We start from the raw sequence: 144,179 nt of genomic DNA, 5'->3' as shown, positions 1-144,179 counted from the left end.
CTTGCTTGCTTCATAGTGCTTAGTGATATGCTCCAAAACCCTCAACTACGTTCCCACATCCACATATGACCTAAACTAAAAGTCAAACTCGGCCCCACCGATTCTTTCTATCCGGCGCCACCGAGTTTCAGATGTCATAGCCACCGCCACAAACCCTAGGGAAATCGGTCTCACCGATAGGGATTTCGGTCACACCGAGATGGGGTTGTAATCTCTCTGTTTCCCTTCGTAACGTTTCGGTCCTACTGAGATGAGCGATCGGTCCCACCGAGATTGCAATGTAAACTCTCTGTTTTCCTTTTGTAACATTTCGGTCCCACCGAAATGAGCGATCGGTCCCACTGAGTTTACCTGACCAACTCTCAGGTTAGCTTATTTCCAAAATCGGTCCCACCAAGTTTGTGTAATCGGTCACACCGAGATTACGTTATGCCCTAACCCTAACCATATCGGTCCTACCGAGTTGCATCTCAGTCCCACCGAAAATCCTAATGGTCACTAGGTTTGCTAAATCGGTCCGACCGAGTCTCTCACTTTGGTCTCACCGAGATTTGTAAATTGTGTGTAACGGTTAGTTTTTGTGTGGAGGCTATATATACCCCTCCACCCACTCTTCATTCGTGCAGAGAGCCATCAGAACATACCTACACTTCCAATACATATTTTCTGAGAGAGAACCACCTACTCATGTGTTGAGGCCAAGATATTCCATTCCCACCATATGAATCTTGATCTCTAGCATTCCCCAAGTTGCTTTCCACTCAAATCTTCTTTCCACCAAATTCATATCCTGTGAGAGAGAGTTGAATGTTGGGGAGACTATCATTTGAAGCACAAGAGCAAGGAGTTCATCATCAACACACCATTTGTTACTTCTTGGAGAGTGGTGTCTCCTAGATTGGCTAGGTGTCACTTGGGAGCCTCCGACAAAGATTGTGGAGTTTAACCAAGGAGTTTGTAAGGGCAAGGAGATCGCCTACTTCGTGAAGATCTACCGCTAGTGAGGCAAGTCCTTCGTGGGTGATGGCCATGATGGGATAGACAAGGTTGCTTCTTCGTGGACCCTTCGTGGGTGGAGCCCTCCGTGGACTCGCGCAACCGTTACCCTCCATGGGTTGAAGTCTCCATCAATGTGGATGTACGATAGCACCACCTATCGGAACCACGACAAAAACATCCGTGTCTCCAATTGCGTTTGAATTCTCCAAACCCTTCCCTTTACATTCTTGCAAGTTGCATGCTTTACTTTCTGCTGCTCATAGGCTCTTTGCATGTTTGCTTGAATTGTGTTAAGATTGATTGACTTGTGCTAAGATAGCTAAAATCTGCCAAACACTAAAATTGGGAAAAGGCTAGATTTTTATTTGGTCAAGTAGTCTAATCACCCCCCTCTAGACATACTTTCGATCCTACAAGTTGACATCATATTTGTGGCAAAGCCACCGTTCATAATTCTTTCATACATGTCACTCTTGATTCATTGCATATCCCGGTACACTGTCGGAGGCATTCACATAGAGTCTGTCGGTGTTCTGGGAATGGGGGTCCCCAGACTTGCCTGCCTGCGGCCTGCGACGTGGCTCAAGTGGGGGCCCAGCACGGCCCATCTTCATCAGCTCAAGCTCAAGACCCTCGCGAGGGGCCAAGCCTCGCGGGGCGGACGACAGAAAGCTTCCTCAGAGGCAGCCTCATCAGGCAGGCTCGCGAGGAGGCGGAGAAATCAAGGCAGGGGTACCTTGCGAGGAACCCGTGACAGAAGCCATGACGATCGAGACCAGGTGGGCGCCGGCCTGCGCAGTGTCCTTGTTTCCCCTTTGGTGTAAAGGGGGCAAGCGCAGGCCAAGGCATCGGGCAAAGGTTGCCATTTCGGTGCAACAAGACCAAGACCAGCAGAGCGGCAGGACGGAAGTCACCGTGGAGCCCAAGACGGCGTCATACCAGTACTTTGGGCAGCCGAAGACCACCTTTGGTCAGGATAACTCGTACTATATGTTCCCCTTCGAAATGGCCAAGTGTTGGCGCCCTTCCCGCTCATTTTTTGGGGAGAGTCCCAGGGCCTCTATAAGTAGAACTAGCCACACAGAGTAGAGGGACAGCTAGAAATCTGGTAGAGCCCTAGCAGAGAGAGAGAGAGAGAGGCAACAGAACTCACCCCAGCAGTTCATCACACCAGCTCAAGAACACCTCTCGCGAGGCTGTTCTTTGCTTGTACTGTTCATCATCAGCCCCTGAGGCAATCCACCACACCACACACTGGAGTAGGGTATTACACCACAACGGTGGCTCGAACCTGTATAAACCTCGTGTCCCTTGCGTTGTTCGTTGTTTCCAGCTTAGATCACACGAGGAGATTGGACGTAGATCGGTAGGGGAGAGATCTCTGCGCGCACCCCAGTGTTCGAACCTCAAGGGTCTGCCGGAACCCGAAATCCGACATTTGGTGCGCCAGGTAGGGGTGCGCCAGAGTCCTCCCTCCTGACGACCCACTCTCCCCCGACATCGCATCCCTCCCTCATGGCGGACAACGTGCCGCCCGCTCCAGCAACGGATGCCGACACTAGGGCCAGGGGGCTCCGGGCCTTGGCCCCCACCTTGCGACAGGTGCAGTGGCCGCGCAAGTCCAAGCCCGAGACGCCGTCGCGCTACAATGGCGCGACGGACCCGATGATTTTCCTGCTGGCGTACGAGGAGGCCGTCCTCAGAGCCGGGGGCGACGACCAGGTGATGGCCAACTAGTTACCCATTGCCCTCACTGGCGTCCCGCGCATGTGGCTCCTCCACCTGCCGACGGCCTCTGTCACCTCCTGGGAGGAGCTGCGCGACCTCTTCCTCGCCCGTTTCGCCGCACCAGCGGCGGCCATCATCGCAGCTCTCCTGGGTGGCTCCCAGGCACCACCCTCGAGCCATCCCGTCAAGCCGTTCACCCGCCGGATCAGCCCTGCCTCCAAGCGCCGAGAAGCCCCCCCCCCCCGGGCTGGGTGGCGCCCGGGGCCGATCTAACCTTTGACTCGGAGGACCACCCCTTCAACCCCATTGGTTCGGGCGCACTCCCGATGCTGTGACAACCCACCATCTGCAAAGTGGCCGTCACCAGGACCCTCATCGACGGTGGTGCCGGCCTCAACATGCTCTCGGTGGAGGCCTTCAGCCTCCTCCACGTGTCGCTGGAGCGGCACCAACCCAGCAGGCCTTTCTCGGGCGTCGGAGCTGGTTCCACCGCCTCCTTGGGACAGATCTGCCTCCCAGTGACCTTCGGCACCTATGGCAACTTCCACACGGAGCTGACCGACTTCGACATCGCCCCCATTGGCCTCCCCTACAACGCCATCCTCGGCTATCCGGCCTTGGCTCGGTTCATGGCAGCAACTCACCCGGCGTACAACCTCATGAAGATGCCTGGGAGCAGTGGCGTCCTCATCGTGTCAGGAGACACAAGGGATGCGCTGCAGGTGCTCCAACTTGTTTTCAGGGCGGCTGCGGTGGCGCAGCCCACTAGCACCGACACCCTTGAGCCCAAGGGGGCTGCGCCAGCTAAAAAGAAACAGATGTTCACCCAAGACAAGGCGGAAACCAAGCAGGTACTAGTCGACGATGACGGGTCCACTATCGCCACCTTCACCATAGGGGCCAACCTCGAGCCCGAGCAGGAGAAGGCCCTGATTAGGTTCCTGCGTGCGAACAAGAAGGTGTTCGCGTGGGAACCTGATCAGTTAGCAGGGGTCCCAAGGGAAGTGATTGAGCATCACCTCAACGTGTGCCCCAATGTGCGCCCCGTGAAGAAGAAGGCGAGGCGGCAGTCTACTGAGAAACAAGCTTTCATCATTCAAGAGACCCGGAAGCTAGAGGCGGCAGGACTTATCCGCAAGGTCCGCTACCCTGATTGGCTGGCTAATCCGATCGTTGTGCCAAAAAAGGGAGGAAAGGAGCGCATGTGCGTCGACTTCACCAACCTCAACAAGGCCTGCCCGCAGGATCCATTTTCGCTCCCCCGCGTTGACCAGATAGTCGAATCCATCGTAGAGTGTGACCTATTGTGCTTCCTAGATGCCTTCTCGGGCTATCACCAGATCAAGATGGCGGTAGAAGACGTGGAGAAGATGGCTTTCCTAACCCCATGTGGAGTGTACTGCTATACGTGCATGCCGTTTGGGTTGCGCAACGCAGGCGCGACCTTTCAGCGGCTGATGCACATCGCCTTAGGCTGGCAGCTCGGGAGGAACACTAAAGCTTACGTCGATGTCATTGTGGTGAAGTCTCGTGAGGCAAGAACCCTGATACAGGACCTGGAAGAAACTTTGCAAGCCTCAACGAAGTGGACCTACGACTCAACCCGGAGAAGTGCGTGTTTGGAGTCCCCTCGGGCAAGCTCCTGGGTTTCCTCGTATCCCACAAGGGCATTGAGGCCAACCCGGAGAAGGTCAAGGCAATCGAAGACATGAGCCCGCTGAGGACCCTCAGAGAAATGCAGAAGCTCACCGGGCGTGTGACTGCACTAGGGCGCTTCATCTCCAAGCTGGGGGAACGAGCACTGCCCTTCTTCAAGCTGATGAAGAAAAAGGGTGACTTCAAATGGACTGAAGAGGCTGACAAGGCATTCCAAGACCTCAAGAGGTACCTTACAAGTCCACCAGTGATGGTAGCTCCACGTCCTCGGGAGGCCCTGGTGCTCTACCTTGCGGCCACCCCCTACTCCGCTAGCGCAGCCCTGGTGGCGGTCAGGGAGGAGCGTTGTGCCAAGGCCGCATCGACCGTCTGAACTGAAGCAAAGCAAAGCCAGGAGGGCCTCGCGAAGGCTGCAACCGCAGCCGGAAAGGAACAGCCACAGCAGGAGAACGCACCCGGAGCAGGAGGGGCCTCTTCAGGCGACCAAGCACTGGGAGCTCCGTCGTCTCAAGAGACGCCTCGACCTCTGGAGGATGCAAGCTGCGCCAGCACTCTCAACCTCGTTGAGCATCCCGTGTACTTCGTCAGCATGGTGCTACGGGATGCAAGGGCACGGTATCCCATGCCTCAAAAACTCCTCCTCGCGCTACTAGTGGCCTCACGCAAGCTGTGCCACTACTTCCAAGGACATCCCATCAAAGTCGTCTCAGCATACCCCTTGGAAAGAGTGCTCAGGAGCCCCAACTCAGCTGGAAGGGTTGCTGAATGGAACATTGAGCTACAGGCATTTCAGCTAGAATTCAGTACGACCAGAGTCATCAAGGGAGCCACACTTGCGGATTTCGTGGCAGAATGGGTGGAAGCGCCGGGTCTCGAGGCAGGCGAAGACCGATCACTTTCCCCGGGAAGTGAAGCACCGGATGGCTGGGTCATGTACTTTGATGGGGCATTCTCCCGACACGGTGCGGGAGCTGGCGCAGTGCTTGTATCCCCTACCCAGGATAAACTCTACTACGTCGTACAACTTTGCTTCCAGCAGGGAGAAAAGGTCTCCAACAACATAGCGGAGTACGAAGGCCTAATAGCAGGCTTGAAGGCTGCAATCGCCTTAGGGGTGAAGTGCCTCATCATCAAGGGCGATTCGCAGCTCCTCGTCAACTTCTCCAACAAGATATACAAGCCAAAGGACGAGCACATGGAAGCCTACCTCGCTGAGGTTTGCAAGATGGAGAAACAGTTCTGGGGGCTGGAGTTGCAGCATGTGCCTCGCGGCACCAATCAGGAGGCTGATGACATTGCCAAGAGGGCATCTAGGCGGCTGCCTCAGGAGCATGGCGTCTTCGAGGAGCGGCTCTTCAAACCCTCGGCGGTGCCGTCACTGTCGAGCACGGCGCAACCAAGGGAGGAGCTCCCTCAGCCGCCTGCCTCAGGAGCCCCGGTCTGTGGCCTAGCCTCAGGGGAATGCCTGCTCCTAGCGTTAGAGCCTCAGGAAGGGTGTTGGATCCCGGAGCTGAAGAACTACCTGATGCAAGGGACTCTGCCGGAGAATGAGGAGGAAGCGGAGCGTGTGGCGCGGCAGGCCACAGCTTATTGCATCAGGGATGGAGAGCTCTACAGGAAGCAACCAAATGACGTGTCCCTATGTTGCATCTCCCGAGAGCAAGGGAAGGAGCTACTGGCGGACATACACGGCGGAGACTGCGGGCACCACTCGTCGTCACAGACCCTTGTCGACAAGGCATTCCGTAGTGGATTCTATTGGCCCACAGCGCTCAACGACGCCGTTGAGTTTGTGAAGGCTTGCGAGCCCTGCCAGTTTCACGCTAAGCAGATCCATCAGCCTGCGGGGGGTCTACAGACTATACCCCTCACATGGTCGTTCGCAGTTTGGGGGCTGGACATTCTGGGCCCGTTTCCTCGGGCGCCAGGGGGCTATCGCTACATCTACATCACCGTGGACAAATTCACCAAGTGGGCTGAGGTGTAAGCCGTCCACACAATCCCGGCAGGCTCAGCGGTCAAATTCATCAAGGGCCTCGTGAGCCGATTTGGGGTGCCCAACCACATCATCACCGACAATGGTTCGCAATTCACCAGTAATCTCTTCAAAACGTACTGTGCTAACCTTGGAACACAGATATGCTACGCCTCGGTAACACACCCCCGGAGCAATGGCCAGGTCGAGTGGGCCAACGCGGAGGTCTTGAGGGGCCTCCAAGCCAGGACCTTCAAGAAGAAGCTGGAAGTCTGCGGCAGGGGCTGGTACGACGAGCTCCGGTCCATACTGTGGTCAATCCACACAACTGCAACCAAGCCAACTGGTGAGACCCCGTTCTTCCTCGTCTACGGAGCAGAGGTTGTTCTCCCTCACGAGATCAGGCATCGCTCTGCACGGGTCCTGGCGTTCGACGAGACGCAGCAGGATGCCATGCGGGGGACGAATCTTGTGCTGGGGGAGGAACGCCGTCGAGAAGCCGCGCTGCAAGCGGCAAGGTATGAACAGGCACTGCGACGATACCACTGCCGCAACATCCGCCCCAGAACTCTTGAGGTATGGGATCTCGTGCTCAGACGGGTTCTCTCCAGGGAGGGGCTGCACAAGCTCTCTCCCATGTGGGAGGGCCCATTCAAGGTTGTTCATGTTTCCAGGCCTGGCTCCGCGCGCTTGGAGACCCCAGAGGGGGTACCCGTCCAGAATGCGTGGAACATTCAACATCTCCGGAGGTTCTATCCCTGAGCGAGGCCTAGCGCCTAGGAAAGGCCCGGTGCCTGTGAAGAAGGCGAATGCCTGTGAAGCTGCTGCGTTTTAGGAAAGGCCTGGTCCCTGTGAAGAAGGCGAATGCCTGTGAAGCTGTTGCGTTTTGGGAAAGGCCCGGTGCCTGTGAAGAAGGCGAATGCTTGTGAAGCTGTTGTGTTTTGGGAAAGGCCAGGTGCCTGTGAAGAAGGTGAATGCCTGTGAAGCTGCTGCTATTTGGGAAAGGCCCGGTGCCTGTGAAGAAGGCGAATGCCTGTGAAGCTGCTGCGTTTTGGGAAAGGCCCGGTGCCTGTGAAGAAGGAAAATGCCTGTGAAGCTCGCCGCCCATGACACTCTCACGTAATAATGAGTGGGGCTGTACACGCCCCGGAGTCTCCGGAGTGCCGCCCTCGGGCCTCGGGGACTCCCGCCCACGCCCAGTGGCAGCACTTAGCTCCGCGCTGGTGAGAAGACGTCGAAGACTAGAATAGGTGCCGGATGCGGCTTTCCCATTTGCTTTCTGCAGTTGGCTTGTTTATTCCTGTTTGAAGTTTTATTGGAGTTGCTGACGTTCCTGGCTTGTGACTCTTTGTCTTTCTCGCTCGCTTGCCTCATTTTCTCCCGCACAAGTCTCGCGAGGGAGGTTTGCGGGCGCCCTCGCGAGTGTTTTCTGCCCTGATCGTTTGGAGCATTCCTATCCAAGTACTCTGCGGGAGAACCCCTCCCAGTCCATGCCCCATGGGCATCGCGACACGAGCGCAGGACCTGGGCCGATCGCCCCCACAACCAAGACCATAAGTTACCCCTCCTACTGATCCTTGCAGGGCACGAAGCGCACGACGAGGCCACGGCCTCGGGAGGCGAGGACCGCGCCAAGCCCCACTGAGCTAAAATAGATCCCGCACATGGGTGCGCGGCGCGGAAACACAACGCAGAAATAGTGGAAATAGCGAGATGGTTAAACAGCAGCAGTTCTAACACGCCCCTGCGGGGCCCTACATTACTTTCTATTTCTACGCAGGATAAGAAAGAAAACAAAACGGGCGCGATTCGTCCTGCACCAACCCATAGCGAAGGCTCAAGCTGCTCCTGGGGCTCAGGCGGATCCCTCCTCTTGCTTCATCGGGGCACGACGGCGGGCTGACCCGCTACCTTCACCCAGGCGGGCGCGACGGCGCGGGGGCTGGTCACGACCACCGCTGGAGGAGCTGCTGCCTGAGAGGGGGTCGCCGAAGCTCAGCGAACCCTGACCACCGCCGCCTGTACGCCAGTCGCCATCTTCATCCTGGTCAGTGCCGGGGTTGGGCAGGCGGCCGCGGTCGTCGTCTTCAGGGAAGCAGCCGGCACGACGACCATCTTCCCCGAACACCCTCACATAGAGGGTGGCGTCGCCATCAAACTTGAAGTACAGGGTGCACCACCGACCAAGGCCGCGCGCGCGGGCAAACGTTTGCTAGCCGCGTGTCAGAGCCCCATTCCCAGAAACGGAGACCTCCAGCGAAGCCCAGGAGGCCCTGCTGTAGCAGCCGTCTGCCTGGAGCCAAAAGCCGCACCGAGTGCTGGCCGGCAGTTCGTCTACGAAGAAACGGGGGAGCTGGAGCCGGGTGCTGGATGGGTCCGCCGACCACACGACGAACTCCAGCAGCACCTCCGTAGAGCGAAAGCGTGGCCTAGGGGGGCGCACACCAACGGCGTGCCCCCCGTCGGCAATCGGGCGCTCACCACCGCGCAGGGAACCACCTCCATGGCCGTGGGAGGCCACCACGGTGACCGTGGTATACTTGTGAGGGCGGCCTCGGCCGCGCTTGGTCGGGGGGGAGTCAGGCCCTGCGTGGGGGGGCCTTTCCTTTCTCCGTGGCCGAGAATCTCTTTGGGGCCATGGGGACGGCGAGTAGCCAAGAAGAAGTAAAGGAGCAGCAAGAAGGGACGGGCTGAAGGGGCTCACGCAGCCCCGTACTTGTAGCCTGAGGAGACCAACCACCGAGCACCACGATCGCAGGTAATCATGACCGGTCTCTCTGCATGCAGGGACTTCTCAAGTCGTGTGGCCGCCGAGGCGTTGTGGGGAAGCGCAGACGCCCACGTCTAGTCAACCGCCACGTGGCGCCCAAGGCCGCAGGCTGTTGGGGCCCGCGGCGCTTCGCGCTTACCCCTTTGCTTCCCCACCAGGCCAAGCCTGGGCGCGCCTTGGGCCCGGGGGCTACTGTCGGCGTTCTAGGAATGGGGGTCTCCAGACTTGCCTGCCTGCGGCCTGCGACGTGGCTCAAGTGGGGGCCCAGTGCGTCCCATCTTCATCAGCTCAAGCTCAAGACACTCGCGAGGGGCCAAGCCTCGCGGGGCGGACGACAGAAAGCTTCCTCAGAGGCAGCCTCATCAGGCAGGCTCGCGAGGAGGCGGAGAAATCAAGGCAGGGGTACCTCGCGAGGAACCCGTGACGCAAGCCATGACAATCGAGACCAGGCGGGCGCCGGCCTGCGCAGTGTCCTTGTTTCACCTTTGGTGCAAAGGGGGCAAGCGCATGCCAAGGCATCGGGCAAAGGTTGTCATTCCGGTGCAACGAGACCAAGACCAGCAGAGCGGCAGGACGGAAGTCACCGTGGAGCCCAAGACGGCGTCATCACCAGTACTTTGGGCAGCCGAAGACCACCTTTGGTCAGGATAACTCGTACTATATGTTCCCCTTCAAAATGGCCAAGTGTTGGTGCCCTTCCCGCTCATTTTTTGGGGAGAGGCCCAGGGCCTATATAAGTAGAACTAGCCACACAGAGTAGAGGGACAGCTAGAAATCTGGTAGAGCCCAAGCAAAGAGAGAGAGAGAGAGAGAGAGAGAGGTGACGGAACTCACCCCTTCAGTTCATCGCACCAGCTCAAGAACACCTCTTGCGAGGTTGTTCTTCCCTTGTACTGTTCATCATCATCCCCTGAGGCAATCCACCACACCACACACTGGAGTAGGTATTACACCACAACGGTGGCCCGAACCAGTATAAACCTCGTGTCCCTTGTGTTGTTCGTTGTTTCTAGCTTAGATCACGCGAGGAGATTGGACGTAGATCGGTAGGGGAGAGATCTCCACGCGCACCCCAGTGTTCGAACCTCAAGGGTCTGCCAGAACCCGAAATCCGACAGAGTCATATTTTGTTCTAAGTATTGAGTTGTAATTCTTGAGTTGTAAGTAAAAAAGAAGTGTGATGATCTTCATTATTAGAACATTGTCCTAGTGAGGAAAGGATGATGGAGACTATGATTCCCCCACAAGTCGAGATGAGACTCTGGACGAAAATAAAAGAAAAGAGGTCAAAAAGAAAAAAAGAAAGAAGGCCCAAATAATAAAAAAATGTGAGAGAAAAAGAGAGAACGGACAATGTTACTATCCTTTTTCCACACTTGTGCTTCAAAGTAGCACCATGATCTTCATGATGGAGAGTCTCCTATGTTGTCACTTTCATAAACTAGTGGGAATATTACATTATAGAACTTGGCTTGTATATTCCAATGATGGGCTTCCTCAAATTGCCCTAGGTCTTCATGAGCAAGCAAGTTGGATGCACACCCACTTAGTTTCTTTTGTTGAGCTTTCATACACTTATAGCTCTAGTGCATCTGTTGCATGGCAATCCCTACTCACTCACATTGATATCTATTAATGGGCATCTCCATAGCCCGTTGATACGCCTAGTTGATCTGCGACTATCTTCTCCTTTTTTGTCTTCTCCACAACCACCATTCTATTCCACCATAGTGCTATATCCATGGCTCATGCTCATATATTGCGTGAAGATTGAAAAAGTTTGAGAACATAAAAAATATGAAACAATTGCTTGGCTTGTCATCAGGGTTGTGCATGATTTAATATTTTGTGTGATGAAGATAGAGCATAGCCAGACTATATAATTTTGTAGGGATAACTTTCTGTGGCCATGTTATTTTGAGAAGACATGATTGCTTAGTTAGTATCCTTGAAGTATTATTATTTCTATGTCAATATTAAACTTTTATCTTGAATCTTTCAGATCTGAACATTCATGCCACAATAAAGAAAAATTACATTGACAAATATGTTAGGAAGCATTCCACGTCAAAAATTCTGTTTTTATCATTTACCTACTCGAGGACGAGCAGGAATTAAGCTTGGGGATGCTTGATACGTCTCCAACGTATCTATAATTTTTTATTGATCCATGATATTATATTATCTATTTTGGATGTTAATGAGCTTATTTTTACACTTTTATATTATTTTTGGGACTAACCTATTAACCGGAGACCCGGCCCAAATTGTTGTTTTTTGCCTATTTTAGCATTTCGCCGAAAAGGAATATCAAATGGAGTCCAAACGGAATGAAACCTTCGGGAGCGTTATTTTTGGAACAAACGTGATCCAGGAGACTTGGAGTGGACGTCAAGAAACAATCGAGGAGGCCACGAGGCAGGGGGCGCCCCCCCCCCTTAGCACGCCCTCCACCCTCGTGGGCCCCTCGTTGCTCTACCGACCTACTTCTTCCTCCTATATATATCCATATACCCCGTAAACATCCAGGAGCACCACGGAACCCTATTTCCACTGCCGCAACCTTCTGTACCTAAGAGATCCCATCTTGGGGCCTTTTTCGGAGCTCCGTCGGAGGGGGCATTGATCAAGGAGGGCCTCTATATCAACTCCATGGCCCCTCTGATGATGTGTGAGTAGTTTAGTTCAGACCTTCGGGTCCATAGCTAGTAGCTAGATGGCTTCTTCTCTCTCTTTGGATCTCAATACAAAGTTCTCCTCGATTCCCTTGGAGATCTATTCGATGTAATCTTCTTTTGCGGTGTGTTTGTCGAGATCCGATGAATTGTGGGTTTATGATCAAGTCTATCTATGAACAATGTTTGAATCTTCTCTGAATTCTTTTATGTATGATTGGTTTAACTTTGCAAGTCTCTTCGAATTATCAGTTTGGTTTGGCCTACTAGATTGATCTTTCTTGCAATGGGAGAAGTGCTTAGCTTTGGGTTCAATCTTGCGGTGCTCGATCTCGTGTCAGAAAGGGAAACGACACGTATTGTATTGTTGACATAGAGGATAAAAAGATGGGGTTTACATCATATTGCATGAGTTTATCCCTCTACATCATGTCATCTTGCTTAAGGTGTTACTCTGTTCTTATGAACTTAATACTCTAGATGCATGCTGGATAGCGGACGATGTGTGGAGTAATAGTATTAGATGAAGAATCGTTTCAGTCTACTTGTCATGGACGTGATGCCTATATACATGATCATGCCTAGATATTCTCATAATTATTCGCTTTTCTATCAATTGCTCGACAGTAATTTGTTCACCCATCGTAATACTTATGCTATCTTGAGAGAAGCCACTAGTGAAACCTATGGCCCCCGGGTCTATTCTCCATCATATAAGTTTCCCATCTACTTTATTTTGCAACCTTTACTTTCAATCTATATCATAAAAATACCAAAAATATTTATCTTATTATTATTATCTCTATCAGATCTCACTCTTGCAAGTGGCCGTGAAGGGATTGACAACCCCTTTATCGCGTTGGTTACGAGGTTCTTATTTGTGTGTGTAGGTACGAGGTGACTCGCGCGTGGTCTCCTACTGGATTGATACCTTGGTTCTCAAAAACTAAGGAAATACTTACGCTGCTTTACTGCATCACCCTTTCCTCTTCAAGGGAAAACCAACGCAGTGCTCAAGAGGTAGCAGGCCACGAGGTGGCGCACGCCTCTCCCCCTACCCAAACCGAATTGGACAAGGGGTGAGGGCGCCCCCCTTTCCTTCTCCCTCTCCATCCTTTCCTTCTTTCCTACTCTGAAAAGGAAAGGGAATCCTACTAGGACTTGGGAGTCCTAGTAGGATTCCCTACACTTGGTGCCCTGCTAGGAGGGTCGGCCTCTCTCCCTCCCTCCTTTATATACGTGGGCAGGGGGCACCCCAAAGGCACTCCAAGATTTGTCTTAGCCGTGTGCGGTGCCCCCTCCATAGTTACACACCTCAGTCATATCGTCGTAGTGCTTAGGCGAAGCCCTGCGCCTGTAACTTCATCATCACCGTCACCAAGCCGTCGTGCTGACGGAACTCTCCCTCGTCCTCAACTGGATCAAGAGCTCGAGGGACGTCATCGAGTTGAATGTGTGCTGAACATGGAGGTGTCGTATGTTCGGTACTTGGATCGGTTGGATCGTGAAGACGTTCGACTAAATCAACCGCATTACTAAACGCTTCCGCTTTCGGTCTACGAGGGTACATGGACACACTCTCCTGTCTCATTGCTATGCATCTCCTAGATAGATCTTGCGTGATCGTAGGTCATTTTTTTGAAATACTGCATTCCCCAACAGTGGCATCCGAGCCAGGTCTATGTGTAGATGTTATATGCACGAGTAGAACACAAAGAGTTGTGGGCAATAATAGTCATACTGCTTACCACCAATGTCTTACTTTGATTCAACGGTATTGTTGGATGAAGCGGCCCGGACCGACATTACATGACCATGTTCATGAGACTGATTCTACCGGCATGCTTCACACACAGGTGGCTGGCGGGTGTCTGTTTCTCCAACTTTAGTTGAATAAAGTTTGACTATGGCCGGTCCTTGTTGAAGGTTAAAACAACACACTTGACGAAATATCATTGTGATTTTGATGCGTAGGTAAGAACGGTTCTTGCTAGAAGCCCGTAGCAGCCACGTAAAACTTGCAACAACAAAGTAGAGGACATCTAACTTGTTTTTGCTGGGCATGTTGTGATGTGATATGGTCAAGACATGATGATCGGGTGTGATAAGATCTACGTTCACATATAATGGGTGCAAGCCAGTTTTGCACATGCAGAATACTCGAGTTAAACTTAACGAGCCTAGCATATGCAGATATGGCCTCGGAATACTGAGTCTGAAAGGTCGAGCGTGAATCATATAGTAGATATGATCAACATAGTGATGTTCACCATTGAAAACTACTCCATCTCACGTGATGATCGGACATGGTTTAGTTGATATGGATCACGTGATCACTTAGATGATTAGAGAGATAACTATCTAAGTGGGTGTTCTTAAGTAATTTGATTAATTGAACTTTAATTTATCATGAACTTAGTACCTAATAGTATTTTGCATGTCTATGTTGTTGTAGATAGATGGCCCGTGTCGTTGTTCCGTTGAATTTTAATGCGTTCCTAGAGAAAGCTAAGTTGAAAGATGATGGTAGCAACTACACAGACTGGGTCCGTAACTTGAGGATTATCCTCATTGCTGCACACAATAATTACATCCTAGAAGCACCGCTAGGTGATAAACCCAATGCACGAGCAACGCCAAATGTTGTGAACACGTGGCAGAGCAAAGCTGATGACAACCGATAGTTCAGTGTGCCATGCTTTACGACTTAGAACCGGGACTTGAACGACGTTTTGAACATCATGGAGCATATGAGATGTTCCAGGAGTTGAAGTTAATATTTCAAGCAAATTCCCGGATTGAGAGATATGAAGTCTCCAATAAGTTCTACAGCTGCAAAATGGAGGAGAATAGTTCTATCAGTGAACATATACTCAGAATGTCTGGGTACCTGAGGGAGTCCTGGATTAGGGGGTCTCCGAACAGCCGGACTATATCCTTTGGTCGGACTGTTGGACTTTGAAGATACAAGATTGAAGACTTCGTCTTGTGTCCGGATGGGACTCTACTTGGCGTGGAAGGCAAGCTAGGCAATACGGATATGGATATCTCCTCCTTTGTAACCGACCTTGTGTAACCCTAGCCCCCTCCGGTGTCTATATAAACCGGAGGGTTTTAGTCCGTAGGACAACAGACAATCATACCATAGGCTAGCTTCTAGGGTTTAGCCTCTCTGATCTCGTGGTAGATCTACTCTTGTAATACTCATATCATCAAGAATAATCAAGCAGGACATAGGGTTTTACCTGTATCAAGAGGGCCCGAACCTAGGTAAAACATCGTGTCTCCTGCCTCCTATTACCATCCGCCTTAGACGCATAGTTCGGGACCCCCTACCCGAGATCCGCCGGTTTTGACATCGACATTGGTGCTTTCATTGAGAGTTCCTCTATGACGTCACCATAAGGCTCGATGGTCCTTCAATCATTGCTAGCAATGCGGTCCAGGGTGAGGCTTTCCTCCCTGGACAGATCTTCATATTCGGCGGCTTTGCACTCTGGGCCAATTCGCTTGGCCATCTGGAGCAGATTGAGAGCTACGTCCCTAGCCATCAGGTCAGATTTGGAAACTTGAACTACACGACCGATGTCCGCGAAGACTTGATCTTCGACGGATTCGAGCCCATGCCGGACGTGCCGCGCAGTCACGACGAGCAAGACGTAACTCTACCATCGGATAGTGTTCGGGAGATCACATCCGCAGCTACTCCAGTTTTTAACCTGGAACAAGTCGCGCAATCCGAGAGCGGAGGGATGGACCCCGCCATGGAGGCCGCACTCTCAGCGGCGATAGAGCCGGATACTGACTTCACCCCTTACGAGAGCTGTGTTGCCGAAACACTGGATTCATCTTCGGTCACGGACTCCGAGCCGCTCGTATCCGTGCCCGTCGAGTCCGACTGGGCGCCGATCATGGAGTTCACCTCCGCGGATATCTTTCAACACTCACCTTTTGGAGATGTGCTAAATTCATTAAGGTCTCTCTCCCTGTCAGGATAACCTTGGTCAAACTATGTCCGGCTAGAATGGGATGCGGACGACAAAGAAATTCACTGCCCACCCACCACCCACTTAGTAGCCACTGTCGACGACTTAACCGACATGCTCGACTTCGGCTCCGAGGACTTTGACGGTATGGACGACGAAGCCGGAGACGAACCGGAACCACCGCCCACAGGATGTTGGACCACTACTTCATCACATGACGTATACATGGTGGACACCCCCAACAAAGTGAATGGCGACGCGAAAGCGAAGGATGACCCCTCCAAGAAGCAACCCAAGCGCCGACGTCAGCGGCGCCGCCCTAAGTCCCGCCATAGCAAAAATAGCGATAACAATAGTCCACGCGACTCCGGAAAAGACGACAACTGCACCACCCCAGTGGCAGAAAACGATCAAGATGCAAACAACAAACATAGTAAGGATCCGACGTCTGAACACGATGACGCCAAAGATAAGCATCATCAATCCCCGTCTAGGGAAGAAAACAGTCCGGACGATGATGCACCCATCATCCCAGAAACACACTTGGAGCAAGAGAACCTCCGCAGAAGGCTTACTGCCACAGCGAGAAGCCTGAAGAAACAGAAGCAAAGGCTCAAGGTCGCACAAGATATGCTCAACAGCAAGTGGAACAAAGTAACAAAGTATGGTAGAAGCTACCACCCAAATAGCTATCCAAAGCGCAAGCTATTACCGGAATTCGACGACGAGGCCTTAGAGCCCATAAAGATGATAAGTGATACGGCCAACCGGCCAAATCCACCACCCTGTGAACGCGATAGAGCGGCTAACAAAGTCACGCATAAGTCAACACACGTTCTACGTGAGAACTTGCGTCAAAAATCCGGCGCAACTAGATCTATCTATGGATCTAGGAAGCGCGCTACAGTATACAACCAGCACCGAATACTACAACCGTCCGAACACTATGGCGCATCCCAATACAGGGGTGACGCACACCCACTAGGTTTCACTGATGAGGTGCTAGATCACAAATTCCCAGAAGGATTCAAACCAGTGAACATAGAGGCGTACGATGGAACCACTGGCCCTGGAGTCTGGATAGAGGACTTTATCCTCCACATTCATATGGCTCGCGGAGATGATCTCCACGCCATTAAATACTTGCCCCTCAAGCTTAAAGGGGCATCTAGGCACTGTCTGAAAAAGCCTCCCCGAAACCTCAATTGGAAGTTGGGAGGAGCTCGAGGACGCTTTCCGGGCCAATTTTCAAGGGACTTATGTCCGACCTCCGGATGCTGATGCTTTAAGTCACATAATCCAACAATCCGGAGAGTCCGCCCGAAAGCTTTGGAACAGGTTCCTCACCAACAAGAACCAAATAGTCGACTGTCTGGACGCCGAAGCCTTGGCAGCTTTTAAACACAGCGTCAGAGACGAATGGCTCGCCAGACACCTCGGTCAACAAAAATCGAGAACAATGGCAGCCCTAACAAGCCTCATGACCCGCTTTTGTGCGGGCGAGGACAGCTGGTTGGCCCGTAGCAGCACCAGCGACCCAAGCACATCCGAAGTAAGGGATAGCAATGGTAAACCACGACGCAACAAAAACAAGCGTCGAAATAAAGAAGGTAGCCCAGATAATACGGCGGTAAATGCCGGATTCAGGGGCTCCCGACCAAGTCAGCGTAAAAAGCCTTTCAAAGGCAGCAGAGAAGCACAATGTGGCCTAAACAAAATTCTTGACAAGCTATATCAGATTCACGGCACCCCAGACAAACCTGCAAATCATACCCACAGAGAATGTTGGGTCTTCAAGCAAGCCGGTAAGCTAAACGCCGAACACAAAGGGGAGGAGACACCAAGCGACGACGAGGATGAACCTCGCCAGCAAAGCGCCAGAGGACAGAAAAAATTCCCACAGGAGGTTAAAACAGTAAACGTGATCAATGTGACAAGGAGGAGAAGCAATCACGCATTCCGATGCACATGCGCCATCGAGCCCGTCACCCCTAGGTCCAACCCCTGGTTGTCTTGCCCGATCACTTTTGATCGTAGGGATCACAATACACATATCCGGCGCGAAGGACTGACGGCCTTGGTGTTAGACCCAATAATAAATGGGTACCATTTCACAAGGATCCTCATGGACGACGGCAGTGATCTCAATCTGATATATCAAGACACAGTCCGCAAAATGGGGATAGACCCGACACAAATAAGCCACAGTAATACTACCTTCAAGGGAGTAATACCAGGCCAAGAGGCCCACTGTACAAGCTCTCTACTACTAGAGGTGGTATTCGGTTCTCCCAATAACTTCCGAAGTGAAACGTTAACTTTTCACATCGCTCCATTCCGAAGTAATCTTCAAGCACTACTCGGAAGGGCGGCTTTCGCTCGTTTCAACGCAATACCGCATTATGCTTTTCTCAAGCTCAAGATTCCCGGTCCACAAGGCGTCATTACAGTTAGCGGAAATACCAACCGTTCTTCATGTACGAAAGAGGACACGGCGGCTCTAACATCCGCACACTAGACGGCCTCACCAACCAGAAAAATGGCAGGTCGTCAAGACCACGGACACGGTTAGACGAGTCTGGCGTTCCATCATACATGTATAAGATTGGTTTTCAAACCCTCATAAAGCGATACCAGGGGCTTCCCGCGTGTAATCAGGGCCAGCCCGGCTCAACTAGGCTTCTCTGGAATTCTGATAACTCATTCTTATTTTCGGCACGACAACTTTCATCTAAGTTCTTTCCTTTTTGCAGGTTACAATCGTGCTACACCCGTCCAGGACACGGCACAACGGAGACACGGGCGCAGAAGTGCAGCAGGGACCCGCCAAAAGGTTTCTTTTTAGATCAAGGCCCTGCGTAAACCTTTTGTACTATCTCTTGTTGCTCACATCCTCCGGATACTCCACACAACCGAGAAGGATGCCGGCGTTATTGGCATGTGGCCACGCCAGGATTTTGCATGTACCTGGACACACGGGGTTTCTTATAAAGGGCATTGTTTAGCCCGGTATATGTTATAAAGACCAAACACCTTAGGGTGTGTTTGGCATCGCGAGTTTGGCCCTATATGCATCAGCTCCGAATCATGTCTTTGGTCAAATGTTGTGTTTTCCCGACTCCCATGTTTTGGTACCTTACGTTCCGTTATATCGGCTAAGGTAGCACTGGGAGAACTACTGCGATTGTGCCCAGGTTCATCCGGATGAGCACCTCAGTAGAGAAAGACGAAAACTGGCTGTCATGATATAGCGAGAGACTGGTCAACCACTTGATGACTAATCGGAATCTTCGGGATTCCTCCGCATTAACGAAGGGCCGTTTCCCGGTCATGTACGTACGCGCATCATATTTGGACGAGCGCAGAAGTACCAGGGGCTCTATAGAAGCCCCACTATCAAACTCCTATGGCTAAGTGAAAGTGTTAAAGCAATATAGTCCAATTGCCTTGTTTGCTACGCTATCACCTCCTTAACAGACCAAGACGTTGGATCAAGTGTGGATATGCATCTTTTGCAAACACCCCCGCATTATATGCGTGGGGGTGGAAGCCAACGACTGCAAACTTTCAGGTTATATACATATATACATAAACGGCTGCACAGGAGGCATCATAGTACTTTCGGGCAAAATTATAAATACAGCCTTGATTAATTCAGAAAAACATTGTTTGTACAATGGGACTACATGTCACTAGAAAATAATATTCTTCGAGCACTGAGCCTCTATCGAATGAGCGCCTTCAAGGACTTCTTCAAAGTAGTGCTCGGCAGCCACTCGGCCTCTGGCCGAACCCTGTGCCGCAACAGTGGTGGCCTCCATCTCCGCCCAGTATGTTTTGACACGGGCAAGGGCCATCCACACACCTTCTATGCACGCTTATCTCTTTACAGCAACGATGCATGGCCGAAGTGAGGGGTAATGCGGAGGAAGGCCTCACACACGACAATAAAGGACGAGATGTGAAGAAGGGAATTCGGGGCCAAATCATGAAAATCCAGCCCGTAATAGAACATAAGACCCCTAACAAAGGGATCCAGAGCGAGGCCTAGTACTCGGAGGAAGTGGGAGACGAACACAATGCTCTTGTTGGGTTCGGGAGTAGGGATGACCTGCCCTCGGGCGGGCAGCCTATGCGAAATTTCGGCGGTCAGATATCTGGCCTCCCTCAACTTCTTAATGTCCTCCTCCGTGACGGAGGAAGGCACCCACCGGCCTTGAAGGCTGGATTCGGACATGATTGAAGGTCCGAAGCACCTGACCTGAGCTTTGGGTGTTAGAACTCGAGGCGGGGGGAGGATTCGATTGAGCACGGGAGGGAAAAAGAAAAAGCCTTGTCCCTTTATAAAGGGGATGAATGTCAGGCGTCCTCCTCGTGGCCGTTCGAGACTTACCTAAGATCTAGGAGTCATACCAACAGGCACGGTTGGGTTACCCATGTTTGTATTGACGAGAATCCCGTGATAAGGGGTACACGATCTCTGCTTTGACAAGACGTGTCAAGAAACCGCCTCGCGTTATGTGCGGGGCTGGTTAAAGAAAACGGTTCAAATATTGACCGGGCCGTGGCGTGATGTCATGCTATCAAAACGCGTCAGCAGATTAGATTTGTGGAAATATTATTCTTTCTATGGTAGTATGTGGAACTTATTTTACAGGGTCGGACACTACCCTTGCATTCAAACTCTTCCATGGTGTATTCGGAGGAGGAACCCGCCTTGCAATGCCGAAGACAACACTGTGCGCCGGACTCATCGTCATTGAAGCCTGGTTCAGGGGCTACTGAGGGAGTCCTGGATTAGGGGGTCTTCGGACAGCCGGACTATATCCTTTGGCCGGACTGTTGGACTTTGAAGATACAAGATTGAAGACTTCGTCTCATGTCCGGATGGGACTCTACTTGGCGGGGAAGGCAAGCTGGGCAATGTGGATATGGATATCTCCTCCTTTGTAACCGACCTTGTGTAACCCTAGCCCCCTCCGGTGTCTATATAAACCGAAGGGTTTTAGTCCGTAGGACAACAGACAATCATACCATAGGCTAGCTTCTAGGGTTTAGAGTATCTGATCTCATGGTAGATCTACTCTTGTAATACTCATATCATCAAGAACAATCAAGCAGGACATAGGGTTTTACCTCTATCAAGAGGGCCCGAACCTGGGTAAAACATCATGTCCCCTGCCTCCTGTTACCATCCGCCTTAGACGCACAGTTCGGGACCCCCTACCCAAGATTCGTCGGTTTTGACACCGACAGTACCACAACCACTTGACTCAGCTGGGAGTTAATCTCCTTGATGATAGTGTCATTGACAGTTCTTCAATCACTGTCACCAAGCTACAAGAGCTTCGTGATGAACTATAATATCCAAGGGATGGATAAGACGATTCCTGAGCTCTTCGCAATGCTAAAGGCTGCGGAGGTAGAAATCAAGAAGGAGCATCAAGTGTTGATGGTCAACAAGACCACCAGTTTCAAGAAAAAGGGTAAAGGGAAGAAAGGGAACTTCAAGAAGAACAGCAAGTCAATTGCTGCTCAAGTGAAGAAACCCAAGTCTGGACCTAAGCCTCAGACTGATTGCTTCTACTGCAAAGGGACTGGTCACTGGAAGCAGAACTGCCCCAAGTATTTGGCGAAGAAGAAGGATGGAAAAGTGAAAGGTATATTTGATATAAATGTTATTGATGTGTACCTTACTAATGCTTGCAGTAGTGCGTGGGTATTTGATACTGGTTCAGTTGCTAACATTTTCAACTCGAAATAGGGGCTATGGGTTAAGCGAATATTGGCTAAGGACGAGGTGAAGATGCGCGTGGGAAATGGTTCCAAAGTCGATGTGATCGCCGTCGGCACGCTACCTCTAGCTCTACCTTCGGGAATAGTTTTAGACCTAAATAATTGTTATTTGGTGCCAGCGTTGAGCATGAACATTATATCTGGATCTTGTTTGATGCGAGATAGTTATTCATTTAAATTAGAGAATAATGGTTCTTCTATTTATATGAGTAATATCTTTTATGGTCATGCACCCTTGATGAGTGGTCTATTTTTACTAAATCTTGATAGTAGTGATACACATGTTCATAGTATTGAAGCCAAAAGATGCAGAGTTGATAATGATAGTGCAACTTATTTGTGGCACTGCCATTTAGGTCATATTGGTGTAAAGCGCATGAAGAAACTCCATTCTGATGGACTTCTGGAATCACTTGATTATGAATCACTTAGTACTTGTGAACCATGCCTCATGGGCAAGATGACTAAAACTCCGTTCTCCGGAACAATGGAGCGAGCAACAGAGTTATTGGAAATCATACATACTGATGTATGTGGTCCAATGAACATTGAGGCTCACGGCGGATATCATTATTTTCTCACCTTCACAGATGATTTGAGTAGATATGGGTATATCTACTTAATGAAACATAAGTCTGAAACATTTGAAAAGTTCAAAGAATTTTAGAGTGAAGTGGAAAATCATCGTAACAAGAAAATAAAGTTTCTACGATCTGATCGTGGAGGAGAATATTTGAGTTGCGAGTTTGGTCTTCATTTGAAACAATGCGGAATAGTTTTGCAACTCACGCCACCCAGAACACAACAGCGTAATGGTGTGTCTGAACATCGTAATCGTACTTTACTAGATATGGTGTGATCTATGATGTCTCTTACTGATTTACCGCTATCGTTTTGGGGTTATGCTTTAGAGACGGTTGCATTCACATTAAATAGGGCACCATCTAAATCCGTTGAGATGACACCTTACGAACTGTGGTTTGGCAAGAAACCCAAGTTGTTGTTTCTTAAAGTTTGGGGCTATGATGCTTATGTGAAGAAGCTTCAACCTGATAAGCTCAAACCCAAATCGGAGAAATGTGTCGTCATAGGATACCCAAAGGAGATTGTTGGGTACACCTTCTATCACAGATCCGAAGGCAAGATATTCATTGCTAAGATTGGATCCTTTCTAGAGAAGGAGTTTCTCTTGAAAGAAGTGAGTGGGAGGATGTAATTGTACCTTCTCCCTTATTGGAAAGTAGTTCATCACTAAAATCAGTTTCAGTGATTCCTACACCAGTAAGTGAGGAAGCTAATGATGATGATCATGAAACTTCTGATCAAGTTACTACCGAACCTCGTAGGTCAACCAGAGTAAGATCCGCACCAGAGTGGTACCGTAATCTTGTTCTGGAAGTCATGTTACTTGACCATGACGAACCTACGAACTATGAGGAAGCGATGATGAGCCCAGATTCCGCAAAATGGCTTGAGGCCATGAAATCTGAGATGGGATCCATGTATGAGAACAAAGTATGGACTTTGGTTGACTTTCCCGATGATCGGTAGGCCATAGAGAATAAATGGATCTTCAAGAAGAAGACTGACGCTGACAGTAATGTTACTGTCTACAAAGCTCGACTTGTTGCAAAAGGTTTTCGACAAGTTCAAGGAGTTGACTACGATGAGACCTTCTCACCCGTAGCGATGCTTAAGTCTGTCCGAATCATGTTAGCAGTTGCTGCATTTTATGATTATGAAATTTGGCAAATGGATGTAAAAACTGCATTCCTTAATGGATATCTTAAAGAAGAGTTGTATATGATGCAACCATAAGGTTTTGTCGATCCAAAAGGTGCTAACAAAGTGTGCAAGCTCTAGTGATCCATTTATGAACTGGTGCAAGCCTCTCAGAGTTGGAATATACGCTTTGATAGTGTGATCAAAGCATATGGTTTTATATAGACTTTCAAAGAAGCCTGTATTTACAAGAAAGTGAGTGGGAGCTCTGTAGCATTTCTGATATTATATGTAGATGACATATTGTTGATCGGAAATGATAGTGAATTTCTGAATAGCATAAAATGATACTTGAATAAGAGTTTTTCAATGAAACACCTCAGTGAAGCTGCTTATATATTAGGCATCAAGATCTATAGAGATAGATCAAGACGCTTAATTGTACTTTCACAAAGCACATACCTTGATAAAGTTTTGAAGAAGTTCAAAATGGATCAAGCAAAGAAAGGGTTCTTGCCTATGTTACAAGGTGTGAAGTTGAGTCAGACTTAGTGCCAGACCACTTCAGAAGATAGAGAGAAAATGAAAGGTGTTCCCTGTGCTTCAGCCATAGGATCTATCATGTATGCAATGCCGTGTACCAGACCTGATTTATGCATTGCTATCAGTCTAGCAGGGAGGTACCAAAGTAATCCAGGAGTGGATCACTGGACAGCGGTCAAGAACATCCTGAAATACCTGAAAAGGACTAAGGATATGTTTTTCATATATGGAGGTGACGAAGAGCTCGTCGTAAATGGTTACATCGATGCAAGCTTTGACACTGATCCGGATGACTCTAAGTCACAAACTGGATACGTGTTTTTATTAAATGGTGGAGCTGTCAGTTGGTGCAGTTCCAAGCAGAGCGTCATGGCGGGATCTACATGTGAAGCGGAGTACATAGCTGCTTCGGAAGCAGCGAATGAAGGAGTCTGGATGAAGGAGTTCATATCCAATCTAGGTGTCATACCTAGTGCATCGGGTCCAATGAAAATCTTTTGTGACAATACTGGTGCAATTGCCTTGGCAAAGGAATCCAGATTTCACAAGAGAACCAAGCACATCAAGAGACGCTTCAATTCCATCCATGATCAAGTCAAGGAGGGAGACATAGAGATTTGCAAGATACATACGAATCTGAATGTTGTAGACCCATTGACTAAGCCTCTCTCACGAGCAAAACATGATCAACACCAAGACTCCATGGGTGTTAGAATCATTACAATGTAATCTAGATTATTGACTCTAGTGCAAGTGGGAGACTGAAGGAAATATGCCCTAGAGGCAATAATAAAGTTGTTATTTATATTTCCTTATATCATGATAAATGTTTATTATTCATGTTAGAATTGTATTAACCAGAAACTTAGTACATGTGTGAATACATAGACAAACAGACTGCCACTAGTATGCCTCTACTTAACTAGCTCGTTGAATCAATGATGGTTATGTTTCCTAACCATAGACATGAGTTGTCATTTGATTAATGGGATCACATCATTAAAGAATGATGTGATTGACTTGACCCGTCCGTTAGCTTAGCACGATGATCGTTTAGTTTGTCACTATTGCTTTCTCCATAACTTATACATGTTCCTACGACTATGAGATCATGTGACTCCCGAATACCGGAGGAACACTTTGTGTGCTACCAAACGTCACAACGTAACTAGGTGATTATAAAGGTGCTCTACAGGTGTCTCCGATGGTGCTTGTTGAGTTGGCATAGATCAAGATTAGGATTTGTCACTCCGATTGTCGGAGAGGTATCTCTGGGCCCTCTTGGTAATATACATCACTATAAGCCTTGCAAGCAATGTAGCTAATGAGTTAGTTATGGGATGTAGCATTACGGAACGAGTAAAGAGACTTGCGGGTAACGAGATTGAACTAGGTATTGAGATACCGACGATCGAATCTCGGGCAAGTAACATACCCATGACAAAGGGAACAACGTATATCGTTATGCAGTTTGACCGATAAAGATCTTCGTAGAATATGTGGGAGCCAATATGAATATCCAGGTTCCGCTATTGGTTATTGACCATAGACGTGTCTCGATATGTCTACATAGTTCTCGAACCCGTAGGGTCCGCATGCTTAACGTTCGGTGACGATCGGTATTATGAGTTTATATGTTTTGATGTACCGAAGGTTGTTTAGAGTCCCGGATATGATCACGGACATGACGAGGAGTCTCGAAATGGTCTAGACATAAAGATTGATATATTGGATGACTATATTTGGACATCAGAATGGTTCCGGGTAAGTTCGGGCATTAACCAGAGTACCGGGGGTTACCGGACCCCCCCCCCCCCCCGCAGGGGGAGTATATGGGCCCTAATGGGCTTTAGGGGAGAGAGGGAGGGGCTGCCTAGGGCAGGCCGCATGCCCCCCAAGGCCTAGTCCGAATTGGACTAGTGGGAGGGGCGGTGCCCCCTCCTTCCTTCTCTTCTCTCTTCCTTTCCCTTCTCTCCTACTCCTACTACATGGAAGGGGGGAATCCTACTCCCGGTGGGAGTAGGACTCCCTAGGGCGTGCCATAGTAGAGGGCCGGCCCTCCCCCTCCTCCACTCCTTTATATACGGGGGAGGGGGCACCCCATAGATACACAAGTTGATCATTGATCTCTTAGCCGTGTGCGGTGCCCCCCTCCACCATAATCCACCTCGGTCATATCGTAGTGGTGCTTAGGCAAAGCCCTATTCCAGTAGCATCATCATCACCATCATCACGCTGTCGTGCTGACGAAGCTCTCCCTCGACACTCTACTGGATCGTGAGTTCGTGGGACGTCACCGAGCCGAACGTGTGCAGATCGCGGAGGTGCCGTACTTTCGGTACTAGGATCGGTCGATCGTGAAGACGTACGACTACATCAACCGCGTTGTCATAACGCTTCCGCTTATGGTCTACGAGGGTACGTGGACAACACTCTTCCCTCTCGTTGCTATGCATCACCATGATCTTGCGTGTGCGTAGGAATTTTTTTGAAATTACTGCGTTCCCCAACAACTACCGAACCTCATAGGTCAACCAGAGTACGATCCACACCAGAGTGGTACGGTAATCCTGTTCTGGAATTCATGTTACTAGACCATAACAAACCTACAAACTATGAGGAAGTGATGATGAGCCCAGATTCTGCGAAATGGCTTGTGGCCATGAAATCTGAGATAGAATCCATGTACGAGAACAAAGTGTGGACTTTGGTGGACTTGCTCGATGATCGGCAAGCCATTGAGAATAAATGGATCTTCAAGAGGAAGACGGACGCTGATAGTAGTGTTACTATCTACAAAGCTCGACTTGTCGAAAAGGGTTTTTGACAAGTTCAAGGTGTTGACTATGATGAGATTTTCTCACTCGTATCGATGCTTAAAGTCTGTCGGAATCATGTTAGCAATTGCCACATTTTATGAAATCTAACAAATGGATGTCAAAACTGCATTCCTTAATGGATTTATTTAAGAAGAGTTGTATATGATACAACCAGAAGGTTTTGTCAATCCTAAAGGTGCTAACAAAATGTGTAAGCTCCAGCGATCCATCTATGGACTGGTGCAAGCATCTCGGAGTTGGAATATACGCTTTGATGAGTTGATCAAAGCATGTAGTTTTATACAGACTTGCGGTGAAGCCTGTATTTACAAGAAAGGGAGTGGGAGCACTACAGCCTTCCTGATAAGTGTATGTGAATGACATATTGTTGATCGGAAATGATGTAGAATTTTCTGGAAAGCATAAAGGAGTGTTTGAAAGGAGTTTTTCAAAGAAATACCTCGGTGAAGCTGCTTACATATTGGGCATCAAGATCTATAGAGATAGATCAAGACACTTGATAAGATTTTTCAATGGGTACATACCTTGACAAGATTTTGAAGTAGTTCAAAATGGAACAGTAAAAGAAGGAGTTCTTGCCTGTATTGCAAGGTGTAATGTTGAGTAAGACTCAAAACACGACCACGACAGAAAATATAAAGAGAATGAAAGTCATTCCCTATGCCTCAGCCATAGGTTCTATAAAGTATGCTATGTTGTGTACCAAACCTATTGTGTACCTTGCCATGAGTATGGCAAGGGGGTACGATATTGATCCGCGAGTGGATCACTGGACAGCGGTCAAAATTATCCTTAGAATACCAAGGAGATATTTCTCGGTTATGGAGGTGATAAAGAGTTCATCGTAAAGAGTTACGTCGATTCAAGCTTTTACACCGATCCGGATGAATCCGAGTCTCAATCTGGATATATATTGAAAGTGGGAGCAATTAGCTAGAGTAGCTCCATGCAGAGCATTGTAGACATAGAAAATTTGCAAAATACATACGGCTCTGAATGTGATAGACCCATTGACTAAGCTTCTCTCACAAGCAAAACATGATCACACCTTAGTACTCTTTGGGTGTTAATCACATAGCGATGTGAACTAGATTATTGACTCTAGTAAAACCCTTTGGGTATTAGTCACATGGCGATGTGAACTAATCACATAAAGATGTGAACTATTGGTGTTAAATCACATGACGATGTGAACTAGATTATTGACTCTAGTGCAAGTGGGAGACTGAAGGAAATATGCCCTAGAGGCAATAATAAAGTTGTTATTTATATTTCCTTATATCATGATAAATGTTTATTATTCATGATAGAATTGTATTAACCGAAAACTTAGTACATGTGTGAATATATAGACAAACAGAGTGTCACTAGTATGCCTCTACTTGACTAGCTCATTAATCAATGATGGTTATGTTTCCTAGCCATAGACATGAGTTGTCATTTGATTAACGAGATCACATCATTAGGAGAATGATGTGATGGACAAGACCCATCTGTTAACTTAGCATAATGATCGTTTAGTTTTATTGCTATTGCTTTCTTCATGACTTATACATGTTCCTCTGACTATGAGATTATGCAACTCCCGAATACCAGAGGAACACCTTGTGTGCTATCAAACGTCACAACGTAACTGGGTGATTATAAAGATGCTCTACAGGTGTCTCTGATGGTGTTTGTTGAGTTTGCATAGATCAAGATTAGGATTTGTCACTCCGTGTATCGGAGAGGTATCTCTGGGCCCTCTCGATAATGCACATCATTATAAGCCTTGCAAGCAATGTGACTAATGAGTTAGTTACGGGATGATGCATTATGAAACGAGTAAAGAGACTTGCCGGTAACAAGATTGAACTAGGTATGATGATACCGATGATCGAATCTCGGGCAAGTAACATACCGATGACAAAGGAAATGACGTATGTCGTTATGCGGTTTAACCGATAAAGATCTTCGTAGAATATGTAGGAGCCAATATGAGCATCCAGGTTCCGCTAGTGGTTATTGACTGGAGATGTGTCTCGGTCATGGATCTTGATAAAAGAATGAACCGTCAGAAAATTAGCTTACCCATATAGCCAAAGTGTAGATATAATTTCAAAGTGCTAGTTATCGACTAGAGGGGGGTGAATAGGTGATTTTTATGAAAGTCTTCAAAACATGAGGCCTTTGAAGACAGACAATTGAAATGAACCTATATGATATGCAGCGGAAGATGAACTACACTAGACAAGCCATAGTCAAGTAAGCAGTATGATGAAAGTACAAAGACTAACATCAGCTAGGTAGTATGGATCGGAATGGAAGACAGTATGAAGCCAAACATATAATAGTCTTCACACAGTGAAGTCAAACAGACCAGGGAGACAAGCAACGACTTCACGAAGACAAACTGAAATGTAAATGAAGTAGGGGATAAAACCAGTTGCTTGGTGGATACAGAGATTTGGTAGACCAGTTCCAGTTGCTGTGACAACTGTATGTCTGGTTAGGGAGGCTGAGATTGAACTCAGAAGACTGTGTCTTCACCTTATTCCCCTTGAGCTAAGGACACCCAGTCCTCACCCAATCACTCTGGTAAATCTTCAAGGTAGACTTACAAACCTTCATAGACTCCGTTCACAGGCGATCCACAATGACTCTTGGATGCTCAGAACGTGACGCCTAACCGGCTGGAGGATGCACAGTCCTCAAGTGTAATAAGTCTTCAGGTCACGCGGACAGAAAGACTTCAGTGATGCCTAACACTCTTTGGCTCTGGGTGTTTTGGGCTTTGTCCTCGCAAGGATCTCTCTCTCAAAGGCTTCAGAAGTGGGTTGATCTCAAACGACAAAAGTCATGCACTAACTCTAAGCAGCCACCAATTTATGGTGTAGGGGGTGGGCTATTTATAGCTTGGAGGCAACCCGACATGATATGTCTGAAATGACCCTGGGTCACTAAGGAACTGACACGTGTCCAACGATCGGATTTAAAACACACGCGGCAGCTTGGCTTGGGCTACAAGCAAAGCTGACTCATCCAACTCTGGATAAGATTTGCTCTCATTGTCTTCGCTCGAAGACATATGATTTTGGTTGAGCATCACATCAGTCATCTGACTTTGTTCACTTGGACCCCATTTAACAGTACGGTGGTTCCTATGACTCAAGAAAGAAGAAAAGGAAACTACGAAAGAAACTATGTCTTCGCACTCCATAGTCTTCAAGTGAATGTCTTCACAAGTCATTATCTTCATCATGAATGTCTTCACGAATCACCATTGTCTTCAATGTCTTCATACATTTTTAGGGGTCATCTCTGGCAGGTAAACCGAATCAATGAGGGACTACAACCTGTGTGATCCTGTAATTCTCACAAACACATTAGTCCCTCAACCACGTTTGTCGTCAATACTTCAAAACCAACTAGGGGTGGCATTAGATGCACTTACATAATCCCCTTTAAGATTGTCTCGCGGGCTTTGCCACAAAAGCCATATTAACAATGCATAAATAGACGCTTGAAAACAACTAAAACTAATGAAACAACAAATGTATGAGTGTTCCCGGTTTATATTTGAAAACACTAAAATCTAGAAAGCTCGCGAAATTTTTATTATAAAAAGAGAATATTTTTCAATTAAACTTTACGTGATGCCATCTATCAACAAAAATGTGAAGCATGACCGATATTTTCTCTCTCTAAGCGACCGACACATATACCACCGTGACCCCACAAAAAGGGCAAAAAATATTTAACTTGGGACTCACATGCATGAGTTGAGTCTTCGGGGAGAAAAAGATATACATGACTTGATGAATTGGCATGGTTTGCATGGATAAGCTAATCCAAAATAGTAAATTATGAGTGTATGCATGACTTAAAAAATGCATGACTTGATGGATGACATGGTTTGCATGGATGAGTTGTTTTTTTCGGGAAACTGTCGATCTATTCATCTTTAATTATGGTAGTACAACGAACACCAGAAATAATAAAAATTACACCCAGATTCATAGCGCACCTAGCGACGACTACAAGCACTGAAGCGAGCCGAAGGCGCGCCGTCGTCATCGCCCCTCCCTCGTCAGAGCCAGGCAGAACTTGTAGTAGACAGTCGGGAAGTCGTCGTGCTAAGGCCCTATAGGACCATCGCACCAGGACAACAACCGCCAATAAAGAGAAGCTTAGATTGAAAGGACCCAACCTGAGGACACATGAACAAAGAAGAACAAAGACTCGATCCACCAAAGACAATCACCGACTGAATCTTGTGAGATCCGCCGGAGGAGAAACACCTCCACACGCCCTCTGACGATACTAGACACCATCGGGACAGGGGTTATGCGAGGAGAACCTTATTCCATCTTCAAGAAGCCGACGTCATCTCGTCTTCTTGAGCAGGAAGCAACCCCTAGCAAAACTTGAAGAAGCACCTGAAAACGAAGCCCTCCTGCCGGCAAGGGCCGAGATCCACCACGTACGCATGCCCTAAGACCACAGAAGATGTGGGAGATCGGCGGCGCCGTCGACGGAAGGCAGAAACCCTAACCGCGGTTCGCATGGATGAGTTAATGCAAAAGAGTGGCATGCACGACTTTTTGATGTCACACAATTTCGTTCGAATCATTTTTAATAATTGAGGTGATGTTCGAAGCACGCATGTGCAAAGAAATCCAGTACTGGGGTCCAACTATTTAGAAATACTCACTTTGTATCAAAATATAAAACCTTTTTTAGGCTCAGTCTAAGCTAAAAAAGTGGGAAATACACTTTGATTTCTGATTGTATCTACGCCCTATATGGAAAAAAAATACAAAAAAGTCAGAATAGTTCAGAACTTTGTTTAGAATAAACTTGACTTTCTTTTGACTACTATATAAATTTTCATGAATAAACAATCAGCATGCACTTTAGGGCAAAAAGAACAACATTTATTTGCTATTTTAGGTCACTATTCACATTATTTTGGCCGAAAAATTGTTTTTTAAAGAAGTCAAAGGTTTTGGAATGTTTTTCACAAGCACAATGGATGGTCAAGTTTATTTCACAAATATTTTCAGAATTTATTGACTCTTTATTTAATTACTATCTTTTTCATATAGATATAGTTTGTAGATACATCTAGTAACCAAACGCCCGTGTCCTTGAAAACATCGTATATTTTGATACAGATTGATATAGTAGAAGATAACTGGGCTACATGGTTCCAACTTCAATTGCTTAACTCTTGACATATTCAAAGTCCGCCTATAGCTATATGCACACTTTTTTTGCGAGAAGCTATATGCACACTTTAAACACGAATTCCAATAAGTCATAATAAGTTAAAATCCGGCACATGGAAAGTTCTGGTCGAATACATTTTAATCAAAATATAACTGAATGAAGCAAACAGGAAGTTCGGCCGGTGTTCAAGTCGCCACCTAACATTGTTGCGGAGTGGTGAACGAAACTGAACAAAAACACCGTACCACCTTCCCTCATGTTTTGTTTTCTTCATGCCTTTGCTAACATATGGCCAAATGTGCCACTTTATACTTTCCATATCCTTTGCCTAGTAGTGCGTACACTACATCCTATTACGCACGTGCCGCGCCCAGCTATCTCAAAACCAATAGGCACTAGTAGTATGACATACTGACATTGACTTGCGTGCCTCCAAAAACGTGCCATTAGAGCATCTACAGTCGGATTTGACAAATTCGGTCCCTTAAACGTCCGCAAATCCGCGGGCACTGATCGATATGCATCCAAATACATTATATTTCATTCCCTAGATTCATATAAATTATGTATAAGTTTTCTTGTGTAGTACGCACACCACACTATTTTAAACTAAGTTCCATCGTCGTGCGTCGGGTAGATGGGCACGTAGGAGGGCTCCGGCTCCTCCGCCGCCTCCTGCAGACCATTCATGGCGTGCTTCGTCTCCGCCAAATGCAGATCATCTGCGGCGTGCTCCGCCTCCGCCTCCTGCACACGTCGCCGCTTGGCCTCCACCGCCTATTCTGATGGGAGGGAATCGAGGATAGCCTGCTGCTCCACCTATGCAGATCCGCGGCCCCAACGCCCCTCATGTCCTCCTCCTCCTGCTGCTCCACCTCCCAGTCCCCCTCATCCTCCTCCTCCTGCTCCGGATCTATCACATCCGGAGGTAGCCCAGTGGCTATCCGGGCTTCGCGCCTTGTCAGTACTTGCTTAAGGAGATGTAGCCCGTGTTCCGATGTTAGATAAGTAGCCCGACAGCGTGGGGGCATAGCAACTAGCTTTAAGTGGTGGACGGCGAGCGGAAAGTGGCGGTGGTGGCGGATAGGAACGGAGGAATGTGGATGGGTAGGGTTTAGGTGTCGGCAGTCGGCTTAAATAGCCGGGCTAGGGCACTACGCGGCCCACCGGAGTGGCGTCACGCGGCGACGGAGGAGACGCCCGTCGAACCGCCAGGTTTCCGGATGATTCCGTATGAGACCCCATTATCACTCCGACATGGCGGACACGTCCGGACGCCCCCTATATCCGCCCCATATTTGGGCTGAATATGAGGGGTGTCGGTTAGCCCGGACATTTGAGGAGCCGTCTGGGTCGCAGTTTCATGACCTGGCCATCCGGCCGGGCGTTTGAGGCGTGTTTGGGGCGCTCGGCTGTAGATGCTTTTACATTAGAAGATATTTGGCCATCTTTGGCACACCGCAATGAAAAAAATGTTGTGAATGTGAATGCAAAATAGTTTGAGTTAGAGGTTATCACAAACTTGTATTCAAGAAACAAGCTATAAAATCAAAATATCATTAAAAAATTATTCCTTTTGTGGAACAATGAGTACAATTATACATGTGTGGGCGTGCGCGCACACACACGAAGTCACCACAAATGTATGGATGAGGTAACAAAACGTCAAATGTGAAGTTTGATCCCTAGTGTGCTAATGATACAACCACTCTTCTGATCATTGAATTAATGGTGGCTCTTTATATACAGTAGATTTTGGTGGGAGAAGTCACAGATAGATAAAAAAAAGATACAAATGCTAGAAATTATTTATTAAGTTTTATTTTTGTAGGGGTGGGGTTATACATTTTCTTGTATGGAATTTTGCCATGGCCATTTAGATAGTTTATGCATTACAGTCTTGTTGCATCGCAAGAAATGCATTTCAAACCCTGTTTACATGTAACCAAGTGAAAAACTTTCAAGAGTGCACACGACCATAATCTTTTTATTGATTCTTAGTTGTCTACTTTTTCATAAATCTAACTACGCAAAACATGTTGTAAATGTTATAGTTCTTATTTATGGATTTGTTTTTGTATGGGGATGGTATTTTTTTTATTAACTAGGATACAATGCACATTCTTGCATGAATCGGTTGATGAAAAATCTGAGTTCATAACATGAAAACCAAAATTAAACACACATATAACTTACTATATTTGATTATGTATAATTGTAAATATTTATTGAACATGACTAGAATAATTAAATGGAAACATCTTCCCATGCACGGTTGAATCTTGTGGTGGGTTTTTTTATGCATGATTGCATGTTGAGTTGGGCCTTGTCCCATTCATAATTGTATGGTGAGATGGCATGCTTGCATGTTTAGATAAGTAAGTTAGTGGGAATAACTCTTAGGTATACATAGGATTAATGAGTTTCTTACGGGTCGGTAAAATGACTACAAGAGGAAAACAAAACCTAATAACACGAAAGAATGACACCAAAATGCTTATCTCTCACTTGAAACCATGAAGTAAACCGGGATGAAGACTGGGAAAACATCTCATGTTTCTTTCCAAGTTCTCCAAATAGCAAGCATGACGATATATTTGAGTGCCTTTATTTGCAACCTTGTATCTTGAGCTATGAGAGTCCATCAGTTGACAATCAATTATAAGATATAAGCCAGCCAAACCATGATGTTGGTCCAAAGCTTGATTGTGAAGTGACATCATAAAAGAAGTGGTACTTCGGTTCTGTCTTGAAAAAGGGGTAGAGACCATACTTTATCCAATCCTCATGGGAAAGATGGTGGGCAGTCGGTTATCTATTTGAAGGTAGGAGGCACAAATAATTTTCATGTATGAAGGGCCCAAGCTTCTAAAAAGGAGGTGTGGCCATGTGGATGTATGTCGCAGTGGAACCCTTGAATTGTGCTTTTTATACTCAAAAGATAATGTACATATATGGGGCATGTCCAAACTCCAATGTACCTTCTCTAGAACATAAAGATTCTCCAGACTAACACAAACACAACCTAATTCTAGGGCATGCTCCCTCCTACTCCCCTCTCGACGCTAGTGGCAGTGATCTTCCATTTTTATGTCGGTTGTCTCATGTGCATGTTCTTCCTAGTAAATATGGCATGTCACACACACCATATAGGTCTAGCGGAGGTTGAACAAGCCATCCGTTTGGTGGTTTGGTTCATCTTTGGCAAGATTTCACTAATAAGAGACATGGGATGTCGATACGGAATAGTGCAGAAGTACCCCCCCCCCTCCCATCATCGTGTCATCTCCGTGGTTCTTGCATCAGTGGGAAACATATTTGAATTTGATCATCTATCACATACGCACTTTGAGAAACTCTAACCTTGCCACCCTGAGGAGCTGGTGGGAATATACGCCGGAGTTCCGTCTAATCTATATCGATCGATGAACATGAGGAGGATAGGATCCTGGAAGAATGACAGAAATGAAGCTCCGCTATCCGTCCGAGCGTTGTCCCTATGAGGACTAAAATCATAAATATCTACTTGCAGGAGTCGAGGCAGCATGATTCTCCTACCCGCCATCGGTTGCCGAAGTGGCGAGCATAGGGGAGATGAATTTACAAGCTTGCAGCGAAGATCAAGGGGAGGAAGGCTTTTCTAGTCATGTTGCGAGTGGGGAAAGAAAATCACTTATAAGAGCATCTCCAACAGTAGACCAGAAAACACAGTTGGTTGGTAAAAACTAAAATTATGGGGTTTTATGGCCAAAAAAGGCTCCAACAGTAGAATCAAACCTACATGGTGACCAAAGTTTTTGTAGGTTGTAGCCTAAGTTTTGCTATAGGATTGAGCAATATGGGTCTCCACCAGTTGGAGACCAAAACCTCCAAAAAATTGCACCAGGGCCAACCGCTGTTTGGTGAAATTTCATCAACACTTCACCCGCCTCCACACCGACCAATTATGATCGCCGCTGCCGGTCGTACGGCCACCCGAGTCCGCTGCTACCCCGCCTCTTAATTCCACCATCCAAGGGCCGCAGTTGCGACCCTCATGACCGCCGCTGCCTGGACCCACCAAATTTGATTGCCCCACACCGTCCACCCAAAACTCCACATCGTTTTCCAGAGCTCCCCGCATCATCCCCGAGCACCGCACCGCCGCACCTGAACTCCCTTGCCGCTAGATACCCCCATTATGGTCTCCATCCATGCCAGGCGGATCGTCATGTTTCATGTGGTTATGAAAATATGGGTATCCAGTTTTGGGCCTGTATTAAAAGGAGACAATTTTTTGGCTACCTAAAACCTTGTGTCTCCAGAACAAAAACTAAATTTAGGTATCCAACTATTGGTCTATTGTAGAAGATGCTCTAAGTCTAAAAGTATATCTAGCCGATTCCTCAAAATTTTGTCACTCAAAATCCCATTATACCTTGACTTCGTTTTATCCGAGGAGTTAAGAAAACGCCGTTTCTAGTCAAACCCTTAAAACCTAAATCCTCAAAAAGAATTAACACACATTCATTTATTTTTAGGCCATCAAGTTAAGCTTACTACTCAGTTACTTCATTAAACGACATCTTGGGCATATACTTCACCAGTTCCTCATTAGGAGAACTCGTCCAAAGAAAATGACAAGAAAAATTACACACTTTAATAGAAACACAAGTTCCTTGACTGTTCCTACTAACCAAATCAATACTTTCTCCATCTCCATGTGCTCATTGCCAATACTTTTGCTCTTCTCTGATAACTTCTCTAGCTTGTACACTTATTTGTTCTTTGCCTCCTCAAACTTGGACACGGTGTCTTCTCTAATCTCACCTTTAGCAATTAGTGCACTAACATTCAGTAGACCTCTCTTGATCAATAGATTAATGTATCCTTCCTCCCGAAACCAAATGATGCAACCTTTATACAAAAAATAAGCAAACAATGAACACAAATTGCTTTAAACCGAAGAACAACGTCACAAAATTTCACTTAGTTTGCTCATTTCATACTTGTATAAAAGCCATCATGTACTACAATTTTTTAGACACGACGCAGCACCAGCCGCCAGCAGTAATCAATCTTGATGATTGATATTAGGCTCCCCGTCAATTTGTTGGGCGAGGGCTGAGCCCGGCCGACCAGTGGACGGACAATGAGTGATATGTGGGCTTCAAGAAGAGGAAGACATACCACGAGGTCGCGCAGAGCGCGGTGACTGCATGGTTCGGTTTCTGATAAATCTTGGTGATACACGATAGTGTCGGGGCCTAGGTGTGTCGAATCCTGCGATAGCGCTGAGCGGCGACCGAATTGAAGTGGGACGAAGGAGCAGGAGGCGCTACGAGGTGTCTGCAGTGGTGGATGGTGGCCGGTGGAGGTAAGGATGGCCGCTCCAGAGTGGATGCGATCGAGCCGGGGAAGGCGGCGACCACGAGGAAGAGGGGAAATTATCCTGAGAAGTGGCTCGAAGACTTCCCGGCTGTCATCGACAAGGTTAGGCTGGCTCCAGTATGGGAGCGGCGAAAGCGGCACGTTCTGGCGAAGGAAATGATCGTTAGGTGGTCCATGGACCTCGATATAATTTTTATTATGTTTGAGATGTTTTGTACTTCCCTTGAATCTTTATAATAGATTTAATAATTTTACTATGTTTGAGGTGTTTTGTACTTCTCGCGAATCTTTATATTAGATCGGGTAATTTTCACAAAAAAGTGATGCCGGTTGAGTAAATGTAAGCGGCAGCCAACGCGATGAGTAAAATTTGAGGAGTTAAAGAGGATACGCGATCTCCAGATCCGGTGTAACTCCTCGAAACGAAAATTTTAGGGAGTTAATCGATTTTGAGCGATCTGCTAGAGATGCTCTAAGTCTTCCATCATCATCTCTTATTTGTACTGTTGACTGTTTAGGGATTTTTTTTGAATACGCACGAGTGTGTGTACTATATATTAACGGAGAAGAGCCAAGACGGCTGATACAATGCCTTTCGGCAACGTGCTACCCTTAGAGGTTAGCACCCACATCCACCATGACAACACCGACAACTAACTCGCCTTGCCCAAACTCAAGCCAAACAATGGCGAAGAGGGTGGACACAGAGCACACAGGCCACACCACCCCCCTGTACCAAACTCCTCAAAACACGACAAAAACACCTAATCAAACTAGATCAACGCACTCTCCACCCTTGGTGCCTAGAGGATCGACAAGGGAGACAGCGGGAGCTAAGCCTAACTCGAAGAAGACACCGTCGAAGATGTGTCGATGATGGAGTACATAGCGCCCCGGATGCTCATGCCCACAGCAACAACCTACACATGACAACTTGGCACCCCAAGGCTCATCGCCTAAGCAAGCGAGGCAACCCACCAGCTGCTTCTCCAGACGGACCCCGAGGACCTAGGCAGCGCCTCCAAGAAGGGAACGGCACCGAGACGCCGTTGTTGCCTGGGCCGGAGAACCGAGCCTGGGGTTTTCCCCAGTGACAGAACAGGACATGGACACGGCCATGACAACGCCCCAAGGAGGAGACGACGGCCACAAGCGTCGCCATTGCCCGCAGCCGCAGTCGCGCCAGATTTATCCTCGGCCTTGTGCATCAAATTCCGGAGTGCAGCAAACAGGAAGGGAGGGAAAAGATGTCACCTTGGGCCATCACCATGGAGAGGGGGGAGCCAGATGCCGCCACACCACCAACCGGCGAGTCCACCACAGCCCTAGGTTGAGGAAAACCAGGGCCTTCATCCACCTGCTACAGCCCCATCGCCCTCATAGCCAAAGCATGCAGCGCTGCCGCCAGGACACCGCATGTTGAGCGTACATTGTACACTGCATATGTATAGGACTAGGGTCTGTATTTATACCATTGTATCTCTCTTCCCCCGTATATTTTGGGAGACAAGTAGAGGCCGGTCCACCCTGTACCTATATATGTGCACCATGCACACGATCAATGATTATCGATTCGTGCAATCTCATTCTTCCTAACAAACATGGTATCAGTTTAGCACGCCGATCCTCTTCCCACATTCCTCACCCGCCGCCGCCGCCGCCCTCTTTGCGTTGCCGTCGCCGCTGTACACCGTCGCCGCCGCGCCCCTTCTTCTCCTCGCAGCCGCCCCCCTCTCCCTGCCGCCGCTGCCTCCTTCCCTACTAGCCGTCGCGCCTTCAAACCCTAACCCTACCCCGCGCCGCCGCCACCAATCCCCACCCAACCAAGCCGCCGCACCCCTCTCCTACCGCTGCTCCCATGGCGTCCCCCCACTCCAGCAACTCCAACCCGTTCGCTGGACTCGTGCCCGACGACACCACCGTCCGTGATCTCAACATCCACATCCGCGTTCCCATCAAGCTTGACCAATCCACCTCCTCGTACTACGTGTGGAATACCTACTTCAACCTCGTCTTCCGCGAGTACCACCTTCTCGAGCATGTCGACGGGACCATCGATGGCGACCTCATGGTGGATGATCTGGACTGGGCGATCATCGAGGCCTCCCACATCCGGTGATTCTGCCTCACCGTCTCTCCGGACATCTTCCACACGGTCGTCGCGGATGACGATGACACGTGTGTCGTGTGGACCAAGATCAACAACCTCTTCACCGACAATAAGCTTCAACGTCTTGTGTTTTTGCAGCAGGAATTTTTCGGGTGCCACCAAGATGATTCCTCCATCGACGACTACTGCATGCGCCTCAAGCGCCTCGTCGACAAGCTTCGTGACATCGGCGCCAAGGTGTCGGACGAGCTCATGCTTAGCACCCTCACCGCCGGCCTCAACGAGGACTTCGACAACGTGGCCTCGAATCTCTCCCTGCTGCCGAACCCGACCTTCCAGTCCGTCGCCGCGTATTTACGCTTGGAGGAACACCGGATGAAGAAGGTCAAGGCCCGTGTCCATCACACCGCCCTCGCCGCCGGGACCTCTCGTGGGCAGCTGCAGCCCGCTCTGCCCCAACCACATCCGCCGGCGCCACCGGGGTACTTCCCCCTCCCGCCCGCACCTCCCGCTCCTCAGCAACAGCAGCAGGGCGGGGGCGGCGGTCGCCGTAACCGTCATCGTGGGGGCGGGGGCGGCGGTCGCCCCCAACAGAAGCAGCATCAGCAACCGGGGTACGCGGGGGCCCAAGGCCACCATCTGCCCTCCCCGCCCTGGGCCGTCGGCCCTAACCCGTGGACCGGAGTGGTCCACGCTTACCACATTCCAGTCCCACGGGCCCCGGGCATTCTCGGGCCACACCTGGCTGGCCCTCAAGCGCACCTCGCCGCCACCCTTACCAGGCGGGTGGGGGTGGCCATGCACCGGGCGGCTACACGCCCCCGCAGGTGCCCGCATCCTTCGGCTACACGCCACCGCCCGCGCCGGCTCCGCTCCCTCCGGCTCCATGGGATCCAGCTTTGCTCGCTGCACTACACTCGGCACCATCTCCCTCCAATTACAGAGGTGGAAGTGATTGGTACATGGACACGAGGGCTACCGCCCACATGACGTCGCACCCCGGTAACCTTGCCTCTTCCTTCCCGATCACCACTTCGAACTACATCACCTTCGGTGATGGTTCCTCCGTACCCATTACTCATGTCGGTCATAGTTTCTTTCCGTCTAATTATATGCCTATTAACATGACTAATGTTCTTGTCTCACCTAACCTAGTTAAAAATCTTGTCTCCGTTCGTCGTCTTGCACGTGACAATCCTCTTACCGTTGAATTTGATGGCCTTGGTTTCTCTGTGAAGGATGCCCGTACACGGATGGTGCTCCATCGATGTGATAGCCCCGACGACTTGTACCCGGTGCACTCCGCCTCCACTGCCACCGCCATCACCTCTCCAGTCGCCCTCGCCGCCGGTGCCGACCTCTGGCACGCACGCTTGGGTCACCCCAACTCCACCGTCCTTCGCCAGATTCTCAAGAGTTTTTATTTTTCATGTAATAAATTCAACGAGCACACTTGTCATGCTTGCCATCTCGGCAAACATGTTCGTCGACCGCTTAGCGAGTCAAACACTATTTCTTCTTTTCTGTTTCAGTTAATCCATAGTGATGTTTGGACATCTCCCGTTGCGAGTAACACCGGTTTCTTATATTATCTTGTTTTACTTGATGATTTCTCTCATTTTGTGTGGACGTTTCCGCTCCGTCGCAAATCCGATGTCCTTGCTACTCTCACGGCCTTTTACTCCTACATCACTACCCAGTTCGGGCGCCCTATCCTCACCCTCCATACTGACAACGGCAAAGAGTTTGAAATGCTGCCACTCACCATCTTCTCACATCTCATGGCACCACCTTTCGTCTCACGTGCCCCTACACATCTCAGCAGAACGGCCGCGCCGAGCGAATCCTTCGCACTCTTAATGACTGCGTCCGCACGTTGTTGTTCCACTCCAACGTGCCCCCTCGGTTCTGGCCCGATGCTCTCGCCACTGACACTCTCCTAGTTAACATTAGGCCTTGTCGTCCCCGCTGGAACTACACTCCACACCAACCTCTCTTTGGTTCCCCTCCTTCCTACGATGGTCTTCGCATCTTCGGATGTTTGTGTTATCCCAGCACCGCCTCCACTACACCACACAAACTCGCTCCTCGCTCCGTAGCATGTATCTTCCTAGGCTACCCCCCCTAACACCAAAGGTTACCGGTGCTACGACCCCGTCTCCCACCGCGTGTACACCTCCCGACACGTGTACTTTGATGAGTGCTATCTCTTGAGCTTGCGTTGGATTTCCCCGAAGAGGAAGGGATGATGTAGCAGAGTAGCATAAGTATTTCCCTCAGTTTTTGAGAACCAAGGTATCAATCTAGTAGGAGGCCACGCTCGAGTCCCTCGTACCTGCACAAAACGATAGCTACTCGCAACCAACGCCGATAAGGGGTTGTCAAGCCCTTCACGGTCACTTGCGAGAGTGAGATCTGATAGATAAAGTATTTTTGGTATTTTTGATATAAAGATGCAAAGTAAAAGTAAAAGGCAAAGTAAAAGCAAAGCAAGATTAAAGTGATGGAGATTGATATGATGAGAATAGACCCGGAGGCCATAGGTTTCACTGGTGGCTTCTCTCAAGAGCATAAGTATTCCACGGTGGGTGAAGAAATTAAAGTTGAGCAATTGACAGAATTGAGCATAGTTATGAGAATATCTAGGCATGATCATGTATATAGGCATCACGTTCGTGACAAGTAGACCGAAACGATTCTGCATCTACTACTATTAATCCACTCATCGACCGCTATCCAGCATGCATCTAGAGTATTAAGTTAAAAACAGAGTAACGCCTTAAGCAAGATGACATGATGTAGAGAGATAAATTCATGCAATATGAAATAAACCCCATCTTGTTATCCTCGATGGCAACGATACAATATGTACCTTGCTGCCCCTTCTGTCACTGGGAAAGGACACCGCAAGATCGAACCCAAAGCTAAGCACTTCTCCCATGGCAAGAACTACCAATCTAGTTGGCCAAACCAAACGGATAATTCGAAGAGACTTGCAAAGATAACCAATCATGCATAAAAGAATTCAGAGAAGATTCAAATATTGTTCATAGATAGACTTGATCATAAACCCACAATTCATCGGTCTCAACAAACACACCACAAAAAGAAAATTACATCGAATAGATCTCCACAAGAGAGGGGGAGAACTTTGTATTGAGATCCAAAAAGAGAGAAGAAGCCATCCAGCTACTAACTATGGACCCGAAGGTCTGAGGTAAACTACTCACACTTCATCGGAGAGGCTATGATGATGTAGAAGCCCTCCGTGATGACGGCCCTCTTTCGGCGGAGCTCCAGAACAGGCCCCAAGATGGGATCTCGTGGATACAGAAAGTTGCGGTAGTGGAATTAGGTTTTTGGCTCCTGTTCTGGTCGTTTGGGGGTACGTAGGTATATATAGGAGGAAGAAGTACGTCGGTGGAGCATCGAGGGGCCCACGAGGTAGGGGGCGCACCCTAGGGGGGGCGCCCCCCCACCCTCGTGACTGCCTCCCTGATGCCTTGGCGTAGGGTCCAAGTCCCCTGGATCACGTTCGGTGAGAAAATCACGTTCCCGAAAGTTTTATTCCGTTTGGACTCCGTTTGATATTCCGTTTCTTCGAAACACTGAAATAGGCAAAAAAACAGCAATTCTGGGCTGGGCCTCCGGTTAATAGGTTAGTCCCAAAAATAATATAAAAGTGGAAAATAAAGCCCAATATAGTCCAAAACAGTAGATAATATAGCATGGAGCACTCAAAAATTATAGATACGTTGGAGACGGTATCAGGCATCCCCAAGTTTAATTCCTGCTCATCCTCGAGTAGGTAAATGATAAAAAGAGAATTTTTGATGCGGAGTGCTACTTGGCATAATTTCAATGAAAATCTTCTTAATTGTGATATGAATATTCAGATTCGAAAGATTCAAGACAACAGTTTATATTGACATAAAAATAATAATACTTCAAGCATACTAACAAAGCAATTATGTCTTCTCAAAATAACATGGCCAAAGAAAGTTATCCCTACAAAATCATATAGTCTTGCTATGCTCTAGCTTCACCACACAAAGTATTTAAATCATGCACAACCCCGATGACAAGCCAAGCAATTGTTTCATACTCTAACTTTTTTAATCTTCACGCAATACATGAGCGTGAGCCATGGATATAGCACTATACGTGGAATAGAATGGTGGTTGTGGAGAAGACAAAAATAGGAGAAGATAGTCTCACATCAACTAGGCGTATCAACGAGCTATGGAGATGCCCATCAATAGATATCAATGTGAGTGAGTAGGGATTGCCATGCAACGGATGCACTAGAGCTATAAGTATATGAAAGCTCAAAAAGAAACTAAGTGGGTGTGCATCCAACTTGCTTGCTCATGAAGACCTAGGGCAATTTGAGGAAGCCCATCATTGGAATATACAAGCCAAGTTCTATAATGTAAAATTCCCACTAGTATATGAAAGTGACAATATGAGAGACTCTCTACTATGAAGATCATGGTGCTACTTTGAAGCACAAGTGTGGTAAAAGGATAGTAACATTGTCCCTTCTCTCTTTTTCTCTCATTTTTTTATTTGGGCCTTCTCTTTTTTCTTTTTTTATGGCCTCTTTTTTTTATTTGGGCTTCTTTGGCCTCTTTTTTTTCGTCCAGAGTCTCATCCCGACTTGTGGGGGAATCATAGTCTCCATCATCCTTTCCTCACTGGGACAATGCTCTAATAATGATGATCATCACACTTTTATTTACTTACAGCTCGATACTTAGAACAAAATATGACTCTATATGAATGCCTCCGGCGGTGTACCGGGATATGCAATGAATCAAGAGTGACATGTATGAAAGAATTATGAACAGTGGATTTGCCACGAATACGATGTCAACTACATGATCATGCTAGCAATATGACAATGATGGAGCGTGTCATAATAACGGAATGGTGGAAAGTTGCATGGCAATATATCTCGGAATGGCTATGGAAATGCCATGATAGGTAGGTATGGTGACTGTTTTGAGGAAGGTGTATGGTAGGTGTATGATACCGGCGAAAAGTGCGCGGTATTAGAGAGGCTAGCAATGGTGGAAGGATGGGAAAAAGTGCGTATAATCCATGGACTCAACATTAGTCATAAAGAACTCATATACTTATTGCAAAAATCTAGACGTTATCAAAGCAAAGTACTACGCGCATGCTCCTAGGGGGATAGATTGGTAGGAAAAGACCATCGCTCGTCCCCAACCGCCACTCATAAGGAAGACAATCAATAAATAAATCATGCTCCGACTTCATCACATAATGGTTCACCATACGTGCATGCTACGGGAATCACAAACTTCAACACAAGTATTTCTCAAATTCACAACTACTCAACTAGCATGACTTTAATATTATCATCTCCATATCTCAAAACAATTATCATGCTTCAATCTTATCTTAGTATTCAACACACTCAAAAGAAAGTTTCACAAATCTTGAATACCAAGCATATTATTATTAAGCAAATTACCATGCTATTAAGAGACTCTCAAAATAATTTAAGTGAAGCATGAGAGATCAATAGTTTCTTTAAAACGAATCCACCATCGTGCTCTAAAAGATCTACGTGAAGCACATAGAGCAAAATTATAACGCTCAAAAGATATAAGTGAAGCACATAAAGCAAAACTACTTAGCTCAAAAGATATAAGTGAAGCACATAGAGTATTCTATCAAATTTCAATTCATGTATGGATCTCTCAAAAGGTGTGTACAGCAAGGATGATTGTGGCACACTAACAAACAAAGACACAAATAATATAAGACGCTCCAAGCAAAACACATATCATGTGGTGAATAAAAATATAGCTCCAAGTAAAGTTACCGATAGAAGTAGACGAAAGAGGGGATGCCTTCCGGGGCATCCCCAAGCTTTGGCTTTAGGTGTCCTTAGATTATCTTGGGGGTGCCATGGTCATCCCCAATCTTAGGCTCTTGCTACTCCTTGTTCCATAATCCATCAAATCCTTACCCAAAACTTGAAAACTTCACAACACAAAACTTAAGGTAGAAAACTCGTGAGCTCCGTTAGCGAAAGAAAACAAAAGACCACTTCAAGGTACTGTAATGAACTCATTCTTTATTTATATTGGTGTTAAACCTACTGTATTCCAACTTCTATATGGATTATAAACTATTTTACTAGCCATAGATTCATCAAAATAAGCAAACAACACATGAAAAACAGAATCTGTCAAAAACAGAACAGTCTGTAGTAATCTGTAACTAACGCAAGATCTGGAACCCCAAAAATTCTAAAATAAATTGCTGGACGTGAGAAATTTATCTATTAATCGTCTTAAAAAATAATTAACTAAATATCACTCTCCAAATAAAAATGGCAGCAGTTCTCGTGAGCGCTAAAGTTTCTGTTTTTTACAGCAAGTTCAACAAGACTTTCCCCAAGTCTTCCCAACGGTTCTACTCGGCACAAACACTAATTAAACACAAAAAACACAACCAAAACAGAGGATAGATAATTTATTTATTACTAAACAGGATAAAAAGCAAGGAATAAAAATAAAATTGGGTTGCCTCCCAACAAGCACTATCGTTTAACGCCCCTAGCTAGGCATAAAAGCGAGGATAGATCTAGGTATTGCCATCTTTGGTAGGCAATCCATAAGTGGCTCTCATGATAGTTTCATATGGCAATTTTATTTTCTTTCTTGGAAATGTTTCATGCCATTTTTTAATGGAAATTGAAATTTAATATTCCCTTCCTTCATATCAATAATCGCACCAACCATTCTAAGAAAAGGTCTACCAAGAATAATAGGGCAAGAAGGATTGCAATCTATATCAAGAACAATGAAATCGACGGGCACATAATTCCTATTTGCAACAATAAGAACATCATTAATTCTTCTCATAGGTTTCCTAATAGTAGAATCCGCAAGATGCAAGTTTAGAGAGCAATCATCAAAATTACGGAAATCTAGCAAATGACACAAAATTTTGGAAATAGTGGAGACACTAGCACCCAAATCACACAAAGCATAAAACTCATTATCTTTAATTTTAATTTTAATAGTTGGTTCCCACTCATCATAGAGTTTTCTAGGGATAGAAACTTTCAACTCAAGTTTTTCTTCATAAGATTGCATCAAGGCATCGACAATATGTTGGGTGAAGGCTTTCTTTTGACTATAAGCATGTGGAGAATTTAGCACGGATTGCAACAAGGAAATACAATCAATCAAAGAGCAATTTTCATAATTAAATTCCTTGAAATCCAATATGGTGGGTTTAGCAACATCTAGATTTTTATTTCTTTCAATCCCACTTTCATCAATTTCATTATTAAGATCTAAATACTCCGTATTTTTAGAATGCCTTCTAGGTAAAGGAAGATCATATTCAGTTTCATCAAGATTCATATTGCAAAACAAAGATTTAATAGGGGACACATCAATAACTTTTAGATCTTCATCTTGATTTTCATAGGAATTCGGTTTAGCGGCCATCTTATTGACTAAGGTGGCTTGCATATCCGAAATTTCAGCAGTCATCTTTTCTAGACGAGCCATTTGGGATCTTATACCATTAATTTCTTTAGACATATTATCAAGCTCTTTATTCATATAACTCATAAAACTTTTTTGTTCCTTAAGCTCATTTCTAAAGAAATTATTATGATCAAATTGAAAACCATAAACTTTCTAACGTTGTTTTCGATCTCCTCTAACCTTTTAAGGTGAAAATCACCAAATCTCGGTTGAGTCATCGCGACAAACAAGAAAACTAGCACACGAGCAAATAAGAGCAAACGGGCAAAAGAGGCAAATAGAGAGGGAGGATAGGGAGAGAGAGGGCGAATAAAATGGCAAGGGTGAATTGGGGGAGAGGAAAACGAGAGGCAAATGGCAAATAATGTAATGCAAGAGATAGAGATTGTGATGGGTACTTAGTATGTTGACTTTTTGCGTAGACTCCCTGGCAACGGTGCCAGAAATCCTTCTTGCTATCTCTTGAGCTTGCGTTGTATTTCCCCGAAGAGGAAGGGATGATGCAGCAGAGTAGCATAAGTATTTTCCTCAGTTTTTGAGAACCAAGGTATCAATCCAGTAGGAGGCCACGCTCAAGTCCCTCGTACCTGCACAAAACGATAGCTACTCGCAACCAACGCGATAAGGGGTTGTCAAGCCCTTCACGGTCACTTACGAGAGTGAGATCTGATAGATAAAGTATTTTTGGTATTTTTGATATAAAGATGCAAAGTAAAAGTAAAAGGCAAAGTAAAAGCAAAGCAATATTAAAGTGATGGAGATTGATATGATGAGAATAGACCCGGGGGCCATAGGTTTCACTAGTGGCTTCTCTCAAGAGCATAAGTATTCTACGATGGGAGAATAAATTACTATTGAGCAATTGACAGAATTGAGCATAGTTATGAGAATATCTAGGCATGATCATGTATATAGGCATCACGTCCGTGACAAGTAGACCGAAACGATTCTGCATCTACTACTATTACTCCACTCATCGACCGCTATCCAGCATGCATCTAGAGTATTAAGTTAAAAACAGAGTAACACCTTAAGCAAGATGACATGATGTAGAGAGATAAATTCATGCAATATGAAATAAACCCCATCTTGTTGTCCTTGATGGCAACGATACAATACGTGCCTTGCTGCCCCTTCTGTCACTGGGAAAGGACACCGCAAGATCGAACCCAAAGCTAAGCACTTCTCCCATGGCAAGAACTACCAATCTAGTTGGCCAAACCAAACGGATAATTCGAAGAGACTTGTAAAGATAACCAATCATACATAAAAGAATTCAGAGAAGATTCAAATATTATTCATAGATAGACTTGATCATAAACCCACAATTCATCGGTCTCAACAAACACACCGCAAAAAGAAAATTACATCGAATAGATCTCCACAAGAGAGGGGAAGAACTTTGTATTGAGATCCAAAAAGAGAGAAAAAGCCATCCAGCTTCTAACTATGGACCCAAAGGTCTGAGGTAAACTACTCACACTTCATCGGAGAGGCTATGATGATATAGAAGCCCTCCGTGATGACGGTCCTCTTCCGGCGGAGCTCCGGAACAGGCCCCAAGATGGGATCTCGTGGATACAGAAAGTTGCGGCGGTGGAATTAGGTTTTTGGCTCCTGTTCTGATCGCTTGGGGGTACGTAGGTATATATAGGAGGAAGAAGTACGTCGGTGGAGCATCGAGGGGCCCATGAGGTAGGGGGGGCACCCCCCACCCTCATGACCGCCTCTCTGATGCCTTGGCGTAGGGTCCAAGTCTCCTGGATCACGTTCGGTGAGAAAATCACGTTCCCGAAGTTTTTATTCCGTTTGGACTCCGTTTGATATTCCGTTTCTTTGAAACATTGAAATAGGCAAAAAAAACAGCAATTCTGGGCTGGGCCTCCGGTTAATAGGTTAGTCCCAAAAATAATATAAAAGTGAAAAATAAAGCTCAATATAGTCCAAAGCAGTAGATAATATAGCATGGAGCAATCAAAAATTATAGATACGTTGGAGACGTATCAATGAGCTGGTTTTTCCTTTTTATCAGGTACTGTCTTCTACAGCGGACTCGATGCTCCATGATGGTGTCTCGGATGCAGACCCGGTGCATCCCCCGGCGCGGACCCTCCTCGCCCCGGCGCGGCTCCCGCTGGCTCCTCCCAGTGCGGCCTCGGCGCGCCTCCCCACAGAGGGCCCCTCTGCTGCGGCCCCCGCCGTGGCCCCGGCTGCACGCCCCCTGGCGCGGCCCTGCATGGCCCCGGGTGGCCCTTCGGATACCACCACGTTGGTGGCGCGGCTGGGTTTGTTTCGGCCAGTGCTATCTCCCCGGCTGGCCCCGCCGCTTCGGCTGGTTCCGGTCCCGCTGTGACGCCGGGCGCGACAGACTCTTCACCACCCCCGTCCGTTACTCTTGCCGCAGCCGACCCGCCTTCCGCCGGCATGATGACACGGTCTCGCGTCGGTATCCACCGCCCCAACCTGCGCTACGCTGCTGATGAGTACGCGTGCACGGTGTTGACATCATACTCTCCATCGTCGCCCATTCCCTCGTCCGCACGCGCCGCTCTCCGTGATCCACATTGGGTCGCTGTGATGTGTGAGGAGTTTGATGCGTTGCAGCGCAACCGCACATGGCATCTTGTGCCGCGACCCCCTCACGACAACGTCATCAGTGGCAAATGGGTGTTTCGTCACAAGACCAACCCCGACGGTTCTCTCGAGCGCTACAAGGCTCGTTGGGTGGTGTGCGGCTTCCACTAGCGCGCAAGCGTGGACTTCACCGACACCTTCGCCCCGGTCGTTAAACCGGGCATGATTCGTACGGTGCTTCAGCTGGCGGTCTCCCGTGCCTAGCCGGTGCATCAGTTGGATGTCTCCAACGCTTTTCTGCACGGCCATCTCACGAAATGGGTCTTCTGTGAGCAGCCGACTGGCTTCGTCGACGCCGAGCATCCCGACCATGTCTGCCTGCTCTCTCGGTCCCTCTATGGACTGAAGCAGGCCCCCAGGGTGTGGTACCAGCATATGGCCGGGTTCCTATAGCAGCTTGGGTTTCACACAACCCGCTCCGACGCGTCTCTGTTTGTCTATCATCAGGGCACTGCCACTGCGTACCTGCTGCTCTATGTGGACGACATTATCCCGACGGCATCCTCGCCTGGGCTTCTTCAGCAGCTCACGACTCGTCTTCGCGATGAGTTTGCCCTCAAGGATCTTAGAGCGTTGCACTACTTCCTGTTGGAAATATGCCCTAGAGGCAATAATAAAAGTATTATTATTATATTTCCTTGTTTATGATATTTGTCTTTTATTCATGCTATAACTGTATTATCCGGAAATCGTAATACACGTGTGAATACATAGACCACAATATGTCCCTAGTGAGCCTCTAGTTGACTAGCTCGTTGTGATCAACAGATAGTCATGGTTTCCTGGCTATGGACATTGGATGTCGTTGATAACGGGATCACATCATTAGGAGAATGATGTGATGGACAAGACCCAATCCTAAGCATAGCACAAAGATCGTGTAGTTCGTTTGCTAGAGCTTTGCCAATGTCAAGTATCTCTTCCTTTGACCATGAGATCGTGTAACTCCTGGATACCGTAGGAGTGCCTTGGGTGTATCAAACGTCACAACGTAACTGGGTGACTATAAAGGTACACTACAGGTATCTCCAAAAGTATCTATTGTTTTATGCGGATCGAGACTGGGATTTGTCACTCCGTGTAAACGGAGAGGTATCTCTGGGCCCACTCGGTAGGACATCATCATATGCGCAATGTGACCAAGGAGTTGATCACGGGATGATGTGTTACGGAACGAGTAAAGTGACTTGCCGGTAACGAGATTGAACAAGGTATCGGTATACCGACGATCGAATCTCGGGCAAGTAAAATACCGCTAGACAAAGGGAATTGTATACGGGATTGATTAAGTCCTTGACATCGTGGTTCATCCGATGAGATCATCGTGGAACATGTGGGAGCCAACATGGGTATCCAGATCCCGCTGTTGGTTATTGACTGGAGAACGTCTCGGTCATGTCTGCATGTCTCCCGAACCCGTAGGGTCTACACACTTAAGGTTCGATGACGCTAGGGTTATAAAGGAAGCTTGTATGTGGTTACCGAATGTTGTTCGGAGTCCCGGATGAGATCCCGGACGTCACGAGGAGTTCCGGAATGGTCCGGAGGTAAAGATTTATATATAGGAAGTCCTGTTTCGGAAATCGGGACAAGTTTCGGGGTCATCGGTATTGTACCGGGACCACCGGAAGGGTCCCGGGGGCCCACCGGGTGGGGCCACCTGCCCCGGGGGGCCACATGGGCTGTAGGGGGTGCGCCTTGGCCTACATGGGCCAAGGGCACCAGCCCCAAGAGGCCCATGCGCAAGGAAACTTGGAGAGGGAAGAGTCCTAAAGGGGGAAGGCACCTCCGAGGTGCCTTGGGGAGGATGGACTCCTCCCCATCCTTAGCCGCACCCCTTCCTTGGAGGAGGGGGCAAGGCTGCGCCCTCCCCCTCTCCCTTGGCCCTATATATAGTGGGGAAAAGGAGGAGCAATCAGACCTAAGGCCTTTGGTTGCCTCCCTCTCCCTCCCGTGACACATCTCCTCTCCCGTAGGTGCTCGGTGAAGCCCTGCAGGATTGCCACGCTCCTCCACCACCACCACGCCGTTGTGCTGCTGTTGGATGGAGTCTTCCTCAACCTCTCCCTCTCTCCTTGCTGGATCAAGGCGTGGGAGACGTCACCGGGCTGTACGTGTGTTGAACGCGGAGGTGCCGTCCGTTCGGCACTTGATCATCGGTGATCTGAATCACGACGAGTACGACTCCATCAACCCCGTTCACTTGAACGCTTCCGCTTAGCGATCTACAAGGGTATGTAGATGCACTCCCCTTTCTACTCGTTGCTGGTCTCTCCATAGATAGATCTTGGTGATTCGTAGGAAAATTTTTGAATTTCTGCTACGTTCCCCAACAGTGGCATCATGAGCTAGGTCTATTGCGTAGATTCTTTGCACGAGTAGAACACAAAGTAGTTGTGGGCGTTGATGTTGTTCAATATGCTTACCGTTACTAGTCCAATCTTGTTTCGACGGTATTGTGGGATGAAGCGGCCCGGACCGACCTTACACGTACTCTTACGTGAGACAGGTTCCACCGATTGACATGCACTTGGTGCATAAGGTGGCTAGCGGGTGCCAGTCTCTCCCACTTTAGTCGAAACGGATTCGATGAAAAGGGTCCTTATGAAGGGTAAATAGCAATTGGCATATCACGTTGTGGTCTTGCGTAGGTAAGAAACGTTCTTGCTAGAAACCCATAGCAGCCACGTAAAACATGCAAACAACAATTAGAGGACGTCTAACTTGTTTTTGCAGGGTATGCCATGTGATGTGATATGGCCAAAAGGATGTGATGAATGATATATGTGATGTATGAGATTGATCATGTTCTTGTAATAGGATGCACGACTTGCATGTCGATGAGTATGACAACCGGCAGGAGCCATAGGAGTTGTCTTTATTTTTTGTATGACCTGCGTGTCATTGAAGAACGCCATGTAAACTACTTTACTTTTTTGCTAAACACGTTAGTCATAGAAGTAGAAGTAGTCGTTGGCGTGACAACTTCATGAAGACACGATGATGGAGATCATGATGATGGAGATCATGGTGTCATGCCGGTGACGATGATGATCATGGAGCCCCAAAGATGAAGATCAAAAGGAGCAAAATGATATTGGCCATATCATGTCACTATTTGATTGCATGTGATGTTTATCATGTTTATGCATCTTGTTTGCTTAGAACGATGGTAGTAAATAAGATGATCCCTTACAAAATTTCAAGAAGTGTTCTCCCCTAACTGTGCACCGTTGCTACAGTTCGTCGCTTCTAAGCACCATGTGATGATCGGGTGTGATGGATTCTTACGTTCACATACAACGGGTGTAAGACAGTTTTACACAGCGAAAACACTTAGGGTTAACTTGACGAGCCTATCATGTACAGACATGGCCTCGGAACACGGAGACCGAAAGGTCGAGCATGAGTCGTATAGTAGATACGATCAACATGAAGATGTTCACCGACGTTAACTAGTCCGTCTCACGTGATGATCGGACACGGCCTAGTTGACTCGGATCATGTGATCACTTAGATGACTAGAGGGATGTCTATCTGAGTGGGAGTTCATAAGATGAACTTAATTATCCTGAACATAGTCAAAAGACCTTTTGCAAATTATGTCGTAGCTCACGCTATAGTTCTACTGTTTAGATATGTTCCTAGAGAAAATTATAGTTGAAAGTTGATAGTAGCGATTATGCGATCAGTAGAAAGCTTATGTCCTTAATGCACCGCTCAGTGTGCTGAACCCCAACGTCGTTTGTCGATGTTGCGAACATCGGACATACACGTTTTGATAACTACGTGATAGTTCAGTTAAATGGTTTAAGTAGAGGCACCAAAGACGTTTTCGAAACGTCGCGAAACATATGAGATGTTTCGAGGGCTGAAATTAGGATTTCAGGATCGTGCCCACGTCAAGAGGTTTGAGACCTCCGACGATTTTCTTAGCCTGTAAACTAAGGAGATAAGCTCAATTGTTGAGCTTGTGCCCAGATTGTCTGAGTACAACAATCACTTGAATCAAGTGGGAGTTGATCTTCCAGATGAAATAGTGATAGTTTCTCCGAAGTCATTACCACCAAGCTGCTAGAGCTTCGTGATGAACTATAACATATCAGGGATAGATATGATGATCCTTGAAATATTCGCGTTGTTTGACACCGCGAAAGTAGAAATCAAGAAGGAGCATCAATTGTTGATGGTTGGTGAAACCACTAGTTTCAAGAAGGGCAAGGGAACAAAGGGATACTTCATGAAACGGCAAATCAGCTGCTGCACCAATGAAGAAACCCGAGGTTGAACCCAAACCCGAGACTAAGTGCTTCTGTAATAAGGGGAACAACCACTAGAGCAAGATTACCCTAGATACTTGGTAGATGAGAAGGCTGGCAAGGTCGATAGAAGTATATTGGATATACATTATGTTAATGTGTACTTTACTAGTACTCCTAGTAGCACCAGGGTATTAGATACCGGTTCGGTTGCTAAGTGTTAGTAACTCGAAATAAAAGCTACGGAATAAACGGAGACTAGCTAAAAGTGAGCTGACGATATATGTTGGAAGTGTTTCCAAGTTTGATGTGATCAAACATCGCACGCTCCCTCTACCATCAAGATTAGTATTAAACCTGAATGGTTTATTGAATCTCGATCGTAATGATACACATTTTCATGCCAAAAGATATAAGATAGTAATGATAGTACCACTTACTTGTGGCACTGCTGTGTAAGTCATATTGGTATAAAACGCATGAAGAAGCTCCATGTTGATGGATCTTTGGACTCACTCGTTTTGAAAAGTTTGAGACATGCGAACCATGTCTATTGGTGTATATGCATGAAGAAACTCCATGCAAATGGACCGTTATGACTCACTTGATTTTGAATCACTTGAGATATGCAAATCATACCACATGGGCAAGATGACTGAAAAGCCTCGTTTTCAGTAAGATGGAACAAGATAGCAACTCGTTGGAAGTAACACATTTTGATGTGTACAGTCCAATGAGTGCTGAGGCATGCAGTGAATATCGTTATGTTCTTACTTCACAGATGATTCGAGTAGATGTTGAGAATATTTTCTTGATGAAACACAAGTCTGAATTATTGAATGGTTCAAGTAATTTCAGAGTGAAGTAGAAGATCATTGTGACAAGAGGATAAAATGTCTATGATATGATCATAGAGATGAATATCTGAGTTACGAGTTTTTGCACACAATTAAGACATTGTGGAAATTGTTTCGCAATTAATACCGCCTGGAACACCATAGTGTGATGGTGTGTCTGAACATCATAGTTGCACCCTATTGGATATGGTGCGTACCATGATGTCTCTTATCGAATTACCACTATCGTTCATGGGTTAGGCATTAGAGACAACCACATTCACTTTAAATAGGGCACCACGTAATTCCGTTGAGATGACACCGTATGAATTATGGTTTAAAAAAAACCTAAGTTGTCGTTTCTTAAAAGTTTGGGGCTGCGACGCTTATATGGAAAAGTTTCAGGTTGATAAGCTCGAACCCAAAGCGGATAAAATGCATCTTCATAGGAAACCCAAAACAGTTGGGTATACCTCCTAATTCAGATCCGAAAGCAATATGGATTGTTTCTTGAATCGGGTCCTTTCTCGAGGAAAGGTTTCTCTTGAAAGAGTTGAGTAGGAGGATGGTGGAGACTTGATGAGGTTATTGAACCGTCTCTTCAACTAGTGTGTGGCAGGGCACAGGAAGTTGTTCCTGTGGCACCTACACCAATTGAAGTGGAAGCTTATGATATTGATCATGAAACTTCGGATCAAGTCACTCCCAAACCTCGTAGGATGACAAGGATGCGTACTACTTCAGAGTGATACGTAATCCTGTCTTGAAGGTCATGTTGCTAGACAACAATGAACCTACGAGCTATGGAGAAGCGATGGTGGGCCCGGATTCCGATAAATGGCTCGAGGCCATAAAATCCGAGAACGGATCCATGGACTTTGGTGGACTTGCCCAATGATCGGCAAGCCATTAAGATAAATGGATCTTTAAGAAGAAGACGGACGTGGATGGTAATGTCACCGTCCATGAAGCTCGACTTGTGGCGAAAAGTTTTTCACAAGTTCAAGGAGTTGACTACAATGAGATTTTCTCATCCGTAGCGATGCTTAAAGTCCGTCGGAATCATGTTAGCATTAGCTGCATTTATGAAATCTGGCAGATGGATGTCAAAACGAGTTTCCTTACCAGTTTTCGTGAGGAAAGGTTGTATATAATACAATCAGAAAGTTTTTGTCGATCCTAAGGATGCTAAAAGGTATGCTAGCTCCAGCGATCCTTCTAAGGACTGGAGTGAGCATCTCGGAGTTGGAATGTATGCTTTGATGATGATCAAAGATTTTGGGTTTGTACAAAGTTTATGAGAAACTTGTATTTCCAAAGAAGTGAGTGGGAGCACTATAGAATTTCTGATGAGTATATGTTGTTGATCAGAGATGATGTAGAATTTCTAGAAAGCATATAGGGTTATTTGAAAGGTGTTTTTCAATAGAAAACCTGGATTAAGCTACTTGAACATTGAGCATCAAGATCTATAAGGATAGATCAAAATGCTTAATAATACTTTCAAAATGAGCACATACCTTGACATGATCTTGAAGGTGTTCAAGATGGACCAGTCAAAGAAGGAGTTCTTGCCTGAGTTGTAAGGTACGAAGTTAAGACTTAAAGCTCGACCATGGCAGAATAGAGAGAAAGGACGAAGGTCGTCCCCTATGCTTAAAACGTAGGCTCTTCAGTATGCTATGCTGTGTACCACACCTGAAGTGTGCCTTGCCATGAGTCAGTCAAGGGGTACAAGAGTGATCCAAGAATGGCTCACAGACAGCGGTCAAAGTTATCCTTAGTAACTAGTGGACTAAGGAATTTTCTCGATTATGGAGGTGGTAAAAGAGTTCGTCGTAAAGGTTACGACGATGCAAGCTTGACACCTATCCGGATAGCTCTGAGTAGAGAGACCGGATACGTATTATGGGGCAACAATTTAGAATAGCTCCAAGTGGAACAGTTGTTTGGAATAGCTCCAAATAGAGCGTGGTAGCTGCATCTAGGAGATGACATAAAGATTTGTAAAGCACACACAGATCTGAAAGGTTCAGACCCGTTGACTAAAACCTCTCTCACAAGCAACATGATCAAACTTAAAACTCATTGAGTATTAATCACATAGTGATGTGAACTAGACTACTGATTCTAGTAAACTCTTGGGTGTTAGTCACATGGCGATGTGACCTGTGAGTGTTAATCACATGGCGATGTGAACTAGATTATTGACTCTAGTGCAAGTGGGAGACTGTTGGAAATATGCCCTAGAGGCAATAATAAAAGTATTATTATTATATTTCCTTGTTTATGATATTTGTCTTTTATTCATGCTATAACTGTATTATCCGGAAATCGTAACACACGTGTGAATACATAGACCACAATATGTCCCTAGTGAGCCTCTAGTTGACTAGCTCGTTGTGATCAACAGATAGTCATGGTTTCCTGGCTATGGACATTGGATGTCGTTGATAACGGGATCACATCATTAGGAGAATGATGTGATGGACAAGACCCAATCCTAAGCATAGCACAAAGATCGTGTAGTTCGTTTGCTAGAGCTTTGCCAATGTCAAGTATCTCTTCCTTTGACCATGAGATCGTGTAACTCCTGGATACCGTAGGAGTGCCTTGGGTGTATCAAACGTCACAACGTAACTGGGTGACTATAAAGGTACACTACAGGTATCTCCGAAAGTATCTATTGTTTTATGCGGATCGAGACTGGGATTTGTCACTCCGTGTAAACGGAGAGGTATCTCTGGGCCCACTCGGTAGGACATCATCATATGCGCAATGTGACCAAGGAGTTGATCACGGGATGATGTGTTACGGAACGAGTAAAGTGACTTGCCGGTAACGAGATTGAACAAGGTATCGGTATACCGACGATCGAATCTCGGGCAAGTAAAATACCGCTAGACAAAGGGAATTGTATACGGGATTGATTAAGTCCTTGACATCGTGGTTCATCCGATGAGATCATCGTGGAACATGTGGGAGCCAACATGGGTATCCAGATCCCGCTGTTGGTTATTGACTGGAGAACGTCTCGGTCATGTCTGCATGTCTCCCGAACCCGTAGGGTCTACACACTTAAGGTTCGATGACGCTAGGGTTATAAAGGAAGCTTGTATGTGGTTACCGAATGTTGTTCGGAGTCCCGGATGAGATCCCGGACGTCACGAGGAGTTCCGGAATGGTCCGGAGGTAAAGATTTATATATAGGAAGTCCTGTTTCGGAAATCGGGACAAGTTTCGGGGTCATCGGTATTGTACCGGGACCACCGGAAGGGTCCCGGGGGCCCACCGGGTGGGGCCACCTGCCCCGGGGGGCCACATGGGCTGTAGGGGGTGCGCCTTGGCCTACATGGGCCAAGGGCACCAGCCCCAAGAGGCCCATGCGCAAGGAAACTTGGAGAGGGAAGAGTCCTAAAGGGGGAAGGCACCTCCGAGGTGCCTTGGGGAGGATGGACTCCTCCCCATCCTTAGCCGCACCCCTTCCTTGGAGGAGGGGGCAAGGCTGCGCCCTCCCCCTCTCCCTTGGCCCTATATATAGTGGGGAAAAGGAGGAGCAATCAGACCTAAGGCCTTTGGTTGCCTCCCTCTCCCTCCCGTGACACATCTCCTCTCCCGTAGGTGCTCGGTGAAGCCCTGCAGGATTGCCACGCTCCTCCACCACCACCACGCCGTTGTGCTGCTGTTGGATGGAGTCTTCCTCAACCTCTCCCTCTCTCCTTGCTGGATCAAGGCATGGGAGACGTCACCGGGCTGTACGTGTGTTGAACGCGGAGGTGCCGTCCGTTCGGCACTTGATCATCGGTGATCTGAATCACGACGAGTACGACTCCATCAACCCCGTTCACTTGAACGCTTCCGCTTAGCGATCTACAAGGGTATGTAGATGCACTCCCCTTTCTACTCGTTGCTGGTCTCTCCATAGATAGATCTTGGTGATTCGTAGGAAAATTTTTGAATTTCTGCTACGTTCCCCAACACTTCCTTGGCATAGTGGTCGTTCGTCGTGCTGACGGGTTCTTTCTGCATCAGCAGAAGTACGCCCATGAGCTTCTCGAGCGCGTGGGTATGCTTAACTGCAAAACCGCACCCACGCCTGTTGACACCAAGGTGATGGTGTCTGCTTTGGAGGGTTCCCCTGCGCCAGATGCGACGTTCTATCGCTCCATCATCGGCGCCCTGCAGTATCTCACCCTCACTCGGCCCGACTTGCAGTATGCAGTTCAGCAGGTGTGCCTCCACATGCACTCCCCGCGTGATTCTCATTGGACTCTGGTGAAGCGTATTCTTCGGTATATATGAGGCACTATGACCATGGGACTCACCCTGATGGCTTCCTCCTTCATCGACATGGTCGCCTACTCCGACGCTGATTGGGCTGGCTGCCCGGACGTGTCGCTCTACGTCAGGCTATTGTGTCTACCTCAGGCCCTCGCTGATATCGTGGTCGTCCAAGCGGCAGCCCGCGGTCTCTTGCTCGAGTGCCGAGGCGGAGTATCGGGCAGTGGCTAACGCCATTGCTGAGTGCTCTTGGCTCCGTCAGCTTCTCCAGGAGTTGCTTTGTGTGGTCCCCAAGGCCAGGATCGTCTACTGTGACAACGTCTCCGCCGTCTACCTCTCTGCCAACCCCGTCCACCATCGTCGTACGAAGCATATTGAGCTCGACATTCACTTCATTCGCGAGCAGGTGGCTCTCGGGAAGGTTCGTGTTTTGCACGTTCCTACCACTCGGCAGTTTGCCGATGTAATGACTAAGGGACTACCGACCCCAGTCTTCGAGGAGTTTCGGTCCAGTCTTTATGTCTCCGGCGACGCTTCGACTGCGGGGGGGGGGGGGGTGTGTGTTGAGCGTACGTTGTACACTGCATATGTATAGGACTAGGGTCTGTATTTATACTGTTGTATCTCTCTCTCTCCCCCCGTATATTTGTACATCTTGGGAGACAAGTAGAGACCGGTCCACCCTGTACCTATATATGTGCACCATGCACACGATCAATGATTATCGATTCGTGCAATCTCATTCTTCCTAACTAACACCGCGGCCCAAAAGTCGTGATGCCTGGCCAGCCACCTCGTCGCTGTTCCGCCCCGGGAAGAGGAGGGCGAGTCCACCGCAGCCAGGGGCCACTGCCCCAACGTACCAACACCGGAGCAACGACGGGAGCCTCGACGCCACCAGCAGCCAAGGCGGCGAGATCCGGCCGAGCCAGAGCAGGCCGACCGCACAGCCCTCCGTGCCAGCAGCGCACTGCCAGCCCCCACGTCGCTCCCGCACCACTCCCACTCCACCCGACCATCACCGAGCCGCCTAGCCATGGCCACCACGCCAGATCAGATCCATAGTGCCGCCATAGCCAATCCACCACTGGTCCCTGCCAGAATCGGCCGCCGTGCTGCCCCAATAGCCACAGAAGCCAGCACGCCACCCCCAGGTCCCAGGGCCGCTGCCCCGGTGTCCACTTGCCGCCGGCTGGACGCCTCGTCCAGGGCCGAGCGCCGCGCCAATGAGGTATCTCCCAGTGCAAGAGGAGAGGGCCCGCCGCCGTCGACCGCCGTGTGGGCTTTACCCGCCGACGTTGCACAACAGCAGCGAGGGGAGGGGCTGGAGTAGGGGGGAGGGGGGTGGCGGCGGCGCCGCCGCTAGGGTTCGCCCGAGCCGGCCCATGGGAGCGACGCCGGCGCGGTTCACGGTTGCGGACCGTTTAGGGCTTTTATGAAGTCATATTAAGCAGGGCTCATCTAAGCATTATGTCTAAAAGATAAGGAAAAAGTCTAAAATAAACCTTGAACTCATAGACAAAAGCTAAATGGAACCTCAAACTTTGAATCCCGAAAATCAGCACACCGAACTCTCTGATCCCGGTCTATTTTTAACCTTGAGTGAGCTCCCAAACAGGGATTGTTGACGTGGCATGTTAAATCCCGGGATTGTTAGCTCTGGACTTGACTGGGCCGGCCCATCAGGCACGCAGCAAGTTTTTTTTTCCTTTTCTTAAGGCGTGACGTAAAAAGTCTCTCTATTCCTCAAAGCGCGAAGTAACAAAAAGACTCTGGCAGAGTCAAACTAGGGACCAGGCTGAGTTGAGCTCATCCCGCTAGCCACTAGAGCAGACAACTATGAGCGATGTAGTAAAAGGCATGTTGTATTTAAGCGGCGGCCGAAGCGTTAGAACTTTTAAAACATTTTTAGGACAATATTAAAAACATAAACAAATTTGGAAATGTCCGAACATTTTATAAAGTGTGAGCACTTTTTGAAATTCTGAATAGTTTAAGAAAGAACTATTTTTTGAAAAAGCGAACACTTTCTGAAACATAAACATTTAGAAACATGAAGAAAATTTGAAAGTGCAAACACTATTTGCGAATTGTAAAACTGGGAACAAATTTTGAAACCTGAACAAATGTGCAAAGAAAATGTTTATGACATCTATAAAATATCGCGAGTTTAGATAAATGTATGTGGCATTTCAAAAATAATTGTGCAATGTAAAATAATATTCGTGCGATTCAAAAAATGTGCTTGTGGAATTTAAAAAAGTGTACACAATGTAAAAAAGATTTTGCGTGATGTAGAAAAATGTGTCAGACCCTTAAAAGACTATATGTGACATGTGTTTGAAAGAAGTGTATACAATTTGAAAAATGTGTAACAGAGTAAAAAATGTTCATGTAGTTTATAAAATGTTTATTGTCGTTAAGAAAATGTAAAACGTGTATTTGGAAAAATATTACCGTGTATTCAAAAAAGAATTGAAAACATGTATATTAAAAAATATACGTAATGTATTTGAAAAATGTCAAAAGTGTATAAAAAATATTCCATGTCTGTGCTAAAAACGTACGTTGGCTACCGAGAATAATTAGACTTGTGTAAAAAAAACCAGTTACCGGTAAAGAAACAAAATAAAAGCGAAAAACTAGAGCAGCACGAGCAACTCACCTAGTGGGCCGGCCCAATTCAGCGAATCCCAGCTAAATCCTTTCAAGGTTCAAAATAGACCGGGATCCGAGAGTTTGGTGTGCTGATTTCAGGGATTTAGAGTTCAGGGTTTCATTTAGCTTTCGCCTACAAATTTAAGGTTTAATTTGGACTTTTTCCAAATGATAATGTACAAGATAGGCACAAAAGTGTTCGACCTCTACAATATGCTGTGCATCTGCATCGACAAAGGAGGATGGTCCCTCCTAATTTCGTTTACGAAGGACTTGACGTTCCGTTGCGCCAAGCTCGTCGCCTCGGCCGTCACGACTCTCTCCCTCAGCCCGTCCATCTTCTCCTGCAGACGCCTCCCTTCCTTGCCCTCCATGACCCTCTCGATGCAGTCCTTCACCTCGTCCCTGCTCATGCCGCCGCCGAGCCTGATCCCGATCCCCCACACCCGGGTGATGTAGGCGCAGTTGATGAACTGGTCGCCGGAGACGGGGCAGCACAGCAGCCGCACCCCGTGCCGTATGGCCTCGACGGTGGAGTTCCAGCCGCAGTGCGTGAGGTAGCAGCCGACGGCGCCGTGGGTGAGCACCTCCTCCTGCGGCGCCCAGCCTACCACCTTGCCGCGGCCGGCGGCGGCCACCCTGTCGGCGTAGCCGTCGGGGAGCCCCGCGCGCCACGACGGGTCCTTCCTGAGCGCCCACAGGAAGGGCCGGCCGGTGGCCTCCAGCCCCAGCGCGAGCTCGCTGACCTTCTCGGGCCCGATCGGCCCCACCCAGCTGCCGAACGAGACGTACACCACTGACGCCGCACGTTGCCTGTCCAGCCAGCCCATGCACGTCGAGTCTGCCTGCCACATGCTGCTGGGCTGCTGCTGCTTGCACGGTGCCACCGGGGGCCCGTCGCCTTTCGCTCGCTGCTCCGTGCTGGTGTCGCCCCCGCCGGCCGCCAGCAGCGGCCCCACCGGGAGGACCCGCGGGCCCTGCCGCGCCGGGTGGCCGTCGTCTGCGGCGGCGACACCGCCGGCCTCGCCGGGAAAGGAGTTGACGAGGACGGATCGGAAGCTCCGCGCGCGGTGCAGAGCCCTCAGCCAGAACGCGAACCTCGATTTCTGGGTGGCCGAGTCGCCCACGAGCCATGGCAGCTCACCGTTGTTGAGCTCTACCTCTGCCGGCAAGATGTTGAGGGCTCGAAGCATCTTGCCCTGCCTGAGCCCGTCGTCGTCGGACTGATTCGGCGATGACTGAGGGGCACCTGCACGTTGGTAAAAATCGACGGGTGAATTAGTGAGATGCAAAACTCATCGATTCTACTGCATGCAGTGCACTCGTGCCGACATATGCTGTGCGCTAGCTAGATCGAACTAACACGGACGCACGCATAGTGTAGAAACTCAGGCCGCCCACAAGTTGTGAGTTCCATCCCACGTGGGCTTTTTTTTTAGGGAAAATCATGCCGCTTTATTTAACCGTAGCTAGGAATCTCGTCTGAAATTACATCTAAAATAAAGTCTGGTGGCGAGCCCACCCAAATCTCCGAACGGTTCTTCCCTATCCCTACTTTTGCTAGTTTATGAGCGGCTACATTCCCAGACCGACGAATCCATGTCACCTTGGACTCCTCCATAGACCGAAGCATCGCTTTAATCTCCTCCACCCATGGGCCTGCAGCAGACAAATCCTTCTGCGAGTCGTTAAGCTTCTTGACCAAAGACAAGCAATCAAGCTCCACATGCACCCGTGTGAAGTTTAGATCGATTGCCATTCGAACGCCTTGTCTGCACGCTAACACCTCGACCATCTCAGGACCAACTGTATTTGGGAAGAAGTGGCACAATTCAGCGCGAAACGCCGCTTGGTGATCGCGAAGAACCGCTCCACCTCCTCCTTTCTCCCCGTGCCTGGAGACCGCGCCGTCGGAGTTGATCTTTACCCATCCAGCTTCGGGAGGTACCCATCGCTGAATAGTCTTTGGCTCCGATTGTGACGCCCTCGTCTCGTGAGATGCTCTCCATTCTGCAACATGCATCTGCACTATAGCTGTTATTTCATGTGCTAATACAATATTCCGCCCGTCCCTTGCCTCATTCCGTGCCAGCCAGAAGCTATAGGCCGCCTGAAGCATAACCTCCTTCTCGTCGTCCTCCGCCCGGGCAAACCAGTCAAGGAGCCAGGATGCTAGAGCTCGCTGAGTCTGAATGTGTCTCGGTGGTTCTTCCAACACCAAGCCGACCTGTTCCCTTAGCAACTCCCAGAACATGACTGAATGCTGGCAGCCCCAAAATCTATGCATTATAGTTTCTTCACGGGCACACACAACACAAAAAAACGCCCGGCTTGATCCGACGTCGGTGGAGTTCTGCCCCTACAGCAAGCCCGTTGCGGATCATGCGCCACATATGAATTTTGACCTTGCCTGGCGCACTTGTATCCCACAGCTCCAAATATCCTTTGTGCATAGCTACCGAACTCGAGGACTCCGGCTGTCCGGACCTCGTTCTGTTCAAGGCCATTCGTAGGTGGTATGCTGATCTAACGGTAAATACACCATTACGCGTAAAATTCCATGCAAGATAATCATCAGCCCCCGGGCCGCCAATCGCAATTTGCTTCACGTCCGTAGCATCTGCCACTGTAAACATCTGATCCACCAACTCCTCATTCCACGACACACCATCAGGGTTGATTAAGTGAGCCACCTTGGTCACACCCTGTATGTATACTTGGCCTAGGGGTTTGGTGCTCCCATTCCGAGGTATCCACGAGTCGTGGTGAATGTTAATGTTGAGCCCCGCCCCAACTCTCCATATGAGGCCCTCCCTTAGCAAATCCCGGCCGTGCAAGATACTCCTGAAAGTGAACGAGCCCGAGGCTGGGCAGGAAGCAGACAAAATTGAATTATCTTGAAAATACCTTGCTTTGAGCACTCTAGCACATAGAGAAGTTGGAACTTGAAGAATACGCCATGCTTGTTTCGCCAACAAAGCTTGGTTGAATGCCTCGGGGTCACGAAACCCCATACCCCCATCCCTCTTGCTCGCACACATCTTCTCCCAAGCGATCCAATGGACCTTTCTCTCACCATTCATTGCACCCCACCAGAATTTGGATGAGATTGAAGTCAGGTTCCGGCACATCTTCTTCGAGAGGTGAAACCAACTCATGGTATAGGTCGGTGTCGCTTGCAGGACAAATTTGACGAGAGCTTCTCTAGCTGCTTTGGGCAATCCTTGCCCCTTCCAACCACACACTTTACCCTTAGCACACTCCGTAACATATTTAAAAGTGCCATCCTTGGACCTACCAACCAGTGTTGGGAGGCCCAAGTATCGTTCACTAAGAGCCTCAGATTGAATCCCCACAATCTGCTTAATCTGATCCTTCATCACATCATGGCTTCCTTTTCCAAAAAAGATGGAGGATTTCTGCAAATTTACCTTCTGTCCGGATGCTTTTTCATACTTTTCAAGGATCTGTTTTAGTGTTTCCATATTCTCCTTGGTTCCCTCAAGGAAAACTATACTATCATATGCAAACAACAAGTGAGTTATATGGGGGCCAGTGCTCCCAAACTTCACCCCGGAAAGCTGTTTGTCAGTTTGAGCCTTCTTGAGTAGCGCTGAAAAACCCTCCACACAGAAGAGGAACAAATATGGTGACAACAGATCCCCCTGTCTTAAACCCCGAGAAGGTGTAAAGCTCCTGGATAGCCCACCATTTAACTTTACAGAAAAATGCGCCGAGGTGACGCATCTCATTATCATTGCGACCCACATCGGATCAAAACCAAAACGTGTCATAACCCTCTCCAGGAATATCCACTCCACTCAGTCATACGCTTTCATTATATCCAACTTAATCGCACACAAACTCTTCTTTCTTTTCCTTTTGCGAATAGCGTGTACACACTCATATGCCACCAACACATTATCAGTGATCAGACGCCCGGGCACAAAAGCGTTTTGTTCTTCAGAGATTAAAAGTGGAAGAATACCCTTCAACCTATTCGCCAACACCTTGGTGGCAATCTTGTACAAGACGTTGCATAAACTGATGGGGCGGAACTGTGAAAGCAGCTCCGGTGAGTTAACTTCCGGAATCATGACAATGATTGTATCATTAAAATCAGCCCGGGTCAAAGCCCCACTCAAAAAACCCCGAACGGCCGTGCATACATCACTCTTCACCAACGACCAGTGTCTTTGGTAAAAGAGAGCAGGTAACCCATCTGGCCCCGGCGCTTTCGTCGGCCACATTTGAAACAACGCAGCTTCAATTTCCACATCGGAGATAGCAGATGTTAGCTTGGCGTTCATATCGTCCGAGACCAGCTGATTAATATTTTCTAGTATCTCCTGTGCATCCACTGATCCTTCTGATGTAAACAAAGATTCATAAAAACTGGTTGCCAACTCACGCATCTCCTCGTCTACCATACATCTCGTACCATCCTCCCTGCGCAAAACACGAATGGTGTTTTTCCTCTTGCGATGCGACGCCCGATTCTGAAAATATTTTGTGTTTTGGTCACCCGCCCGCAACCAGTCCACACGCGATCGCTGCCGGTACAACATCTCCTCCCTAGCATAGATTTCGCGCAGCTGTTTTTCAATCTCTCGGACCTCCAGTGAGGTACCAGAGATGTCAGCCCTGCTTCGTGCATCTGCGAGCTGCGTCTTCAACTTTGTTATCTGCCTCCGGATGGATCCGAACACCTCCCGTGCCCAGCGCTGCATACTCCCAGTCATCTTGCTCGGTTTTGCCCACACTCCTGCCACCGTGTTTTCATCTGTACTCGCGTCTGACCAGGCCTGGGCGATCATGGTGTCATGTTGCTCGTGCCTCGTCCAAGCCTCTTCAAACTGAAACGGCCTCGGCCCTCTATCTCTTGCGCGCGGAGCCGTCTCCAGCGCTCTAACCAGGATAGCTTGGTGATCTGACTCCTCTGTCACTAGGTGTTCCACATATGTTTCAGGGAATAGCTCCAAAAATGTGTCCGTGCACGTAGCTCTGTCCAGTCGTACCTTAATGTTTTCTGTCCCGTCACGTTTGTTATCCCATGTGTATGGGTAACCACAGAACCCCAGATCTGCTAGACCGCACTCCACCAAACAATCCCTAAAGTCCTCCATCTGCGCAAAAGGTCGCCGATTACCCCCTAGCTGGTCAGTTTGGAATAGAGCTTCATTGTAGTCTCCAACACAAATCCATGGAAGATCATCTTGTGCTTTTAGGAACCTAATTGCATCCCATGATTTCTTGCGCAACATGGGCTCCCCATAGAAACCAGTGAATCTATAGGTCTTCCCCTCCCATATCATTTCTGCATCTATGAAGTATTGGCACCAAGGCCTAATGTTAACCTGCACATTATCTCTCCACCAAAGAGCCAAACCCCCGCTTAAACCTTGACAATCAACTGCAACACCACTTCTAAAACCCAAACTCCATTTAAGTTTCTCCATAGCTCTCGCCTTCTTCTTCGTTTCTGAAAGAAAAACCACCGCTGGGTTGTAGGACCGTATCAGGTCTCTGAGTTCGCCAACCGTCGAGTCCAACCCCAAGCCTCGACAGTTCCAGGCTAGGAAATTCATTGCGTCCGGCGGTCCCCCTCGTCGGGGTCCGCCGATGAATCATTATTCTCCGATAGCCGGTCAAAAACAATAGATGTCTTCCTCCTCGTATCTCTGATGAACTCATCACTTGACAGTTGCTTATCCGGATCATTTTTTGCCACCCAAAACTGCCTAGGCCCTCTCTTCCTACCTTCATAATCAAAGCTTGGTTGTTGGTAGCCACGTTGAACTGGTCTGTACTCCTGCCTAGGCTTCCTGACAAAGTGACCTCTCTTCCTGCCCCCACCTTCCCCAAACCTCTCCCTATCCCTTTGTTCATCACCTCTCCGCAAATCACCCCTGTTATGATGTATGTGGCTTCCTCCCTCCTCCTCCCGCATATCCTCTCTTCTATCTCTTGAGCTGCTAGCATAGCGTTGTTGTCCTTGGAGTTTATTTCTCAAGTCCCATTCCCTCTTCTGCTCTAAATCCTGTCTGAGGTCGTGCCCCTCCCTTCTTTCATACTTATTTTTCTCCTTCAAAGGGCTAGTAACTTCTCCTCTGTCGGTTTTAGCAGCCACGCCAGTGCGTGCTCCTTCCGATCTGGTAAACTCATCCTGCAGGTTACGTTTTGTTGGAGCCTCAGTTTTGTCAGAATTGGGATGACGCCTTGGGTCGCTATCGCCCGTACGTCTGTTGCCCCAGCTGTTGCTGCACCCAGCTGGCCCATGAGGTCCTCCTTTTGCTCCATTCGACCGTCCCGGGGACGCCCTTAACCAGCCACCCCATTGTTGGGACAAGTCCAAAGGGGGAACACATATGCCTTCTGCATGAACCATCCTACCACACTCAAAACAAAAGTGAGGCACCTTCTCGTAGTAGAAGTCAAACCAGGTCCCCAACTTGTCATCTTTGGACGTTTTGAGATTGAAACCTCTCACCAACGGTTCAAACACATTAATCTTTGCTCTAACCCTCAAATATTGTCCCCTTGCTATACCATCCTTATCAGTGTCCACTCGTACAATCTCCCCCAACCAATTCCCAAGAGCTCTACCAAAGGATTCAGTCCTCTTGTCCGGTGGTAAGTCGTCCACCCGAACCCACACATCAGTTCTATCGAAAATCATCTCTGACGGCCTAGTTTTGCCTTCATATTCCTTCAAGATCAACACGCTGAAATCATATTGCCATGGCCCGTTGTTCATTGCATGTTTCCAGTCTCCTTCGCTGCCAAAGTGAACCTCAAATATGTTGGAACCGAGGTCCGCAAACTTGGCCACTTTGTGCAAACCCCAGGCCCTTTGCATCGCGCGCTTGACCGCGCTCATGATCATCGGCCTCGGCGAGCATACTTTACCGACGGCTGACCATCGATTATTCCTTGCACTCACCTTCTCCGGTTCCTCAAACACGAACCCCTCTGTCTCCTTATCCATCAGTACCATGCCCCCAAGCCTCGCTGAAAGGCTCGACGTAGGATCTGGCGTCTTGCTTTCCACCGGAGATTTAGAGGAGGTCCAGCTTGATGTACCATCCATCTTGCGTTGCGGCGTCGCCATCCCCTTTTCCTCGGCCGCTGGAGTGTTCTTCCTGCCCGAGGCCAGTGCCTCTGCATCCCCCTGCCTGCCGTTCGTGTTCCTCTGGTGTGCCATCCCCGAGCCCGATGCACAGCTAGTTCGGCTGGTAGATTTCTTCTGGTTCGCCCCGCCTATGGACACCCTGGTGTTGTTATGAATCCTCGGAGTAGTCCCAGCCGCCGCCGCCGCCGATGTCGATCCCATCTGTTCCGAAACCCTAGCCCCCTTTTCTCCAGCCTTCTCCGCCATCCGCTCCGTCAGCGACGAAGACGGAAGATCACCGGTCGGTCCTGAGTTCAGCGATGTCGCCGTCCACGAACCACCGTATCCTCTCTCACCCCCGCAGCTCAAACCCTAACCCTAGCAGCGGTAGACGTTCGCCATGCAATCGCCTCCCATCGCCTTAGAGTTTTCCTGGGTGGTGGACCCCGGCTGTGTGCGTTCCATCCCACGTGGGCTGATTGGTGACGTTCAATCATGCACCCGAAGCTCATCCGATCCAAGGGACCGACCGAGTTGGCAACTGCCGTCACATCGCTTGATGTAGTACATGTACTGCTCGTACGTCAGTACGTGATTGCTCTTCCGGACCGATCGATGGATTGGATCGACCGGTCAGGCCAAGTCGATCGTGTTGTCGTCTTCCGCATCATCTGGTTGCTACACCACAACCGTAATCCGAAGAGAAAGACTATTCCCCGTTGCATATATGGGAAAAGGCTACACTGTACTGCACGAGCCAGCCAGCCAGAGGGCCCAGGTTGGTTCGTCCAATAGCTTGTGTCTATGTCTAAAGAAAAAAGGACGCATGCAGCTGATTTAGTTTCTCTACCACGGAAAAACCCGTGCATGGATCCCACAAATTGCTAGTACAGACGTAAAAAGAGGGGCAAAAAATCAATCGCCCAAATGATTCGACAAGATCTGTTAATCGGCCGAGGCGACTCAAGCATCAATTGTTCGTTAAATATTATCCTTTCTACATGTGCGAGCGTACTGCATGATGCATGCACATCTCGCCGTGATATTGTACCCTCCCTTGGTGAGTAAGAACCGATCATGTGTCGACTGCCGATTTGCCGAGGGGGGAGGGTCAACTTGGTGAGTTGCCATCTGGGCCAAGTATGATCAGCTACAAAAAGGCTGCCTCACAAATACTCGAATGTGTTGCTGGCCCTGGCCGGCCCCAAGACAAGATGGATCAGATCCACACAGCACTCGGCTGTAGAGGGACCAAACGAAAAGAAAGACGGGTCCCCGACTAATATTTTCACATGCCAAACCCAATCATGTTTGGCCATTCATCAACTCTCCAAGCAGCTGTAGAAAATACCCCAACGGACGAGTTGTACGTAACGGTTCCAAGATCCACCGACTGAACGCACGCCACTTATCCTCCTGGCATGTTCAGTGTGGTTGCTAACATATGCATGCGTAGATCATGAATAGTTTCTGTGATTTTCATGGTTTCCGGCCGTACATATATCATATCATCAACTTTCCTTTCCTCACAAGGTGAATACATATGTTGTGGAGCTAGCTCTTCTCATGATCTCATCTAACTAAGCTGAGATGTTTGATGAGTATGGTGTGGTGTGTGTGGAGATGGCTAGATCTCGGAGACACATATTTCTATCTGGGGGGAGCATCGTACGTAGTGCTTCGAGCCTTAGATTTAGGATCATGCCTGACGTACCGCTAACACTTTTGTTGCAACTTGCGACCGTACGTAGAAAAGCATGTGGGGGCGTGTGGCATGCATGCCGCACCAAGCACGCAAGATCAAGGATCTTAAAAAGTTCTTAACCCTATATATACTTTGTTTTAGAATTTAAATATGTTAAGCTTTAGTTTTCCCGGTCGCCAGGTCAACTCTAACCATGTTACGCGCGCGTGCGAGCTCCGGTGGTTCGCAGTGTGCCTACGTTCGGGAAGGAAGGAAGGAAGGGAACCACCCCAAGCATGGCGTACCAGATTCTGAGATGAGCCCCTCCTCCATGAGCTCCGGGATGGCGGCCACCACGCGGTAGCTCGCGAGCATCACTGGCCAGAACCCGGCCGCCGGCACGCCGCACCGCTCGGCCACGGGGACGGCCCACGACGCCAGCACGTCCACCACGACGCAGGCCACGCGCCGGCGCGCCAGCAGGCGCTCTAGGTGCGCGGGCATGTGGTGCTCCATGGCGTGCCCGAACTCGGCGAACCCCGGCGGGTCGCCGTCGCCGACGTCCGCGACACCGCTGGGGATGGACGCCAGCGCCACGCCGCCGCCGCCATCGCGGTCGTCGTCGTTGCCGGCCGTCGTCCGAGCGATGCGGCGGTGGATGAAGTCCGGCACGGCGACGGTGGCCGCGACGCCGTGCGCGGCGAGGGCGCGCGCCAGGAGCAGCATGGGGGTGACGTGGCCCTGCGCCGGGAACGGCACGAGGAGCACGGCCGGCGGGGTGGCTGCCTCGGCGCCCATGCCGCCGTCGACGTCTCGCGGTTACGGATCTCCGTGGCCTGGGCTCAATTAGTTTGGACACACGTGGCTGTGGCCAACGGATGCGTCGTGAGTGGAATTTATAGTGGTGGTCGCGTGCTGAGCCAATTCCCTGCTGGCTCCGTTGCTGTCCGTTTCTTTAAGCTTCACGTTTTTTTTCCTCACTCTCCCCTTGGCCACTTGGGGAATAGGCTAAATTTCTGGCTGCGCGTGTTAAATTTCTGGGGCTGAAATCGATTCTTTCCAAACGGAGTATCGCCGTGTAAGTCGATCGACTCGCGAATTCAACACGTGACCGATTAGGGACAGTTTGTTGTTTTATTAACGGCTCCGGACAACCAGCGCTTTTGCATGCATGCGCGCCACTGGCAGGACGCACCGCATGCCCGATCGATCAGAGTGCCTTCTCGCCGAACGAGCCTTTTGCTTTGTACTCCCTCCGTTCTAAATTACTTGTCGCAGGTATGGATGTATCTATATGTATTTTAGATCTAGATACATCCATTTCTGCGACAAGTAATTTGGATCGGGGGGAGTATAAGTATAAGGCCCTTCCCACTGCTCCACCGTGGATAGGTGCTAAGCATGCTATATAAGATTGGTTAGACTAGCCATAATGGGTAGTAACTTAGAGTAGTAACATGTCAATGTTATTAGTCTATGTTACTACCTCTATAGTGGGGAGTAACATATATGTGGTAACATGCAACACTTCATTTATTAAGCCATGGATTCATTTTGCATTGATATGTGTGATGTTACTCATACTACTAGTAACTAGCTATGTTACTACTTTGCTCTCTTTCTTCATTTATTGATCGCCACATCATCCATTCTATCTAAATATGCGTGATGTTTACTACCTATGTTACTCCCATTGTGGGTAGTCTTATAGTGGAGATAACATAAGTAGTATCATATACTTGGGATTTGCAAACATGCTTATGTGGCAGGCAATTAAAGAAGAGAAGAGATGGTTATAGTAACGTAGATAGATACCGTAACATAATAAATATGATGCTACTATGTGTCATGCATAGCAATAAATGAGACCACCAATGATACTAATTTATGATACTATGCACTATGAAGATAGTAACATATGCATGTTACTAGTCTAAGTTACTCCCCACTATGACCAGCCTTAGTAAAAAAATGACATGGCACAACATTAAGAAAGAGAGAGAGCACTTTAATTACCCCAGAAAGAACCAATGCCAAGCGCGTGAACCTAGCCAAACCACTTAAATAATACAATTTGACCAATGCATGAAAGATTTTAGGTGCTAACTCATTAAATAAACTGAGTTTAGCAACAACTAGTTAAGCACATATGCATTAGGGAGTTGAGTTGCTAAGGTATTTAATGCACTTAGCACCTCATCTAAGCACATTTGCATTAGAAGAGGCCTAAGAGCGTCTACAGTCGGGTGACCTATATCCGTCTCATACGTCTGGGTAGGCCGTCCGATTACCGATCGGTCATAAAATACCGACTCAACCAGAGCTCTCAAACATGCCTCAAACGCCCGGGTTGACCGGCACCCCTCATATCCGTCCTGCATTTAGGGCGAATATGAGACGGCCTGAGCACACCCGGGCACGCCCGCCACATCAGCCTGGCCCACCCCCGACCCCAAAAAACCCTGCACGGTAGAAACCCTAGCTCACTCCGCTCCCCTCCCCGACGCTCCCATTTTCCCAATCTGCCAAATCTCTAGCGTCGGCGAACATGTCCAGCACCGGCAGCCACTCCGACAGCAACTCTGGAGACGAGGAGGAGTTGGCGCTCCATATCGCGCTCGAGCTCTCGCGGGTCGATACGGGCGGCAGCTCCGGGTCCGGTGCAAAAGCCCCCCGTCGCCCGCCGCGGCAGCGCGGATGCCGGCGTCGTCCGTTCCCGCCCCGCGCGCGCATCTGCGAGGCCTGCCCGATCTGCTCCTCCTGCCCGACAGCCTCCTCCACCTCCGGCTGCTGCTCCGCGCGGGCAACGGTGGGTTCTAGTGCCCGCTCAGCTGATGTCGCGGATGCGTACTCTAGAGTCGGAGGCACGAGGTACCCGCCGCGAGAGGCAGAGGGCAAGGGAGATGGCAGGGCGGGTCCGACGGGCCTGCGCAGTCTGCCCGTCGGCGTCGGGTGCCCGACGAGGAGGACCACCTCTTTGAGTAGGCGTGCCGCCGATCACTGACTGAGGCGGAGACGAAGGCCTGACGGCTCCAGAGGCTCAACGCCAAGCAGCTCCGACTCGACATTGAGCAATCTGAGCGGGGGGTGGTGGATGCAGCGAGGGAGGCATCGAGGGTGGCCAAGCTCAAGCGTAAGCAAGACCGCGTCGTCCGACGCTTGCAAGGCTTCATCGTCATCTCTGATTCCACCTCCTCTGACGGGTCCGACGGCTCCGACATGGACCCACCTCCTGCCGCGGAGTCCTACAGTTGCGCCGGCGACCGGAAGGGCAAAGGGCCAGCAAGGAAGTGGTAAAAATCCGTCCTTTTTCAAGTTTTTAGTTGTAGTTTGAACTTGTCCATCGTATTATGTGTATTATGTGAACTTTGATTGTCTTTTGATGATCCGGCTGTTATCTTTTGATGAACCGATTGTGCACTTATATGTTCACTCATGATCTACGTAGTTTCTATCAATGTTGCATGGTTTAGTATATGAATATAAGGGACGGAATATGAGATACGTGGGTGTGAAGACGTGGATATAGAGAGTGCCCGCTTAGTATCTGTGGACACATCCGGGCGCGTCCGCGTATGTTTGAGGGGCCGGATTTGCATTTTTTTTTTGATAAAGGAGGGGCCGGATTTGCTGAGTCCGACTGTAGATGATCTAAGTACGGAGGAAAACATCCATGTGTATATGCTGGCTTGGTCACACACCATTGCCTGCCCGGCCTCTCCTCTGAAGGCTGCGACTGCAACATCGCCCTACATGCATGCATGAACGGGCTCCAGGATTACATACACTGTTTACTTAACAAGACAAATAAGCATGCATTAAGAACTTCAAAGTTCACGTATGAACAAACTAACCACCAGCGGTTGTACTGTCAACACAGACGCACTTGTAATTAGTGCGCACCATCGAGAATGGTTTAGTGTGACATCGCATAAGTTCAGAGCCCCTTGCACTACACAGTCGACAGAAAGCTGCAGCGAGCATCTTTCTCATAGGATTACGGCGCCGCCTTTTTCCCCCTTCTTTTTTTAAGACTAACGGCGCCGCTGGTCGTGCCCCCGTCACCATGGGCCCGAAAGTTGTTAACACGCGCACGTGTAATTTGGCGAGCACTCCGTTATTACCTGCAAAAATATCTGCCAATTGCCCAAACCTGAAGTTTGGTGACGGTGCTTTGTAAAGGAAAGCTGCCGAAACCAAGCCGACTTTGCAGCAGTGAACAAAACGGTCACATCAATCCTCGGCCTGTTGTCGCTACGTGCCATGCCCAGCAATGGTTTCTGTTGAAAACACAGAAGCTCATGTCGATCACTTCGTCACTTCTCGCAACTGCACGGCCGGAATTGGTTCTTCGAGACGGCGCAGACCACCCTCTCTCGCTTGGTTCTTATCGGTTCGTGAGAGTGACCGCAGGCGGCCACTGTTGATAAATTGATAGGGCAAAGACTTTAGTAGCCTCATTTTCAATTTATAAACTGTTACACAGGTGCTATCAAGTGACCAAACATCAACCTCTCACTTGGTTCTTATCCGTTCATGTTTTCAGATAAAAGGCAAAGGCTCTAGTGCAATAATACAAGTACCAGTGCTCGCAAAAAAAAGGTACGGTAACAAAAATAATACCCCCTCCGCCCCCAACTGTTTGTCGCGGAAATTGATAGAATCGGATGTATATAGAACTAAAAATACATCTAGATTCAACCATTTCAGCGACAAGTAATTCGAGATGGGTAGAGTATATTACAACTTCTCTCAAACACAAAGAGAACATAACACTGATGCAACGATCGGATACATTCTAGGCTGCCGTGCTTCTGTTGGCAGCATGTGTTAAAATTATGTTGAATATGTGTATTGGGCTACAGTCAGATTTGGCGTACACGGAGGGTTAGGTGTTTGAGATGGACATGTGTAACCTGGGATTAGTATGTAAGGTCACCGCGGGTAGTCAAAAATAGATGAGACACAACTTTGACTAAGACAGAGATCACGAGAGGAACGGTCCGGGCGCCCGTGGTAGGGGTGGCCGAACCGGCCATGGTGAGGGTCGTTGGAGCGTTGTCCGGTGGCCTCGAGATCTTGTCATGGTTTTGTACCATGTGATTGGTACATTGAAAAATGTGCCCATAATCAATGCTCCGGGATACGCCGCGATGGTGAACCTCGTTGACAAACATTGTGTGTCTTGTCTATAACATGTTTTTTAATAGTGTGGACCTCTCTAATCTTGTGTTGCACCCCCCTAACAAGTTTGGAGCGTCACCCCCCCTCCTAACAAGTTTGCAATCCATTACATCGGCCCAGAGGGTTTGAGAAACAGAACCATGCCGCAAAACAAAACAAAAGAAGATGTTGAAGTCGTTGCACCAATGGCCAGCTGATTGCTCTCCTTGAAGGACACACCAACTGCTAAGATCTCAAGAGACCAGCATATTCAGGGACACAAACTCTCGCAGGCCCTTCACATGCACCGGATTGAATATCATCGAGGTAGGTAGAGATCGAAGACACCTTATTGACATGACATCACCGCCACTACCTCACCGATGTCGCTAGGGAACAGAACATAAGGAAAAAAAAGGACGAGTTCCCACTCTTCTTGCCGCCGCCGAGGATATCGAACAGGAAAGAGGAGGAAGGCCGATGCGGCGGTGTGGGGAGAGACTTGGCGGATAGGGTTGAGAGTGGTTGCGTGGGTTATTTTTAGATGAACGAAAAGGGTGTGCTTTTTCTGTAAGGAAAAGGAATTTGCTAATTCTCATCCGAATTACTATAGTTACATCTAACACTTGTACTGTTTGATCAATTAAAAAAATCCGTGTAAATGTTAACATAAAATCGGCTAGTGTAAGGGTTTTTCCCTAAAAAAAGTAGTGTAATATTTAGATGAGGCTTTTTTTAATAATCAGATTTTTTGAGGTTTTTTTAAGAATTAGATGAGACTTGGTTGATTCTCATGATGAGAACTAGCCACATTTTTTTAAGCATCGCCACATCATAAGGCCCTGTTTGATAGCTGTAGAAGCTGACTTTGTTAGAGAAAGGTTCAGAACCCACCCTTTCTTTCTTGCAGGATTGAGAAGATTGTGAATTTAGAACCTTTTAGATGTACAAAAAGAAAGAGGATTGTGCTTGTAGGTAATGATGGAGAGAAGAACAAATTTATGGTATGGGGAGAGTGGTTTCACAGATTGTACTTGTACAGAAAGAGAGTGGATGGTGTTTCTTTTCAGAAGATAACTTTTGCCGGCCATTATGTTGCTTGTAAGCAGAATACTTATTGATTTAGTTCTCTCACCACAGATTTTGCTGAAGCTGTAATTTGTATTGAGTTATATATATTGTGTCAATCCTAACATTAGTATATGCAGCCCAAAATGATGAGATTACCAATGGTGTTACATGTCATAATATGCTTAGTTCCTTAGTTCTGTTTATCTGCATCTTTTGCTTTCAGTCCATGGACACATGCAAGATATGCAGAACCACAAACTAGATGCAATCTGATGTTCCCTTGGTAGAACCTGCTTTCAGAAAATAGTACCCAATGTTCCATGCTTTCCACTCTCTTTTCGTGATTGTTTTGTGATTCTGTAAATAAAGGGAAACTGTTTTCAGATCCCCATCCCAGCACAACACTCATCATGCAGTTTGATATAGCTTGTGATATTACCTTGCACGTCTGAAATCATTATATTGTACGAATACCTTTGCCGGTCATTAGGTAGAGTTGGAGTTGGTTCTGCTCAGGGGCGGATCCAGCCCAGCCTAGCGCCCCGGGCCCCCTTTGTATACTGTAGCAACTGCTACAGTATTTTCCCTACAACCCACAAAGAAAAGGACTGGGATCAGGTGACATGCGCTACGGTGACATGCACGATGACATGCGGCCCAAATTCAAATTTAAACATTGCGAAAAAATCTGAAAAAAATCGTGCATATTCACAACACATATTAAGATAACCCCTAAAAATTTCAGATCAAAATTTGAAACATACATCAAGAAACGAAAAAGAGAAACTCAGATGTGAATAGTCTACACAGAACACAGCTAAAGATTTTTTTGAGGTTTTTTTTATTGAGGGATTTTTTTGAGGAAAAAAATCCTAAAGAAAAATGGGAGATCTCCTTCCAGTCTCCTCAAGCTTTCTGGTAAGGGCCCATAAGAGCTCAGCCCGGCCCAAGTTGAACAGATAAGAAGGAACAACCTCACCCTTTCCCCCACACATCGCAACCCACCACTACCTACCTGTTCCTCCCCCATCCTCGCAGCCTTTGTAGCCTCACTCTCACCTACAAGCCACCCCCACCAATGGCGTCCCCACGAACCCACCCCCTCCCGACCCCACCATGCTTCCCCACGGCCCCACTCGTCTGACCCTAACCCCAACCTCACCTCTCCCACCCCGCCGTCTCGGTCTCACCTCGCCGCGCCGGGACCCAAGACCAGACCCAATCCCCTAAACCCGGCCCCAAACCCTAGCGCCGCCGCCATGCTGCGCCGCCTCGCCTCCGCCGCCGCCCCGCGGGCCTTCTTCTCGCCCTCCCCGGCGGCGGGCCACGCCCCGCGCCGCGAGTACGGGCTGGTCCCCATGGTCATCGAGCACACCTCCCGCGGGGAGCGCGCCTACGACATCTTCTCCCGCCTCCTCAAGGAGCGCATCGTCTGCATCCACGGGCCCATCGCCGACGACACGGCCTCGCTCGTCGTCGCGCAGCTGCTCTTCCTCGAGTCCGAGAACCCCGCCAAGCCGATCCACCTCTACATCAACTCCCCCGGCGGGGTCGTCACCGCGGGCCTCGCGATCTACGACACCATGCAGTACATCCGCTCCCCGGTCACCACGCTCTGCATCGGCCAGGCCGCCTCCATGGGCTCGCTGCTGCTCGCCGCCGGCGCGCCCGGCGAGCGGCGCGCGCTGCCCAACGCCCGGGTTATGATCCACCAGCCGTCGGGCGGTGCCTCCGGGCAGGCCTCCGACATTGCGATCCAGGCCAAGGAGATCCTCAAGGTGCGCGACCGCCTCAACAAGATCTACGCCAAGCACACGGGCCAGGCCATCGACCGCATCGAGCAGTGTATGGAGAGGGACATGTTTATGGACCCAGTGGAGGCGCACGCCTGGGGGCTCATCGATGAGGTCATCGAGCACCGCCCAATTTCACTCGTTTCTGATGCCGTGAGCAGCGAGCCGCCGAAGAACGCCGGAGGAGGGGAAAACAAGGGAACAGAGGAGCCGTCTCCAGCTTGATGGGTGGTTGCAAGGTGCAATCCTTTTTGCGTTCCTGTAGCTGTCTCGTTGGATTTCAACATTCAATGCTTAATTCTTACATAAGGTTACAACTTGTTATTCTGCGGCAGACGGTTTATCACTAGCTAAGCTGATGTTTTGCTACTTGCATTAATCTGCTGCTGATGATGGATGCAATCCTTGCTTGCTTACTTATAGCCATATCACAGTTGACGTTATGTTTGTCTGAAATCAAGGTAGCCCAACACAAAGGATAAATGCGGCATGTTTACAACAGTAGGCACATTTTTTGTTGGCCTATTGGAGCAAGTTGGGAATGGTATAAAACAAATTTCTAATTGGTGATTCTTGTATCTTGTGTTCGATAATTTTAGTTGCGCCTTGTTGATGTATGTGATTTCATTTAATGAGTTGATACCATAATTTTAGTTTTGCCTCCTTCATTATTTTATTTCATTCCAAGAGTCATCCATCAGTTGGAATTTCATACAATCAATGCTGTCCAGTTTGTCTTTTGTAAAGAAACAACTTTATTGTTTAATTCAATGCTACTAGTAATATATCACTGACGACCACTATCTTTCAAGGGCATTAATCTGTAATAGTACCTTTACCTTTATATTACTAGTATAATAGAAGAACATGCAGCCTATCACTGAAAACAAACCCATTGTGACAAACTGCTTTTGCATTTGATAGGTCAAACCATATGAATTGAGCCATAAGTTAACTAATACTCCCTCCGTTCCAACCATGACAAGAATTATGGAACGAGGGAGTACACAGTAGTCAGTCGGCCATGTTATTGCACCACGTCTGTTATATACAGAGATTTCTAGCATTCTCCTGGTGCTATCCTTATGCAGCATATATGTATGTTACTGGCAATAAAGTTTGAGGATCCATTGTTTCCTTAATAGGTGTCTCGTATGGAGCACATTCCTGCGAAATTGTCCAGTATTGGAGTAATATGTAAGCAGTACCTTGTCTGTTTGAGCTTTGGGTATAGCTTATATTTATTCAAGTCTATAGCATGGACCATCTGGTGTGAGAATTTTAGGCTCATCAGAAATAATGCTAATTTTGAATGGTTCATTAGAGTTTAATATAGGTCAACGGGTCTGTAGATGGTTTACTGTACATCTGTTCATCCAATCATAATAGGACCTCTTAGCAGTTCTTAAGTAGCACTTTCTACTAGACATAAATCATCTAATGAGAGGCTTCCTGGCCTGGCTGGCAGCAGTATTTGGCCCATTTATGCTTGATATACACATGGCACAAATATGCTTAAGAGACTTTTAATATGCATCATAGTTTGGACCTTGAAGGCGTACCTAAATTTCGAACAACAAAATATTTGACTACCTTATAGGTTTACAGAAATTATGCCCTGTAGCTGGATGACACATTTGCAGCACTCCTGTTAGATCTAAAAGTTTGTGTTTGGCTAGGCTTGGTTTGACTGACTCTCTTTGAGTGTGTGCTGGTTAGATCGGTTGCTCTTGAGCTTCGTCTGATCGTCTTGGGCCTTGGCAGTTGGCACTCTTGTGTTTGGATTAGGTGATATTCCTTGATGTCTTGTGTGCATGTGTTCCTCTAGTCCCTATCCCTAAGCTCTCGTGTCCTATTTTTGTTTTTGTCTTTTATTTCTTTTGTTTTCTCAGTTTTTACCGGGCTTTGTGGTTTTCGGAGTTAGTACAAAGTTGAGACACTTATTTTGGGACGGAGGGAGTAGTAAAATCATGTAAGCCACCGCCAGTTGTGGAAGGATAGACTGCATAATCTTTGGCAGCTAAATTAGTAAAATTGTGTAAGCCACCAGCATGATGTTCAGTTCAACCAAGTTTTATGGTCTGGAGTTCCAAACATATTCTGCTTGATTTCTGCGGTGAACTGTAGATTAGATGTTACAAATTGTCACTGTTCAGGATATCGGTAACTGGTACCATATTGTCGGGTGCTGAGTAAGGATGGCGAGTTTTCCAGTTAATTGGCCGATAAATCAATTAATCAGCTATTAGGTGACCCACCCAGTAGCGATTAACTGGCCGATATTTGGAACAATGAATTTTGTTCTCATGTTGATATAACGGAAAAGGTGAGCGTTGATGGTTCAGTGGAGGAAGTATTAACCAAGGTCATCCACTTTCCCTGCCTAATTTTTTTTTTGAAATATGCCTAATTGTTCTCATAACAACTAGGATGGTGCTATATAATCAATTATTCTTATGCGATAGCCTCCTATACCTGATCCTTTGCACATGCATTTTGTTTGACCTATGATATTGTGCAAGGACTTCTACATTCTTTGTACTATGTCAAATCTGAAGTATTAATGTCTGTCTCGAGATATTTTATGTTACCATTGTGGTCTTTGATGTATCACTGCACCGGTTCACTATTTCTCTCTCACCAAACCTGACTTGTTTCTCTCGAGGCCTAGACGTGTTGCTTCTGTGATGGCTTACCACTTCGTTGAGGGTGTTGTTCATTTCTCTGATTGTTATAATCAGGATGTGGTTATGTCAAGCAAACTGTGCCTAACAAGTTTATAACTTGTCCATGTTTTTATGCTAGTTTGTCATTGCTGATTGTTATGCTTCTGTGAGCCTGTGACTTTTGTTTCTCATTGGTTTTCTAAGGGAAGAAAACCTTCAGTTGAGCTCTGCAGTTAACTGGTGTAGTCAATTTTACTCCCAATTTGAGTCCTCAGCGGGCTAGACAATATTTAGTTGGGCAGATGAAGCAACAATAATTGCTTTATCTGTTGACAAGGGCTTTGTAGTACTGATAGCAACTAACATGATGGGTAAATATCTATTGTCAAGTTGCCATGTTGTGGAATTTCCCCAGCCTTATTGTGTTATTGTGGTCGTTGCAAGTGAGTGAGAAAATCATACAAAGAGGTCCTAGGAACGAACCTGAGCATTATTGGAGCTTTCCTTAGATCGAGATCCTGAATTTTCCTATGGTATATCCAGCTTCTTGATACTCTCTTCGTAAAGAATATATTTCTTTACAGAGGGAAACCGACCTTACGGTGTACCACAAAACCAGTACGGTGCAGCGGCTGCCGCGTGTACGAGCATGTGCATGTCAGCCTCAGTATTCAATGTTACCATGTTCTGTTTCTGTGACAAGTTCTTGTTCAGAGCAACTCTAGAGATCCTATAAAACCATACTACATATTTGAAATTCACGCCATCATTAGTTCACCGGAGTTCAAACATACTCCTCCGTCTCCATAATATAAGATTGTTTTTCAACTTATTCTAGCTTAAAAAACGATTTTATATTGTGGGATGAAGGGAGTACAAACTTAAAAACATACTCCTTCTGTCCCATAATGTAAGACGTTTTTTGACACTACGTTTTTTGATACTACACTAGGGTAAAAAATGTATTACATCATGGGACGAAGGGAGTAGTAGATAAAGCCTTTTTTTAAAATAAAATATAAACTTTATTCACCGATATAATAGATACATCGTTTGTGAGGAAAGGTACAATTTCATTCATAGGCTCCTCAAACCAATCAACAGTAGTCTAGCAAGCTTGTGGGTAACTTTATTTACTTCTCTATTACAATGTTCAAACCTACAAATAAGAAAATCACAAGCTAAAAAATAGCAATTATCAAAAACTGCCGCTGCTACTTCTGCTGACCGTCTGTCATTATTCATGGTTTCAATGATGTCTAGATTATTAGAATTTATGACGAGGCGATTTCAAAAATAGCCATTATCAAAAACTGCCGCTGCTACTTCTGCTGACCGTCTGTCATTATTCATGGTTTCAATGATGTCTAGATTATTAGAATTTATGATGAGGCGATTTCATCTCGCCCGTTGTGCTAAGGATAGGCTAAATCTAAGGCTAGTCATAGTGGGAGTAACTTAGCTAGTAACATAGCATATTCTAAGAAATTTTTGCTTATGTGCCAAGTATTTAATGTGAGGTGGTAACATAATATGTTATTGTAACATAGCGCTTCCCAACACAAGATGAGTCTACAAGCTAATAAATGAAGCCATCTATGACACTACTATCATGTTACTTTGCATTATGGAGGTAGTAACTTAGACTAGTATCATGCATATGACACTAGTCTAAGTTACTCCTCACTATGACCAGTCTAAGGCTGGTCATAGTGGGAGTAACTTAGCAAGTAACATAACACATCTCAAGAAAAATTTGCTTACATGGCATGTATTTGATGAGGAGAGATGGTCGGAGTAACATAATATGTTATTGTAACATAACACATTCCAAGGCAAAATGAGTCTACATCTTAATAAATGATGGCTTGCATGACACCACATATATGTTACTCTCCACTATGAAGGTACTAACATAGAGTAGTAACATAAGCATGTTACTAGTCTAAGTTACTCCCCACTATGACCAGCCTAAGAGCCCAAGCTTATGTAGGGATAAGCCAAATCTAAGAGCCCAAGCTTATATTTTTGAAACATCCACATAATGATCTATTTTTCAAAAACCTCCTGCAATAAAATTACCTTAAACGTTCCTCAGAACAGCCCACGCCGTACCATGTTTCACAAATCCCCCCGGCGGCAAATCCAACAACGAGCCGAAGCTTATGTTTTTAGAACGTCCACATAATGATCTATTTTTCAAAAACCTCCTGCAATAAAATTACCTTCATCGTTCCTCAGAGTAGCCCATGCCGTACCCTGTTTCACAAATCCCCCCGGCGGCGAATCCAACCACGAGCCCTAATGATTTATTTTTCAAAAACCTCATGTAACAAAATCACCTTCATCGTTCCTTAGAACAGCCAGCCGTACCCTGTTTCACAAATCTCCCCGCCAGTAAATCCAACTCCCCCCCCCCCCCCCCCCACATGCAACAACATAATTAGCCGTAAGAGCTTGTATCCCCATTGAAATCTGTTTGCCATCTTGAATGCTCTCTTTATGCACTAGTTTGCGCCCTTCCCATCACAAATGACATGACGTAATGGCAATCATCTCCCGAATATTCTGAAACCCCATTATAGATAAATCCTGGTTTGGCATGTCTAACAAATATTTCAAATCAGCCTCACCCACACGATCAACTTCGCAAGCTTTAACAATGATCTTGCCCAAGCCGAGTCTTCTCGAAATCTCCTTAGCCTAATCTAAACTAGTTTAGGGCTTCATGTTTAGGTAGAACTCGATCGGTCACCGACTTGTAGAGGACACACACGAGGTTGTACTTGTACCCCCTCCTTCACCACCACGAGCTGCGTGTTGACGTTGTCCTTACAGGCCGCCACTGCCTCCTTCGGGGCGTGGAGGTCGATCTCCGCCTCGTGGAGACCCTTTGTGATGGGCCAAAGCGCGTCCCCAATCTCGTTGAACTTGTTCCACGCTCTCTGGCCTGCTTCGAGCGCCCCGGCTCGACCGCAGGCCGGTTGAAGCAGCCGGCTCGGCGTCGTGCCGGGGGCGCTAGTGCCGCGGTGAGCCGTTGTGGCCCCCATGCCCGCGACCTTCGCTAGCCATGGATCTGCTCTAAAAGCATGTGCGTGCGGGAATCAGGCGCCAAAGGAGGGAGGGTTGGTTGCCGGAGTTGGTAGGATTGCGGCGGAGGCGGGTGGGGGAAATGCCGGATGCGAGTGGTAAGACGAGGAGAATATACGGGCCGCATATAAAAATTTACTAGTCAGGCCTTTTTTATCGGATATGCTCGAGCCGAAAAAAAAGCAAATCGCGTAAAACGCCCGGAGTTATACGGGCCGGCCAGGTTTTACAGATCAGCTAGAGTTGTTCTTATGGCTGGTAATAAACTGATATACGGCAATGCTCGACAGTTCCGGTAAAATACACTTTTAGCTTCCCATGAAAATCCCACATTGATATCGCCACATCTGTTATAGGCATACAACAACGCTACCCAATGAAGCACTTTTTTTAGCAACTACGTATGAAGCACTTGCTTGTAGCTTTGCTGAGCAGAAGAATGGACCACACACACACTTGCGCTAGCGTGGGGTGGAGGCCGGCGGCAGGGGCTGGCCCCGGAGGAAGTGGTAGAGCATGGCGAGCGAGCGGCCGGGCGCGAAGAGCGGCACCTGGTGCCCGGCGCCGCGCACCGTCACCAGCGTCAGCCCCTCCTCGTACTCCACCGCCCACCCGCCCACCTGCTGCCGGTAGAACCACGCCCTCCACCCGCCCCTCGCCCGCGCCCGCAGCTTCATCGCGTTCACGCTGTACCGCGTCGACGTCACCGGCACCCTCCCGTCCGTGTCGCCGCTGCATCTAAAAGTTTAAATTGCCATAGTTTCGGATAGAAGGTTTTTCACAAGATTTTCAGTACCTGTAGACCCAGATGCGCAGTCCGGCGGCCATGAGCTTCTTGAGGACGGGGAGTACGGTCGGCGGCGAGTCGTTCCATTTACTTATCACCGCGCTGCACCACAAACAAACAATTCGTCCGGTCTGGTTACTGACGGCTACGTACATACTCCCTCCGTAAACTAATATAAGAGCGTTTAGAATACTAAAGTAGTGATCTAAACGCTTTTATATTAGTTTACAGAGGGAGTACTACATAGCTTATAAGTATACTGAAACCGTGCATCTTTGCGGTAGGTAGTACGGAGTAGATGGTAAACCACATGGGCAGTACTCGCGTGCTACACAGAAGGATGAATGCAATGCATGCAGGTGCAGCAAAAATTTATGTTTTGACCTTTTTCTGAAACCTATTCGAGATCTGACCCTAGTTTGAAAAAAATTCAAGATCTGACCCTTTTGCTACTGTCAGGGTCCATGGCGGTAGGGTGTAACAGCCTATCACCAGGGACCTTGGCGGTAGGAAACATCTCTGCCGTCAAACATACTGGCGGTAGCCTATACAATCCTACCGCCAAGCTACTTGGCGGTAGACCCGAGCACGCACTGTGTTTAACATTTTGGAGAATTTTGTGGTAGGGCATGCAACCCTATCGTCAGGGACCTTGGCGGTAGGTTGTTAGATCCTACCGCTAACATCCTACCGACATGAACTTTGACGATAGCAAAAGAGTCAGATCTCGAAATTTTATCAGACAAAGGTCAGATCTCGAATAGATATCAAAAAATAGTCAAAACACGAAATTTAGCCTGCAGGTGCAAGTTGCAACATCAGATCTGGGGACGGGGCGTCCGCCATTACACTCCATGGCTGGTAGCAGGTGGACGGGGGTCCATTTGTACTGGCAGAAGCACATTGCCGTGCAGCCCACGAGCTGGAAGGATCGCAGGCAGAGTAGCGTGCAGGTGCAGTATTGACTGCGTGCAGAGCGGAGCAGAGCAGAGAAGAGAGCGTGGGTTGGGTAGGGTAGGGTACCAACACCAACCTGCAAGGCGAGTATGGGTACTTGAGGCCCGTCCGGTTGGCGTGCAGCGCGCGCTGCACGTCCTGGCGGTTGAAATACCTGCTCACGTACGCCTCCGTGCACGGGTCGTACCCCGCCGGCGCACGCCTCATCATGTGCCATGCCTCCTGCGCACGCACCACCACCACCACAAGACGCTTATTTTCTTTCTTGCACACACTGTACTCTATCAGAGATGTCAGGGAGTGCGACGTACGTGCTGGGAGAAGAGGCGGGGCGCGGCGACGAGCCTGGACGGGCGCGGCGCCGGGGAGGCGTCGGCGGCGGAGGGGGAGAGGCACGTCGGGGTGTAGATGCTGTAGATGTCGATGTCGTCGAAGGCGCCCATGAAGGCGCGGACGGCGGAGGAGCAGCCCTTGCCGGGCCTGCCGCCGTCGGCCTCCTCCTTGAAGGAGTCGCACTCCCGCGTCACCGCCGAGTGCAGCTCGTCGGAGATGATGGCGTGGCTCCACGCGTACTCCACCATGCCCAGCTGGTCCGTCTCGTCGTTCAGCACCGCGTTGCCAATCTGTGACAATCCGATCCAATCACCTCTGAATCAATTACTGTAATCCACACCAGAAAAGCATGGGAAAAAACGCACGAACGAACAACGGCGCAGGTGAAATCGTCGCAGGCTCAAGTACAAAAGCGGATACGTTCGCAGGTGCGCGCGATGCATGCGTGGAATTATTACCGCGGGTAGAAAGGGCTTGGCACAGGCAGTTGGCCGCGAGCTAAAGCGAGCAAAGATACTACGTAGTGGAGATCCGTAGGCACGCTCGTGGCCATCTTTGGAATAATCTTCTTTCCGCGGCACTGAATCTTTTCACTCCTATCACGCTCTTTTTTACCTTTTCCTCTTTATCTTTCTTGGCCACTCACTAACTAACTATGATCGTAGGCACGCGAGTATGGAAGCTGTTTCACGTGCCACTTGGCAATCCTAATGGCATGATTGCAGGCATAACAAGATGGACCAGTTACCCTTTCGGGGTGGAGCTTACCATGAAACCTTTGAGGTTGATGATCCTGCCTCTGCCCGCCGCTTTGTTCCCCTCGTAGATGAGATCTGCGAGCTGTGGGACGTAGTGCCCTGCAGCAAAGCAGATCACGGCAGCTTCATCAGCAGATCATCTTTACCCACAGATTACGACGCAGCACTTCCTCCATCTCATAATGTAAGATGTGTTTAGCACTGCTGGTCCTTCAGACCCAGGGCCCGTACAAAGTATAGTACGTACCGGCGTAGCTCTCTCCGGCGATGTAGAAGTCGCGGCCCTTGAACTCGGGGAACTTGGCGAGCCAGTTGAGGAGGAAGGTGTGCGAGTCCTGCGCCGTCACGCGGTCGCCGAGGCGGCCCAGGTCCGCCGTCTCGTTGGTGTAGGAGAACCCCACGCCCACCGGCGCCTCCAGGAACAGCAGGTTCACGGCTGAAAATCAAACGGCACAGTGTGAAAATTTGGAGGTACGTACGCGATCAGACGTTTCTCTTCATGGAGTTCAGCGAGAAGTGGCACTGTGGTTGCCTTTGTTCCACGCGTAGGCGTTGCGGGTGAGGTTGGCGCCGTAGCCCCTGACCAGGAACGGGCCCAGCTCCTGGGCCGCGCCGTAGGCGATGGACGAGCATCCCGGCCCTGCAATTGCACGGTATACAGTGATCACACAAGGATTTATTATCTTTCGTGTTTCGTTCCGTCAGATAATTCAGTTGTAAAGAGGCGACTGCAGATCAGTCGACTGCTGTGGACATATGTTGACAGTCTTATCCACTGGCTGGTGCGAGATGGATGGCCTGTCGAATTGTTTAGTCTAGGTGCTGTGCTAAAATGACACTACTGTTCAGTTCCTACTGAGCAATCAGACGCAAAGGCGAGGACAGGGGGATGAGACAGCTGATTTGCCGACTACCCTACCCGTCAAAGCGGCGAAGACTCGCACTTCCATGCAGCTAACGGACTGATTTTCCACATTTTTTCCCCTCACCGTTTCTTTATCCTAGGGAAAAATCTCCTTGCATGCATATCCACGTTCCTGACTCCTGAGTAGTATCCTCGTAGAAAAGATTATCGCCTGGCAGCTATGGCAGCAGCACGTGCTGGATACCGGGACAAAGATGTAACATCAGGCCGTAACGCTTACGAGATATTCTCGCAGTGGCTCTGAAGAAACACATGCTCACGCCGCAGCAGAGGCTCAGGAATTATTAACCTTTGTAAATCCGCAAGGATCCAAGGGCATTTCTGATATGAGTACAATCTTTAATTTTTGGTTTAATGCAGGTCCCAGTCCCACGGTGGGGTGCCCCATTTGCCCATCTTCCCTCTAGAGCCATGGCCCCCTCGCCATGGCCCTCGAGCTCTGTCCGTCGGCGCAGGCCAAGCTTCTTCCGGGCCTCCAGGGCAGGGCAGGAACAGGATCTGCTCTCCTGTAGCGCTGCCTCGAGAGCCTTCTTTTCTCCTTTTGCCATCTTTTGCAGCGTCTTTCCCTCTGCGCCGCGAGCCTATGCTATGCTCTCCCCTCCCTGCTGCTGCTCTGAATCTGAGTGCATGCCTCGCCTCCTTCCCTGTGGATGGATTCTGGCGCCTTTGCCTTTGAGCTTTTATTGCCGGAAGGAAAGCGCCATTCCTCCGTCGCCACAGACAGGGTGGCCACGCGGCCCTGCAATGAACCTGCCTGCAGGGCTCCAGCGAGCTTCTCCGAATAGGACTTGCCAAATGAGCAGCACACTTGGATGGATGCGCAGGAAATGAACAAGATGGAGAATGGAAGAGCACATCAACCAAAGGCTACTACATGTTGCTAGAAACAAGCTGGTAGCAATACGTTATGAGCAAGTTAGAAACTGAAAACTGAAGAGCCTCACTGTGCCGTGCCGGAAAATTAGCGTAGGTTAGCGAGTTTGCAACCGACGGCCGGACTCTGCGCCTGCATTTTTCGCATGACACCGCTACGCGAGTAGGCTAAAATTATCGAAATGTTCGTCATGGAACACTGAAAGCGAAAGCAGGAATCACGAGTGGGCAGCAATCGAGAGATCTGCGGAGCTAGGGATGAGGACGTGCGTGCGTACCTCCGTTGAGCCACAGCACGAGGGGCTTCTTCTCCGGCTCCTTCTCGGCCTCGAAGAACCAGTAGAAGAGCGCCTTGTCGCCGCCCGTTCCGACGTCGACGTAGCCGGCGTAGTGCTTGAACCCGACCTCTGGTTGCCCGGGGAGACCGGTGACGAGGTCGCCCTCTGGCCGCGGGCTCCAGGAGGCTCCGGCGACCGCCGCCGACGCCGCCGTGGCAAGGAGGAGCAGTGCCATGGCCATGGCCACGGCTGCTTCTGTGTGGAAGCGCTTGTGTGTGTAGTCTGCTCTGCTTGGGTTTTGGCTCTAGGCTTTTGGGGTGTGCGGCGAGGTGAGCTTGTTTAAAAACGGAGGGAGGGGGAAGAAAAGCTTAGGAGAAGGAGGATTTTGCGGCGGTAAAGAAGTGAGAAGGTTAGGGAGAGGTGGTGGTGGTAAATTATTTGGGTTAGCGGGGTGAGTTTGTAGTGGGCCCAAACGTTGGGAACAGGCCGGCCTGTGTCTTGTCGTACAAAATCGTATGGGTGAAAATATCGTACGCAAGGCAGTTTCGTTTTTGGTAGGTGGTTACTGGTCAGGACGTCGTGTGGGGGTGCCGATGGGAGCCTATCCGGAGATGACGGTGGCTTGTTCACTGGTCACTGCGTGCTTCGTACTGCCATGGTCAGTCAATGACTTAGGTCATTGCACACGTTTGCCGTGGCATTTGTCTTCTCTCGCAGTTCTGTTTCACGGTTCAGATATTTTTGTCCCACAAGTTGCATTTGTTCATCAACTTTTGCCGGCGAGTCCGGCTCAAGAATTACGGACGGGAGCGTGGTAGAAAAAATAATCGAGCACTTAAGATACGGAATGTAATGAAAATGCTACATCAACGGAGTGGTTACGGGAGTATTACGGGCCTTTCCTTTAATCCTCTTTAGGCTGGTCATAGTGGGGAGTAATTTAGACTAGTGTCATATGCATGACACTAGTCTAAATTACTACCCCATAGTGCAAAGTATCTTAGTAGTGTCATAGTTTGTTTCATTTATTGCCTTATAGACTCATTTTATCTCGGGAAACGCTATGTTACAGTAACATATTATGTTACTTCAAGCATCTCTTTTCTCATTAAATACTTGCCACATAAGCAAATTTGTCTTAGGATGCGTTAAGTTACTACCTAAGTTTACCCCCAATATAGCTAGCCTTACCTCCTCCCCTGATTTTCAGGTGGATGGGGCCCATCCCTCCCCTTAAACCAATCACAATGTGCCAAATCTCAATCAGTCCGTAAAGCCTCTGTTAAAGTCCGTGAATGTAGCATTGCTCGGAATGTAAATAGCGATAATACTACATACATGCAAAGAAACAACAGACCTTTATGGACTTGTCTGCATGCACTTCTCTAATTGCCCACCTAATTTTCAATGATGGGGCCGCCTCACCTAACAAAATCTTAACCAATAAACTCTAACCACTTGGTTAATCCCCCGTAATCTGTCTGTGAGTCTAGCATTGCCATGTAAATCTCTACTCCTAATGTCTTGTCTAAGTTGGTGAGTAATATCCATTTTCGTCCCATCACTTCCGTTCCTTTTATTTCGCTGGTTTTTTTCCTCCCCCTCGCACCCAAGCTGCCCCCTCGCGCGAGAAAAAAAACGGACGACGACCGCCCTCGTGAAAAAGAACCATACCACGACCCCCTCACACGAAGAAAAAAACTAACGATCTCCCCCGCGCCTGGGAACTCGATCTGGATCTCGGCGGCGGCTCCTCTCTCTCTCTCTCCGCGCATCGACGCATCCCCCGGAGCACTCCCCACCTCCTCCCTTTTCAGCGCCCACATCGCGACCCCTGTGGCTACTCCGTTGAGGCGTCGGCTTGACGGAGATGAAGAAGATAGCCAGGTGATGCGGTACTCGGGAGGTGGAATTGGCGATGAAGGTGGCTCCATCGAAGAGGGACGATGTGCTTCGGTGGTCAACGGCGGCTGCGCGGGATGCCGTATGGTATGGATCGGGCATCTCGAGGATGGGCTCTCTTCGCAAGTCCTCCTACACGCCAGTATGCTCTCTGATCCGAACCTTCTTCTCTTTGCTCACGCACGCACAGACGTAGTTGACCCGTCGTTGAACAACAGCGGAGGTGTTTGAGGAGTCTGTCCCGGGGCTGCGTGTGAAGCACGTCGACGTCTCCATCTTGGCATTGCTCAACACCGCCCTGCCGGCTGGGGTCCTTATTTTCCATAGAGGCCTTCCGCAACAGGGTCCATGATGCCTGATTGTTTCCTCTTCGGCTGGATCGGGTCCAACCACATAGTAAGCTATGCCTCATCTTCCGTCTTCTTTCTTAAATTTTCTATGGTTCTTGGTCTGATTCTCAATAAAGAGCTCTTTTGGTTATGACCTGCCCTATTTTGTTGGTACAGATTATTGTACTACTCTCTTGAGTGGCAAATATTTACTGAGATGGGATAATAGGTATACTGTTTATCTATTTCAAGACTGAAATATGATTTCTTCCTGCTCTATGTCAATTTATTTATTTTCTGAATAATTTACCAACACAGTGCAGGTTGATGTGTGTAGCGCGTGTTAACAAAATCTCAATTATCTGCATGGTATATATATCTCTAATCATTGTCTTTTCCAGAATGAAGAGAAGGTATGAGAAAGATAATACTAATATTCCCTATACATCTGACATTTAACTTTTATGAGATTCTTGGATTCCTCAAAATCATGTCTATTAGTGTTTCTTCAATATATATATGCATGATCTTTCCTTTTGAAATTCTCATTATGTACATGATTTTTGCTACTGCTGGCCTTGAATTGGCACTGATTTGGGCCACCTTGTTGAATGATTCGTGCACGCATGTGTTTCGTTGGTCTTTTGCGATATGTGGGGAGCGTAAACTGGAAGAACGTGTGCAGCAGGCATCGCTGCTGCGCTGGACGACGTTGTGTGAGGCCATGGCCATGGACGATGTGATGTTGGAGAACGGCGCAGGACTAAGGTAGTCGATGTGAACGACCACTGGGTATGTAATGGTTTAGTCCTCCTGAATTTGCACTCTGTTTTTTAGTCCTCTGTAGTGTTGTTCAATTTGGGCAGGGCTTACATTCTCTCATAGGATCAGACCAAACAAGGTCTTATAAGCTTTGCCATTGTTTTGTTCAAAACATAAAAACAGCCATTATCGAGGAAAGAGTCATTCTCACATAGCGATTTGTTTGCCTCGTTGCAGAATTCCAATTGCTTTTGGATTCATATGATGCAGCCTACATGTTCCCATCACCCAGTAAAATATAGACATCAATTATTGCATCTGGGTTTATATTATGCATCCCCGCTCGCAGTTTCATTGTTGAGTAGGAATGAAGATTATATTTATAAATGATATACGTATGTAATTGTGTGCTGCATTCTTGCTGCTTCCAGTAGATGTACTATCTTTTCAGCGTTGACTTTTAAAGCGTTTTTGCTGACAAGAGGCTTATCAGTTGTAATGTTCAGCACCTACATTACCTGATGGTCATGTAGTGCTAGGGATTAGCGATTAAAGAAACATCGAGCATATTAATGTGGGAAATAGATATACAATATGTTATAAAGGATAAGACAAGTAATTATTGGGTGTGAAAGGTCAGGATGGAAGCATTTTTTTTGCTATCATATGAATTATTGAATACAATCTGGTATGCAACCCCTCAAAATTAGATTTAATTCATGCTCGTACACCATCACTTAAATAGGAAAAGAGAAGTATTTCTAAGGCTACTCTATATCTTGTTTTTCTTTCACAGCATATACATTATTAGTTATATGTTTGCCTGGGTAGGAAAGTAACAATCAATCCCTCAAAATAAAAGGAAACTAATGATCAAGACCTTAGCTGGCTGATGGTAACTCCATTCATTCTCTTCCTATTATTATTATTTTAGTTATTTTTCTATTCTCATCGGTAGGTTTCTTCTGTGTTGTTTTGCTTTAGTTTCGTAGTTGTCACTCCCGTGTATTTCTTTGATGAGGAGGTGTGGACACGAGGCCTAACTATCTGGTATAAATTGGTTTTCCCACTATCGCTGTGAGATTGGATTGTTGTTCCCTTTTCTGCACATGATTGTTCCACTTGTGATTTATCATATATGAATTGCTACTTGACATCCTCTTGTTGACTGCTGGTTGTGTTTGTTCTCTTACCAAAGGCCGGGACTTTGAGTTGCCTGCAATGGTGGAGCTCGGGATGTTGGCAGATCTGACCGGACTGGTGAGCACTCTGCCCACACCTGCCGAGGTCACCCTGCTCTGTGCCATGCTCGGTAACTCACCCTCGCTGATGGTAATGTTATGCACAAAATGCTGATGAAGTTGTGTACTGATTCAATGAACTGAATTTTAATGAGCTGATGGTGATGATATATTTTTTGTGAACTAAAAAAGTGTATCCCCATATTGGTGCTTTTAGGAAATGGCGAATTTACGTATCCTTATCAACCTTATACTAATACATGTATCTGTATCGGTGCATTCTTGGATTTCATGTATAAGCTGCTCAAGAGAAATTTAAATAAGGTTGTTATGTTTCAGCATACTATACATACTTTCCCGTAGACAATGCTGCAATACTGTCATGTGATAACTAGTACTGATATAAGGACCCTTATCTTCAGTGCCATTTAGAGTAACAGTCTACAATGCCACAACACTTTGTTGGACCTGTTTTTGGCGTTTCTTCTGCCAGGTATCTCTATGATTTAAGTAGATAGATGTTATTAATTACACGTTCATTGTGGTCGACCGACTGTCTCTCTTCTACAATTGGAAATCTGTTATGTTCTGATGAGATGCTATCGTATGACTAATATGTAACTGGTGAGGTTTTATGTCTCATAGTTAAACTTTGTTTCATATTTTGAACTGGTTATTGAACATTTTTGTTTCCATGACAGTAGATCTATATCGGGATTTATAGCATATGCTCTATGTGCAGCCATGGGCGGATCCAGCCCAGCGCCCCGGGCCCCCTTTGTATACTGTAGCAGTTGCTACAATATTTTCCCTACAGCCCACAAAGAAAATGGGCCTCACGCCCCGGGCCTGGGGCCTAGATCCGCCATTGTGTGCAGCTGATGAGTCTTTCAGGGATGCAAATTGTGTGCCTTCGGAAAATCAGAATTAGGAAAGAATGGGATTTATAGCATATATGCTCTATGTGCAGCTGATGAAGCTTTGAGAGATGAAAATTGGTTGCCTTCGGAAAATAAGAAGGAAAGAACGGTACCAATTGCTTTTAGTGGAAGCTCTTTTCCTTTTTTGTATTTTTGCCGAGTCGCTGAATCTAATTAGAGCTTTTATCAGGGTGTTTCAATTGGTGGGGGAATCGGAAGCATCTCAGACATTTTTAAATGCATGACTGCTGATTGTTGAAAATGTTCATACCCACACTCATTGCAATTTGTTTTATTCTCATTCTTTTGAGAGAATTCCTTATTTGACACTACCTTAAAATGTGGTTCCCTATTTGGCCCTGAAGAAAATTTTCTTCCTTGTTTGACACATGCACAATTTTTTTTCCCAATATGACACTCTAGTGCATTTTGTTCACTAACGGTGTTAAAGACAGATGTGAAAATACCTTTTTACCCCTGGTGCATAAAGTGAGCAAAAATCTGTACATTACAATATATACACTTATGTTACATATTTGGTCATGTTAAATGACCAATTGAGACCACATAACTTGGACAATGATCTGATTTCAATCCAAAAAATTGTCCTCTCATTTTAATTCAAAAAATGAAAATTTGGCAAAACCTCCCCTGTAATTTGATCCCATATCTCACACAATTCACATATATATGTACATATATACACACAATATGCATCACAACATGAACAACAAACAGAAGCAGCCATGTTCACACATACATCACATTTAGGTTCACATTCACCACATACATCAGTACTAGTTGGCATGCATCACATACTGTTTCACATATGAGGTCAGGTCCACAAGTACATCACATGAGCAGCACAAAAGGACATCCAAAAGTAACCATGACATTAAGGAAAACATGAGAATCACAAACTAAGCCGCCTTTTGCTTCTTGTGCTCATTGAAGGGCTTGCAGAGTTAAATTTTTTGCTTCTTGTGCACATTGCTGGGCTGTCTTGTGGCACCATAGGAATCTTTTCAGTGCACTCCTTACTCTTGCCCCTAACCTTCACAGGAACATTTGTTTCATCGCCGTGCATAGGAAACTCGATGGAAATTGGCTCCGGATGTTTTGAGCCGGTTCTTGATCTGCACTTAGGCATGTAAGGCAGCAGTAGTTTTTAGCAATTGAAAACAAACAAATATTCATAACATGTCAACTAAAAAGAGAAACAATACCTCTTGGATCGAACTGATTCAGATTTCCCCCCTTTTCCCTTTTTGTTTGTATTCTTCAAGCTTTTGCTATGGTGAGAAGAAAGCAATAAGAATACAGAACAAGTTTTAATTTAACTAAATCTCAAAATCTAAACTAGTTGTAATCACCTTTTTAATGCTCCAGCACTAGAGTTAGCATGTTTCCCCCTTTTTTGGTTGTAGTTTCCAAGCTTTTGCTATTATAGTGAGCAGAAAGGTACTTACAATTCAAACATTGTTTTCATGTATTTATGAGCACAAGTGTAAAATTACGAACCTTGGGGGAAAACAGATTCTTGTTGGTACTCCATCTTCGCAAGGCACAATGGATAACTCAACTGTTTTGGTTGTCTTTGTCCTTTTCTTTGGTGGTTCTCTACACACAAGAGATAGGAAAGTATTGAACATGGTTGGAAGAATAATGCAAAAATGAGTAAATCTATACTACTCCCTTCGTTCCAAATTACTCGTCACAAAAATGGATGTATCTAGAACTAAAATACATCTAGATACATCCATACCTGCGACAAGTAATTCGGAATGGAGGGAGTACCTCACAGCCATCATTGCAGCAATGTTGTAACACCCTCGATGCGACTATAGCTCCCACGTGTCGAGGCACGACTTAGAGACATAATCGCATTGAAGGCATATGTCGCAAGTTAGGCAATCTTCACAACATCCCATGTAATATGAACAACAAAGGGGAGATAACATAGTTGGCTTACACTCGCCACATCAAACAAGTACATAAATAACATTACAGCATCCAAACACTCATGACCCGACTACGGCGCCAAAATAAAAGAGAACCCAACATGCGACACGGTCCCAATCACCCCCAACTGGGCACCACTACTGATCATCGGGAAAGGAAACATAGTAACGTTGAGAGTCTTCGTCGAACTCCCACTTGAGCTCATACGCGTCACCTGGAGCGGAATCATCAGGCCCTGCATCTGGTATAGTAGTAATCTATGAGCCACAGGGACTCAGCAATCTCGCACCCTCGCGATCAAGACTATTTAAGCTTATAGGTATGGCAAGGTATATGTAAGTGGAGCTGCAGCAAGCGACTAGCAAGTATGGTGGCTAACTTATTCGCAAAAGAGGGCGAGAAGAGGAGGCAAAGCACGAGCGAGGAACTAGAGAGCAACCTGCGCAAACATTACTCCAACACCGTGTCCACTTCCCGGACTCTGCCGAAAAGAGGCCATCACGGTAACACACTCAGTTGATTCATTTTAATTAAGTTAAGGTTCAAGTTATCTACAATCGGACATTAACAAATTCCCATCTGCCCATAACCGCGGGCACGACTTTTGAAAGTTCAATCCCTGCAGGGGAGTCCCAACTTAGCCCATGACAAGCTCTCACGGTCAACGAAGGAATAGACCTCCTCCCAAGACGTTCCGATCAGACTCGGTATCTCGGTAACTCAAGACACTTCGACAGGTTAAAACAAGACCAGCAACACCGCCCGAATGTGCCGACAAATCCCGATAGGAGCTGCACATATCTCTTTCTCAGGGCACACTCAGATTGTCTAAACTTCCGGTAGGCCAGCCCAGAGTTGCCCCTGGTAGCCACCGGCGACTGACGGTTTGGACCAACACTCAGAGGAGCACTGGCCCGGGGGGGGGGGGGGGTTAAAATAATGATGACCCTTGAGTCTGCAGAACCCAAGGGAAAAAAAGGCTAGGTGGTGAATGGTAAAACCAATGTTGGGTATTGCTGGAAAAGCTTTAATCAAGGCAAAATATCAAGGGGTTCCCATTATAACCCAACCGCGTAAGGAACGCAAAATCCGGGAACATAACACCGATATGACGGAAACTAGGGCGGCAAGAGTGGAACAAAATACTAGGCGAGAGGCCGAGCCTTCCACCCTTTACCAAGTATATAGATGCATTAAGATAACATGACAATATAATGATATCCCAACAAGTAAATAAATGTTCCAACAAGGAACAGGCTCCAATCTTCACCTGCAACTAGCAACGCTATAAGAGGGGCTAAGCAAAGCGGTAACATAGCCAATCAACGGTTTGCTAGGACATTGGTGGGTTAGAGGTTTGACATGGCAATTTGGGAGGCTTGCAAGCAAGTGGTAGGCATCGTAGCATTGGCATAGCAAAAGAGCGAGCAAACTAGCATAGCAAAGATAGTAGTGATTTCGAGGGTATGATCATCTTGCCTGCACAGTTGTCAGAGTTGACTGGATTCTCGAAAGCAAACTCAACGGGCTCCTCGTTAGCGAACTCGTCTCCCGGCTCTACCCAAACAAGACAAACAAGCAACAAGGATACAATCAACCACGTGCAAGAACAAGCAATATGATGAAATGATGATATGCTATGCTGGATGTGATGCGGGTTGCCAAATGCAAGATATGACAGGAAAACGCATGAACCTGGCCTCAACTTGGAAATCCAAGTGTGCCACTGGAAAGATGAGATGAAACCGCTTGAAAACGATATAAAGAACGCCGGAATCGGAGTTACGGTTTGGAAATGGCAAGCGATTCAAAAATGACACCGGTCTGCGATTTACAGCAAGTAGGCATCTAAATGCAATGAGATGAACATGCTACAGCACCCAAACATGACAAAAAAAATATGGCAGGGATGCACACAAGATGCTTAACAAAAGTCTAGCACTGAGCTACGGCCAAATCATCTATTAACAGGTTCAAACAAGCATGACAAAAATGCAAATGGTAAACAGATCTCAGACTTAGTGAAATCAACACTTATCTGGAATTTCAGATCAGGTAGCCCTCTTCGGAGCAACAAAACTACATGCTACAGGACTTGATCATGGCAAAGTAAAGCATGGCATGGAGCTACTCAAAGAGCTTAACAAAAGTCCTTAGTGACCTTGAGGCAAAAGGGATCAGAAAATCCAATTGCAAGCATGTGAACATAGCAAAAACATAATCAGTTTCAGACTTAGAGAAAAACCGACACATGCTGAAATATAACTCAAGTAGGCATGTTTACGAGCTCGATGCACTCACTACAGAGCAAGTCATGGTAAGATAAACATACATCCATCAAGAAGGCACAAAATACAAGCTAAACATGGCAAGAACAATAGCATAGCATGCACGGATCAACTACAACATCACCGGCAAAATTGCAAACAAGTTGACAATCTGCCCAGATTCACAAAGTTGTAAAAGTAGAGCTCGATTGACTCAAGCTAGGGTGCTCCATAATTACAAACAAAGACATGGATGGATAGAGCACTACAAGATTAACAAAACTCCCTTACTGATCATCCTCAAAAGAGGCACGGATCACTAGGAAACAACAAGAACATATGGCATCATGAGATAAACAGCTCCAGGACTTAGTGAAATCACTAAGTCCCTGAAAACAGAATTAGCAAGTGCACCACTTTGCAAGCTTGCACAAGACACCACACACATCCTAAAAATACATGGGTTGCACCTCTGGAAAGATGACAAAACCCTTAACAAAACACATGTAGAACTCACGGGCATATCATGCACACAATAATCATGGCAAAAATGACAAAAGTGCTAAACGGAGTAGCAGATCTGACAATTAACTCAAGTAGCCCTCTTCTAACAGCATTTCGGGCATCAAGATGAACTCAAATGAAAATGATGCAATGGAATGAAATGATGTACTCTCTGAGATGAACATTTTGATATGCTATATGCATGAATTGAAGCTAGGGATGCGAAGTTACGGAGCCGCGAACAGGGGCACTTGGACTGAAAAAATATCAGGGACAGAAAAAAACAACCTCTAGGGTTACTGTTCACAGATCTCAGATCTGCATGCAAAACGAGGTCGGCCGGTTCCCTCGCTGGAGTCTTCGCCGGAGTTCGAGAAGATGGCCGAGGGCGGCCGGATCTGTACGGGAGGCGAGGCCGGGAGGAGGCGGAGGAGCTGGCCGGCTCGGGGCGGCGCGCTGCCCGGCGGCGGTGGCGGCGGGGACCCGCGGGCGAGGCGGCGGCGGCGGACGGCGGGCGGGGCGACGGCAGTCGGCGTGCGCGGCGGGCGAGGCGAAGGGCGGCCCGGTGAGGCGCGGGAGAGGGTCCGCCTCGGGCCTGGGCGGGCCGTGGCGACGACGGTGGCCGGGTGCCACGTGGCGAGGCGTGGGTGGCTGGAGGCGGCGGGGCGGACACGTCCATCGGCAGGGAAAAATGTCCGGCGGGCGCGATGATGAGATCTAGGGTTTCGGGGGGAAGAAGAAGAAGAAAACGGAGGGGTCTTTAAATAGGCATAGAGGGAGCTAGGAGAGTCTAAATGAGGTGCAGTTTTCGGCCACGTGATCGTGATCAAACGCTCTAGAACATGGAGCAGAGTTAGGTGGGTTTTGGGCCAAATTGGAGGGGTGTTGGGCTGCAACACACACGAGGCCTTTTCGGTCCCTCGGTTAACCGTTGGAGTATCAAACAAAGTCCAAATGATACAAAACTTGACAGGCGGTCTACTGGTAGTAAACCAAGGCCGCTTGGCAAGTCTCGGTCCAATCCGAAAATGTTTAATCCTCACACATGAAAGAAAGCTAGAAAAGACCACCGGAGGAGAACGAAGCGCCGGAATGCAAAGCGGACAACGGGAAAAATGCTCGAATGCATGAGATGAACACGTATGCAAATGCACTGCACATGATGACATGATATGAGATGCATGACACGATAACAACGCACATAGACAAAAAAACCCAAACCCGAGGAAATAAATATAACTTAACGCCGAAAACGGCAAGACTTGGAGTACAAATTGGGAAAGTTACATCCGGGGTGTTACAAATGTCCTCTGGATTTCCTTTCTTACATTTGTGCCAATGATGCCCATATTCCTTACAAATAGGGCATAAGTGTTGACCACTTTTCCTTTTCTTCTCACCGCAACCTTTGTACCTCTCAGTTTTATGCCTACCAGCCGTGGCCTTCAATAGTGGTGGATGCATGAAGAATCCATGGTTAGATTTAGGCCATTGGGTCTTGTCCGACATAGCTGGAATTAGTTGGGCATAATCTGCTCTATATTTGTCAACGGAGAAATACAAGTCCACATAGTGTCGTATGTGTGCATTGCTAAGTGACGTGATGAATGCAAGAGCATGTTTGCAAGGATGGCCAGAAACTTGCCATTGTCGACAAGAACATGTCCCCTCTTGCAAGTTGACCACAAACCTAAAGCCACTACCACCTAATGCAGTTACTTCAGCCACTTCTTCTGAGCTTTCTACCACCTCCAAGTTTAATTCCCTGGTCATTGCATTCAGCTTCTTAATTATGTGGGGCAGAATCAAACCATCTAACTCCTTTGCTACTTTTCTCCTTCGGTTCCACAATATCATAATCAATTGTCTCGCCTTATCAAAGAGGTCATCCAAGTTCAAGGACTTGTGGTGCTTAATCCAATTGTTAAAGCTCTCGGCCAGGTTGTTGGTTACATAGTCTACCTTGCATATAGTTGAAAATTGACTCCTAGACCACAACCTATTGTGCCACTTCCTTATATATGCAGTTGCAGCTGGCTTTGTTGTCTCCATAGCAACCCAATGTTTGTCAAATAAATATGGGTTCCATGAGTAAGCAGCAGCCCAAAGGTGGTCATCAAACACCTTCCCATGGAACTTCTTCTTGAAGTTGGTCACCAAGTGAAACATGCATTCCCTATGTTCCGCCTCTGGGAACACTTCTTTCACCCCTGTCATTACTGCTTGACCAGCATCGGTGCATATGGCCAACCCATTTGGTGATCCTATGGCCTGTCTTAGCAATTGCATGAACCAAATCCAATTCTCGTTAGTTTCAGAATCAAAGACTCCAAAACTAACCGGATACATCCAATTATGGCCATCAACGGCGGTAGCACTAGCCAGCTGCCCCTTGAACCTGCCCGTCAAGAATGTGCTATCTATTGCCAAATATGGTCTGCAGCCACTAAGGAACCCCTCTATGCAAGGTTTCATAGCAACAAAAATTCTTCTAAACCTGATTTTACCATTTATTGTGTGATGATCAACCTGGACTATGCTACCGGGGCAACAACTTTCAACTTGTGCCTTAAACCTATACAAATTGTCAAAGCTGATATCCCAATCACCATATAGTTGCTTCAAGGCTAGCAACTTACCCGTATATACTCTCTTGTAGTTAATTTTGACCTTGTGGTGTTCTTTAAGCTTCTTTCGCAATTCCTTTGCTCCTAGAGTTGCATCTTCAATGAGCCAGTCCTTCACCTTCTCACATATCCAGTACTTAGTTGCATTCTTCACCTTCTTTTTCCTTCTTGCACTAGAGCAATCATGACCAAAAGGGTTTTTTTTCACCTACAAAAGAAGAATATAATTAGTTAGCTAAAAACTCTCAAACAATCATGCAAGAAATGTTTACAAACGAGCAAAGTTAGAGAGTTACCACTACGGTACACAAATCATCCGTTGTAGAAGCATGTATCCTCCATGGACAATTATCTTCATCTCTTCTTTTACAATAGCCCCTGAACCTACATGGTGCACTCTTCTCTGTGTTATACTCAAATTCATGTTTGATAGCATGCTGAGAAAGGGCCAACTTAAACTCCTTCATATTGGGATATATGAAACCTTCAGTCATAGGAGGGTCATCCTTATCATACTCTATATTTGGGGCATGATTTACCTCATGCAACTCCTCATCCTCCTCTACTTCAGTCTCGTCCTCGCTCTCATCCTTACTCTCATCCTCACTCCCATCCTCACTCTCATCCTCACTCTCACCATCAGCAACATAGTCTTGGTCCTTTTCTTTATCAGGAAAAAGAACCATATTTAGAGCTTTAGGTTCTTCCTTCAAATACATATTCTCTTCATCAATCCCAACATGTTCATTCTCCGGTATTGGGTTGCGAAGATAACTATCATCATCTTGGTCTATGTTGTTCTTAGGTTGGATATGCACATCACTATAATACTCAATGATAGGCTCATATGGTTCAGAGGGTTCCCAATATACAATGAACATCTGCACCATCTTTGACTTAGCATGTTTCTCAAACATATACATCAACTCTTGGTCTGATTTTATTTCTGGAAACGTTTTCAGAACTTCATCATAGTAGTGAACATGCACAACTTCCAAATAACGTGGCTGGTACTGCACTATAATTGATTCAACCAAATCTTCATAATTTGTCAAGTCGGAATCAATAACCTTCTCGAAATAAAAGCACATGGGCTCTTTTCTAGCTTTTTTTGGGTTGCCAAGCAATCTAATTTTCAGTACATAACAAGAATTTGGATCCATCCTGTACATAAAAGAGAAACTTATGCATGAACATTGCTACTGGATATGGGTCAACCTGCTCCTCCTTCTAATCCTGCATTTGAAGAGAAATTGTGGAAGGAACTCACCCTTCTAAGTCTGCAGCCGCACCGTGGCCCAAGCTTGCATCCACGCCCAACCTTGCAGCATCGCCATGGCCTGCACCGCCCGCAACATCGCCATGGCCTGCGCCCGCAGCTGAGCTCATCGGCAAGTGCTGCATAGCCGCGCCATGGCCGCCAGCAGCGGACCTCACCGACAAGCCATCCCCAGCCCCGCCTTGGCCGCCGTCCGCCGCGGTGCTTGCTCCGGCGCCCGCAGCCGTGCTTGATCCTCCGCCCGCAGCCACCCCTTGAGCCATGGCCCCTCAGCTCACGCCGTCGCCGCCGCTGTACGAGCCTGCAACCCGCTGCCGCCGCCGCTAGGGTTGGGGGTGGGGAATCGAAGAAACAGAGAGACGAGAGGATGGCCAGATCGGGATCGGGCTTGTGGGCTAGCGACTCTGGTCAAAACTTCTTGTGGGCTAGCTACTAACATGGGGGTATTTTGGTCCATCCAAAAACAATTTAACGGAACGGTGTAACAAAACGGACGGCGATGTCACGTAAGGAAGAAAATTTAGACTACATGTCAAATAGGGAAAAAAAAGTTCTTCAGGGTCAAATAAGGAACCACATTTTAAGGTAGTGTCAAATAAGGAATTCTCTCCTGTTCGGTTGGCTACTTTTTCTCTTTGCTTCGCATAAACCACCCGGCCGTTTAGATGAGGCTTAGCTTATCCAAGGAGAAAGCTAAAACATAATCCGACAAACGGGGCCTATGATGTTCCTTTCTTTCCCGAATTCTGAAATAGGGTATATATATATGTCAGTCGTGAATTTAAAAAGAAAATCGATACAAAAATGATATAAAAAGGAAGACGAAAAAGAGGCTTACCGAATTGGCGCACCACTATGACCTGAGGCTTTAGTCTCTCTGACACTTGTCGTCAATCCTGAATCATGGTAGTAACCAAGTCAGAGTATGTCCAAGTTATTGTGTACAATATAAGTGCTCAATCGAAAAACTAAACGATAAAATTTGCAGGAAATATTTGGCAAAGTGCATACAAGCAGCAGATTCAACACAAATTTACAGGAGATAATAAGATTACTCGGCTGGTTTGATCTAAAAGAAATGGAATATCATTTAGCTTTCCACTCCCCAAGCGACAACAACAGAAATTCTTTGGCGACGCGTTACTGCAAGGGTGCACCAAAATTCTCCAAACAACCACATGGCAATTTCCTCGTCCCAGTTTTACATCCGAGGCACAAAAAATTCAGAACAAACCCAAGGCCCAAGGGGATAACGAGAAAGTGGAGATAGGAGAGGTAACAGCAGCGGAAGAAGGGTGCACCGTAGGGTTTGGCGTCGGTAGCGGCGCCCAGCACGAGTAGGACGAAGGGAAGGCGGCGAGGGGCGGCGCGGCGCCGCGCGAGTAGGGATCGCGGTGCTGCACGGCGCAGGTAGGGAAGGCGGCGCGGCGCGGGTAGGGGTCGCGGTGCTGCACGGCACGGGTAGGGGTCGCGGTGCCGCACGGCACGGGTAGGGAACGCGGCGCGGCGCGGGTAGGGGTCGCGGTGCTGCACGGCGAGAGTAGGGAAGGCGGCGCGGCGCGTGGCGGGCAGGGAGAAGAGATCGCGCTGCGGGCGCGGCGAGGCGCGTGGCGGGCAGGGAGAAGAGATGGCGGCGCGGGCAGGGAGGAGAGGCTGCTGCGCGAGGGTCTCGCGTGCTTTTCTTTTGTGCCGGTTAAGAAACGGGAGCTTAACGGACGGTCCAGATGCGTATATAAGAGCATCTGTGGTAGATCCTGCAAACCGGCCGTCCGCTATGATTTGCGGGATTCATCTCGTATCCAAAATTGCTACACCTACGAACAGCCCTACGTTAACCTACGTAATTTCCAAAACCGCTAATCAAACCGCCCCCCTGATTTCTGGGGTGGGCCCGTGTGTCTAACTAATGACAAATTAAAAATTGACAAGTCATCAATTACGTAAGGTACGTAAGAATCTTTACATATGTCTAGCATTTCTCATCTCGTATCTCCGTCCAAACAAATTCATCAAATCTGGCCGTTTCAGAAATTTTTTGTGGGATCCGGTATCCACGAGTCCAATACAGGATTTCGCCCTTTTTTTTGCACTATCCTCTATCCTTGGAGGGAGGAAAATTTCAGCCCCAGCCGCTTCCCTCACAGCTGGCGCCATGGCCTCCCGAGCTCAATTCCGGCTGAATCTCGCGGCACGTCGGCGCAGCCGCTCGCCATTGGCCACCGACACAGCGGCAATGTGCTAGCTAGCCACGTACGAGATTTGCTAGGTAGGTAGCCGCATACGTGTTTTGCTAGCTAGCTAGCGCGAGCAGGAGCTCGGCCGCGGGCGCGAGCAGGAGCTCAGCCGCGTCTGACGTGGTGCGCGCCAACAGCGGTGGCGGGAGGAGCCTTCGGCAATGGCGCCGCAGCAACAGCTCGACCGATGCGAGCTCAACATGTGTATTGAAAGATCATGTTGTACTTTAGATTAGGTTTTTATTGGGGGATGTAACTTTACCGGGAACACAACTTTTTTGTACATGATCTATTCTGGCGAAACAAAAGTCATATTGTAAAAAAGTAAAAAAAAAAATGTTTTGAGGTATCCTGTAAATCGAATTTTGTGGGACAAGGTATACGGGATCTACTAGAGATGCTCTAACCCCTACTTTCGCCCTCTTCTCGTCTATTCGTCCAGATTTGTTGGGATGTTTGGGATGTGTGGGAGGGCGCTGAATCGGGGGTGTATTAGAGCAAGTATAATAAGGTGACGTAGGCGGGCTGTAAGACTTTAAATATTATATTATATCTTTACTGAGTTGGATGAGAGAGACTAGAAGAGATAAGATAAAGCGGACTACAGATTTACAAACAGCTGTAGTACGAGTTTCAAGAAGCTATGCGACAGTGTATGGTGGGCCATGTGGTAATAAAGTAGCACCTCCTTGTAGCCCACTACTATATATGTTGGCTATTACATTGGCTAAAGATAACATGGTCACATGTTATAGGCATCAGTCAGCTACATTATTAACCATGCTTTTATGGAGGAAATACAGAAAAAGCCTATTGTTAGGGCATATTTCTCCCTTAGTTGTTCTGGTGATTGATGACAATACAATTTGCGGACTAGTCTTGTGTGCATTGAGTATTTCAGATAATCTATCATATGACACGAGACGATTTATTCCCCTTGGTGATATAGAGGGAAGACGGTTATTTTCCTGCGTTTCTTTTTTAGTGGATTTGAGTCGTAGGAAAATCGTATTATTAAGAGGGGGTCCGCTTCGGAAAGGTTTAGGTGGAATCAACATGTACACTTTCCTTTGCACCCACTAAACTTTCCCTCTTTAATGGAGTTCCCTCTGTTTTCTGTTTGGTGATTGTGAAGCACTTTAGCGGTAATACCGCTCTGGGCAGCGGTAGTACCACTTGCGCGGTACTTCCGTGGTTCCAGTGTCGCGGTCACTACCACTTATTTTGGGTTATTGGACTCTTTCTTGCTTCAACGACAGTAGGGCGATAGTAGGGCGGTACGATACTACTACTGCCCCACCACCGTTGTTCTTTATGTAGCCCAGAGTAATTAGCGGTAGTAACGCGGTAGTACTACTCGCGCGGTACTTCCGGCCTTCTACTACCATGGAAACTAATTCTTATATTTTGCTTATGGAATCATTTTTCACCCAGTGGAAGTAGAGCGACAGTAGGGCACGGTAGTACCGCTTGACGCGGTACTGTCATCGTACGCACACTCCATTACCATAGTTCTCTGAGTACCGCGACCCTACCGGAAGTACCATTGGGGCGAGCGGTAGTACCGCTCCGGCGGCACTACCGCCTTGATTGTTTTGCTATTGCACTGCTACTCCTGGAACTACCACCGTGAGCAGTAGTATCGCTTGTGTGTGGGTTGTGGGTAGAAAATGGTTGGATTTCCCTCCACTATAAATAGGGGGTCTTCTTCCCCAAGAAGACCCACCTCTTATCCCCTTGCTTCATTGTTGCGCCCTAAAGCTCATTTTTCACCCAATCTCTCTCCCTAGCCATCAAATCTTGTTGATTCTGTAGGGTTTTCTTGAGACGGCCTCGATCTACACTTCCACCAAGAGAAATTTGAGTCCCCCCACTAATCCCTTGTGGATCTTGTTACTCCTGGGTGTTTGGGCACCCTAGACGGAAGGGTTCACCTCGGAGCCACAATCCATTGTGGTGAAGCTTCGTGGTGGTGTTGGGAGCCTCCAATTAAGTTGTGGAGAGAGCCCAACCTTATTTGTAAAGGTTCGGTTGCTGCCTTCAAGGGAACCACTAGTGGAATCATGATATCTTGCACTGTGTGAGGGCGTGAGGAGAATACGGTGGCCCTAGTGGCTTCTTGGGGAGCATTGTGCCCCCATACCACTCAAACGGAGACGTACTCCCCCCTAAAGGGAAGGAACTTTGGTAACACATCCTCGTCTCCATTGACTCCACTTGTGGTTACTTCTTACCTTTACTTTGTGCAAGCTTTTATTGTGTTGTATCTTGTGCTTGCTTGTGTTGTTGTTGAGCTCATCATATAGGTTGCCCACCTAGTTGCATATCTAGACAATCTACATGTTGCTAACCCTAATTTGTTTAAAAGCGCTAAAATTTGGTAGTTGCCTATTCACCCTCCTAGTCCAATTCCCTCCTTTCCATACACAGGTGGACTTTCGACCTTTCCCAGCCACATGGGCCTTGAGGTGTTGGGGAACGTTGCAGAAAACAAAAAAATTTCCTACGGTTTCACCAAGATCCATCTAGGAGTTCATCTAGCAACGAGTGATTAGATGCATCTACGTACCTTGTAGATCGCGAGCGGAAGCGTTCAAAGAACGGGGATGAGGGAGTCGTACTCGACGTGATTCGAATCATCGAAGATCCTAGCACCGAACGGACGGCACCTCCGCGTTCAACACACGTACGGAACAGCCACGTCTCCTCCTCTTGATCCAACAAGGGGGAAGGAGAGGTTGAGGGAGATGGCTCCAGCAGCAGCACGACGGCGTGGTGATGATAGAGCTGCAGTACTCCGACAGGGCTTCGCCAAGCACTATGGAGGAGGAGGAGGTGTTGGAGAGGGAGAGGGAGGCACCAAAGGAAAAGGTCAGAAGTCCTCCATCTCCCCCACTATATATAGGAGGGCCAAGGGGGGGGGGCACCGGCCCTAGGAGATCTAATCTCCTAGGGGGGTGCGGCCAAGGGGAGGAATCCCTCCTCCCCAAGGCACCTAGGAGGTGCCTTCCCCTCCTAGGACTCTTCCCTCCTTGAAACCCTAGGCGCATGGGCCTCTTGGGGCTGGTGCCCTCGGCCCATGTAGGCCAAGGCGCACCCCCTACAGCCCATGTGCCCCCCCGGGACAGGTGGCCCCACCCGGTGGACCCCCGGGACCCTTCCGGTGGTCCCGGTACAATACCGATGACCCCGAAACTTGTCCCGATGGCCGAAACAGGACTTCCCAGATATAAATCTTTACCTCCGGACCATTCCGGAACTCCTCGTGACGTCCGGGATCTCATCCGAGACTCCAAACAACATTCGGGTTACTGCATATACATATCCCTACAACCCTAGCGTCACCGAACCTTAAGTGTGTAGACCCTACGGGTTCGGGAGACATGTAGACATGACCGAGATCGCTCTCCGGTCAATAACCAACAGCGGGATCTGGATACCCATGTTGGCTCCCACATGCTCCTCGATGATCTCATCGGATGAACCACGATGTCGAGGATTCAAGCAACCCCGTATACAATTCCCTTTGTCAATCGGTATGTTACTTGCCCGAGATTCGATCGTCGGTATCCCAATACCTCGTTCAATCTCGTTACCGGCAAGTCACTGTACTTGTACCGTAATGCATGATCCCGTGACCAGACACTTGGTCACTTTGAGCTCATTATGATGATGCATTACCGAGTGGCCCCAGTGATACCTCTCCGTCATACGGAGTGACAAATCCCAGTCTTGATCCGTGTCAACCCAACAGACACTTTCGGAGATACCCGTAGTATACCTTTATAGTCACCCAGTTACATTGTGACGTTTGGCACACCCAAAGCACTCCTACGGTATCCGGGAGTTACGCGATCTCATGGTCTAAGGAAAGGATACTTGACATTGGAAAACTCTAGCAAACGAACTATATGATCTTTGTGCTATGTTTAGGATTGGGTCTTGTCCATCACATCATTCTCCTAATGGTGTGATCTTGTTATCAATGACATCCAATGTCCATAGTCAGGAAACCATGACTATCTGTTGATCAACGAGCTAGTCAACTAGAGGCTTACTAGGGACATGTTGGTGTCTATTATTCACACATGTATTACGATTTCCGGATAACACAATTATAGCATGAATAAAGACAATTATCATGAACAAGGAAATATAATAATAATGCTTTTATTATTGCCTCTAGGGCATATTTCCAACAGTCTCCCACTTGCACTAGAGTCAATAATCTAGTTACATTGTGATGAATCGAACACCCATGGAATTCTGGTGTTGATCATGTTTTGCTCTAGGGAGAGGTTTAGTCAACGGATCCGCTACATTCAGGTCCGTATGTACTTTACAAATCTCTATGTCTCCATCTTGAACATTTTCACGAATGGAGTTGAAGCGACGCTTGATGTGCCTTGTCTTCTTGTGAAACCTGGGCTCCTTGGCAAGAGCAATAGCTCCAATGTTGTCACAGAAGAGCTTGATCGGCCCCGACACATTGGGTATGACTCCTAAGTCGGTGATGAACTCCTTCGCCCAAATTGCTTCATGTGCTACCTCCGAGGCTGCCATGTACTCCGCTTCACATGTAGATCCCGCCACGACGCTCTGCTTGCAACTGCACCAGCTTACTGCCCCACCATTCAAAATATACACGTACCCGGTTTGTGACTTAGAGTCATCCAGATCTGTGTCGAAGCTAGCGTCGACGTAACCTTTTACGATGAGCTCTTCGTCACCTCCATAAATGAGAAACATTTCCTTAGTCCTTTTCAGGTACTTCAGGATATTCTTGACCGCTGTCCAGTGTTCCTTGCCGGGATTACTTTGGTACCTTCCTACCAAACTTACGGCAAGGTTTACATCAGGTCTGGTACACAGCATGGCATACATAATAGAACCTATGGCTGAGGCATAGGGGATGACACTCATCTCTTCTATATCTTCTGCCGTGGTCGGACATTGAGCTGAGCTCAATTTCACACCTTGCAACACAGGCAAGAACCCCTTCTTAGACTGATCCATATTGAACTTCTTCAATATCTTATCAAGGTATGTGCTTTGTGAAAGACCTACGAGGCGTCTTGATCTATCTCTGTAGATCTTGATGCCTAATATATAAGCAGCTTCTCTAAGGTCCTTCATTGAAAAACTTTTATTCAAGTAGGCCTTAATGCTGTCCAAGAGTTCTATATCATTTCCCATCAAAAGTATGTCATCTACATATAATATGAGAAATGCTACAGAGCTCCCACTCACTTTCTTGTAAACGCAGGCTTCTCCATAAGTCTGCGTAAACCCAAACGCTTTGATCATCTCATCAAAGCGAATGTTCCAACTCTGAGATGCTTGCACCAGCCCATAAATCGAGCGTTGGAGCTTGCACACCTTGTCAGCATTCTTAGGATCGACAAAACCTTCCGGCTGCATCATATACAATTCTTCCTTAAGGAAACCATTAAGGAATGCCGTTTTGACGTCCATCTGCCATATTTCATAATCATAAAATGCGGCAATTGCTAACATGATTCGGACGGACTTCAGCTTCGCTACCGGTGAGAAAGTCTCATCGTAGTCAACCCCTTGAACTTGTTGATAACCCTTAGCGACAAGGCGAGCTTTATAGATGGTCACATTACCTTCCACGTCTGTCTTCTTCTTAAAGATCCATTTATTTTCTATGGCTCGCCGTTCAACGGGCAAGTCAGTCAAAGTCCATACTTCGTTTTCATACATGGATCCTATCTCGGATTTCATGGCTTCTAGCCATTTGTCAGAATCCGGGCCCGCCATCGCTTCTTCATAGTTCGAAGGTTCACCGTTGTCTAACAACATGATTTCCAAGACAGGGTTGCCGTACCACTCTGGTGCGGAACGTGTCCTTGTGGACCTTCGAATTTCAGTAGGAGCTTGATCAGAAGTATCTCGATCATCATCATTAACTTCCTCTCTAGTCGGTGCAGGCACCTCAGGAACATTTTCTTGAGTTGCGCCATTTTCCGGTTCAAGAGGTAATACTTCATCAAGTTCTACTTTCCTCCCACTTTCTTCTTTCGAGAGGACCCATTCTTGGCAACAAAGATCTTGCCTTCGGATCTGAGGTAGAAGGTATACCCAACAGTTTCTTTTGGGTATCCTATGAAGACGCATTTTCCGACTTGGGTTCGAGCTTTTCGGGTTGAAGTTTCCTGACATAAGCATCGCATCCCCAAACTTTTAGAAACGACAGCTTAGGTTTCTTCCCAAACCACAATTCAAACGGTGTTGTCTCAATGGATTTCGACAGAGCCCTATTTAAAGTGAATGCGGCAGTCTCTAAAGCATAGCCCCAAAAAGATAGCGGTAAATCGGTAAGAGACATCATAGATCGCACCATATCTAATAGAGTGCGATTACGACGTTCGGACACACCATTATGCTGAGGTGTTCCAGGCGGCGTGAGTTGTGAAACTATTCCACATTTTCTTAAGTGTGTACCAAACTCGTGACTCAAGTATTCTCCTCCACGATCTGATCGCAGGAACTGGATTTTCCTGTCACGTTGATTCTCAACCTCATTCTGAAATCTTTGAACTTTTCAAAGGTCTCAGACTTGTGTTTCATTAAGTAGACATACCCATATCTACTCAAGTCATCAGTGAGGGTGAGAACATAACGATAGCCACCGCGAGCCTCAACACTCATTGGACCGCACACATCAGTATGTATGATTTCCAATAAGTTGGTTGCTCGCTCCATTGTTCCTAAGAACGGAGTCTTGGTCATTTTACCCATGAGGCATGGTTCGCACGTGTCAAATGATTCGTAATCAAGAGACTCTAAAAGTCCATCAACATGGAGCTTCTTCATGCGTTTGACACCTATGTGACCAAGGCGGCAGTGCCACAAGTATGTGGGACTATCATTATCAATCTTACATCTTTTGGTACTCACACTATGAACATGTGTAGCATTATGCTCGAGATTCATTAAGAATAAACCATTTACCATCGGAGCATGACCATAAAACATATCTCTCATATAAATAGAACAACCATTATTCTCGGATTTAAATGAGTAGCCATCTCGAATTAAACGAGATCCCGATACAATGTTCATGCTCAAAGCTGGCACTAAATAACAATTATTAAGGTTTAAAACTAATCCCGAAGGTAAATGTAGAGGTAGCGTGCCGACGGCGATCACATCGACCTTGGAACCATTCCCGACGCGCATCGTCACCTCGTCCTTCGCCAGTCTCCGCTTATTCCGAAGCTCCTGCTTTGAGTTACAAATGTGAGCAACTGCACCGGTATCAAATACCCAGGAGCTACTACGAGTACTGGTAAGGTACACATCAATTACATGTATATCACATATACCTTTCGTTTTGCCGGCCTTCTTGTCCGCTAAGTATTTGGGGCAGTTCCGCTTCCAGTGACCACTTTCCTTGCAATAAAAGCACTCAATCTCGGGCTTGGGTCCATTCTTTGGCTTCTTCCCGGCAGCTTGCTTACCGGGCACGACAACTCCCTTGCCGTCCTTCTTGAAGTTCTTTTTACCCTTGCCCTTCTTGAACTTAGTGGTTTTATTGACCATCAACACTTGATGTTCCTTCTTGACTTCTACCTCTGCTGATTTCAGCATAGCAAATACTTCAGGAATGGTCTTTTCCATCCCCTGCATATTGAAGTTCATCACAAAGCTCTTGTAGCTCGGTGGAAGCGACTGAAGGATTCTGTCAATGACCGCGTCATCCGGGAGATTAACTCCTAGCTGAGTCAAGTGGTTATGTAACCCAGACATAGTGAGTATGTGCTCACTGACAGAACTATTTTCCTCCATCTTACAGCTGAAGAATTTGTCGGAGACTTCATATCTCTCAACCCGGGCATGAGCTTGAAAAACCATTTTCAGCTCTTCGAACATCTCATATGCTCCATGTCTCTCAAAACGCTTTTGGAGCCCCGGCTCTAAGCTGTAAAGCATGCCGCACTGAACGAGGGAGTAGTCATCGGTACGTGCCTGCCAAGCGTTCATAACGTCTTGTTCTGTAGGGATAACAGGTGCGTCACCCAGCGGTGCTTGTAGGACATAATCTTTCTTGGCAGCTATGAGGATGATCCTCAGGTTCCGGACCCAGTTCGTATAGTTGCTGCCATCGTCTTTTAGCTTGGTTTTCTCTAGGAACGCGTTGAAGTTGAGGACTACGTTGGCCATTTGATCTACAAGACATATTGTAAATATTTTAGACTAAGTTCATGATAATTAAGTTCATCTAATCAAATTATTCAATGAACTCCCACTTAGATAGACATCCCTCCTGTCATCTAAGTATAACATGATCCGAGTTAACTAGGCCGTGTCCGATCATCACGTGAGACGGACTAGTCAACGTCGGTGAACATCTTCATGTTGATCGTATCTTCTAAACGACTCATGCTCGACCTTTCGGTCTTCTGTGTTCCGAGGCCATGTCTATACACATGCTAGGCTCGTCAAGTCAACCTAAGTGTTTTGCATGTGTAAATCTGTCTTACACCCGTTGTATGTGAACGTTAGAATCTATCACACCCGATCATCATGTGGTGCTTCGAAACAACAAACTGTCGCAACGGTGCACAGTTAGGGGGAACACTTTCTTGAAATTATTATGAGGGATCATCTTATTTACTACCGCCGTTCTAAGCAAACAAGATGAAAAACATGATAAACATCACATGCAATCAAATAATAATAGTGACATGATATGTCCAATATCACATAGCTCCTTTGATCTCCATCTTGGGGCTCCATGATCATCTTGTCACCGGCATGACACCATGATCTCCATCATCATGATCTCCATCATTGTGTCTCCATGAAGTTGCTCGCCAACTATTACTTCTACTACTATGGCTAACGCGTTTAGCAATAAAGTAAAGTAATTTACACGGCGTTTCTCAATGACACGCAGGTCATACAAAAAATATAGACAATTCCTATGGCTCCTGCCGGTTGTCATACTCATCGACATGCAAGTCGTGATTCCTATTACAATAGCATGAACATCTCATACATTACATATAGATCATTCATCATTCATCACAACTTTGGCCATATCATATCACAAAGCACTTGCTGCAAAAACAAGTTAGACGTCCTCTAATTGTTGTTGCAAGTTTTACGTGGCTGAAGTAGGGTTCTAGCAAGAATGTTTTCTTACCTACGTGAAAGCCACAACGTGATTTGTCAACTTCTATTTACCCTTCATAAGGACCCTTTTCATCGAATCCGCTCCAACTAAAGTAGGAGAGATAGACACCCGCCAGCCACCTTATGCAACTTGTGCATGTTAGTCGGTGGAACCGGTCTCACGTAAGCGTACGTGTAAGGTTGGTCTGGGCCGCTTCATCCCACAATACCGTTGAAGCAAGATAAGACTAGTAGCATCAAGAAAGTTGACAACATCAACGCCCACAACAAATTGTGTTCTACTCGTGCAAGAGAACTACGCATAGACCTAGCTCATGATGCCACTGTTGGGGAACGTTGCAGAAAACAAAAAAAATTCCTACGGTTTCACCAAGATCCATCTAGGAGTTCATCTAGCAACGAGTGATTAGATGCATCTACGTACCTTGTAGATCGCGAGCGGAAGCGTTCAAAGAACGGGGATGAGGGAGTCGTACTCAACGTGATTCGAATCACCGAAGATCCTAGCACTGAACGGACGGCACCTCCGCGTTCAACACACGTACGGAACAGCCACGTCTCCTCCTTCTTGATCCAGCAAGGGGGAAGGAGAGGTTGAGGGAGATGGCTCCAGCAGCAGCACGACGGCATGGTGATGATAGAGCTGCAGTACTCCGACAGGGCTTCGCCAAGCACTATGGAGGAGGAGGAGGTGTTGGAGAGGGAGAGGGAGGCACCAAAGGAAAAGGTCAGAAGTCCTCTGTCTCCCCCACTATATATAGGAGGGCCAAGGAGGGGGGGCGCCGGCCCTAGGAGATCTAATCTCCTAGGGGGGTGCGGCCAAGGGGAGGAATCCCTCCTCCCCAAGGCACCTAGGAGGTGCCTTCCCCTCCTAGGACTCTTCCCTCCTTGAAACCCTAGGCGCATGGGCCTCTTGGGGCTGGTGCCCTTGGCCCATGTAGGCCAAGGCGCACCCCCTACAGCCCATGTGGCCCCCCCGGGACAGGTGGCCCCACCCGGTGGACCCCCGGGACCCTTCCGGTGGTCCCGGTACAATACCGATGACCCCGAAACTTGTCCCGATGGCCGAAACAGGACTTCCCAGATATAAATCTTTACCTCCGGACCATTCCGGAACTCCTCGTGACGTCCGGGATCTCATCCGGGACTCTGAAAAACATTCGGGTTACTGCATATACATATCCCTACAACCCTAGCGTCACCGAACCTTAAGTGTGTAGACCCTACGGGTTCGGGAGACATGTAGACATGACCGAGATCGCTCTCCGGTCAATAACCAATAGCGGGATCTGGATACCCATGTTGGCTCCCACATGCTCCTCGATGATCTCATCGGATGAACCACGATGTCGAGGATTCAAGCAACCCCGTATACAATTCCCTTTGTCAATCGGTATGTTACTTGCCCGAGATTCGATCGTCGGTATCCCAATACCTCGTTCAATCTCGTTACCGGCAAGTCACTTTACTCGTACCGTAATGCATGATCCCGTGACCAGACACTTGGTCACTTTGAGCTCATTATGATGATGCATTACCGAGTGGCCCCAGTGATACCTCTCCGTCATACGGAGTGACAAATCCCAGTCTTGATCCGTGTCAACCCAACAGACACTTTCGGAGATACCCGTAGTATACCTTTATAGTCACCCAGTTACGTTGTGATGTTTGGCACACCCAAAGCACTCCTACGGTATCCGAGAGTTACGCGATCTCATGGTCTAAGGAAAGGATACTTGACATTGGAAAACTCTAGCAAACGAACTATACGATCTTTGTGCTATGTTTAGGATTGGGTCTTGTCCATCACATCATTCTCCTAATGGTGTGATCTCGTTATCAATGACATCCAATGTCCATAGTCAGGAAACCATGACTATCTGTTGATCAACGAGCTAGTCAACTAGAGGCTTACTAGGGACATGTTGGTGTCTATTATTCACACATGTATTACGATTTTCGGATAACACAATTATAGCATGAATAAAGACAATTATCATGAACAAGGATATATAATAATAATGCTTTTATTATTGCATCTAGGGCATATTTCCAACATGAGGGACTTGTGCGCCTGGCCCAATAAGGCCAGGGTGCCTTCCCTCAACCCATGCTTGACACTTGCACTACTAGGGAAAACCCTAGCAGTAGCGCTGGTTTTGTGCTCACTAGTAGCGCGGGTAGGCGCGCTACTAATAAGGCGCTATAGCTATTGCTTAGCAGTAACGCGTGCCGCACGCGCTACTGCTAGGACAAATAGCTACAACGCTTGTTCACTCCCACGCTGCTGCTAATGTAACTACTGGCAGCGTGTTTTCTTTCCATCGCTACTAGTATTGTTTTTTTATTTTTTTATTTTTAGTGTATTTATGCGCCATCGTACAAATATTGGTACAATACCAGTTATGAGGTTTACATCATTATGTCCATAACAGTGTGTCAAATGAAGGTGGATTAGGTTCAAGTGGAGGCAATATGTGGTGCATGTCAAAAGTATACTACTAATCCAAACTTGATCTAGTTTGGACTAGTAGTACTTTCGATGTGCACCACATGTTGCCTCCACTTGAATCTAATCCGCCAGCAGAAGCTATTTAATCATCATCATAATCATTAGCACCAACAATATTTATTTAATCACCACTAACACTAGCTAATAATAATCATCAGTCATTACCACCAACACTAGCTATTTTATCATCATAGTAATAGTGTAGCACATCATCATCCTCAAACTCATTTCTAGCTAATCACTCCTGCTGCTCTCTCTTAGGTAAAACAACATAAAACATCTGTAGCTCTCCTCCTTGATCAAGTTGGAGCATGCAGATGAACCTGTCTCCTAATTTTGGGTACCACATCTGTTTGCTGCCCCCTAGTACTTGTCTGCGCTCCCCCATCACATATCTGGTCCAATCTTGTACTATTAAGCATTCATCGCTGATCTTGAATGCACTAAAGTAACATGTAGGATATCTTGGCCGTAAGCTAATAATACTCATGGTACCTTTAGTCTCGATCCCATAAGGCACAACATTCATCGGGAGTCCCTGTTGAAGAACATCATATGGTCACATACTTAGCAATGAAGTTTAGCTTCACAAATAATGTATGGAAAAGATGCACTGAGGACAAATAGTAAAAATCTTACCATCCTTCCTAAATAGATGTGACCGTAGTTCATGACGAACACTATTGGTCGCACGTTTTCAGTACTAAGATTTCTAAGTCCAGGAAGAAAATTTGTCTTGACGGTATCAAGATCCTCAAGCCATGAAACATAATGACATAGCTCCTCGCAGTTTAGTTCAGCCCCGGGACAGTAGTAGGTCCTGTCTACCAAGCGCTGGACATGTTTACTTGCACCAAAATAAGCTGACAATACAAATTAGTTGTCAACTATTTTTGAATAAACAATATCAAGGACATAAATATGGTTGAGAAACTTACATTTTGGTGTAACTGGAGGCGTCTGCACATCGACCCAGATGTCGATATTACCTTCAATATCATCTTCTGGATGAATATCAAAGGTGATAACCATATCAGGCTGAAATGCATAAGTCTTGCATAGTGCTCGCCATGTTTTGCATCCAAAATAGGTGTAGTCGTCTGAATTGTATAATTTTGCATGGAAAATATAACCATGCTCGGTCTTCAAATAAACTTTCTTTACCTCCATAGTATGACTGAAACCTATCTTATCCAATACAAAAACTCTTGCATGGCAGGGGATACGCTAGTAGAATAGTAAAAAAATATAAGTTGAAGCAAATGAAGCAGATGTCATGCTTAATTACGAAAAAAGACTTGTCGTTGTGACTTACTGTATCCACTTCGAAGTTCTCGTCCAGCTTGATGCTGAAGCGCCTATCATCATCTAGGAAGATTCCGTTGCACAGGCCGCACTCGTCTTCGCAGTATTTGCAAATACCGAAATCCTTTTTGTCGTCAGACATTTCCTATGTTCATAGTTAAAACATTAATTGAAAATCGATAAAAGACAACTACCAGGATACTCAACACAGAAATCAGGGGCACTCGATATTTCCTACATATTCTGGCAAAAATCATGCCAAAATTCACGGAAAAATCCGGCATGACCTTTGCTAAAATAGGATATATCGAGCGCCTGAAATTTGCTGGAACGGAAATGAATCAACACTCCGGCAAAACATAGGCCACTCGGAGGTGTAACCTGCAAACATGACCGGCCACTTGGATATTGAGCAACACAAGATATACGTTTCAAAATATCTTATAAGACTCAAATTAGCATGCATTCAATAAGCAAAAGTAAATCATCTCATGCGTCCGTACATCGTCGAATATTATCACTAATACATCCCGAATAGTGTCATACATATAACATCACTAGTACAACTAAAACCCTAGCACACGACGGGTATCGGCGCGGGCGATGGACACCCACAGAGAAGGAACCATCACGGGATCATAGCTCCAGTGAGATCCCTGGAGAACCTGCCAGGTATTGGAGAACCTATGCTCCAACGCAAACAAGTAGCGACGGACGTGCGCGTCCTCCTCACTGACACGGTGATGCACCACCTCCACGGAGTCCTTGAGCCTCTGGACCGTCACTGGCCCATGCGACCGCCACCAAAGAAGGTTCGGGTCAACGACAGGCTGGCTCCTCACCAACCTGCGCCCCCCGGTAGGTAGCGCCTCCCAGTACCACCCCGGCGGAGCCCAATCCCGGACATGGCCCATCTGGTCAAGCAGGTGTCGTCCTCCGCCGACTCGACGACGAGGATGCGGGATAGGCATCATCCAAGTCGATGCGGGAAAATTGCTTTAACTAAAAAATAGCAACAAGTTCTTACTAACTAGTTCTATTAATTCAACTAGTTCTTACTAAAAATAAACTTACTATAAATAAAAATATTCTAGTACCTAATTAGTACCTAGTTCTTACTAACTAATTAGTACCTAAGAACTACTGCCCTAATTACCATCTAATTTGATGAACCTATAGGGGTGGAAAGTGGTAGCGGATATTCCAATTATCCAACTATAAAGTGAAATAAGTGGACAAATTTTACTCGTTTTATGATTCATCTTAGAAATTTGATTTGTTTCCACCCTTACATGAACCATAACTCATTTGAGCCGCATCCGCATCCGATTCGTTTCCACCCTAACTAATTTGATGGAGGTAGAAACCCTAGGCAGAGGTAGGGGAGAGGGAGGAGCAGGCGTGTTCACCTCGGGTGCCTGCGACGAGGGAGGGGCAGGCGGCGTCGAGGTCGTGGTCGGGGATCCGGGGTGGCGTTGAGGTCGGGGGGGGGGGGGGGGCGTCCGGGGCGGCGTTGAGGTCGGGGTTGGGGGCGGCGTCCCGGGCGGCGTTGAGGTCGAGGGCGGGGCCGACGTTGAATCTGGGGTCGGGGGCGGTGTGGGGAGAGCGCGCGGCGGCCGAGGGGCGACGACGGCGGCGAGAGTGGAGTTGATTTGGGGGATGAAGTGGTCGTGGGGAAGGACGAACCGCGTGGTTAAGTCAGAAGTACCAGTAGCGCGTTCCAGAAAGGGCGCTGCTGCTACATTAGCTACAGCGCGTTCTGGAATACACGCTGCAGCTAAGGAGATTAGCAGTAGCGCTGGGCCATTATACGCGCTACTGCTAGGTTGGGCTAGCCAGGTGCGCCCAGTTCAAACGTAGCAGCAACGCTTTTTGCTAGTACGCGCTACTGCTAAAGTCATAGCAGTAGCGCGGTTTATTTACGCGCGCTGCTACTAAGTAGCAGCAGCGCTTGATTTTGTACAGTGCTACTGGTAAAATTCTGTGTATAGGCTTTTCCCTAGTAGTGTTGGGACGTGATGGAACCCTTGATGGACTTCCGGACTCCTCCGAAACTTTTTGAAACCTTCTTGAAGCTTCCTGGTATAATATCAAAAAAACTAAACTTTTTCTGAAACCCTGAAAGCAACTTGCCATATATAAATCTTTACCTCTGAACCATTCCGGAGCTCCTCATGACGTTCGGGATCTCATCCGGGACCCCTATAAACATTCGGTCACCAAGATGATATCCCAATGTTAGTCTAGCATCACCGAACGTTAAGCGTGCGGACCCTACGGGTTCGAGAATCATGTAGACATGACCGAGACACCTCTCCGGTGAATAACCAATAGCGAAACTTGGATGCCCATATTGGTTCCTACATATTCCACGAAGATCTTTTATCGGTTGAACCATGATGTCAAGGATTCGGTTAATCCCGTATGAAATTCCCTTTGTCTGTCGATATGTTACTTGCCCGAGATTCGATCGTCCATATCTCCATACCTAGTTCAATCTCGTTACCGACAAGTCTCTTTACTTGTTCTGTAATACAAGATCTCGTGACTAACTCATTAGCCACATTTGTTGCAAACTCTTTATGATGTTGTATTACCAAGAGGACCCAGAGATATCTCTCTGTCACATGGAGTGACAAATCCCAGTCTCGGTCCATGCCAACCCAACATAAACCTTCGGAGATACATGTAGAGCATCTTTATGATCACCCAGTTATGAAGTGATGTTGATAGCACACAAGGTATTCCTCCGGTATCCAGGAGTTGCATGATCTCATGGTCTTAGGAATAGATACTTGACATGAAGAAAGCTATAGCAATAAACTCAAGTTATATGATCGAATGGTAAGCTTACGATTGGATCTTGTCCGTCCACTACTGCAGGATGCTACTAACGTGACACTACGATCAGAGACCCTTGATGAAACTGTGTGTGATGCCATTATCGCAAACAATGGTGTAAAAACCCGTTGAAAAGGTGCAAAATGTTCGCGATGGAGGATGCATCAAACACGGTTCAGACTTTAGTTGCGTGTGCGATGCAGGGCATATGGTCCAGTTCAATTAACTGTTTGCGATGAGGAGGAACAAAAGAAACGGGCAGCTAGATGGAGGTGTGTGCGATATACAGTATACGGTTCACTCGGATGAACTGTTTGTGATTAGGCAACACAAAAGAAACAGTCAACCAGATGAAGGTGTGTGCGATATACGCCAGGCAGTTCACTCGGATGAATTGTTTGCGTTGAGACATGAGAACAGAAATGGTTCAACTTAACAAGATGTGTGATACGCGGCAAACAGATCTGCAATCAGTAATGTGTGTGAAGACCGATAATAACACAGACGGTTGCTACTAATAAGACCTGTGTGTTGTGTGATGGGATTGTATACAGAACAACAACATACACACACACACACACACACACACACACACACACACACTTATAAGGACATGCTTGCATAACCAAATTAAACATCCACTTACATAGATGGCTACTACAACCATGGCATTTGCACACACTAAAGTAAACTATTACATGCATAATTACATAGGTGGCTACTACACACATGCCATTTCCACACACCAATAAAGTAAGATATATATTACATGCATGATTAACTAGCATAAATGATCATTTGATCATCATCTACTTCTTGTGACGCTTGCTCTACTTGTGGCTCGATCCGGGCTCGTCGATTTTGGTAACGAGGCACTTCCTCATGTCAACGATCCGCCTGTGCATCTCGTAGCATGTGTACACGCTCTTGGCCGTGAACCTGAGGTGAGGTTCATCCAATTGTCGCATCCAGGCCTTGTGCCAGGATAGGGGACTTGTTCTCTGGGCATCCTGCTTCATCTTTTCATAGTAGGGGTCGATGATGGACGAGGCGAGTTCGACCAGGGAATCCTTCTTCGTTCTACCCCAGACCCTGTAGTGGTCATGGATTTCGACAAGGTTCTTGCAGGCCAAGCCCGTAACACGGAGCACGTTTACATCGTCGATGGTTTCCACCGTGGCGAACTTGTAGTCAATGTTGTTGACAAACCTGTTGAAATGGTCGCAAGGCTCTGTGGCCATGCAGTAGTGGTAGATGAGGACATGATGACCCACGCACAACTGGGCGATGACAACCTTCTGATCTATGCCGGGACGACCGCTGGTGTACTGGAGGTCGATGCCGACCACCTTGTACTTGTCTCGAGCAAGCAACTGCTCAACGTTGTTGATGTAGTCGTCCACCACGTCCGGGTCGATGGTGTACACCATCGAGAGATCCATCTCCCTCGCATGGGTCTCCACTCTATGCTTGCCGAACTCCATTGGAGCGCCGCTGGACATCCCCTCTCCATGTGTCGTCATTGGTGTGCTTGTTCTGTTGTGGGGCGTGACCGAAAAGTTGAAGAGACTAAGATTATAATGGCCGTGGGAATTAAAGGGGAAGCCGGACGGCCAGGAATATCCGCAGGCCCTGATGGCAGTTCTAATTTGCAGCGCGTAACTCCATCGTGCCGCACGTAACTGCATCGCGTGCCAATGTGCACGGCGCAACCACATGCATATGGGCCCCCCCACGTGATCGTGCGCACGCCAAACCGCTGGCAGAGCATGCATGAAGGCACGCGAGCAGAGCGCTCCACGGTCACCTCAACGGTGAACAATCATATATATATATAGCAGTTGAACGCGCAAGGAAAAGATGTCCACAAGCCGAGCACGTCAACGGACGCGAGCAGAGCGCGCCGCGGCTCCTAATGGCGAGCACATCACGCTGCGGCCCTAACGGCGAGCAGAGCTTACCGAGGGACGCGAGTAGAGGCCGACACAGTGATACGTGGCAAATAAGACGAACTGTGCGAGCGATGTCGGAGACATCAAGCATGAATCAGATTAGAGTTGCATGTGCGATACGTGACATACAGTTGATCCATCCAAGCTGTTTGTGATGGAATAAGCAGTGTGTGTTGCGGGCAAACGCTTGCTGGTATATAACCTTAAATTTAAACAAAAAGTGTTAATGCATGTTACTATAATTGTATAGCTGGAAACTATGTTCAAATACGACTCCAACGATATAATCATTGGTGACATGCGTTCGTATTTTATTAGTTAAATCCTACTTATAAACCAGGATGAGGGTATAGTAGGCAATTAAATCGCAAATGTTTTTTTGTATTAACCGTATGTGTACGTGTCCTTTCGTGATCCTCTCGCATGTCTTGTCACCCCGCTGCCGCAGACGGTTTACAGCGCAAGCTTGCGCAGCGTGCGGGGGTGTTCTTTTAGCCAAACGGTGGCGCCAATGAATCGTCGGTGAGCCCGTTCCCGTGCAACCTCGTAGGTTCCCGCGCAAGTTTCCCGCCCGACTCGGTGAAATTCCACAAAATCCCAATGCTTACCGGCCACCTATAAAAACCCTCACGGCCCTGCGTCGCATTTTCCCCTCCCTCCCTGTATCTTATCTCGTGTGCTTCTCCCACAATCGCCAATGGCACCGGTCCATCGTCGTCGCTCAGCCACTCCGCCGTTATCAGAGGACAGTTCCAGCTGGGAGGCTACAACGCGACGGCGACGCAGTCCCCGGTGTAGTGTAGTGCGCGTGGCGTCCCTGTTGGATGTGCACGGAACACCCACCACACGCTCCGCCGCCGCTGCCCGTCGGCAGCTGTTGCCGGCCGCCATTGCCCCCACACCACCGTCGAAAGCCAGGGCCATCTCCCGCTCCGCCGCCGCGGCCCGAAGGCAGGAGGTGACCATCGTGGCCATCACCCACTCCGCCACCGCGACCCGAAGGCGGGAGGTGGTGGTCGTGGCCGCCACCCCATCGTTAGCCACCGTGGCCGCCATCCCACCGTCGACCGCCGGGATCATCACCCGCTCTGCCACGGCCGCCCGAAGGAGGGAGGCGGAGGTGGGGGCCCGCAAGTGCGTCAGCGACCTTGCGCGCTACATCGAGTTCCTGCGGGAGGAGGAGGAGTGCCTCGTCGAGCACACAAAGAGCCTTACCACAGTTGTGGTCGTAGAACACGCCGATGCAGAGGCGATGAATCTGGAGATCTACGAGCAGTCCGAACGCTCCGAGAGGGATCGTCTCGAGCGGCAGTGGGCGTTTGAGCTGCGACGTCGCTGAACATGCAGCAGCGGCAGGCACCGTATTGCATTTCTCCAGCTCATCAGTAGGCTCCGGCTCCTCCTCTGCCTCTTACTGAGCGTGCTCGGCAGAGGAGAGGCTGCCGGAAGTAGCACAAAGCCCCTCCGTGGTAGTAGTAGTATTTAGGGGCTATTTTGTTCAGTTCATCTGACTATAGATGTGTGGTCGAACTATACAACATACTTAAAATTAGCTAGTATATATAGTTGAACTAGCTATTTCAGTACGTGGTTGGCAACAATTGGGGAAAAGTTTGGTCGGTTCAGCTGTCGAGTTGAACTGTTTGTATAAATAAAGAATGACTGCTTAATCTACGAATGCAATCTATGCTTAATTACTGAATTAGTTGCAAAAATTAGATAGTGCTAGTGATTTCTAGCTGCATATTTCGACAAATCGCAATGTTACATGGATTGACAAATGGCAACGTTACTAGATTAACAAATGTCAATCTTTCCAGTTTGACAAATGATAACATACCCAATATGACAGATGCAAATCTTACCAAATTGTTTGTACGTGGTGGCACACGGGTCATCCAAAACAACCGTTTGCGTTGAAGGGATGCACAAATCCTGCGCTGCGGATTTTCCCTCGACTTAAGGGGGAATACGGTAGCTCTCACTTTGCATACAGGTGTTCTATCGAAAACTGCGATCAAGAGCTGCAGAAATCCTGCTTGACACATTTTCTCTTGGCTTCCTGGGGAAGCTATCGGCACGCCTTCCATTTAGTCAAGAACTCAAGCACCTGTCCACATGGCACCTCCTAGCCATTAAAAGAGTGAGGCGTGGTTTCACGTGAATATTTAATAGAACACACACAATTTAAATTATACAAAATGTTTGAGATGTTACAGTGGTAGCTATTTGTTTCAAAATGCCTTTGTTGGCTGTTATTCGAGTGCGCCTTCTCTCAAAATGGACACGAGAAATACCACATCATTTCGGGTGCCATTCCATTATAGCATGTCAAGTTTCATGAATTTCAGACGAGTTTTGGATTTACTAGAATTTAAAAACAAAGTATCTCAACATTTTGCCAGCAATCAACAATGCCCTGGTGTTTGAAATTCATTCCCATTTCTTGCATGGGACCTAAGCATTCCCCGAAGGACACATATTTGATTTTCAACCAATTTATATGCACTGGAGCTTGTGCATATAGTTCAAATTTGAATTATGCACATGAAATGCCTAGAAAACCCAGTTAATGTATAAAAATGTCCAAACGAACCCCGAAAAATTCCAGAAGTAAACACAACATTCATGTTGTTCTATGTTGACACTAGAAAAATTGTGAAAGCAATAAGAGGCAACGGATATCGTTTCGTCCCCAAAGGTTGCACATTCCCTACCGAAACCATCATGCTTGTTGTGAGAAGCTAAGTTTTGTGAGAACCTTATACCCAAACCTGCCCCAAATGGGACGAAAAATTTACCACGACATATTGATGCCGCTCCATGATAGCATGCCAAGTTTCATGAATTTTAGCCGAGTTTTGGATTTACTAGAATTTAAAAACCAGGTATCTCAATGTTTTGCCGGCAATAAACAATGCCTTGGTGTTTGAAATTCATTCCCATTTCTTGCATGGGACCTAAGCATGCCCCGAAGGAAACAGATTTAATTTTTCAACCAATTTATATGCACTGGAGCTTGAGCATGTAGTTCAAATTTGAATTATGCACATTAAATGCGTAGAAAACCCAGTTAATGTATAAAAATGTCCAAATGAACCTCGAAAATATCCAAAAGTAAACACAACACTCCTGTTGTTCTATGTTGACACTCGAAATTTTTTGAAAGCAATAAGAGGCAACGGATATTGTTTAGTCCCCAAAGGTGACACGTTCCCTACCGAAACTATCATGCTTGTTGTGAGAAGCTTATACCCAAACCTGCCCCAAATGGGACAAAATTTTTACCACGGCATGTTGATGCCGCTCCATGATAGCATGCCAAGTTTCATGAATTTCAGACGAGTTTCGGATTTACTAGAATTTCAAAACCAGGTATCTCAATGTTTTTGCCCGAGTGACGGTGGCTGGGTGTTTGAAATTCATTCCCATTTCTTGCATGGGACCTAAGCATGCAACCAAGGACACATATTTGATTTTTCAACCAGTTTATATGCACTAGGGAATGTGCATGTAGTTCAAATTTGAATTATGCACATAAACTGTCTGGAAAACCCAGTTAATGTATAAAAATGTCCAAACGAACCCCGAAAAATTCCAAAATTGGACACACCACTCTTGTTGTTCTATGTTGACACTCGAAATTTTTTGAAAGCAACAAGAGGCAATGGATATCATTTCGTCCCCAAAGGTGGCACGTTCCCTACCGAAACCATCACACTTGTTGTGAGAAGCTAAGGTTTGTGAGAAGCTTATACCCAAACCTGCCCCAAATGGGACAAATTTTTTACCACGGCATGTTGATGTCGTTCCATGATAGCTGATGTCTACTACACAACCTTCTTGTATACGTTGTTGGGCCTCCAAGTGCAGAGGTTTGTAGGACAGTAGCAAATTTCCCTCAAGTAGATGACCTAAGGTTTATCAATCCATGGGAGGCGTAGGATGAAGTTGGTCTCTCTCAAACAACCCTGCAACCAAATAGCAAGGAGTCTCTTGTGTCCCCAACACACCCAATACAATGGTAAATTGTATAGGTGCGCTAGTTCGACGAAGAGATGGTGATACAAGTGCAATATGGATGGTAGATATAGATTTTTGTAATCTGGAAATATAAAAACGACAAGGTAACTAATGATAAAAGTGAGCACAAACGGTATTGCAATGCTAGGAAACAAGGCCTAGGGTTCATACTTTAACTAGTGCAAGTTCTCTCACCAATAATAACATATTTGGATCATATAACTATCCCTCAACATGCAACAAAGAGTCACTCCAAATTCACTAATAGCGAAGAACAAATGAAGAGATTATTGTAGGGTACGAAACCACCTCGAAGTTATCCTTTCTGATCAATCTATTCAAGAGTCCGTAGTAAAATAACATGAAGCTATTCTTTCCGTTCGATCTATCCTAGAGTTCGTACTAGAATAACACCTTAAGACATAAATCAACCAAAACCCTAATGTCACCTAGATACTCCAATGTCACCTCAAGTATATGTGGGTATGATTATACGATATGCATCAGACAATCTCGGATTCATCTATTCAACCAACACAAATAACTTCAAAGAGCGCCCCAAAGTTTCTACCGGAGAGTCAAGACAAAAACGTGTGCCAACCGTGATACGTCTCCATCGTATCTACTTTTCCAAACACTTTTGCCCTTGTTTTGGACTCTAACTTGCACGATTTGAATGGAACTAACTTGTAATGATGCTGTTTTCAGCAGAATTGCTGTGGTGTTATTTTTGTGTAGAAATAAAAGTTCTCGGAATGACCTGAAACTTCATGGATAATATTTTGTAATATATAAAAAATAATGGCGAAAGAATCAAGACCGGGGGTCCACACCCTGTCCACGAGGGTGGGGGTGCGCCTACCCCCTGGGCGCGCCCCCTGCCTCGTGGGCCCCCTGGTGCTCCACCGACCTCAACTCCAACTCTATATATTCATGTTCGGGGAGAAAAAAAATCAAAGATAAGGATTCCTCATGTTTTACGATACAGAGCCACCCCAAGCCCTAATCTCTCTTGGGAGGGCTGATCCGGAGCCCATTCGGGGCTCCGGAGAGGGGAATCCATCGCCATCGTCATCATCAACCTTCCTCCATCGTCAATTTCATGATGCTCACCGCCGTGCGTGAGTAATTCCATCGTAGGCTTGCTGGACAGTGATGGGTTGGATGAGATTTATCATGTAATCGAGTTAGTTTTGTTAGGGTTTGATCCCTAGTATCCATTATGTTCAGAGATTGATGTTGCTATGACTTTGCTATGCTTAATGCTTGTCACTAGGGATCGAGTGCCATGATTTCAGATCTGAACCTATTATGTTTTCATGAATATATGTGAGTTCTTGATCCTATCTTGCAAGTCAATAGTCACCTATTATGTGTTATGATCCGTTAACCCCGAAGTGACAATAATCGGGATACTTATCGGTGATGACCGTAGTTTGAGGAGTTCATGTATTCACTAAGTGCTAATGCTTTAGTTCGGTACTCTATCAAAAGGAGGCCTTAATATCCCTTAGTTTCCAATAGGACCCCGCTGCCACGGGAGGGTAGGACAAAAGATGTCATGCAAGTTCTTTTCCATAAGCACGTTTGACTATATTCAGAATACATGCCTACATTACATTGATGAACAGGAGCTAGTTCTGTGTCACCCTAGGTTATAACTGTTGCATGAGGAATTGCATCCGACATAATTCTCCATCACTGATCCAATGCCTACGAGCTTTTCATATATTGATCTCTGCTTAGTTACTTTTTCGTTGCCACTGTTATGCTTGCTACAAAACTGCTACTGTTACTTTTGATACCGTTACCACTACTATCATATTACTTTGCTACTAAATACTTTGCTGCAGATATTAAGTCTTTCAGGTGCGGTTGAATTGAAAACTCAAATGTTAATACTTGAGAATATTCTTTGGCTCCACTTGTGTCAAATCAATAAATTTGGGTTGAATACTCTACCCTCGAAAACTGTTGCGACCCCTATACTTGTGGGTTATCAAGACTATTTTCTGGCGCCGTTGCCGGGGAGCATAGCTCTATTCTTTGAGTCACTTGGGATTTATATCTGTTGATCACTATGAGGAACTTGAAAGATGAAAGAACCAAGATTTTTACCTCAACTACTAGGGGAGGTGAGGAACTGCCATCTAGCTCTGCACTTGATTCACCTTCTGTTTTGAGTAAACTTGAGACACCTACTACCGCTATTGATTCTGATAGGTCGCATGTTATTGATGATGCTACTTCTTCTATGCGTGATATCTATGATGAAACTACTTCTATGCTTGATACTACTGTGCCACTAGGTGAATTTCTTGATGAACAACTTGCTAGGGCTAGAGAGAATGAAATTATTAAAACTGATAATATTGATGAAAATGATGATGAAGATTCTCCCCCTAGATATGAATTGCCTGTTGTGCCTGAGGGTTATGTTATGGATGAAGAAACTGCTAAAGATTTTCTTGCTTGCAATGATAGATATGATCTTAAGAAATTATTAGCTAAGCTGAAAGAAAAATCTTTGAATGCTAGAATGAAATATGACCCTACTTTTGCTACTTCACCTATCTGTATTTACGATAAGGATTATGATTTCTCTATTGACCCTGAGGTATTACTTAGGTTGAATCTGATCCTTTTCATGGTTATGAATCTGAAACTGTTGTGGCACATCTTACTAAATTAAATGATATAGCCACCCTATTCACTAATGATGAGAAAACTCGCTATTATTATATCCTTAAATTATTTCCATTCTCACTAAAGGGTGATGCTAAAACATGGTTTAATTCTCTTGATCCTGTTGTGTGCGTAGTCCCCAGGATATGATTTATTACTTCTCTGCTAAATATTTCCCCGCTCATAAGAAACAAGCTACTTTAAGGGAAATATATAATTTGTGCAAATTGAAGAAGAGAGTCTCGCACAAGCTTGGGGAGGTTTCTCCAATTACTTAATGCTTTGCTTGATCATCCTCTTAAGAAAAATGAAATACTTGATATCTTTTATAATGGACTAACCGATGCTTCCAGAGACCACCTGGATAGTTGTGCTGGTTGTGTTTTCAGGGAAAGAACTATTGATCAAGCTGAATTGCTATTGAATAATATGTTGAGTAATGAAATTGATTGGACACTTCTTGAACCAACTCCTAAGCCAACTCCGAAGAAAAGGGGTATTTTATTTCTCAGTCTCGAAGATATGCGAGAGGCAAAGAAATCTATGAAGGAAAAAGGTATTAAAGCTGAAGATGTTAAGAATTTACCACCTATTGAAGAAATACATGGTCTTGATAACCCGACACAGGTAGTAGACGTAAATTCTCTCAATAGATTTGATAAAGCTGAAATCTCGTCTACTAAGTTTGCTAGCCAATGCTTGGATGAGTTTGATGCCTTTATGGTTAAACAAGAAAACTTCAATGCTTATGTTGGTAGACAATTGAAACGTAATGTATATGATTGAACACTTGAGTGATTATATGTCTAGAGTTAAAGGTGAACTTAACCTTATTAGTAAACATGCTTCTATGGTTACCACTCAAGTAGAACAAGTGCTTAAGGCTCAAAATGATTTGCTCAGTGAATTAAATAATAAGAATAATGATAATGCTGTTAAGGTTGTGACTAGAGGAGGTAAAATCACTCAGAAACCTTTGTATCCTGAGGGCCATCCTAAGAGAATTGAGCAAGATTCTCAGAGAACTGATGTAGATGCACCTAGTCCTTCTAAGAGGAAGAAAAAGAAAAATGATAGGACTTTGCATGCTTCTAGTGAACCTATTGTAGACACACCTGAGAATCCCAATGATATTTTTATTTCTGATGCTGAAACACAATCTGGTAATGAACATGAACGTAGTGATAATGTTAATGATGATGTGCATGTTGATGCTCAACCTAGCAATAATAATGGTGTAGAGATTGAACCTGTTGTTGATCTTGATAACCCGCAATCAAAGAATCAACATTATGATAAGAGAGACTTTGTTGCTAGGAAGCACGGTAAAGAAAGAGAACCATGGGTTTAAAAACCCATGCCTTTTCCTCCTAAACCATCCATGAAAAAGGATGATGAGGATTTTGAGCGCTTTGCTGAAATGATTAGACCTATCTTTTTGCGTATGCGTTTGACTGATATGCTTAAAATGAATCCTTATGCTAAGTATATGAAAGATATTGTTACAAATAAGAGAAAGATAATGGAAGCTGAAATTTCCACCATGCTTGCTAATTACACTTTTAAAGGTGGAATACCTAATAAACTTGGAGATCCAGGAGTACCAACTATACCATGCTCCATTAAAAGAAATTATGTTAAAACTGCTTTATGTGATCTTGGAGCCAGTGTTAGTGTTATGCCTCTCTCTGATTTGAATAAGTTGACACTTACTGAAATATCTTTGCAAATGGCCGATAAATCAACTGCTATACCTATCGGTATTTGTGAGGATGTGCATGTTGTGGTTGCTAACGTTACTATTTTAACGGACTTTGTTATTCTTGATATTCCCGAGGACGATAATATGTCTATTATTCTTGGTAGACCCTTTTTGAATACTACAGGGGCTGTTATTGATTGCAACAAAGGCAATGTCACTTTTCATGTTAATGGTAATGAGCATACGGTACACTTTCCGAGGAAACAACCTCAAGTCCACAGTATCAATTCTATTGGAAAAATTCCAACGATTACTATTTGAGGTTTTGAATTTCCTCTTCCTACTGTCAAAAAGAAATATGAGATTCTTATTGTTGGGGACGTGCATATCCCCATTGAGGTAACCTAGTGCTATTAAAAAATTCTATGGTTTCATGCGATTCGGAATGAGTTTGTTAACAAGACTTGATCAACCTTGTTAGTGGATTCCTTTTGATGAGCATGAGATGAATGAAGTTAGAAAGAACAACCTTCTGTACCCTCCTTTTACTTTCTATTATTTAGATTAAATTAAGCAAAATAGTATTTTCTGTCTGTTTTCTGAATTATCCTTGCAATAAAAAAATACCCCAAAAATAAAAGTTCTCCAAATGCCCTGAAAATTATGTATGATTTTTTCTAGAATATTTAAGAATATTTGGCACTAAGAACACACCAGGGGGACCTACCATGTGCCCACGAGGGTAGATGGCGCGCCCCCTGCCTCGTGGACCCCACGTGGCCCCCCTCCACTTATTCCTGCACCCACACACTTCGTCTTCCTCCAGAAAAAATCACCAGCCAGCTCAAACCCGTGTTCTAGCTCATCTTGCTGCAATTTTCGATCTCCTTGCTCAAAGCTCCATTCACGAAACTATTTTGGGGGATTGTTCTTCGGTATGTGACTCCTCCAATGGTCCAATTAGTTTTTGTTCTAGTGCTTTATTTATTGCAAGTTTTTCCTACTAATGTGACCCTGTTCTTGAGCTTGCATGTCAAATTTATATGGTCCCAAGTAGTTCTAATGCATGATATAGTCTCTAGGCACTTGTGGGAGTAGTTGCTATCAATCTTATTGAGTTTGGTTCACTTTTATTTTGAGTCACTAGAAATTTCAGAAATTTTTCAGAGGAAGAAATATGTTTAGGAAAATGTACCAAGGTGGTTCCTCAAGGAAGCAAGGACCCATGCCCGCGATACGTGAGCCGGACTATGAACTACCAAGAGAATCTCAAGTGCGACCTTGTGAATAGCCGTCAGAAGATTTTATGGTCCAAGCAGGAATTAAGGAGGGATTTGACGCATATGTGTGTAACGCTGAACTTGAGGACTTCATGGCAGATAAGTGCCCTCAATAACACAACCTGACTGATTCCTTTGTGAGAAGGTTTAAATTTACATCATCACGCAATTCTCACACTGTCCTATTTGATCTCTATGTTAAATCTTATACCATGGATTTTTAGAAGATTTTAATGCTGCTTGTAAACTCCCGCAGTTGGGTAATGTTAGTGAACCTCGCAAATCTGAATATAAGGACTTCCTTGCTAGTATTACTGTGGGGGAATCTAGATAAATCACGCAAGCTACCATAGGGAGCATCCATTTTCTTGCCATTCATTATTTTGCTCTCTTTATAAGTAGATGCATTAACGGTAAGGATGAGGCATGTCACATGTGTGTTCCAGATCTTAGTGTCCTCAAGAGTGATGTATTAGGTGATAAACAATATAACTTGGGGGCTATTGTTGCACGTAGGTTGCATCCTAACGGTATAAGTGGAGATTTGTTTGGTGGAATATATGCAACTCGTGTAGCTAATTATCTCGAGGTACCCATACATGCAAATGATATGAAATTGCCTCCTGCTTATCTAGATTATAATGCTATGGTTCACCATTAGTTTGTTGAGAGGAATGAACAGTTCCTCCAGTACCGACTAATCTTTGACAGACGTTGCACTGTCCATGTTGCTCTCCCTACTCCTGGTTTCTTTGATTTTCAGGCAAAAGGGAGATATATTATAACCAGAGAGGAGGCGAACGAGTATGAGAGGAGGACGGAGGCAGCTCGCCTCCAAGCTGCAGCTCATGAGGCAATAGCCGCTGCATCTCAATACGACCCCAGCTACAACTTTGATCCATGGGCATAGACCAACTTAGGCCAAAAGCCTAAGCTTGGGGGAGCACGTATTTCTCACTGACATTACATTCATTTTCACACACTCATTCTAGTTGTCGGTGCTCATACTTTTTGATTGTACTATCCATGCTAGTTTATTTTCTTTTTAAGCCTTCTTCTCGTGTGTTTGAAAAACCTTAAGAAAAACCAAAAAAAATAGTTGTAGCCTTTAGCTAGTTTACTTTCCATGCCTGTAGTAGTAATAATTAAAAGAAAACCCAAAAAGATTTCTCGTTCTTGTTTTGCTTGTTGGGAGCTTTCCTGTGTAAATAGTTTTATTTCTTTTCTTTGGGGGTCGAGAGGAGAAGACCTTGATGAAAATGTTGAAAGGCTCTCATATGCACTATTGTTGATTTAACAAAGAGCCATATTACTTTGTCTTCTCCTTTGTATCGAATGCTTGCAGATTCCAACTTAGTCCAATGCATGTGGACTATTATTATTATCCACACCGTTCGGTCATGCAAATGAAAGGCAATAATGACGATATATGATGGACCGATTGAGTTAAGAAAAGCGGGTATGAACTCGACCTCTCTTGTTTTTGTAAATATGATTAGTTCATCATTCCTGATTCAGCCTATTATGAATGAAACATGTTTGCAATGACAATTAGAGATTATAGTTGCTTATGCTATGCTTAATTAGCTAGGAGTTTATAATGGTTTACCTTGCGTGCCAACATGCTATTAAAATGGTTGTGATGTGGTATGATAGGGTGGTATCCTCCTTTGAATGATTCAACTGGCTTGACTTGGCACATGTTCACACATGTAGTTGAAACAAAATCAACATAGCCTCCACGATATTTATGTTCATGGTGGATTATATCCTACTCATGCTTGCATTCAATGTTTATTAATTTTAATGCATGTTCATGACTGTTGTCGCTCTCTAGTTGGTCGCTTCCTAGTCTTTTTCTAGCCTTCACTTGTACTAAGAGGGAATACTACTTGTGCATCCACTTCCATAAACCCCAAAGTTATTCCATATGAGTCCACCATACCTTCCTATATGTGGTATCTACCTGCGTTCCAAGTAAATTTGTATGTACCAAACTCTAAACCTTCAAATGAAATTCCGTTTTGTATGCTTGAATAGCTCATGTATCAACTAGGGCCGTCTGTATCTTCCATGCTAGGCGGGTTATTATCAAGAGGAGTGGACTCCACTCCTCACTCACGAGAAAATGGCTTGTCATCGGGATGCCTAGTTGTAACGCCCTCGATGCGGCTATATCTCCCACGTGTCAAAGCACGACTTAGAGGCATAACCGCATTGAAAGCAATGTCGCAAGTGAGGTAATCTTCACACAACCCATGTAATACATAAGGGAAAGAGATACATAGTTGGCTTACAATTGCCACTCACACAATACAAGAATAAAGCATTACATCATCCAGCTACAATCAAGGTCCGACTACGGAACCCAAAATAAAAGAAGACTACCCCAAATGCTACACAGATCCCCGATCGACCCCAACTGGGCTCCACTACTGATCAAATAGAACGAAACAACACAAAGGATAAGATCTTCATCGAGCTCCTCCTTGAGCTTGGTTGCATCACCTGCTCGGTAACATCGGCACCTGCAAACTGGTTTTGGAAGTATCTGTGAGTCACGGGGAATCAACAATCTCATACCCTCGCGATCAAGACTATTTAAGCTTATAGGTAAGGTAAAGGTATGAGGTGGAGCTGCAGCAAGCGACTAGCATATATGGTTGCTACCATACGCAAATGAGAGCGAGAAGAGAAGGCAAAAGCACGGTCAAACAACTATGATCAAGAAGTGATCCTAGAACAACCTACGTCAAGCATTACTCCAACACAGTGTTCGCTTCCCGGACTCCACCGAGAAGAGACCATCACGGTAACACACGCGGTTGGTGCATTTTAATTTAAGATAAGTTTCAGGTTATCTACAACCGGACAATAACAAATTCTCATTTGCCCATAACCGCGGGCACGGCTTTCGAAAGTTCAAATCCCTGCAGGGGTGTCCCAACTTAGCCCATCACAAGCTCTCATGGTCAACGAAGGATATTCCTTCTTCCAAGACAATCCGATCAGACTCGGCATCCCGACTACAAGACATCCTCGATAATGGTAAAACAAGTCCAGCAAAGCCGCCCGAATGTACCGAGAAATCCCGATAGGAGATGCACATATCTCATTCTCAGGGCACACTCCGATGAGACTAGCTACGAGTAAAACCAACCCTCAAGTTTCCCCGAGGTGGCCCCGCAGGCAGCTCAGTTCGGACTAACACTCAGAGGAGCACTGGCCCGGGGGGGGGGGGGTTAAATAAAGATGACCCTCGGGAGCGCGACTCCCAAGGGAAAAGTAGGTGGTGGTGAGGCAAATGGTAAAACCAAGGTTGGGCCTTGCTGGAGGAGTTTTATTCAAAGCAAACTGTCAAGGGGTTCCCATTATAACCCAACCGTGTAAGGAACGCAAAATCCGGGAACATAACACCGATATGACGGAAACTAGGGCGGCAAGAGTGGAACAAAACACCAGGCATAAGGCCAAGCCTTCCACCCTTTACCAAGTATATAGATGCATTAATTAAATAAGAGATATTGTGATATCCCAACAAAATATCCATGTTCCAACATGGAACAAGCTCCAATCTTCACCTGCAACTAGCAACGCTATAAGAGGGACTGAGCAAAGCGGTAACATAGTCAAACAACGGTTTGCTAGGACAAGGCGGGTTAGAGGCTTGGCTTAACAATATGGGAGGCATGATAAGCAAGTGGTAGGTATTGCAGCATGGGCATAACAAAAGAGCGAGCAACTAGCAAGCAAAGATAGAAGTGATTTCGAGGGTATGGTCATCTTGCCTGCGAAGTTCTCAGAGTTGAATTGATCCACGTAAGCGTACTCAATGGGCTCCTTGATCACGTACTCGTCTCTCGACTCTACCTAAGAAAGAGAACAAGCAAAAGGAACACAATCAACCACGTGCAATGCTCAAGCAACATGATGCAAACATGGTATGATATGCTGGATGCGATATGTGATGCATATGCATGATTTGGAAAGGAAATAATTGGACCTGGCCTCAACTTGTAAAACCAAGAGTGCCACTGGAAAAGTGAGTTGATTTTGGTCAAAATCGATATAAAGATCACCGGAATCGGATGCACGGTTTGGAAATGGCAAGCAAAACAAATATGGCACCAGTCTGCGATAATCAACACGAGACCATCTAAATGCATCAAGAACAACATGCTACTGCACCCAAACATAGCAACAAAATACATGGCAGGGATCCACTCATGATGCTTGACAAAATATGAACACTGAGCTATGGCTAATTCACTCATTAACAGGTTCAAACAAGCATGGCAAAAGTGCAAATGATAACAGGTTACAGACTTAGTGAAATAAACAACAAGTCAGGAATTTATCATCAGGAAGCAATGTTTAGAGCACGAAAACTACACGCTATAGGAACATATCATGGCAAAGCAAGGCATGGCATGAAGATACTCAAAGCATACAACAAAAGTCCCTTAGTGACCATGAGCCAAAAGGGATCAGAAGATACAATTGCAAGCATGTGAACATAGTAAAAACATAAACAGATTCAGACTTAGTGAAAAACTGGAGCTTGCAAAACAGATATCAAGTAGGCATGTTAGCGAGCTCGATGCTCTCACCACAAGGCATTGCATGATAAACTAAGCATACACCCAGCAAGTAGATATGTCATAGAAGCTATACATGGCAAGAACAATAATATAGCATGCACGGATAAACAACAACAAGCTTGGCAAAATTGCTAAACATGTTAACAATCTGCCAGGAACATTTTATAGCAAAAGTAGAGCTCGATTGACTCAAGCTACGGTGCTCCATAATTGCAAACAAAGACATGGATGGATAGAGCACAACATTATCTACAAAACATCCTTACTGATCATGCTCAAAAGATGCATGGATCACTAGGAAACAACATAAACATATGGCATAAAAATTACAGCAGGACAAGGACTTAGTGAAATTCTAAGTCCCTGAAATCAGCATCATTGAGTAAGCTACTTTGCATGCTTGTGCTAGTCACCACAAAGATCACAAAAATACATGGCATACACCCCTGTAAAGATGACATGGCATATTTCAAAACACATGTAGAGCTCCAGATCATAGCATGCACACATTAATCATGGCAAAAATGACAAAAGTGCATTTGCTGAAATAGATCTGAAACAATCATCACATAGCCCTCTTCCAACAGCATTTCAGGCATCAAGATGAGCTCAAATGGAAATGATGCAATGATATGAAATGATGTACTCGTCGAGACGAACATTTTGATATGCTACATGCACGAATCGGAGCAACGGTGATGAAGTTATGATGCGATGAAAAGTGCATAAAATACTGGGATCTGGGGACTTAGAGAAAATATTAGCCCGCGGGAAAAGTCAACGGGCGGACGAGGTGGTGCGGGATGAGAGGATCCGGGGCACGGGGAGGCTCTTTGGATCCAGGGATTGGTGGATCTGGTCCACCCGACCAGATCTGACCGGAGTGGAGGAAGGCGCCGGCGAGGTGGCGCGTTCCGGCAATGGAGCTCCTCCGGCGAGCTCGATTGGATCCGGGGCGGCTATGGCGGGGCGGAGCAAGGATGCGCCGGCGACGAGGCACATCGGCGTGGAGCGGCGAAGGCGGGGCGGAGCAGCGCCTGACGGCAGCTGAGGCGACCGGCGCCGGAGCGCAGGTGGCGGCGGGGCGGCGCACGACGCACCGAGCGGCGGCGGCGCGGGAGCACAGGCGATGGCGGGTGGCGCGCGGCTGCGTCTCGGGCCGGGAGGGCCCGATCCGGGCCCCGACGGGCCGCGATGGCCGGGAGGAGGCAGGAGGCCAGGTGGCGCGCGTGGGTTGGCCTGGAGTGGCGGCGGAGCTGAGGTGGCACAACGGGATTGGCCCGAGTGATGTGGAGGGCGAACATGTCCGGCGCGGGAGGAAGAAACGTCCAGCGGCGCGAGGAGGACGAAGGTTAGGGTTTCATCTGCGTGAAAAATCCGGGAGGGACACATATTTATAGGTAGAGGGAGCTAGGAGAGTCCAAATGAGGTGCGGTTTTCGGCCACGCGATCGTGATCGAACGACCTAGATGATGGAAGGGGTTTAGGTGGGTTTTTGTCCACTTTGGAGGGGTGTTGGGCTGCAACACACACGAGGCCTTTCCGGTCCCTCGGTTAACCATTGGAGTATCAAACGAAGTCCAAATGGCATGAAACTTGACAGGCGATCTACCGGTAGTAAACCAAGGCCGCATGACAAGTCTTGGTCCAATCCGAAAACGTTTAACACCCGCACATGAAAAGAGGTAGAAAAGGACACCAGGTGACATAGGAGCGCCGGATTGCAAAACGGACAACGGGGAAAATGCTCGGATGCATGAGACGAACATGTATGCAAATGCGATGCACGTGATGACATGATAAGATGCAACACGCAAGAAAATGACATGGCAACGTTGGCGAATAACTGGACGACACCTGGCACAACGGTCTCGGGGCATCACACCAGTCCCATGCTCAAACTAAATCAAAATAATTGCAAACAAAACTCCCCCAGGATTTTTGTTAGTTGGAGGCACCCGTTGTTTCATACAAGCCATGGATTGATGAATATTGGTGATAGGGGGGTATAAACTTTACCATTCTATTTGGTAACCGCCTATAATGTGTGTAGCATGGAAGATATCGAGATCTCTCGGTTGTTATGTTGACAATGAAAGTATACCACTCAAAATATTATTTATCTCTATTTCAAATTGAGCTCTGGCACCTCTACAAATCCCTTCTTCCCTCTGCGAAGGGCCTATCTATTTACTTTTATGATAAGTCATCCTCCTCTTATTAAAAAGCACCAGTTGTAGAGCACCGCTGTCATTTGCATCCATTACTATTAATTTATATTGAGTATGACTGGATCTCTTTTACCATGAATTACAATGTTTAGTCAGCCCTTGATCTTCAGAGGTGCTCTGCATTTATGTTCTGCGGTCTCAGAAAGGGCTAGCGAGATACCATCTTGTTATATCATATTATGATTGTCTTGAGAAAGTATTGTCATCCAAGATTTATTATTATTGCTTGCTAGTTGATTATGCCATTGATATGAGTAAATATGAGACCTAAATGTTATTGTGAATATAGTTAGTTCATAATCTTTGCTGAAAACTTGAATGCTGGCTTTACATATTTACAACAACAAGAGCAAACAAAGTTTGTAAAAGTTTTTCTTTATCACTTTCAGTTTATCAACTGAATTGCTTAAGGACAAGCAAAGGTATAAACTTGGGGGAGTTGATACGTCTCCATCGTATCGAATTTTCCAAACACTTTTGCCCTTGTTTTGGACTCTAACTTGCATGATTTGAATGGAACTAACCCGGACTGACGCTGTTTTCAGCAGAATTGTCATGGTGTTATTTTTGTGTAGAAATAAAAGTTCTCGGAATGACTTGAAACTTCACAGAGAATATTTTTGGAATATATAAAAAATACTGGCGAAAGAATCAAGACCAGGGGGACCACACCCTGTCCACGAGGGTGGGGGCGTGCCCCCTGCCTCGTGGCCCCCCTGGTGTTCCACCGACCTCAACTCTAAATCTATATATTCATGTTCACGGAGAAAAAAAAATCAGAGAGAAGGATTCATCGCGTTTTACGACATGGAGCCGCCGCCAAGCCCTTATCTCTCTCGGAAGGGCTTATCTGGACTCCGGTCGGGGCTTCTGAGAGGGGAATCCGTCGCCATCGTCATCATCAACCTTCCTCCATCACCAATTTCATAATGCTCACCGCCGTGCATGAGTAATTCCATCGTAGGCTTGCTGGACGGTGATGGGTTGGATGAGATTTATCATGTAATCGAGTTAGTTTTGTTAGGGTTTGATCCCTAGTATCCATTATGTTGTGAGATTAATGTTGCTATGACTTTGCTATGCTTAATTCTTGTCACTAGGGCCCGAGTCCCATGATTTCAGATCTGAACCTATTATGTTTTCATGAATATATGTGAGTTCTTGATCCTATCTTGCAAGTCAATAGTCACCTATTATGTGTTATGATCCGTTAACCCCGAAGTGACAATAATCGGGATACTTACCAGTGACGACCGTAGTTTGAGGAGTTCATGTATTCACTAAGTGCTAATGCTTTGGCCCGGTACTCTATTAAAAGGAGGCCTTAATATCCCTTAGTTTCCAACAGGACCCCGCTGCCACAGGAGGGTAGGACAAAAGATGTCATGCAAGTTCTTTTCCATAAGCACGTATGACTATATTCGGACTACATGCCTACATTACATTGATGAACTGGAGCTAGTTCTGTGTCACCCTAGGTTATAACTATTGCATGAGGAATCACATCTGACATAATTCTCCATCACTGATCCAATGCCTACGAGCTTTTCATATATTGATCTATGCTTAGTTACATTTCCGTTGCCACTGTTACACTTGCTACAAAACTGCTACTGTTACTTTTGCTACCGTTACCACTACTATCATATTACTTTGCTCCTAAATACTTTGCTGCAGATATTAAGTCTTTCAGGTGCAGTTGAATAGACAACTCAACTGGTAATACTTGAGAATATTGTTTGGCTCCCCTTGTGTCGAATCAATAAATTTGGGTTGAATACTCTACCCTCGAAAACTTTTGCGATCCCCTATACTTGTGACTTATCAAACCCCTATGCATAAGTTCACAAGGTCACTGAACCCGCAAGTTGATCACCAAAACATACATCAAGTAGATCATGTTAATATCCCATTGTCACCACAGATAAGCACATGCAAGACATACATCAAGTGTTCTCAAATCCTTAAGGACTCAATCCGATAAGATAACTTCAAGGGGAAAAATCAATCCATTACAAGAGAATAGAGGGGGAGAAACATCATAAGATCCAAGTATAGTAGCAAAGCTCGCGGTACATCAAGATCGTGCCAAATCAAGAACACGAGAGAGAGAGAGAGATCAAACACATAGCTACTGGTACATACCCTCAGCCCCGAGGGTGAACTACTCCCTCCTCGTCATGGAGAGCGCCAGGATGATGATGATGAAGAGGGACACCGATGAGGGATCCCCCCTCCGGCAGGGTGCTGGAATAGGGTCCCGATTGGTTTTTTGTGGCTATAGAGGGTTGCGGCGGCGGAACTCCCGATCTAGGTTTCTTTTCGGGGGTTTCTATATTTATAGGAATTTTTGGCGTCTGGGACAAGTCAGGGGGGTCTCCGAGTCGTCCAAGAGATAGGGGGCGCGCCCAGGGGGGTAGGGCGCGCCCTCCACCCTCGTGGACGGCTCGGGACTCTTCTGGCCCAACTCTTTTACTCTCGGTCTTCTTTTGGTCCATAAAAAATCATCAAAAATTGGCACGTCAATTGGACTCTGTTTGGTATTCCTTTTCTGTAGAACTCAAAAACAAGGAAAACTAGAAACTGGCACTAGGCTCTAGGTTAATAGATTAGTCCCAAAAATCATATAAAATAGCATATAAAACATCCTAGATGGATAATACAATAGCATGGAACAATAAAAAAATTATAGATACGTTCAAGACGTATCAAGCATCCCCAAGCTGAATTCCTACTCGTCCTCGAGTAGGTAAATGATAAAAACAGAATTTTTGATGTGGAATGCTACCTAACATATTTTTCAATGTAATTTTCTTTATTGTGGCATGAATGTTCAGATCCGAAAGATTCAAGACAAAAGTTTAATATTGACATAAAAATAATAATACTTCAAGCATACTAACGAAGTAATTATGTCCTCTCAAAATAACATAGCCAAAGAAAGCTCATCCCTACAAAATCATATAGTTTGTCCATGTTTCATTTTCGTCACACAAAATGCTCCCATTATGCACAACCCCGATGACAAGCCAAGAAATTGTTTCATACGTTAGTATTCTCAAACTTTTTCAACTTTCACGCAATACATGAGCACGAGCCATGGACATAACACTACAGGGGGAATAGAAAATGATGATGGAGGTTTGTGTGGAGAAGACAAAAGGGGAGAAAGTCTCATATCGACGCGGCTAATCAATGGGCTATGGAGATGCCCATCAATTAATGTCAATGCGAGGAGTAGGGATTGCCATGCAATGGATGCACTAGAGCTATAAATCTATGAAAGCTCAACAAAAGAAACTAAGTGGGTGTGCATCCAACTTGCTTGCTCACGAAGACCTAGGGAATTTTGAGGAAGCCCATTGTTGGAATATACAAGACAAGTTCTATAATGAAACATTCCCACTAGTATATGAAACTGACAAAATAAGAGACTCTCTATCATGAAGATCATGGTGCTACTTTGAAGCACAAGTGTGGAAAAAGGATAGTAACATTGCCCCTTCTCTCTTTTTCTCTCATTTTTTTGGGCCTTCTCTTTCTTTATTTGGCCTTTCTCTTTTTTCCTCACATGGGACAACGCTCTAGTAATGATGATCATCACACTTCTATTTATTTACAACTCAAGAATTACAACTCGATACTAGAACAAAATATGACTCTATATGAGTGCCTCCAGCGGTGTACCGGGATGTGCATTGATTGAAGAATGACATGTATACAAAATTATGAACGGTGGCTTTGCCACAAATACGATGTCAACTACATGATCATGCAAGGCAATATGACAATGATGAAGCGTGTCATAATAAACGGAACGGTGGAAAGTTGCATGGCAATATATCTCGGAATGGCTATGGAAATGCCATAATAGGTAGGTATGGTGGCTGTAGGAAGATATAAGGAGGCTTATGTGTGATAGAGCATATCATATCACAGGGTTTGGATGCACCGGCGAAGTTTGCACCAACTCTCGAGGTGAGAAAGGGCAATGCACGGTACCGACGAGGCTAGCAATGATGTAAGGGTGAGAGTGCGTATAATCCATGGACTCAACATTAGTCATAAAGAACTCACATACTTATTGCAATAATCTACAAGTAATCAAAACCAAACACTATGCACATGCTCCTAGGGGGATAGATTGGTAGGAAAAGACCATCGCTCGTCCCCGACCGCCACTCATAAGGAAGGCAATCAAAGAACACCTCATGCTTCAAATTTGTTACACAATGGTTACCATATGTGCATGCTACGGGACTTGCAAACCTCAACACAAGTATTTCTCAAATTCAAAAATACTCAACTAGCATGACTCTAATATCACCATCTTCATATCTCAAAACAATCATCAAGTATCAAACTTCTCATAGTATTCAATGCACTTTATATGAAAGTTTTTATTATACCCAACTTGGATGCCTATCATATTAGGACTAATTTTATAACCACAGAAAATTACCATGCTGTTCTAAAAGACTCTCAAAATAATATAAGTGAAGCATTATAGATCAATAATTTTTTCAAAATAAAACCACCGCCGTGCTCTAAAAAGATATAAGTGAAGCACTAGAGCAAGCGACAAACTACTCCAAAAGATATAAGTGAAGATCATTGAGTAGTCAAATAATTATGTAACTATGTGAAGACTCTCTAACATTTAAGAATTTCATATCTTGGGATATTATTCAAACAGCAAGCAAAACTAAATAAAATAGAATGGCGCTCCAAGCAAAACACATATCATGTGGTGAATAGAAATATAGCTCCAAGTAAAGT

At 46.7% G+C, this 144,179-nt stretch overlaps 4 protein-coding genes and 1 long non-coding RNA gene across 6 annotated transcripts; 2 read left to right on the top strand and 3 right to left on the bottom strand.

The window, feature by feature from the left end:
- Positions 1-61,484: 61,484 nt before the first annotated feature.
- LOC123189841 (UDP-glycosyltransferase 82A1) lies at positions 61,485-71,233 on the bottom strand. The gene is made up of 2 exons (XM_044602347.1): positions 70,688-71,233; positions 61,485-62,836 (listed from the first exon to the last, which is right to left on the bottom strand). Exons 1-2 carry the CDS (start codon positions 71,178-71,180, stop codon positions 61,794-61,796), a joined length of 1,536 nt encoding a protein of 511 aa, XP_044458282.1. The 5' UTR covers positions 71,181-71,233; the 3' UTR covers positions 61,485-61,793.
- Positions 71,234-77,657: 6,424 nt separating this feature from the next.
- On the top strand, positions 77,658-78,972 carry LOC123189840 (ATP-dependent Clp protease proteolytic subunit). Its single transcript, XM_044602346.1, has one exon. The coding sequence runs from the start codon at positions 77,876-77,878 to the stop codon at positions 78,632-78,634; it is 759 nt and encodes a 252-aa protein (XP_044458281.1). The 5' UTR covers positions 77,658-77,875; the 3' UTR covers positions 78,635-78,972.
- A 5,374-nt stretch (positions 78,973-84,346) lies between these two features.
- Positions 84,347-89,445, bottom strand: LOC123189839 (serine carboxypeptidase-like 35). 2 transcript variants are annotated; one of them, XM_044602344.1, is made up of 8 exons: positions 89,077-89,445; positions 87,533-87,640; positions 87,248-87,436; positions 87,011-87,099; positions 86,221-86,532; positions 85,986-86,131; positions 84,962-85,054; positions 84,347-84,903 (listed from the first exon to the last, which is right to left on the bottom strand). In XM_044602344.1, exons 1-8 carry the CDS (start codon positions 89,315-89,317, stop codon positions 84,627-84,629), a joined length of 1,455 nt encoding a protein of 484 aa, XP_044458279.1. In that variant the 5' UTR covers positions 89,318-89,445; the 3' UTR covers positions 84,347-84,626. The 2 variants fall into 2 exon arrangements, with proteins under 2 accessions (XP_044458279.1, XP_044458280.1); XM_044602345.1 differs by having other exon boundaries at positions 84,347-84,897; positions 89,077-89,444.
- A 2,053-nt stretch (positions 89,446-91,498) lies between these two features.
- Positions 91,499-94,587, top strand: LOC123185735 (uncharacterized). Its single transcript, XR_006493477.1, has 3 exons — positions 91,499-91,536; positions 91,631-92,099; positions 93,268-94,587. It is a non-coding gene; the product is annotated as an uncharacterized lncRNA (long non-coding RNA).
- Positions 94,588-94,980: 393 nt separating this feature from the next.
- On the bottom strand, positions 94,981-105,023 carry LOC123191790 (uncharacterized). Its single transcript, XM_044604393.1, has 7 exons — positions 104,936-105,023; positions 104,171-104,641; positions 103,708-103,765; positions 95,752-95,850; positions 95,604-95,671; positions 95,457-95,522; positions 94,981-95,366 (listed from the first exon to the last, which is right to left on the bottom strand). The coding sequence occupies exons 1-5, from the start codon at positions 105,021-105,023 to the stop codon at positions 95,608-95,610; spliced, it is 780 nt and encodes a 259-aa protein (XP_044460328.1). The 3' UTR covers positions 94,981-95,366; positions 95,457-95,522; positions 95,604-95,607.
- Positions 105,024-144,179: the final 39,156 nt, after the last annotated feature.

This window comes from Triticum aestivum, chromosome 2A (genome assembly GCF_018294505.1).
Source record: "Triticum aestivum cultivar Chinese Spring chromosome 2A, IWGSC CS RefSeq v2.1, whole genome shotgun sequence".
Taxonomy (NCBI): domain Eukaryota; kingdom Viridiplantae; phylum Streptophyta; class Magnoliopsida; order Poales; family Poaceae; genus Triticum; species Triticum aestivum.
The sequence above is the reverse complement of the archived record's forward strand: the minus strand, read 5'-3'. Positions and strand labels throughout refer to the sequence as shown.

Excerpts from the sequence above, each read along its gene's own strand:
- LOC123189841 (XM_044602347.1), bottom strand. The coding sequence starts at position 71,180 with ATGGGCGCCGAGGCAGCCACCCCGCCGGCCGTGCTCCTCGTGCCGTTC. Across the intron at positions 62,837-70,687 it reads GGGGCTCATCTCAGAATCTG|GTGCCCCTCAGTCATCGCCG; the intron begins GTACGCCATGCT and ends ACCAACGTGCAG.
- LOC123189839 (XM_044602344.1), bottom strand. The coding sequence starts at position 89,317 with ATGGCCATGGCACTGCTCCTCCTTGCCACGGCGGCGTCGGCGGCGGTC. Across the intron at positions 87,437-87,532 it reads CGCCTACGCGTGGAACAAAG|CCGTGAACCTGCTGTTCCTG; the intron begins GCAACCACAGTG and ends TTTGATTTTCAG. Across the intron at positions 86,533-87,010 it reads TCAACCTCAAAGGTTTCATG|ATTGGCAACGCGGTGCTGAA; the intron begins GTAAGCTCCACC and ends GGATTGTCACAG.
- LOC123189840 (XM_044602346.1), top strand. The coding sequence starts at position 77,876 with ATGCTGCGCCGCCTCGCCTCCGCCGCCGCCCCGCGGGCCTTCTTCTCG.
- LOC123191790 (XM_044604393.1), bottom strand. The coding sequence starts at position 105,023 with ATGGCGCCAGCTGTGAGGGAAGCGGCTGGGGCTGAAATTTTCCTCCCT. Across the intron at positions 104,642-104,935 it reads AAAAAAAAGGGCGAAATCCT|CGGACGGCCGGTTTGCAGGA; the intron begins GTATTGGACTCG and ends CGCAAATCATAG. Across the intron at positions 103,766-104,170 it reads TACCGACGCCAAACCCTACG|GATTGACGACAAGTGTCAGA; the intron begins GTGCACCCTTCT and ends ACCATGATTCAG.